The following is a 144,179-nucleotide window of genomic DNA, read 5'->3' on the forward strand; positions in this document are numbered from 1 at the left end:
GAAAAGGAAATATTTCATAGCAATTAAAGGGTAGCTCCTCTGGGAAAATGAAATAACCCTAAATGTATTATCATCTCTGGACAGTCTCCAAATATATGTAATCAAAACTAATAGAACTAGGGGCAGAAATCAACAAAGAAATGATCATAATGGCAGTCTTAGTATATGTTACTTTGGTACTAAAACCAAAACAGACAAAACTATCAATTATTATGTGAAAGAGTTTGACAGCTTAACAAATTTACTCTAATTGGCGTATGAAGAACACCATACTCGAATAGTACAGATTATGCACTTTTATATATGCACTTGGATCCTTTATTAATATTACTCATATGTTGAGCCACAAAGCAAATTCCTACAAATGACTGAAATTAGACATCTTTTTTTTTTTTTTTTTTTTTTTTTTGAGACGGAGTCTCGCGCTGTGTCACCCAGGCTGGAGTGCAGTGGCGCGATCTCGGCTCACTGCAAGCTCCGCCTCCCAGGTTCAGGCCATTCTCCTGCCTCAGCCTCCGAGTAGCTGGGACTACAGGCGCCCGCCACCACGCCCGGCTAGTTGAAATTAGACATCTTATATTATCTGACTACAGTAGAGTTGAGGTAGAAGCCAGTAATTTTTACTTAATAAAAAGGATAATTAAGAGTAGATAATTCTCAGATAACTAAAAAATACCAACACAATTCTAAATAACCCATGAATCAAAGAAAACATTCACCAAGGAAATTAGAAAATATTTTGCTGTGTATGATGATAAAACTACAGGAAAAATGTGTGGGATACAGTTAGAGCTACCCCTTGAGGGAAATGTATTAACATAATTCATAAAGTCAAAAAGATTAAAGGCTCAGAAATCAATCCAAATATTTATTTCAAGTAGTTGGGGAAAATGATAGTAAATTAAGTTTAAAATAGTAGTTAAGTACAAAATAAAGATAAAATGAGAAATTAAAGAAAGAGAAGAAAACTAGCATAATAGATTAAATAAACAACAGCAAATATTAGTTCTTTAGAAAGAGAAATACATTAGACAAAATCCTGACAACATCGAATAAGGTTTTTCGTTTTTTTTTTTTTTTTTAAAAAGACAGCATTGAATAAAGTTTAAAAGAAGAGAGAGAAGGCAAAATTTTTACATACACCAAAAATACAAGTGACTAAAACTGACTCAAGAAGAAATCAAAAAATCTAAAATTACCATACTTATTAAAGTATTTGATAATTAACTCTATATTTTAAATTTCCCATGCCAAAAAACGACCCTCCAGGTTTCTATGACTTTACATTATTCCAGATATTTATAGAATAGCAAGATTTACCAAACTCTTATATGCAAAATACTCTCCCACAGAATAGAGAGGAAGCACTTCCTAATGGTCTTGATGAGGCCAGAGCTGTCCTGATAGCAAAACCTTCCCTGTACTTTACAGAGAAAAATGCTTGGAGACTAACAGGCTGAATTACGGTCATCCCACAAAAAGATTAAAGGTTGAATCCCTGGAACCTGTGAATATGCTATTTCAAATAGTGAAGGGAGTTTGCAGATGTTAATATGTTGAACATCGGAGATGTGGAGATTAATGTAGATTATTCTGGTGTGTTCAAGGTAAGAGACACAAACATCAGAGTCAGTCATAGGAGTCCTGATGACCCAAACAAGAAGTTGAAGTGATGAGAGGAGGCGCCGTGAGCCGAGGAATGCAGGTGCCCTCAAGAAGCTAAAAAAGCAAGGAACAGGATTCTTCCTTGAAGCCTTCAGAATGACCCAGCTCTGATAATATCTTCATTTTACACTTTTGATCTCTAGAAATGTAAGACAATAAATTTGTGTTGTTTTAAACCACTGTATTTGAAGAAATTTGTTATAGCAACAATAGGAAGCTAATCCAGAGAACAGTGTCTCTAATGACTATGGATCCAAAAATTACCAAAGTAAATATGAGAAAATTAAATCTGTGACACATAAAAGTGAGCAAGGCATTAAAATCAAGTCGAGTTTTTGCAAGAGGGCAAGTTGTGCAGAAATGCGTAACAGTTGAAAATCAGTCATAAATCACCATAATCACCAAATTAAGAAGAGAAATCAAATGGTCATCTCAATAGATACATAACAAGCATTTGCTGAAATTCAACACGCATTCATGACACAAAAAATACTCAGCAAAACTTGGCATAGAAAGGAATCCCCTTAATCTAAAAATAAATCTATAAAATGAAAACAGTAAGCATCACGTTGATGGCATTTTACCTGATATTGGGGATAAGACAAGCTACCACCACTTCTATTAAGAAATATGCTGGAAATTCTAGCTAGTGCAATAAGGCAAGAAAAATAAATTATTGTTGTAAGTTTGGATAAAAGTAATAAAAATTGTCACTGTTTTCTGATGACATGTTTTTGTACTGTAGGTGGAAAAGTCAAAGACGTCTACAGACAGGCCAGGAAAATTAATAAGTAAATTTACCAAGTTCACTGAATGCAAGGTCAACATATAAAGTTTAATTTTATTTTACCAAGAACAATTAGGAATAAAATAAAATTTAAAAAGACACAGCTCATCGTGATTTGAATAATCTAACCTCTTAAGAAAACAAACTATATGCAAAATTCTCTACCTAGAAAACTATAAAATATTATTTGAAGAAATTAAACAAATGAAAATAATGAGTTAAAATACAGAATAGTTAAATTTCAAAGCTTCACAAATTGATATATAGATTTAATGCAATCCTAAAGAAAATAATGGCTGTCCTTTTTTGTTGGAAATTTATAAACTGATTCTAAAATTTATATGAAAGAGTAAAGGACCAAGGATAGCCAAGACAATCATAAAGAAGAATGCAGTCTGAGGAATCACATTACCAGAAATCAAGATTTATTGCAAAGCTACAGTGATTAAGACAGCATTGTAATGCAAGGACAGGCAAGGACACCAGTGGAAGAGAATAGAGTCCAGAAACAGATACACGCCCCATAGACAGATGATTTATGACCGTGGCACGCTGGACCAGTGGGAAAATGATGTCTTTTCAATAAATGATGCTGAGTCAATTGGATATGCTTATGGAAAAAATAAATCTTGCCCTCTTCACATCACACACGAAATTCATTTCCAGAGATACTGTAAATCTCAGTGTGAAAGAAGGACAATTTAGGAGAACATCTTAGTGTCTTAGTGATCTTGAGTTGGCAAAGATTTCTTTAAAAGGGCACAAAATGTATTAACCATACAGGAGAAGACATTAATTTCTACATAAAATTAGGAACTTGTCTTCCTCAAAAGACACCAAAAAGAGGAAATTCACAAGCCAATGAATGAAAGAATATATTTACAAAGCATATAACAGGAATCTAAAATCAACAAGGAAGAAAAAACAGACAAAAATACTCAGTAAAAATATATGCAAGAGACTGAACAGGCACTTCACAATAGAAGGTGTCCTAAGGACCAAAAACAAGTGAAACAGTGCTCACTCTCATTAGACTTCAAGAAAATGCAAATTAGAATTACAGGGAGTTACCATAACATACTCATGAAAGGATAAAATTAAAATGGTCTGACTACATGAAGTGTTGGCAAGGATATGGAGCAATTGGAACACTCAAATAATACGTGCAAGAGTGTTAACTTTTACAGCTAGTTTGGAAAACTGGTGGTCAGCATCCACTAAAGACAGAGGTATGCAAGAAGTGGAATCCAGTCATTTCAGGTTTATACACAACAATGCTGCATGGAAAGATGCACCAAACACATGTATAGAATAATCACAGAGCATCATACACGATAGCCCCAAGCTGGAGACAGTCCCAATGCGAACCAACAGTGGAATTGTTTGAATAAATTGTGGTAGAATTACACAGTGTGGTATGCTGCAATGATAAAATATGGATGGATAAATTATTAATATACAAAACCACATGAATAAATCCCACAAATGCAATATTGAGTAAAAGAAACAGACATAAAAGAATAGACGCTATATGGTTCAATTTGTATAAAATTGGAAACAAGCAAAAGTAACACAGGGGCCAGTAGTCAGAAAAAAGGTGTTACACTTTGCAAAGAAGGCAGTCATGACTGGGAATGAGCATGGGGATATTTGGAACCCTGGGGATGTGGTCATCTCGATCAGGATGGTGACTTCAGGGGTGTGTTCACTTTGTGAAAATTGACTGAGCTCTGCACACAACACACTTCTGATTTATGCATTTTCCTGTTTATGTTACATTATAATTAAAGATTAGTTAAGAATTTTAAAAAAAATAATAAAAAAGAAGCTTAGGGTGAGGGTAAATTTTCTCGTTTCGCAGCAGACATCTTAGGCTTGAGATACCTGGTAGTCTTCGAGTAGTCATGTCCAGCGGGCTCCTGAGTTTATGACTGTGGGATGAGGAGAGAGTCCCAGGCTGTAGACAGAAGTTCGGAAGTTGCAGGCATACGTGAATAGCTGAAACCACGTGTGGATGAGGTCCACTAATGTGTCCACAGCAAACAGGTAAAGAAGATGCGTGACTATGAACCCTCTATTAGCATCCAACATGGTTCTCCAGAAAAACAGAACCCGTAGAATATTGTGTGTATTACACAACAAAATAAAAATAAAATACATAAAAATAGATTTAATAGAAGTAGAAATTTGAATAGATAAAAGAGATTGCAAGAAATTGGCCCGTGAGACTGTGGGGGTAGGTAAGTCTGAGCTCCGTGGGGCTCGGGGGCAATAGTGATGCTACAGTCTTCAGGCAGAATTTCTTCTTTTCCAGGGAAGCTTCAGTGATGCTCTTAAGATCTTCAAGTGATGGGATGAGGCCCGTTCACACTACTGAGGGTATCTCCTTTACGTACTGTCAGCTGATGGTGGATGTCAACCACATCTACAAAGTACCCTCACACTGACATCCAGATTAATGCCTGATCAAATAACTGAGCACTACCTCCTAGTCAAGTCAACACATAAAACTCACTGACGGCCGGGCACAGTGGGTCACACCTGTAATCCCAGAACTTTGGGAGGCCAAGGTGGGTCGATCATGAGGTCAGGAGTTAGAGACCAGCCTGGCCAATATGGTGAAACCCCAACTCTACAAAAAATACAAAAATTAGCCAGGCATGGTGGCGCGCGTCTGTAATCCCAGCTACTTCGGAGACTGAGGCAGAAGAATCGCTTGAACCCAGGAGGCAGAAGTTGCAGTGAGCCGCGGTCATGCCACTGGACTCCAGCCTGGGCGACAGAGTAAGACTCTGTCTTGAAAAAAAACAAAAAACAACAACAACAAAAAACCTCACTGCCACAGGCCTCTCTGGTCCTCAGCTCAAAGGTCATCTTTCCAGAGAGACTTTCACTGAACACTGGCCATCCCTCCTTAACTGTCACCTGTCATTCTCTCGGCAACCTACAGATTTTCTCTAAAGTAGTTATAGCCAGCGAAAACTGTGTGTGTGCGTGAGTGCGTGCATGTGTGTATGTGAATATTCTACCTGACCTGTCTTGTTTTTCACTATGTCCCCACCATAAGGGGAGTGGATGTGACCTGCAACAAGTTCCCCCTCAACAGGCAAGTCCAGCAGCCGCCAAGGATTGAAAGGACTCAGGAGATCCTTTCCTTCTGTCCAGAACTCACATCTCGCTGGAGCCACAGCAACGTGCCTAGTGTTCTGGGTGGGGCTCCCGCTATGAGGGAGACAGCAGCGCTCAAGGGCACCTTGGTGTGGGATTGGGTTGTCCGAGTCCTTCCCACCAGCTGACTGTCTGCAGCATCTTCCATCCCTGTGGGGTTTTCTAACTCCAGCATCCTGTGCCATGTTGAGTCATCGCGCAGGTCAGAGGCCAGAAGAAAGAGCCCATCCACCGCGGCTCTCGGCTTTCATTGCACATTTGGAAATAAAATGAAAAGCCTCTGCCACATTTTGCCTAGCCAGTCATGACTGTTTAGAAGAATTCGCTGCGAATTAGTCTGTGCTCTGCGTCTTTCTCCCCATCAGTCATTTCTGAAATGAAATTAGGGAAACAATGAGAGAATGAGGATCTGATCACAACTGTCTGACATCTGCCTCCAACACGGCATTAGGAAGCTCCGGAGAGAGCGGAGGCAGGTACGCCAGGATACACGAGCAAGAAACGGGAGAGAGCGACTTAGGCAGTGCACACCGGCTCTGTCTTCCAGAAGACGGCGGGCGATATTCTTCAGCCACTCAGATGGATTGGTAGGTAGTTCTTGGGGAGGGGGCTCCGTGGCAGGGAGTTAGTTCCTGGGGAGGAGGCTCAGTGGTAAGGAGTTTCCCTCGGGGGAGCAGAGGAAGGCAGCATCCCAGACAGAAGTGGCCTCCTGGGAGCATCATCATTGCACAACATTCAGAAGACCACATCACAACACTCCACCCCCGGCCTCCACCCCCTTCCCCCAACCCCTGCCAAACTAACCACTAACAACAACCAGCACAAGTCAGGCGTGGTGTTAGGTTGGGGCTGTGGTTGTGGAAAGTCTGAATCTCATGAGCACAAGCCCTACTCCATACCCCACCTAAGAAGGCCTTAGAGTCAGGTCAGAAAGACCGAATGCACCTGGGTACAGGTTAAAGCGGGCATCCTTGCATTCCTCCTGGGAGAATCCTCTTGGGGGCTGTTTAAGGGGCACATAGCACATGCCCCCTCCCCATCTTGAGGCATGGGGTGGAGGGATGAGTAACAGAGCAGAATCCTCTCCTGCCTGCGGTGCTTGGGCATGCTGGTATGGTGACAACGTACCATTATGGGTGGGACGTGCCAAAGGAAAGAAGACACTTTGGGAGCTCCATCTATGCCTGGGGAGGTGGCTCTGTGAAGGGAACGCATCAAAGACAGACAGCACCAGACGTTTGTTAAAGGAGGCAGCAGATTTTATTCAGACTATTGCAGGAGTGGGGAGAGGCTGCAGTATGAACTGAGCTCAACTCTGCTGAGACGAAGGTGACTGAGGCTTTGAAAGCAAGAATAGAGAGGGAATAAGCAGGCTATGAAGAACAAAACAAGGACGAGGGGGCAATCTGGGAAAACGGAAAATTCCAGAATGGGCCCGATATGATCTGAATACTAGTGTCACCCCAGATTCCTGTGTGGAAACCTAATTCCCAATGTGATGGTATGAAGAGATGGGGCCTTTAGGAGGTGATTAAGTCCTGAGGGGGAGCCCTTAGGAGTGGGATTAGTGTCCTTATGAATGGGAGCACTCTCCTCTCACCTCTCCCCCTGACATGGGGACACAGCCAGAAGGTGCCCTCATCAGACACTGAACCTGCTGGCACCTTGATCCTGGACTTCCAGGCTGCAGAAGCGTGAGAAATAAATGCCTGTTGTGGATGAGTCCACCTGCCCCTCCACTCCATCCCCAGTCTATAGCGTTTTGTTAAAGCAGCCTGAATGGATGGGATAAGTGGGGAGTAACTGGAGGGGGTTGGTTTGTCAGTGTGACGTAGGACAAGGCGCCTGTGTGGCTTGGTAGCATTGCTTTCTCTAGCACAAAGATTCAGAATGGGGCTGGGGTTGCCTTTTGGGACGCAGCCTAGTGCATCCCTAATTCTCATCCACGAGCCCAGTGTGCCACCCCTCCGTCTCATTTCCCCTCAACTGGTCGTTTCTAGCTTTCTTCCTCTCTATAAGAGAAAAAAAATCCATTTTGCCCAACTCTTGAAACTCTTGCTGACCTTACAGTCAGGGTATTCTTCCTATCGCAATAGTCCTTCCTCTTCTCCCACTCCTCAGCAATAATCCTTCTCAAAGTATCTCCTTACTGATGTAGGGGAGGAAGAGATGATTTTCCCTCTCCACTCCACAGTTCTTAAAGGGGACCGATCCCTGTAACAAAAGACAGATTAGCAAGAGAGGAATGAACAGAAGTTGATTAACCTCATGCTTATGTAGGAGATACCCAGAGAGATGAGCATAGCTCTGAGAGGTGGCTTGGGGGTCAGGGTCAGAGCTCAGGGTTAAACACTGTCTTCAACAGAAGCACAGAAGGGTGCTGAGGGCTGGTTAGGGAGCGGTGACCTGGACCAACATAGCAGGGACAGTGAAGTTTGTGATGGTGCCTCCCCATTGGCAAGTCCCGTGATTTAAGGTCTTTCTCTTTCTGGTGCAGAGAGGGAGAACCTTGACAAATGGGGATCTCCTTTATAGATGTAAATTTCCCTGACGAAAGAGTCATTTCTACTTTCTTCTCAGAGATTCTCTTGTGTCTACATTTAATCAAAACAATCAGCTCAAAATCATCCTTGTGTCAAAGACACATATTTTGGGTATCAGATCCTGCTGTCTTATAGCCACCTTTAGGGCGACATATTCTGGTCTCCTACACTAAGTCTGGATTTATTTTTTGTTTGACACATGTGTCTGTTGAGCACTTGAAATTTGCTAGCAAGACTGTGGCACACTATTTTATTTTATTATAATTTAATTTAAATACTCACATGTGGTTGTTTGCTCCTTGCTGGGAGAAGACAATTTTAGAGGAGAAAAATGAGGCACAAGGAGATGAAGCTCCCTGATGCAGGCTTCCCAGCCGAGCAGTGATGGGGCTGGAATGTGCCCCAGGCCTGACCACACAAGGCTTTAGTACTGCTCCATGCTGTGTCTCTTACTGGACCCTGTTAGGTTCACCCCCTGGTATCCTTAGAGGATGGATTCCAGAACTTCTTATGGATACCAAACCCTGAGGAGGCTCAAGTCCCTGGTATAAAATGAGGTAGTATTTGCACATGACCCATGCATAGGCCCACGTGTATGTTATATCATCTCTAGATTACTTTTAATACCAACTACGATGCCTACACATCACTCAATTCGCGTGGATTCAACATAAGACTCTGTGTGAGGCAAATTCAAGTTTTTCTTTTGGGAACTTTGTGGAATTGTTTTTTTCTGAATATCTTTGATCCACAGTTGGTTAAATCTATGGATGTGGAACTGAGGGATACTGAGGGTTGATTGTACAGAGAGTCATAAAACCAGTCCCAGAGGGGTCAGAGAACTGGTACCCAAAGCCTCCTTTACTGAATTTCTCCTCGGCCCCTGCAGGAGACACAGGAGTCCTCCAAAAGGACAACAGAGTGGGGGACCATTCTTCTGGAAGGACAGGTGGTTCAGATACAGATTTTTCCCCTCTCCTTACACCCCATTGTGTGTCTAAACCCCACCTCTGAGCTTTCATCCTTTGTTCCACAGAGAAATGCAGATTTTTAAGAAATCTCTTGGAGAATGCTTTGAGATAAGAACAATTTATGTCTCAAACACATTAGCAGAATACAGCCTTATATTTCAATGCTCCTTTCACTGAGAACTCAGAATCCATCACCCATTGTCTGGCTCTGAAGCCATCCAGGGCCGGGTGATAGGTGGTAAACCATTCTTTGCCATGAAGCATCAGCTGTAGCTGAAATGGAATTTACGCCTGAAGCTCAAGGTCGGAGTGTGGATGACACTGAAAGAAGGCTGAGCTATCACTCTGTCCGCAGTTTGGAATTTTCAACCCAGGGCAAGAGGAACATGGTCCTCAGGTTGGGGGATCAAATTCTCATTGTGGCTTCAGCTGACCTGCAGCGGGCTTGAGCGCAAATTCGCTAACTTCTTTGAGTTCAGTTGCCTTACTTGTGTAATTAAAGCAAAGTAGATATCTCTTGCCTACTTTTTTAAATCAATAGGTAGACAAGAAGGAGAAAATAAATTGTGACACTATGAAAATTAAGGAAACGAGAAGTTGTCAGAGATGTTGTTCCTGAAGCAGTCTGGTCAGTTCCCTTCCAGCGAAGCCTTGAGAGAGAGGGCTGTTCCTGGGAGGCTCAGGGAGCAGAGGAAAGCAGGGAGCTGAGCGGGAGTGCAGCCCTACAGGCCAGCTCTGGGGAGCAGTGTGTGCTGCAGGGTTGATCCCTCTAGGAAGGCAGGGTTCCAGCATTTTGTACCCCCGTCCTCGGGCTTTGGCTGAGGTCCTCCTGACAGGCTGGGGGATGAAAAGGTGGGGCAGCTCCTGTTCTCCGAGAAAGGCAGTTCTCCAGGGAAGGGGACACCTGGGAGTTGTCAGCCAGTAAAGTGAAATGCGCAGGACACAGCAGCACCCGCGATGGTCGTTTTTCAGTATTTTTGTTGGTTTTCTATTGAGTCACTTTGTTAGTGTCTTCCACACAGCAAGAACGTGAATGACCATTGTGCGTGATACTCAGCCCCTGAAGGGCAGTGCCTTTCACATAGTTGGTGTCCATTAAGAAATAACAGGGCTGGGCATGGTGGCTCACGCCTGTAATCCCAGCACTTTGGGAGGCTGAGGCGGGTGGATCACCTGAAGTCAGGAGTTTGAGACCAGCCTGGTCAACATGGTGAAACCCCATCTCTACTAAAAATACAAAAATTAGCCAGTGTGTGGCAGGCGCCTGTAATCTCAGCAACTCGGAGGGCTGAGGCAGGAGAATAGCTTGAACCAGGGAGGTGGAGATTGTAGTGAGCCAAGATCATGCCACTGCACTCTAGCCTGGGCAATAAGAAAAGAAAGAAAGAAGGAAGGAAGGAAGGAAGGAAGGAAGGAAGGAAGGAAGGAAAGAAGGAAGGAAGGAAGGAAGGAAGGAAAGAAAGAAGAAAGAAAGAAAGAAAGAAAGAAAGAAAGAAAGAAAGAAAGAAAGAAAGAAAGAAAGAAAGAAAGAAAGAAAGAAAGAGAGAGAAAGAACAGGATGGAAAATGAGGTGGACAACTGGATGGAAGGACAGAAGGAAGAACGGGTGGGTGGATGGGTAGATATACGAATGTGTGGATACCACAGGGCATTGGGAAGGTGTTTTAAGCCCTTCTCACACCCCTGTTGATTCTCACAATGGTGGTGTGGGTAGACCTGGGGAGATTATGTCACTTTTTCGACTTTAAGGGTCTGGCAGAGACTGGTTCACCCAAAACCCAGAGCAGGGGCTCAGTCACCATGCAATTACCTGCCTAGAGCCATTGACCAAAAGCAGCCATCACACCCATGAGAGTTGCCAGAACTAGCAAATAAAAGTGCAGTATTTGGAACCTATTTAGACTAAAAATGTATTTGTTGCTTCTTTGAAATTCAAATTTAACAGGGAACTCTGTATTTTATCTGGCAATTAATAAGACCCATAAGAGACGTTCAATAAATAGGAGGGGACCTGGGCCTGCAAGCCACCTTTATCTACTCTTTACCTGCAAGAGTGACTTTTCTAGGACCAAGGCCAAATGCAGGGCACAGCATAGCAGAGAGGCACTGGCTGTTTCACTCACGGTACTGCCACCTGAGGGTACTACGTGCACCGTGAACTATCTACATTCTCACAAATTCTCTCTACGTAGCAAGCGCATTAGGAGAAGCAGAGGCCAAGGTCTTGCTGTTGCCCCTTGCTTGACCTCAAGGACTGTCTCTCGTAGGTAAATGCATCACCTAATCTGTGGTGCCTCCTGCCAAGAACCATGTTTTTTACCAAGAAGAGGGAAAAACAAATGTAGTCTTGCAAGCAATGCAAAGCACCTCAATAATACGTATTAAGGGTGGTTGAAGGCCCAGATTATTTTATCCCTTATGTTTAGTAAGATGCTTTTCAAGGGTACTATACTAATTAAAACATCACATTTCTCTCAGGAAAGCCCCTTTCGCAGTGAGGCTTTGTTGGTTACAAACCATGTCTGTCTTTGGGCATCCGCTCAGAGAGGGATGCTGTGTTATCTATTGCGCATGGCCAGGATGTATTGGATATTTGAGAGAGGAAATGTCCGGCTCTTAGGAAATCCAATTCCATTAAATGCAGCAAATATCCATTGAATGTCTATGACTGCCTATCATTTTGATATGCAGCTGCTCTTCAGGATTATTTTTCAAACTAGAGTATTCATTAGTCAAGAAACAAGATTTCCAGTGGAAACCTCGGTCAAGCCATTGGACATTTATTGAGCCACTTCTCTACATTATTCCTCCATCGGGGCTGGTGAAAAGGGGTGATCGGAGTGAAACGGACTGTCATCTCATGAGTGAGTGCTGGTCTTCTGGGAGAGATGACCATAAAGAGGGACTCAAACAGGCGCCAGTAATGCTGGGGTGGGGCAGGAGAAGGCAGGGCAGAGTTGTTGGTGGACAGATCTGGAATCCGGCAGTGGGAAGTGGTCCTGAGTCTCTGAATGGCAGGGCATGTGCTTTGTATTTGTCTCCCCAGCACTGGGTCCTAGCTGAGCACCAGGTGGCAGACAGTGAACCTGCACCGATGGCTGCTGTGGATAGGGGATGCATAGGAGCTCAACAGGTGCAGGAGCAGGAGGCTGCATTTCAAAGACCAGTGGCAACACAGCTAACAGTGCAGGGAAAGATGGGCTTGGGGGCCAAAGACAATAATGATGAATTTGCCCATGTATCAGTGAAATCAGATGAATGGTGTGTGTGTGTGTATGTGTGCATATGTGTCTGTGTGTATGTGTGTGTGTGTGTTTATGTGTGTATGTATATGTGTGCATATGTGTAAATGTATGCATATGTTTACATGTGTATGTTTGTGTGTATGTGTGTATATATGTATGTTTATATATGTGCATGTTATGTGTGTATGTGTTATGTGTGTTCATGTTTGTGTGTATATGTGTTTGTATGTTTATGCATGTGCACGTTTATGTGTGCATGTGTTTATGTGTATGTATGTGTGTATATGTATGTGCATGTTTGTATGTGTATGTGTGTGCATATTTGTGTGTGTGTGTGTCTGTGTGTTACTTTGCTATGGCTGCTGGAACAAGGTACCACAGCTTGCATTGACTGCAAACAAAAATTTGTTGTTCCGTGGTTCTGGTGGCCAGAAGTCAAAGGTCAAGGTGGCAGCAGGGCTGATCCCTTCTGTGTCTGGGAGGCAAAAGCCGTTCATGCCTCTCCCCAGCTTCCGTGTCTGGATGAACATCTTTTGCATTCCTTGGCTTATGAATGCCTCACCCTGATCCCCACCTCGACAGTCCTGTGGCGTTCTCACTGCTTTTGTCTCTGTGCCCAAATTTCCCTGTTTGATAAGGACACCAGTCCTATTAGATCAGGGCTCACCCTCCTCTAGCGTGACTTCATGTTAACTAATTACATCTGCAGTGATTTTATTTCCAAATCAAGTTCCATTCTGAGGAACTGGGGGTTAAGACTTCAACGTATACATTTTAGGGGGACACCATTCAACCTATAACCCTGTGTGTGCTTACTTCTCGCGTGTCAGTATTTGACTTTCTTCTCCTCCTGCAGACGTTAGCAGTATCCTGGGGGGGACTGAGCTGTAGCAAGAGGAAGAGGAATCATAAAAACCAGCCCTGATAATGTGCTTACTCTGTGCCTGGAACTGCTCTCAGCATTTTACAGGCTCCAATTCATTTAATCATCAGCACAACCCTGCAAGATAGATGCTGGTGCTCTCTTTATTGTGCAGCGGAGGAAACTGGAGTGCAAGCAGGTTAAGCAAGTCTTCTAGGATCACAGACAGTAAATATAACCTCTGCAGAATTTCCCATGTTGCTGCGGAGGAGAAGGAAGGCAAGCTTGCCAGGTGGTCACCAGTCCCAGCAAGACCGTGGGGATGCAGCAGCCACAGGTATAGGATCACAGACAGTAAATATAACCTCTGCAGAATTTCCCATGTTGCTGCGGAGGAGAAGGAAGGCAAGCTTGCCAGGTGGTCACCAGTCCCAGCAAGACCGTGGGGATGCAGCAGCCACAGGTTGATGGGTGCCAGGTCGTCACCAGCCCCAGCAAGAGCGTGGGGATGCAGCAGCCACAGGTTGATGGGTGCCAGGTCGTCACCAGCCCCAGCAAGAGCGTGGGGATGCAGCAGCCACAGGTTGATGGGTGCCAGATGGTCACCAGCCCCGGCAAGGGCATGGGGATCCAGCAGCCACAGGTTGATGGGTGGATGCTCAAGGGAGGATGAAGGTCAGAGTCAGACCTCCGCGGATCTGCACACAGCGATGTCAAGTAAGGACCTTTCCTTTGCATTGTGCTTGCCAAGACCACAGGTCAAGGAGGCAGCAGCTGTGGACACTGTGTTAAAGAAAATGATTCAATGACACTCACTAAAGCTCTGTAAGGAAGACTTCATTAGGACCATCACAATGGGTGGAGGGACCACCAGGATGGGACCTTGTCATAGGCAGAAAGACTGGGTTCAACCCAAAGTACAGCATGGGAAAGTGGGGATTTGTAGTCCAGGAGCAAGGTGGGGTTCGGGGTTGAAACGTGAATGAGAGGGGACATCAGTGGTGAGCGGGATTCATGCTAAAACAACCTAATGGGATTCTTGCTGAGGACAGGCCAGGGTGACCGTCATCCCCTGGGGGCTGCAGGAAGATCAGGAGCCTGATCAGGTATCAAGGGCGATCAGATGTTGAGGGTGGGGGTTCTTGATAAACTTGCTTACTTAGATTCTTGGTAAACCTGGATTTTGGAAGGAAGTGCACAGGTGGGTCTGGGGGAGGTGCAGGAACCTGGCTAACATTTGGTGAAGTGGAGAATCTTTGTCAACCCCAGCAGGTTGGGATGCAACAACCTAAGTGGACACCAGCAAAAAGCAGGGTGAGAAACCTTAGCCATGCATTGCTGTTGGAGCAGAGATGTCCCCTAACCCATGAGGAGGCCTTGCCTGCAACAGCCACCTCTTCATCCAGGGAAGGAAACGGCGGTGGGGCGGTGGGGGGGAAGACAGAAGATGTAAGTCAAGGAAACGCCTTCCCAAGAGACCTGAGTCTTGAATTTTGCATTAACTCCAAAGAAACTGAGTTAACCGTAGACACCTTGTTAAGCCAAGAGAAGCAGATACCTTCCATTGCCAAGCGCCTCCCTTCCCGGCCCTCTTCCCCTTCCCTATTCACTGGAGAAGGGACGCGAGAGAGACCAGGCCAGCCACGGGAAGTAAAGCAGAGCCTGCCCTTGCCTGGCCTTCTGAATTGCCGAGCGAACCCTTTGACCCCACTACACCAGGCCGCACGTTGGGATTTGAAAATCGAGCAGGGCCTGTAGCTGGTGGGAAGACAAGATGCATGTCTGGGAGGTGGTAGGGGTGGGGTAGGAAGTTCCATGTAAAGTTGGAAAGGGTGTGTGCAAACTGAGGGGAGCAGACGTTAAGTTTCAGAACGTCAACTTCAGCGGCCTTCTGCTGTCTTTCTTGGGCTCCACACAGACAGATTCAGTGACTTGCTCATGACGATATTAAGCTGCCTTGAAACATTCCTGGAACACATGGATGGCAAAACCACATGGTGTGGCAGAGCGCAACACCGCCTGACTTCACCCAGTGGGACTCCTTCTGGTGGGTTTGCAAGGCATGGTGAGATTCACCCTATAGATCTTCCATGCTACCATGTTCCTCCTCTCTCCTTTAGGAAGAAAGAGATCTATGTATTCACAGAGCAAGTCTTGAGCCCCTACCTTGAGCCGGGTGATTGTTAGATGCCGAGGGTCATTGCAGAAAGATAAGCACACGATGAAGTGGCCAGGTTTTCACAGTGGAGGCTTTCTGTCACCTGGCCAGAAAGACTTAAAGGGGGCCAGGTTGAGGTGAGGAGATTAGTGAGGGGGCTCTGGCAATTGTGCAATACAGAGCTGACAGCAGTGGCGCTGGGAATGGAGAAGAAAGTGAGACAAAAGAGGCATTTTTCTGGCTGGCCTCAGCCATGCTGTGCATTTTGATGCAGGAACATCTTTACAGCTTCACCCCAAGTTCTCCGTCACTGACAACTCCTTGGACAGAAAAGCATTTCTCAGATGACCTCAGAACGGCTGCCTTTCATTGCAGAAAATAAATTTTTGATGCTTCACTGGCACTTTGGGAAAAAAGTGAGATTCCAAGTCAGGAAAGGTGGACTATTGCTCTTGTCTTCAGGAATCGTATGGCGAATAACTTCCTTTAGGTCACTTTGGGTGTTTCCATCCTATCCATTAGCGAAAAAGTGACTATTTCCCCCCCCACCACCCATTAATCTAGAACTCTTAAATCTGAGTCATCATTCAAAACTTGGGGTAACAGTTGACATCATTGATGAATCTGTCTGGGAAATTGTATTATGACAGTGCTTTCTCTAATAATCCATCAGAAAAAAATCATTTGGTTCCTCATACAGTTCTTGCTCTCTCAAGATTCGACATCTCCCATAACGCTGCCATTGATCAATATTAAGCTAGATCCTTAAGTGCATTTTTAATGACTTTTTGCCATCGTTGGGAACAATTGGATGGAACAAATGTCGGCCATTCTTGCCTGCTCTGGCCATCTGTTTCCATCTCAGGCTCCTGGAGGTTTTTCTTCAGTTGCTTTGTGTCAGGCAATTGTTGGAGTTTGTGGAAATGGACTCAAATTGAGGTTTAGATAAATCGAAAGTTTAAAACACAAATCATTGAAGTTGTCCTGGAACTTAATTGCCTCTTTGCCATCTGACATTTCTCCTTCTCTATTGAGCTATGGTGATATCACTCAGAAAGTTCCAGCCGACTCTGCATGCCTGCAAATGAGGGATTGTAGAGTTCCTGAAAATCCAGGGCTAGCAGATAATCAGAACAGGAAAGGAGGTGAGAGGTCAGGCAGTGCGTGGTTTCATCAGCCAGAAAATAAAATGGAGGGTGGATGGGACATGGCTGAGGCTGCACAAACAAGGGAACAAAAACCCAAAGCCTTCTGACTTCTGCTTCTGTATTCTTTGTACTCCTCTCCCAATGTTTCTGCAGCCAGTGCTCCCAGAAGTGTCTCAGTGCCCACAGGAATGTGTCCAGTGTGGGGTGAAATTCTATACCAAAGCATTAGACAGAGTTTGGTCCATGTTTGACCTAGAAAATAACTGCGGAAACGCTCCACCTTTTTATTGCCTCCTGAGATGTAAAAGGGATTATTAAGCCTCCCAAACAGGAAGGGAAGTTTGAATGGAGTTCCAGGGATAATAATCTTCCTCAAGGTCTTGCTCAAGGAAAAGATGTTCAACTCTGACATAATGTTATGCCTCAAAAAGACTTTCTAATTCATCGTGAGGGGCAGCTAGCAGAGTTAGGGATCAGGATCCCTGGGTTAAATACAGATTCTACAGTGATTTGCTGCAGACACTGGGCCAGCCATCCAACTCTGCTGGGCTTTGATTACTCTTTCTGTAAAACGACACCAAGACTTAGTGAAGGCACCTTCAAGCTCTAACATCCTATACTTCTACTTCCTTTGACTGTTTTTTAAAATAAGAATCTGTGGGAGAAAAGTAGCTGGCATTCTCACCTTTGCCCCAACCACATGCTCATAATCGGTCCCATTGGCGTTGGTGAAGCTCAACCCATCAGGACTGTGCTTGCTTTGATGCTGCCTCTAAGTGCCTTTCCAAATCCTACTTGCATTCAAGCCCTTACTTCTCTGAGGATGAAATCCACCCCTAATATACAGTTATTTCAGTTGCTAACTCTTCTGGAATCCGTCCTGGGACCTTCCCAGAGCTTCACTGAGCTCCTCTTCTACTGAATGCTTAGAAGCAAAACTGTCTTTGCTCTCAGACAGCCTCAAGTACACGCTGGGTGATCTTGGTCACCTTTTCCTACTTTTGCACTCTGTTGTAGAGAAGATCCTCATCTTCTTAATTACTTTCAATGGTGACTCATTTGTTTGGTGTTTCGTCTTAGCATTTTTCAATGTTTTAAATTTTTTGAGATGGAGTCTCACTCTGTCACCCAGGCTGGAGTGCGGTGGCCCAATCTCAGCTCACCACAACCTCTGCCTCCCGGGTTCAAGCAATTCTCCTGCCTCAGCCTCCCTAGTAGCTGTGACTACAGGCACGTGCCACCATGCCTGGCTAATTTTTGTATTTTTAGTAGAAATGGGGTTTCTCCGTGTTGGCCAGGCTGGTCTTGAACTCCTGACCTCAGGTGATCCACCCGCCTCGGCCTCCCAGAGCGCTGGGATTACAGGCATGAGCCACTGCACCCGGCCCGTCTTGGCATTTTTAACATAAAAGTGGAGGAAACAGTTACACAGTAAAACCTCAAGCATAGAGGAATAGATGATTATTACTAGGGCTGTGTTAGAAGTTTATTCCTGAGTCCAGGCTGGTGCAGGAAGAGGAGGATGGCTGTATGACATTGGCTCCAATTGTAACACTCTTATTCTCATAAAGCCAGGCAGATATATAAATCCTTAGTGGTAGGTGGTGGAGGGAGAAAGAGTGGATCAGAGAGGCATAAAACTACAATTTCAAGAAACAAGATCTAGTCATCTATTTATTCATCCACCCATCCATTCGCCTACCCATACGTTGACCCATCCATCCATCCACACATCTGCACATTCATCCATTCACACCCAATCCACTGGGATTCTGTGGAATATACAGATGAATCTGGGGATAATTTACATCTTGGTTTCAAAGTATAGGTTTTATTATTTTTGATCTACATTCATCCATTCATCTAACACATATGTTTAAGCACTTTTTTCATGTCATTACCAGGCTTGGCTCTAGTTATGCAGAAATGACAAAGATATAAACTGAATATTACTAAAATATAGAGAAATTGTGGTTTCTTTATGAGTAGATGACTGATAACTAAATTAAAAATTCCAGTGCTAAAAATGGACTTGCTTCCCTGAGTTTATGGCTGTCTGGGTATACCACAGGTATGTTTCCAGAACAAGACCGCCTCCCAGTGAGTTTTGGTCCATATATATATGCCTTAATATATTGACTAGTAACAATATTTTTTAAAATTAAATATGCCATGCATACAGGTAAGGACACAGCTCATAAATATACAGTTTAGTGATATTCACAAAGCATAAACTCTCGTGAAACCAGTAGTCAAGCCCAGAAATAGCACTACCCACTCTCCACAGGCCTGATTCTAGTCACCAAGGGTAACTGTTGTCTTGGCTTGAAAGATGAATTTGTTTTGTTTTTATTTTGTACTTTGTATGTACTCTTTGCATCTAAAATCTTTTCTTCAACAGTGTGTTTGTGAGAGTCACTCTTATTGCATCTTTCTATTGTGTTTCACTGTATCATATACTACAATTATTTATCCATCCTACTATTTTTTTTGTTTTGTTTTGAGATGGGGTCTCGCTCTGTCATCCAGGCTGGAGTGCAGTGGTGCCATCTCGGCTCACTGCAAACTCCAGGTTCACGCCATTCTCCTGCCTAAGCCTCCCGAGTAGCTGGGACTACAGGCACCCACCACCACACCCGGCTAATGTTTTGTATCTTTAGTAGAGAGGGGGTTTCACCGTGTTAGCCAGGATGGTCTCAATCTACCGACCTTGTGATCTACCCACCACGGCCTCCTAAAGTGCTGGGATTACAGGCGTGAGCCGCCGTGCCCAGCCCTCCATTCTACTATCGATGAAACTTCAGATTGTTAGCAGTTGCGGTTATTACAAACAGTGCCCCTTGAACATTCTTGCACATGGCTTTGGTGCATGGCTGCATGTATTCCTTTGGGGCATCTTCCTAGGAATGTCATTGCTGGCTCACAAAGGGTGCGTGTATTTTCGATTTTAGTGAATACTCCTAAAGGGTTCTAAAATCTTTATACCCATGTGTATTTCCACCCACACAGCATGTAAGTTCCAATTGTTCTACATTCTTGCCAACGCTCAGATTGCCTGTTATTTTAATTTTAACCTTGAAAGTATAACGAGTATTTTTTATTGTTAGTGGTATTAACTTTGTGTCTAACAACAACAAAAATACACATACATTTAGGAAAAATGTGAAAAAAAAAGAATGTTTAAAAATGTTCAATGACCTATAATCTCACCACTTAGCAAGAAAAACAAATCTGTATTTTCAGCATATTTTTGTCAACTTTATTATCTATAGACATATGATACTAATTTAAGAACAGTATTGGGATTACTTTGTATATGGTCATATAGCCCTGAAGTTGGTTTTTTTTTTCCTTGTTTTTCATATAACATTATACAATTAGTGTATTCCCAATCTATTAGATAGTCTTTGAAGTTGTGACTTCCGTAGAGACATACTATTTATTAGGAGAATTGTACTATAATTTATTTATCTATACCTTAATAAAGGTTAAAATTAAGCATAAAAAAGAAAATAAATCTAACTTATATCAAGGAACTCCAATACATCTCCGAACAGAGCACAACAATATTTTCAGAAACACAAAAACATCCAGCACCCAACAATTTAAAATCACAATGTCCATAATCCAACAAAAATTACCAGTCGTGCAAGGAAGCAGAAAATATCAATCCAAATAGAGGAAAATATAAGCCAACGGAAAAAGAACCATGAAAAACACAGATAATAGAATCAATATTCTATTATGATTCCCCAGGAAAATTTCTAGGGGAAAACACACAGAACATTTTTTTTTTTAGTTTAGATAATGCATGGATTTTTTTGTTTTGTTTTGTCTTGTTTTTACATAAGGCACAAAAGCATAAGCCATAAGCTAATAGGATGGTAAAACAACTATATAAATACATGCCATGAGTGCAAAAGGTCAAGGAAAACATGAATAATATTAAAAAATAAAAGCTACTGTAACTAATCATAAACTTAGCAAGTTTTCAGAATACAAGGTAAGTATACAAAAGCTATTTTATTTTTATATACTAGCCACGAAAATTCCACACTGAAGATTTAAAATGACCATCTTAGTTCCAAATAACATGAAATATTTAAGAATAAATCTAATAAAATATGTGCAAGGCGTGTGCTATAAGCAACAAAGCACTAATGAATGAAATTTTAAGAGACCTAAATGAAGAAATCTCATGTTCATGAACTGAAAATTTAATATTTTAATAATTACATTAACAATATTTTCTTATTTTCTTTCTTTCTTTCTTTTTTTTTTTTTTTTTTTTTTGAGACAGAGTTTTGCTCTTGTCGCCAGGCTGGAGTGCAGTGGCGCGATCTCAGCTCACTGCAACCTCTGCCTCCTGGGTTCTAGCGATTCTCCTGCCTCAGCCTCCAGTGTAGCTGGGACTACAGGCACAGGCCACCAAGCCTGGCTAATTCTTTTTTATTTTTAGTAGAGATGGGGTTTCACCATGTTGGCCAAGATGTTCTCGATCTCCTGAACTTGTGATCCGCCTGCCTCAGCCTCCCAAAATGCTGGGATTACAGGCATGAGCCACTGTGCCTGGCCACATTTTCTTATTTTCTATATTCCTAGTACTCTGGCTTATGAGGACTCCCTACAGGGGAGAGATTCCCAGGGCCAGCCAGTAATTAGATAGCAAACAATTCACCCAGAAGTAAAACTTTGATGGGAAAACTAACAAATCCAGGGCCCATGCTCAGGACCACTTTCTGTATCTGGTTCTTTAATTCCAGGAAGCAATATTCCTCTGCTCTAGTCATCCCAGGGCCCAGTAGGAGACAACCTATACCCCAAAGCCTGCTGAAGTTATTGAAACTAGCCAATCCTAAGCCTGCTTACTCAGCTTTGCTCTGCCTGTCACATGGAAACCACAATAAAGGCTCCTCCTCTTGCTTTTCTTCAGCTCCTTCTGCCTCGTGACTGCCCCTGGTGTTTTCCCCTGTGGCCCTGCATGGTGCGGCACGTCCCCTTTTCTTGGGAACTGTGAGTAACAGACAGTTTTTTCAATGGCAATGATCTCCTGATCGTTGGCCTCACTATACATGAATAATAATAAAACCTACGCTTTAAAACAGAAGTAAATCATCCACAAATTGATCTATAGATTCCACAAAATCTCAAACAAAAGCAACTATTTTAGAAGGCAAAAAGATAACTCTAAAATGTATAGAAATACGAATGACAAAGAATGCCCAAAACAAAACTAAAAAAGAATAAATAAAAACTCTGAGAAGAAAATTTCTAGGGAAAAGCATAGAGAACGTTTTTTTTTAAATTTAGATGAGGCTTTTTATTTTATGTTTGAAATTTTCTATAGTAAAATAAAAGCAAAAAGAGCACAACTCTGGAGAAAAACCTGGTCTCCATCTGGTCCAGCCACTGTGTGATGTGAGCTCCTGCTTAAATTCCCAGACCTTCAGTTCCTTCGTCTGTGAAGGAGAGATGCAATGATCAATCTCATAGGTTAGTTTGAGAATATTTAATCAATAGGTACAAAGCACATAGAGCAGTGCCTGCCCATTACTCTGTAGATCTCCAGTTTATTGCTTCTAACTTCTGCAGAGTATGTAGAACAATTGGAACTCACATGCTGTGTGGGTGGAAATACACATGGGTATAAAGATTTTAGAACCCTTTAGGAGTATTCACTAAAATCGAAAATACACACATCCTTTGTGAGCCAGCAATGACATTCCTAGGAAGATGCCCCAAAGGAAAACATGCAGCCATGCACCAAAGCCATATATTTATATAAATATAAATAAAAATGCACAAAAAATTGAGAATTTTTTTGGTTTTCTTTTGTCTTGATTTTACATAAGACACAAAGGCATAAAACATAAAATAAAATGTTAAAAAATTAATCTTAATAATCAAAAGTGTTTTCCTCTCAAACACTGTTAAGAGAAAAAAAATCAAGCCATAGACTATGAGTATGTGTTATTAAACAAATATCTGATTAAGAATGTTAATACTCAAAAATAAGAAATGAGAAAATTAATTTAGAAACATCCAAAAATATTGACAGATGTTTTACCACAGAAGAAATAAGTATGGCAAGTATACATTTGAAAAGATGGTCAATATCATTCGTCATTAAGAAAATGCACATTGAACTCACATTGCATGAAACTAAAAACCTTAAAAAAGGGAAAAAGTTAATAAAACAGATAAAAGCTGGCAAAAATCTGAAGCAACTGATAGTTTCATACATTGATAATGAAAATGCAAATAGTACAATAACTTTGAAAAAGAATGACATCAATCCCGCTGTAGGTATTTACTCAAGAGAAAACAAACAAACAAACCTATGTCTGCACAAAGACTGGCAAGTGAATTTTGTAGTAGCTTTATTGGTAATAGCTATAAACTGGAAACAACACAAATGTTCAGCCTCTGATGAATGGATAAACAGCTATTGGTATATACACAATATAAATTTCTACTCAACAATAAAAAAGAAAGTGAAAGTAGAAAAATCTGAGTAAAATATGATACATTTTAAAAATATCAAATATTATTGCTAAAATAAGTGGGAATAAACTGTTACTACCATAAATATAAATGCACTAAAATTTCTGTAAAAAAACAGACTATCAGAATGGAGTGAATAAACATTACCTAATAATATGTTGTCTACCAGAAATACACTTAAAACCAAATAATACAGACATTTTTGAACTTAGAAACAGCCAGTGTAATAAGAGGTAAAGTACATTTAAGATCAAGGAAAGAAATACTATATATTGGTAATGATAACAATTGGTTAAGGTTTCAAAATAAATGTGAACATATATGATTTTAATAACATAGTTTTAAAATATATGAAAACAAAAACAATGAAGAAATTCAGAGAAGTAAATTGATTGATAATTGTACTTGAATGTTTTAACACCATTCTTTTAGAAATTGAGATAAAGAATCAAAAAATAAAAAATAAAACAGAATATTTTCACAAGTAGATTAATGAAGCTTAATAATATATTTTAGACACATGTATATATAATGTATTAGCTAGCCAACTCTAAAATTATATCAAAATTAATACAACATAATGAATATAGTTTATCCTTGTTAGAGAAAAATGCACTAAGGTGATACACCACACTAATTAACCAAAAGAGGAACAAAAAGCACATTGTTCTATCAATAAATACGTGAAAACAATTTGATAAAGTTCAACCCTGATTTATGTTATAAACTCATACCAAAAACATAAATTATTAAATGATATGATTATGTACTGGAAGCACCACAGAATAAAAATGGCTGTGCATGAGCTTGTGTACATGCATGAGCATGCGTACGACTTCAAATTATGAAGAGAATTCAACAAGTCTGCAGATCAATTTACTCATGTGAATAACATTCTTCTACATCAGAAGTGACTACCTAATAATATAATAGAAAAAATTGATTTCATTCATAGTACCAATTATTATTATGAATAACTGAAATTATTCTAAAAGAAATGCACAGAAGTGTTATAAGAAGAAAGTTAAATTCAAATAACATAAAATAAGAGTCCAAAAAATAGAAAACCTTGCTCATGGACAGCATAAGTTAACTTACCACCATACAGCTTAATTTTTTTCTATCTTGCACTAAAACTTCAAAGCAATCCCAATAACAATTATAATTTTGTTTATAAAGTCAATATACTTAGTTTTTCAATTCATATGAGAGAATGAAAGTCTAAAAATAGCTAAGTACATTTGAAAAGAAACAGAGACAGAATTATTTCTTATTAGGTATAATGACAGCTTTCAAAGCCAACGTAAAACACCAGCATCAGGGTGATCATGGTGCAGACATGCGAACAGGCAAGGAGGACAATGGAACTCGGAAAGTTCTGTGAGTGTCTACAGCGGGGCAAAATACAATACAAATATGTATTTTGTGACTTTGTATGCCTGGAAGATCCTTTCACATGGACTATACAATCCTCACAAATGTATTCATGTATCCGTGTATTCAAATCAGTGAAAAAGGATGGGTTGTTTTACAGATTGTGTTTTACAAGACAATGACTCATAAAATAGAGAAAAACATTATCTACCTTATATTCACAAATGAATTCCATGTAGATTTTAAAAACATGACATATAAAATACAGAACTAATAAAATGATATAATGGGACTATATTTGTAATTTTCTGATGTGGACAGATTCTTAACGAAGACTTGAGAAGCATAAGTGTCAAAGGGGAAAGTGATAGATTGAGATTACATCAAAATTATATTTTCTTTCAAAGAAAACGCTCTAGATAAATAATGTAGACAAATGAAAAACTGAAGGAAGTTATTCATGACTTCTAAAACTGTAAATGAAATATCATCCTGAATGTACCAGATACTTCTGCAAATCCACAAGAAAAAAAGCCAAGAAAACTAGCGGCAATTTTGGCAAAGAATATGGTAGACAATTCCTGGAAAAGGAAAACTGAATGGCTAAGTGATAGGTAAGGAGATACTGACATTAACTCCGATTAAGACCTTATAATGGAAAAATATAGAAGGGAAGATAATTTTAGCCAAGAACTAGAATGAAGGAAAGTGGGATTTTCTGCAGAGATGCAGACATAGTGGCGAACATTAGCCAGCAACCTCATTCCTCAAAGTTTATCCCTCAGGAATTCTCCCATAAGTGAGGACAAGTGTGAAAATATTCACTGGTTATGGTTGCGGTGTGACAGTGAAGGCATAGACAAATAGAATTCTCTGGAGACATTCTATGAAATACTCTGCAGAAGTTAGAAGCAATAAACTGGAGATCTACAGAGTAATGGGCAGGCACTGCTCTATGTGCTTTATACCTATTGATTAAATATTATCAAACTAACCTATGAGACTGATTGTCATATCTGTCCTTCACAGATGAAGGAACTGAAGGTCTGGGAATTTAAGTAGGGGCCCACATCACACAGTGAGTGGACCAGATGGAGACCAGGTTTTTCTCCAGAGTTGTGCTCTTTTTGCTTTTATTTTACTATAGAAAATTTCAAATATAAAATAAAAAGGACAGTATCATGACCCCCTGTGGTCATCCCTCAGGTTTTATAATAATTGACTGACAGTCAACTGTGTTTCTTCTAGGCCTCCACCCACTCACCATCACCCTGCTTCATTTTACTTTTGAAACAAATTCCAGAGATAATATTTGTCTTTAAATATGTAATTCATAAATATAAATTATTTTCCCATTGTGAAAATAATCACAATCTTATAAGCCCACTCAACAATTTTCAACATTCGATTTTTATTTTCATCAGATATACTGCTAGTGTTCACATTTCCCTGAATGTTCTTAAATGACTTTCAGCAATGTATGTGTTTGTATATGATATTTGTATGTATGTGTGTGTGTGTGTATATATATATACGTGTGTGGGGGTGTGGGGGTGTGTGTGGTGGATATAGGCAACGATTATAAGTAGTTGTTGACATAAAATGAGAAACAACCAGGCATCCTGTAGCTTAGAGATAAAAATATCATCTCTGAAATACTTTTGCCTAAATAAAATAAAACAAAGTAAAGTGTACATACACACACACACACACACACATATACACACACAGAGCCACACATTGCGTGTCTCTATTGGTCTATCTGTATATTAAGTCTCTAAACCTTTCCATGGGTTCTCCCTCTCATCTTTATTTTTCACTCTGTGAATTTCATTTGTTGAAGAAACCAGGATGTTTGTCCCATAGGGTTTCTCACAGCCACGTCTCCATGAAGTAATTTAGGATGTTCATGTCTCCTGAATTTCCTGGAAATCGAAAGGTCTAGAAACTTGAACAGATTAGGTTCTTTTGCTTTGTTTTATTTTATTTAGGCGAGAGTATTTCAGAGATGATATTTTTATCTCTGAACCACACGATGTCTGGTTGTTTCTCATTTTATGTCAACAGCTACTTATGATCGTTGCCTATATCCACTAATTCATTAAAGTGTGAAAATTATAATGAGGTAGGAGGCAGTCTAGACTCCAGACGGGAGGCTTGGACACTGGACCAAATTGAAGACTAGCTAAAACAGGTCAGGGCAGAAGCACCTCCCCATAAAACGCCATGCCAGTTTACCATTGCCATGGCAACACCCGGAAGTTACCACCCACTTTCATGATAACGACCCAACAACCCAGAAGTTACCACCTTTTTCCTAGAAATTTCTGCATAAAATGCCCCTTAATTTGCATATAATTAAAAGTGGGTATAAATATGAGTGTGGAGCTGCCTCTGAGCTGCTGCTCTGGGCGCACTGCCCATGGGGGAGCCCTGCTTTGCAAGGAGAAGCACCTCTGCAGCTGCCTCAATAAAACCTGCTGTTTAATACCACTGACTCTCCCTTGAATTCTTTCCTGGGTAAAGTCAAGAACCCTCCCAGCCTATGCCCCAATTTGAGGGGCTTTGGAAATAGTCAAATGTTATCATTTATTTTTCATTCATTAGCTGAAATCATTTTGTAGACAGAAACTTTCCTTCATCTATGGTTTGGTTAGGTCCGGATAAATTCAAGCAGGTAAAGCAGAACGAAGCTTGGTGCTTTCCTAGTGTTTCCACTCTCCAAGTTAAATGCCTCTATTCCCTACTACCCTCCAGTGCTGGTCGATGAGTTATTTTTTTCCAGGATTAGTATGTACTTAAGATTTAAATCTATGTGATATTTTCTGGTGCATGGCAGTTTATATCTTGATTGATCTCAAATTTGTTTTCTGAGGATATTTCATGTGTCCCTGCTGACCTCTGATAGCGGTCCTGCTGGGAAATATGAAGAGATATTCCAGGCTCTTTTTAGACATTTTTTTTTTTGCCCTATCATGGAATCACCAATTTCTCCAGTGGGTTCCGGTCCCCTTTCATGGGAAATGGTAGTTACGCAAAGGCTGCTGCAGCCACCGCACTGTACCCTCTGTCTAGATCCCAAAAGGTAGAGTCGAGTGAGAAAGTAAGAAACCCTAGCACAATACCTCTGTGTACATGAAAAAATGCGCACAAAAGAATACTCTATATGTCCTAAGTATAATTAGTTAACATAGTTAACATCACAGCTAACCTGAAACTCCAAAGCAGGTTCCAAGGAAGGGGAAAGAGGAAGTGTGGATCAGAGAGGAATTAGGTCATTAAAAAAAAAAAAAAGTAAACTCATGCTTTATGGTCTGAGATGTATAATTAATTTAACTTTCTACATCAGAGAGTCAATAAGTTAATAAACAACACTTTTTTTTAAAGGAAAGAAATATAGACAAATCCATACAGAAAGTAGGGCAGTGGTTGCCTGTGGTTGGTGGAGGGTTGGGAAGTGACTGCTAATGGGAACAGGAATTTTTTTAATGTGGTAATAAAAATCTTCTGGAATTAGATTGCGGTGATGTGAATATATTTGTGAAAATACTAAAAACCACTGAATTGCAGACTTCATAAAGGTAAATTTTATGGCATGTAAATTATATATCAATTTAATAACTGGCAAGAAATACTGTGTTGTATTACTCTCCTAGATGCACACCCTAGAGAAATCCACAAACAGATTTAGCACATGGCAGTACTGCCTGGATGACTATTACTGGGACTAGGCTAAGTAACAGTGGAGAAAATTCTCCTAACTGCACCCCTGATATTCTATGCAGGAGCCAGAAGCCGTGATTATGAGCTATAGAGCAAGAGAGGAAAATCTTAAATATATGGTGCTTTGGTGTAAAATGTAAGAAACCAAATGAGATTTATAGTACATTATTTTACATAAATTTTAATCTATTTATTTATGTGCATGCATACACAACACTGCCGGTGTCTCTAAGTTACACATCTGTCTAATTGCATGTATCAAACACACCAGTGCAGATGTCAGGGCGAGAGGCAAAGGCGGCTGGGATGCTTGATTGTGGAAAACAACTGTGCAAGGAGGAGTGGGAGTCCCGTCTTAGCTGCCGACAGTAATGAGCTTGCTAGGAAACGAGGATGTGAGGAGCCCCTTTTGCACCTGAGGTCCAAAAGGAAGAAAAAAAGAGCGACTGCTTCTGGCTCCTCCTGCCTAGAATGTCAGGAGTGTAGTTAGGAGAATTTCCTCCAGTGTTATTTAGCCTAGTCTCAGTAATAGACATCCAGGCAGCCTAAAACCCCCGAAACTGCCGTGTGCCCAGGTCTTAATGCAGTTCAAATCCCACTTGTTATTCCTCTCAAAAAGCATCAGAGAGATGGAAGTGTATTCTTAATTCCCTGCCAAATGCCTTCCAAATGCTTTCTTCTCTTCTGCTGTTCTCAATATTCTTTTCACAGGGGGCTGTAACCCTCTTTCTCTCTCATCCTCATCTTCCAACTCCTAAATTGCCCTGATTCTCTGCGCTCTTGTCTTTCTGCTCTTTGGAGGATACATTTCACCTCCATGGAAAATCAACCCACTCCGGTTGCTACCAGTTCTAAGCACACATCTAACCTCTCATGCTTTCCTGCCGGCTTTATCCTGGCCACACTGGCAGCTGTTTAGATGGTGCCCACCCAGATCAAGAGTGGATCTGCCTTTCCCAGCCTTTCTCCTCTTCTCACTAGTGCTCAAACAAGATCTACGCACACAAACATTCCAGGAACCAGGATGGCAAATGGTGTTTTCTAGTCTTGGGCTGGGGAGAAGGGGCAGGCAGAGGGAGCAGAGGTGGTGCCCTCTCAGGGGTAGTAGTAACAGCTGGAACATGCTTCACTCTCAGAGCTTTCATCCACAGCTCCACGCAGCTCCTCTTCAGTGTCCATAGGATCTGGTAACCCCATGTGATGGTTAATACTGAGTGTCAACATGATTGGATTGAAGGATGCAAAGTATTGATCCTGGGTGTGTCTGTGAGGGTATTGTCAAAGGAGATTAACAATTGAGTCAGTTGGCTGGGAAAGGCAGACCCACTCTTAATCTGGGTGGGCACCATCTGATCACCTGCCAGCATGGCTGGGATAAAGCAGGCAGAAAAACGTGAAGAGGTTAGATTGGCCTAGGCCCCCAGCCTACATCTTTCTCCCGTGCTGGACCCTCCCTGCCCTCAAACATTGGACTCCAGGTTCTTCAGTTTGGGGACTCAGGCTGGCTTCCTTCCTCCTCAGCTTACAGATGGCCTATTGTGGGACCTTGTGATCATGTGAATTAATACTTAATAATACTAATAGGATATATATGTATCCTATTCTGTCCCTCTAGAGAACCCTGATTAATATGCCCTGGACTCTTGTCTATTATTCTCCCAGCTCTGGGGTTGGTATTTTGTTTTCTTCCGGTTATGACTTATGGCTTGCTATGATTTTCCTTTCTTGGTCTTCACCCTTGCAATACTTGTGTAAAAAAATTCCCTGTATTAAATTCCGTCTGTTGAATGCCTGTGTAGGTTTTGTTTCCCTGATTGACTCCTGGTCATTATATATTTCAGTACCAGAGGTAGTTCCAGCCTGGAAATAGACCCTCAAAGATGGGATTCTGGAATCAGTTTGGTCATATCCTAGGTCTTAAATGCAAGGCTGAACTCGGAAGCATTAGGCAATCAGATACCGTTAAATCCATGGCGTGCCGCAGCATCCCAATTGAAGCATTCACCTGCTGTTCATGATGCAGTGTCTGTGGGATCCCATGCTGGAGAATGGCTGCTTCACTTGACCTTTATACTTTTACCGTATGACTATAGGGATTGTGGGGATTGTGAGGTGAGAGTCATATGGTACCTTTACTGTATGACTACAGAGGTTGTAGGGATTGTGGGGTGACAGTCATACGGTACTTTTACTGTATGACTACAGGGGTTGTGGAGTGAGAGTCATATGATACTTTTACCATATGACTACAGGGATTGTGGGGATTGTGGGGTGAGAGTCATATGGTACCTTTACTGTATGACTACAGAGATTGTGGGGATTGTAGGGTAAGAGTCATGTGGTACTTTTACCATGTGACTGCAGGGGTTGTGGAGTGAGAGTCACATGATAATTTTACCACATGACTACAGGGATTCTGGGGATTGCAGGGGTATAGTTTTTACTCTACTGGAGAGCTTATAGAGAAAATGACAAACCTGGGGCTAGAAAGGCTCAGCTTAAGTCATGGTGAGAGAACCAAATTGATTTCAGAGGAGCCCTAAAATAATATCTCTGTTTTTGCAGTTGCAGTGAGAAGTGTTAGAACTCAGAAACAAAATGTGTGTTCACAAATTGCAGAATTATAACATAAGTTGAATTCACACACCTGCTGACTCTCTTACGTGAAAGTTAGAGAGCTGATCGACTGGGAAGATCGAATTTTGAGACTTTCGATGGATACATCTGGATGGACTTAGATAAAGTTGGGAATCTTGAACACCTGAAACTCTCTGAGGGTCCTTCGCCAGTAGGCCTGGTCTGGATCTCTGAGGAGTCTAGATAACTCAGCCTTGTGTAGAGATCTTGTAATATGCTCACCTGAGGAAGGTGACTTGCGAAGTGATGCCTATTCTCCCCAAACCCACCCTCTTCACCCTTTTTACCTATAACTAGAGTTGGAGCTTCCTGTACATCACTGTTGGGGGGGGGCAGCAACTGTAATATCTGCCCTGGGAGGAGGTAGTTTATGGTATAAGAGAATCATGAGATATTGCTAATTTTCACCAGCAGAAATGTGAGGAATATGTGTGGAAATGAATTTAAAGGGTGTGAGGCCAAAGAAGGTGGAAGATAAATTGAGACTGGGCCAAATTTACTGGTAGCAGTGTACTCACCAGAGAGCCTGGATTTAATGTGTTAGCTCAAGAAGCTGAAATAGTTTCTAACAGTTTTCTTGATTGATTTACTGAAACTTGGACTCACTGATGACCTACATCCATTCGAGATGCCAAATCTTCCCCGGCATAATGCAGAAAATGGAATACCAAGGCTGAGAAACCCAGGAAGGTCGGGGTAGACTTATGGTGTGTGTCTTATGTATCCCTTTCCCCGTGCCCCTCCCTGGGAGAGCCCAGAAGACACTACCAAGAAAGGCATCTGCCAGAGGAGCAGTAGTGTTCTTGGAAAGCTCTTTGGTAAGCTTGGGATAATAGGGTCCTAAAGAAGGAGAGACCAGAAGGCAACATCTGAGTGACAGAGATGGAGACATGTCAGGTGTCTCCAGCACTGACAATCGGTCGTGGCATTGATGGAAATGCAATACAGGGAAAATCCACTAATGTTACTTGACATAGGAAATACAGGACATCTCTAGGTTCTGGTAGGTAGAAACCCAACTGTTGAGGGCACGCTGGTGAGTCCTGCACTCTCACTCAGCTTCCACACTGAACCCTACCTGTAGACCTAGAGCTGGTTGGTTGAAGGGGAATTTGAGTCTCTGAGCAGGATTCTAAAATATATTTACAGGGGGATACTGTTGATATTCCTCCCACCCTTTCCCAAAAGACCCTTCAGCTATTGACTGGAGTGAGATACGGCTCTGGTAAAGAGAATTGACCTGTGTCTTCTCTCTTCACTCTACCCTGCCTCCGAATTGATGCCAATTTCTTGGATCTCAAATGCCACTGAAATCCCCCAGGAATGGTGGTCAACAATGAATGGGCCCAGGCAATCTAGATAATGGTTTAACAGCTTTTTTCCCCAATTTCTCAGTGTGTAATAGAGTAGACAGCCTTGACAACTGACAGAAAGTCACATGACTCTCTGGACTATAGAGTGGGAGATTTTGTGGTGAGAAACACTAAGTTTCTCTAACACTAACACTGGGCCCTGGGATTTCTCCTCTGTACTATGAGAGTGAACAAAAGGAATCCCTCAGTTCTGGGGAACTGCAGAGAAGGGTCACTCTCAAAAGTCTGCCAATGTGCATGTGCGGGTGGTGCCATGTCCCCATATAACTTGACAGCTTGTCCTGTGCAGAAGATAAATGAATCTTGGAGAAAAATGGCCAAATTTTCTTAAACTTGAACAGAAGGTGAACGCAATCACATCTGCTCTTCCAATTCTGATATTGTCATTGATGCAAATCGACACAGTCCCTACACCTGTGACCATTCCCCTGAATGAATTGTCCTCTGCTTAAGACACCTGGAATGGATTTTGCCTTTGACTGGAACCTGATTAATGCCTCTTTTTCCCAGGTGCAGCAGCCCAACCATCAGCCACCTGAGGGGGTGGCAGGGAAGGTGCAGAAGAGTGGAAATGTTGCCTTTGAATCAAGTGCAAATAATAGGTAGACTAGCCATTTTAATTTCTAAAGTGAGAGTGTGCTTTGTGACCTACAGGAGTGTAGGGTTGTCTCCATTGGGCAGAGACGTCCTGGGACCTGCTGAGTTTTATTGGGGAAGGGAGAAATGAAAGCATCTCCCCCAGCACTGGTAAATTTGAAGGCGCAGCGATACAGCATGTAAGTCGTGTTCCGATCCCCATCGAGAGTCATTTCTTCAATGAACTGGTTACCCTAGCATTGGCCACCATTAAAATTAGTTGTGTGAGTTGCTTCAGACTTGTTTCGATGGCTACTTTTGAATCCCACAGAGCCAGCAAAGTCATCTGTAATGTTCTCTTCTGCATTCCCAGGAGCTCGCAAAATCCAAGGTGCAGATAGAGTGGTGCTCTATGATTATCTGTTGAAATGAATGAAGACGTGAATGCGTTCCACAGAGAAGGAAATAAATGTCCAAGCAGCAAAAGGAATGACTGAGTTATACAGACGGATCTCACCGAATCAGAACTCAGACCCACATCTCTAGATTCATACCCTAACAAGTCAAATTGAATTTCTGTCAATCAGGTTTCCAAACTCAAAGATAAGAAGAAGTCTTACTGAGAACCTTCCACATGCTGAGTACTAAATCCCTACAGCACCGTGAAGGGACGTCATAGACAAGCCAGCTTCCATGTTCATTGCCAGCTAAGACTCACAGGGCCAGAAAAGGAAGGCACGATTCTGTAGAGACCATCAACTCCCAGAAAGAGAAGGACTTTCATGTATTCACCAATGCAGTGACTTTCAAAGTGCATCAGAACCAGCAGCCTCAGCACCACCTGAGGACTCACTAGAAATGCACATTCTCCACCCATATCCTGACCTACTGAGTCAGAAAATTTGAGGGTGGGAGCACCAAGGCCTGTGTTTTAACAGACTCCCTGGGTGGCTCTGGGGCAGACTCACATTGGAGACCCACTGGACTCAGGAGTGACCTGAGACTGGAAAAGTGGCTGGCACTGACTGTACTCAATCAAGGTGTCATGAGGGACAGCAGAGGACTCTAGAAGTCATGCTTTATTTATTTATTTTATTTATTTTATTTTATTTTATTTTTGAGATGGAGTCTTGCTCTGTCACCCAGGCTGGAGTGCAATGACATGATCTCAGCTCACTGCAAGCTCCGCCTCCCAGGTTCACGCCATTCTCCTGCCTCAGCCTCCTGAATAACTAGGACTACAGGTGATGGCCACCATGCCAGCTAGTTTTTTTGTATTTTTAGTAGAGATGGGGTTTCACTCTATTAGCCAGGATGGTCTCGATCTCCTGACCTCGTGATCTGCCCTCCTCGGCCTCCCAAAATGCTGGGATTACAGGCATGAGCCACCATGCCCGGCTGTCATGCTTTCTTTACTATTCCAGACCCTTCCCTGGAATGGGAAATCCTTTTTGACTCTGGATACTTTCAAGTCCCTGCTTCATTGATGCTCCAAACATACAGTCACGGAACCGGCAACTCCCCTTTGAAAAAAACCAATATTATAAAAAAAAAAAAAGTCAACATTTAAAAAAGGCTTTATAAACAAAATTAACTAACAGCTCTTATTCATAGCACAGTTTGCTTCCATTTTTAAAGTAAGGCAGACAAGCTTCCCATAAGCAGCACTTCTCCTCACTGGCTTTACAATACAATTTGATGTATAAAAATTCAGTTTACACAGAACTTTCAAGATAGACATTTATTGTGGAAAGTGGGGTATTTGACATTTGGTTCTGAGATCAATAAGTCTGGGGACTGTTTTGAGTTAAGGACAAACGCCTCTGTTCTCTCAGCTCGGCGGTGGTACAGGTGGGTCCTTTGTTCTGAGTCAGCGGAAGGCCAATGCAGTTTCCCATTATATGCGATCAGGTCAGGGGTGAGCGATAAATCCACAGAGGGCCAGCACCCATCCAGGCAGTTTCAGGAAGTCTATAAAGTGTGTATTTACTGAATTGTGCCAAATTGTTACAGGGATTTAAAAGAGAAATCAATCCGCCCATCTATCTCTCCTTGCAGAGAGGCTCTCATATAGGAAATGATCAATGCATGCCATTCAAAATAATGACAGAGATGATGACAGTGATAACAATGTACACAGCTGTCTTCCCAACTGGAATATGCAAATACAGATGGGATTAATAACAAAGTACTTGGTTCCACCCATGCTTGGTAGTGGTAATTCTGAGCCTGGTTCTTTACATAATTAATTTCAGAGACTAATAATAGAGGGTTTAGCTCACTGTTAGCAGACTACACACCATATGGATTCTCTAAGGTTCTGGGAAAATGCATGAAGGTATATATTTGATTATTTCCTCCTGTGTCCAACTGTGAAAAGAAAAGTGACCCAGAACATAAACAAGTATGCAAAAACCTGTGTAATCTAAATGGCTGAATATTTGAGGAATTATTTTTTGCAAAATTTTATAAAAATTGACCAGCAAATTATGCCTTTAAGCATGGATGTGTAGAGGAGAGCCTGTGCCCCAGACACTGTAGACCTGAAGGGAAGTGAAGCTTTGGAGGGAGGGCCATGGGACTCAGAGAACAGCTTTCCTTGGGGCTAAATCGGGGGTTAGGAAGGTGACAGCCCTTGTGACTCAGACAAGGAGCCTCAGACAGCAGCACCTTTACACAGAAAGCAGCAGGTATCTTCCTTCTCATAGCCCAAGGCTTCTGCCCAGGATTTACCCCAGGATTTATGTGAGCTCCAAAGATAGATGCAGCAGCCACAGCAGCTGCAGAGATGGTTGGGGCCTCTGCAGGGGCCGTGTGTGAAGTGGCTGCTGACCAGGGAGAAAGGGCTATCCCTGAGCTGGAAGGAGACTCGCCCCAGTGGGGCTGACCCAGGCACAGCAGGTGTTGTTAACAGAAAGGGAAATGTTGGAGCTGGGAATCCCCAGTCCCAGGGCCCTGCCCATTGCTTTGTGTGACCAGGTCACCGTGTTAGTTATCTAGGGCTGCACAGCAGTGTTGCAGAGACTTGTCCTCTTCCAACAGCACATGTTGTGTTCCTGTGGGTTGAGAGTCAAGCAAGGCCCAGCGGGGTCCTCTGTGAGGCTGGAATCCAGCATCAGCCAGGGCTGGGGTCTCATCTGAGGCTCGACTGGGGAAGGATCCAAACTCATGTGGTTTTTGGCAACTTTCTGCCCATTGAAGGCCATCAGCCCAGGGCTTAGGTCGTTACTATCCTGCCCTGCCCTCTCCTGAGGGATGTTTACTACAAATAGGGCAGCTTGCTGCTTCTGAGCAAGTGAAGAAGGACTGTCTCAACAAGGACAGAGTCTCAATCTTAGGGGACCTGATTACGAGAGTGACATCTCATCATCTTTGCATAATCTATGGCAAAGTCAGAGGTCCACCCACATTCAAGGGGAAAGGTCACTCTGCGGGGTGAGTATCACAGGGCCTCTGGAGGGTCTGTCCACTTCAATCACTGAACCTGCAACAGGCTGAGGGCACCTGAAGGCAGGACTGAATCACAGCAGTAAGTGAGGAGTCAAAGAATATGCTCATTCTAATTAGTTGGTAATTGATAACCATTCATTCATTCATTCATTCATTCATTCATTCATTCATTCTAGAGGCTGCCTGGAGGGGACACTGTGGCTGCTGGGGGGGACAGAGCTTGCAAGTGGTGGAGATGGAAGTCACAGGGCCTTGGGGACACATCTTGCAGGACTCAATGAGAGCTACTTGCCGCCCATGCACTCATTCACTTGTCCATTCATGTCTTCATTCACAAATATTCTCCACGTGCTTGCTGGGCGCATGCTCCATGGGAGCTCTGGCAGTGGACAAAGGCCTCAGGGAGCTGACATTTCACAGGTGGTGGGCGGGGCAGCAGGGAAGGGATGCACAATAGGATAAAGCACAATTAACGGCAGATGGGAGTTAGTGCTCTGCTGGCGGGGCACTCAGAAAAGCAGCAAGGATTGTTTAAATCAGAGCAACCTGAAGACCAGCCAACCACTGACGCACTTCCAAAATAATGTGCCCTGCAAAAGGTGGGAGGAAACTTTATTTTTCAAAGGGCTGAATAGAAGAACCAAGCAGAGGCCAGGGAGCTGCTGCTGGCTGGAGGGCTCCTACTCATGAGAAAACAGAGAAGGAGCAGGTGGAGAGGCAAGAAGAAAACCCAGGGAGCTGAGAAGAGGAAGTGGTATTTTCAACAAACCCAGCAGCATCAGAGTTATAAGATGGTAGCAATGAGCAGATTCAAACCTTTGGGAGAGCCCAGCAGTAACACGGGTGCTCATTTCAGAAGAGTCTAGAATTGCACCAGGTATATGGGAGGGCTTGTGAGACCGTAGACACCTAGCATGTGTGGAAGTGGTGGTTCTGCTGTGGGGTTGGGTCAGGCAGCCCTACCCAAAGGTGTCTTACCCATGGGTGCCTGATGCATACCAGGCTGTGTTTGAGGTACTGTGGCTAGAGCAGAGAGCAAGGGGACAGAGCCCCTGCCCCCAGGTGGAAGGTGCTAAAAATTTGAGAAAAGTAAGATCATCGCAGTGACTAAAGCCATAAGAAGAGTGAGACTCCGTGGCTGGGGCTTGTGATGGGCAAGTGCCCCTTCAGCTAGGATGTTCTGGAAATGTCTTGGCATTTGAGTGAGAAGCAGTCTTGCAGAGGACTGAAGGGAGAATGTCCATGGCAGAGAGGATGGCAGGAGCCACAGCCTCTCTGGAGTCAGTCTTCAGGAGCAGGGAGGAGGCTGACCTAGCCAGGCAGGGGATATCAGGGCCATGGAGGAAGGGGGCACTGGGTTGGCGTCCTGGCCAGGCCTGCAGATGGGGAAGTGACTGTGCTGGAAAATACTGATTTCACTTTCGTTGCAAATAGGAAGGAACTATTGTTGTTTTTAATAGGAAATAAGCAATCTTCAAAGACATAAATAGAACACATTCTGGAGCTCAAAAAATATCCGAATCTGCATATCAAAAGCACTCATTATCAGTCAAACTTGATGAAAGAACAGCACCTAGGTACGCATGACACAGCGAGGTGACTGGAGTAATAACCTTCCAAATCTGAAGACAGAAGAAGCAGCCTGCCAAACACAGACAAAAAGTCAAACTGACTTCCAACTTCTAGATGCTAGAGGAGCTCTACAACTTTGAAGAAAACAGTTCTATTTGAACATTTCAGATCTAGCCCAGCCATGCCACTACTCATTTGTCAAGGCTTCAAGAGAAAGACAGAAGAAGAGAGAATATATTATCTCGGTGATATGGGACCTGGTTTGTTTGGCTGTGTCCCCACCCAAATCTCAACTTGAATTGTATCTCCCATAATTCCCCCATGTTGTGGGAGGGACCCAGGGGGTGGTGATTGAATCATGGGGACCAGTCCTTCCCATGCTAGTCTCGTGATCATGAATAAGTTTCGTGAGATCTGATGGTTTTACCAGGGGTTTCCATTTCTGTTTCTTCCTCATTTTATGTGGCCCCTGCCATGTAAGAAGTGCCTTTTGCCTCCCGCCATGATTCTGAGACCTCCCCAGCCGTGTGGAAGTGTAAATCCAATGAAACCTCCTTTTCTTCCCAGTCTCAGATATGTCTTTCTCAGCAACATGAAAATGGATTAATATGCCTGGTATTATCCTTCTAAAACACCACCAACCAAAAGTGAACCAAAGCAATATATTCATGCGCTGGAAGGCTCCACACAGCACCACGAACTACAAACAATACTGATAGGGTTTGGCTGTGTCCCCACCCAAATCCCATCTTGAATTGTAGCTCCCATAATTCCCACGTGTTGTGGGAGGGACCCAGTGGGAGATCACTGAATCATGGGGTTGATTTCCCCACACTGCTCTCGTGGTAGTGAATAAGTCTCATGAAATCTGACGGTTTTATGAGGGGTTTCTCCTTTCACTTCTTTCTCATTCTCTCTTGCCTGCTGCCATGTAAGGCATGCCTTTCACCTTCTGCCATGATTGTGAGGCCTCCCTAGGCATGTGGAACTGTGAGTCCATTTAACCTTTTTCCTTTATAAATTACCCAGTCTCCAGCATGTCTTTATCAGCAGCATGAGAACAGACTAAATCAAATACCCAGCTGAAGGCAGAATTATGCCCAGGTGAATGTAGATGCACATGTACAAAAATAGTGTTTGTTACAGCCTTGTACAAAGCATCACAATGAGTTACAAACAGCAATTTGATGATAGACAAAGACAATGGTCACGCCAACAGTAATGGGTATTGGACTCACACAAGGCAGTGGTAGTCTCACTCTGACATGGCCGGAGACCACAGATGAAAGAAATTTCCTCCCCCAAGTCCCCCTAAACCAGCCGTCCTTTCTGCAGAAATAAGAAATGGAGAGAGACAGATTTTCCACCCTGTTCTGCAAGCTCCTGAGCCCAGTGTGACTACTGGGTGTTTTAGTAGTTAAAACAACAGATTCCTTTCTTTCTTTTTTAGGCAGGGGTGAGTCTGGGTTGGATTACAACCATTTTCAAGATAAGAGTCCCGGGAAACAGCCAGGCGAGCTCCTGTCTGGTACAGGTATGTCCTGTACCAGGTGGCGGCTCGGAGTTTATGGAAAAGGAGAACCACCCTGGGCATATGGGAACTCGACACAGACCTGTAGGAAGAGCCTTGTTTCTGTCTCAGGGAGTCCTGAGGTCTTACCGCTCCTGAAAGAATCAACAATCAATTCTCCTGGCAAGGGAAAACCTTTCCCAAATTCAACAGAGACTAGGTCAAATGGTGACAGGTGCAGAAGGCACTGGTAAGGGATGTGTTTGCAGGGCAGGCTTCAGGTGTGACCCAGCACATCGCCGCGAGGGATCCATGCACCCCTGGCCTCATGTCCCGGCCCCCACCCCAGTGTACGACAGCTGGATGTGACATTTGTACCCACAAGCTCTGCCTAGTCCTTTATCCCTTACAGGTGAGAAAAGTGCTCCTTGGCATTTTAAAATTGGTCTCAGAAGTAATAAACAAACTTGATTTTGCCTTCCCCCTTTCTCATGGACGGGTAGAAGGGCTGGGAGTCTCTCCTCACTTTTCTACTCAGGTGAAGCCCCCTCACCAGGAGGGGGGGCACTGCCATCCCCGCAGTTTCCAGCCAGGCTAGTGGACAGGAACGGCTCAGAGCAGGAGGCCAGGCCTTCCCACGACCCAAATGCGGCTGTCTCCAAAGAGCCCTGAATACAAATGATATTTTTCATTCCCGTTGGGACTACAGTTTCCTTTTCTTTAATTTGACAGAATGAAGGAATAGGGTTGATTGGTTCTTCTAACTTTCAATAATGAGTCAGAAAAGATAAATAGGAAAGCCTTCAAATTAATTCTAAGGAGCTTAATTATTTTTTTTCCTAGGATGCATTCTTTCTGAAATGAGTTTTCCCATCTTCCTTGTGTTATAGTACACCACTCCCCACCCCACGACAAAAGTTTATTTTGAGCTTAGAGAATGAATTTGCAATTTAAAAACCTGCTGTCATCATCATACGCATTTGCATAATATGGGCTCTTCATTAGAGCACAGAGAATAAAATCAGCCTGATAATCAAATCCATTCACCTGCTATTGATTTAAAGTGGACAGAAGGCTCAGGAAGGAGCCGTGGGGACGGCACGCTGTACTCCACTGAGCCAGGGGAGGTGCTCAGAGACGGCCTCGAGTCTTCTTGACTGTTGAGAGGGAAAGATCCACATAGCTCTCCCCAGGCCCACCGGTAGAAATGCTGCCTCTGACACCTTTCACATTTTCATGTGGGGGCATGGGTTCTGGAATACAATATAGCTTTCCTGAAGTTAAAATTTCCCAAGACAAAATTTCCAAGCAACCTGCACCAGGACTGCCAGGAGCAAAATCATGCCGAGTTGCAACCATCACCACCTCCCTACACACACATGTGCACACACAACATACATGCACACACGCACATCACACCACACACACATGCACACTGCACCACACACAACATGCACTCCTGTGCATGAGCACACACAACACATATACATGTGAACACCACACATTCCCATGTATACATGTACATACATGCACATAAAAACACAGATACACACACAACGTATACACATTCACACACCTATCCCACAAGCCCCTCACTCACACACATTTACTTCCTTAGGTTGTCCTTGCTCTTGACTTGTTCCTACTGGTGCCAAGATTCAGGCCCAAGGTAGGCAAAATTTAGAGCCAAGTACAAAACACAAAAACAATAAATTGATTTCCAAATAGGAACCTGCAATTAGAAACAACGAGAGATAGAAGTAAGTGCTCCAAATTCAACTTCTTAGAAGACGTGAGTTTGTAATCTACTAGGGCAGAAAGTCTTTCTAGAGGGAAGCTACTGTCCATCCGCACCAGTGCTGGGAATTGGGACAGGGCATAATCTTTAGCAAAGCAAAAGTTTTTAATTGTGATGAAAAGCAATATATCATATTTCTCTGAACCATGTGTGTTTGGTGTCATTTATAAGAACACTTAACCATGCCCTATGTCCCAAAGATTTCCTCCCATGTAGTATTCTCAAAGTTTCATGACTCTACATTTACCATTTAAATCTATAATCCATTTTGAGTTAATTTTTATCTAGGCTGTGAGGTTCAGGTTGAGGTTATTTTTTTTCTTTTGTGTATGGATTTCCAATTGTTCCAGCACAGTTTCACCTTTATCAAATATTAATTGGCCATACTTGTATGAAGCTACTTGTAGGTACTCTATTCTGTTCCATTAATCTGTTTTTATCCTTCTGCCAATACCACAGTCTTAATTACAGTAGCTATATCACGAGTATTGAAATCAGGTAAAATGATTCATATACTTTATTCTTCTTTTCCAGAAGTGTTCTATTTTCCTTTCTTTCTTTTCTTTTCTTTTTTTTTTGAGATGGAGTCTCGCTCTGTCACCCAGGTTGGAGTGCAGTGGCGTGATCTCAGCTCACTGCAAGCTCCACCTCCCGGGTTCAAGCGATTCTCCTGCCTCAGCCTCTCAAGTAGTTAGGACTACAGGAGCCCACCACCACGTCTGGCTAATTTTTGTATTTTTAGTAGAGACAGGGTTTCACCGTGTTAGCCAGGATGGTCACCTCGTGATCTGCCCTCCTAGGCCTCCCAAAGTGCTGGGATTACAGATGTGAGCCACCTCACCCAGCCAAGTATTCCATTTTCTAGTTACTTTGCCTTTGTATATAAATTTTAGAGTAATTTTGTATATAACTACAAAAATATCTTGTTGTGATTTTGATAGGAATTGGATTGAACTAGTAGATCAATTAGAGATGGAATTAATGTCATTACAATGTTGAATCTTCACTCAACAAAAATGGTGCCTCTTTCTATTAATTTGAATCTTCTTTGATTTTCATTAGTATTCTGTAGATTTCAGTGTACAAGTCATGTACATGTTTTATCACATCTATACCTAAACATTTTACTTTTTCAATAATCATAATTTTTCTTTTTCAGAGATGAAGTCTCACTCTGTCACCTAGACTGGAGGGCAGTAGCGAGATTTCGGATCACTGCAACCTCTGCCTCCTGGGTTCAAGTGATTCTCATGCCTCAGGCTCCCAAGTGGCTGGGATTACAGGCTTGTGCCACCATGCTTGGCTAACTTGTTTGTATTTTTAGTAGAGACAAGGTTTCATCATGCTGATCAGGCTGGTCTCAAACTCCTGGCCTCAAGTGATCCGCCCGCCTCAACCTCCCAAAGTGCTGGGATTACAGGCATGAGCCACCAAACCTGATCAACATTGTACTTTTTAAAATTTCGGTTTCCACATTGTCATTGCTAGTATATAGAAACACAATTGATTTTTTTCATGTTGACCTTGTATTCTGTGATATTGAGAAACACAATTATTAGATGAAGGACTTTTTTTGTTGTTGTTGCAGATTTCCTATGGCATTTCTATGTAAACAATGGTGTCATCTGCAAATAGCAACCATTTTTATCTTTCTTCACACCTGTGTAGTCTTTTTTTTTTTTTTTTTTCTGTTGCCTTATTCTGCACTGGCTAGCAGTTTCAGCACTCTGTTGAATAGGAGTGGTGAGAACAAATATCCTGGCCTTGTTCCCACCCTTAGGACGAAAGCATTTTGACTTCCACCATGAAGTATACCATTATTTGCAGAATTTTTGTTTGTTTGTTTATAGATGCTTTTTATCAAGTTGAGGAAGCTCCCTTCCATTTCTGGTTTTCTGAGAGTTTCTGTCATAAGTGGGTGTTGGATTTTGTCAAATGCTTTCTTCTCTGAATCAATTGACATGATTGTGATTTTTTCCCTTTAGTCTCTTAATATGGTGTATTGCATTCATTGATGTTAAAATATTGAATCAATCTTGATTCCTGCAATAAATCCCGCTTGATCATGGTGTATATATATATTTTTTACCTATCATTAAATTTTGTTAAGAACTCTAAGGAGGTTGTTAAAAATTGCATTTTGTTAAACATTTTTGCATCTATATTCATATAATAATATTTGCCTTTAGTTTTATTTTTTCTACTTTCTTTGGCTTTGAAGTTAATATCACTGACTTCAGAAAATGAGTTGATTTATGTCTTATCCTCTGCAATTTTCTGGAAGAGATTGTCTAAAATTAGTATTAATTATTTTTTAAATGCTTGGTGAAATTCTCCAGTGAAATTGTTGAGGCCCAGAGATACCTCTTTTTGGAGCTTTTAAAAATTACAAATTCAGTTTTCTTTTCCTTTTTTTTTTCTTGGAGATGGAGTTTCGCTCTTATTGCCCAGGCTGCAGTGCAGTGGTGAGATCTCAGCTCGCTGCAACCTCCATCTTCCAGTTTCAAGCGATTCTCCTGCCTCAGCCTCCTGAGTAGCTGAGATTACAGGAACCTGCAACCACGCTCCGCTAATTTTTGTGTTTTTAGTAGAGACGGGGTTTCACCATGTTGGCCAGGATGGTCTCCAACTCCTGACCTTGTGACCCACCCGCCTCGGCCTCCCAAAGTGCTGGGATTACAGGCGTGAGCCACTGCGTCCAGCCAAATTCAGTTTTCTTAATAGTTACAGGCTATTCAAGGAAGTATTTCGTATTGGGCCAGTTAAAACAGTTTGTACTTTTTGAGGATTTGGTCCATTTCATCCATGTTGTCAAGTTTTAACATGTAGAGTTGTTTGTGGTATCCCTTTATTATCACCCTGATGTCTGCAAGGCCTGTGGTGATACCACCTGTTTCCTGCCTGATATTCCTAAATTTCGTCTTCTCTCTTCGTGTTTGTCACACTTGCTAAAGACTTGTCTATTTTATTAGTATTACCAAAAATCAGCTTTTTGTTTCATTGATATTCTGTATTGTTTCTGCTGTCACTTTCATTGATAACTGCTCTCATTTTTATTATTTTCTGCTTTGTGCCTTTGCATTTGTTTTGCTCCACTGTGATGGTTCATACTGAGTGTCCACTGGATTGGACCGAAGGATGCAAAGTATTGATCCTAAGTGTGTCTGTGAGGGTGTTGCCAAAGGAGATTCACGTTTGAGTCAGTGGGCTGGGAAAGGCAGACCCACCCTCAATCTGGGTGGGCACCATCTAATTAGTTGCCAGCGTGGCCAGAATAAAAAGCAGGTGGCCGGGCGTGGTAGCTCACACCTGTAATCCCAGCACTTTGGGAGGACGAGGCAGGCGGATCACGAGGTCAGGAGCTCAACGACAGCCTGGTCAACGTGCTGAAATGCCTGCCTCTCCTAAAAATACAAAAATTAACTGGACATGGTGGCACGTGCCTGTAATCCCAGTTACTTGGGAGGCTGAGGCAAGAGAATTGGGGAATCGCTTCAACCTGGGAGGCGGAGGTTGCAGTGAGCCGAGATAGGGCCACTGCACTCCAGCCTGGCGACAGAGCAAGACTCTGTCTACAAAAAAAAAAAAAAAAAAAAAAAAGGCCGGCAGAAGAACACGGGAAGACTAGACTGGCTGAGTCTTCTGACCTCCATCTTTCTCCCGTGCTAGAGTCTTCCTGCCCTGAAACATCGGACTCCAAGATTGTCAGCTTTGGGACTCTTGGAGGTTTGCCCAGAGACAGCAGGCTGCACTGTCGGCTTCCCTACTTTGGAGGTTTTGGGACGCAGACTGGCTTCCCTGCTCCTCAGCTTGCAGACAACCTGTTGTGGGACCTTACCTTGTGATTGTGTGAGTCAGTCCTCCTTAATCATCTCCCCTTTAGGTCGAGCACGGCGTCTCACACCTGTAATCCCAGCACTTTGGGAGGCCGAGGCGTGCAGATCACTTGAAGTCAGGAGTTCGAGACCAGCCTGGTCAACATGGCAAAACCCCGTCTCTACTGAAAATACAAAAATTAGCCCGGTGTGATGGTGCACACCTGTAACCCCAGCTACTTGGGAGGCTGAGGCATGGGAATCGCTTGAACCTGGGAAGCAGAGGTTGCAGTGAGCCAAGATTGAGTCACTGCACTCTAGCCTGAGTGATAGAACGAGACTCAGTCTCAAAAAATAAATAAATAAATAAACAAATTAAAATTAAAACAATTAAACTCCCCTTTATATATATATCTATTAGTTCTGTCCCTCTAGGGAACCCTGACTAATTCATCTTCCTTTTCTAGAGATGGGAACTTATATTATTGACTTGAAACTTTCCTTCTTTTCTAGTGTAAGCATTTAACGCTGTAAATTTTCCTCTCGGCACTGCTTTAGGTGTGTCCTACAAGTTATGGTCTGTTGTATTTTCATTTTCATTCCGTTCAGTGTATTTGTTCATTTTCATTGAAATGTCCTCCTTGACTCATGTGTTATTTAGAAATAAGCTATTTAGTTTCCAAGTGTTGGGCATTTTTTTCTAATAACTTTATGTTATTGATTCCTAGTTTAATTCCAGTGTGGTCAGAGAACATATTCTATATTATTTCAATTATTTTCAATTTGTTCAGGTTTCTTTTATGGCCACAGCGTGGCCCACAGTGTGTTTGTGACCCAGGTTAGTGTATGTTCTGTGGGCATTTGAATATTGTGGGGAATGTTCCACTAATGTCAGTAAAATTCTGTTGGTTGATTGTGTTGTCATTGGTCGGTTGTGTTCTTTGTATCTTTGCTAATTTTCTGTCTGGGAGTTCAATCAATTGTTGAGAAAGAAATGCTGAAGTCTCCAATATAACCATAGATTTATCTATTTCTTTTCCAATTCTTGCTCGATCTTGGCTCACTGCAACCTCTGCCTCCTGGGTTCAAGTGATTCTCCTGCCTCAGACTCCCAAGTAGCTGGGATTACAGGCATGCACCACCACGCCTGGCTAATTTTTGGTATCTTTAGTAGAGATGGGGTTTCACCTTGTTGGTCAGGCTGGTCTTAAACTCCTGACCTCATGATCTGCTCGCCTTGGCCTCCCAAAGTGCTGGGATTACAGGTGTGAGCCACCATGCCCAGCCGACAAATACTCTTAGACTTCCTTAATCTAAGAATATCTTGATTCTGCCTTTAGTCCTGAAGGCTACTTTTGCTGAATATACAATTCTATGTTGACAGTCACTCTCTTTCTGCACTGTCATGCCAATGCCTTCTGGGTTGGTTTTGGATGAGAAATTCACTGCCATTACAATTACTCTTATAGGCAATTTTTTTCTTTGTCTGATTTCAAGGGTTTTCTTTGTCTTTAGTTTTCAGAAGTTTGATTCTGATGTGTATTGGTGCAGATTTCTTCAAATCTACCTTGCTGTGATTTCCTCAGCTTACTAAATTTGGATGTTTGTTTATGTGTTTTACCAAATCTGGGGAATTTCCAGCTACTATTTCTTTAAATACTTTTCGATTTCAATTTCTTTCCTTTTTTTTTTTTTTTTTTTTTTTTTTTTTTTTTAAAGGGNAACCTCCTGGGCTCAAGTGATCCTCACACCTCAGCCTATCAAGCAGCTGGGACAGTAGGTGCACACCACCATGCTCAGCTAAGTTTTGTATTTGTGTGTGTGTGTGTGTGTGTGTGTGTGTGTGTGTGTGTGGAGATGGGTCTCACTATGTTGTCTAGGATGATCTTGAACTCCTGGACTCAAGCAATCCTCCCGTTTTGGCTTTTCAATGTGCTGGGATTACAGGCATGAGCCACTACACCTGGCCTCAGCTCCAGTTTCTTTCTTCTCTCCTTCTAGAACACTGATGACACAAATGTTAAAGCCTTTGTTATAGTCCCCAGTGCCCCGAAGACTCTGTTCTTTTCTTATAAGTCTATTTCCTCTGTTTTCTGTGAGATAATTTCTGTTGTTCTATGTCAAAAATAATCATTTCCTCTGTCCTCTTAATTTGCTGCTGAAACTATTGAGAATTTGTGTTTCAGTGTTTTTTCTGTTTTAAAATTTCCATTTTTTCTTCTAAAAATTTCAGTTCTAAACTTTTCTATTTCTTTGCAGAGACTTTTTTGATTCATGTCTTAGATGTTCCAAATTGCTCTTTGAAGCATTTTTATGATGACTTCTTTAAAATCCTTTTCAGTTGAGTCTAACATCTGTGATATCTTAAAGTTGGCAGCTGTCAATGGTTTTGTCTCATTCAAGTTGAGATCTTAATGGTTTTTGGTATAATGAGTAATTTTCCATTGAAAACTGGACATTTTGGATATTATGTTATGCAATTCTGAATCTCATTTAAATCTTATGTTTCAGTAAGCCTCCTCTGAAGCTCCTCTGGTGGGGGATGGTGGGCACCACCCCATTACTGCTGGAAGTCCAAGATCTCTACTTGCCTCCATTGAAACCCAGTTGGAGGGACATCTCGTTATTGGTGGATGGAGTGGGAGTTTGAGCTCTCCCTTAGGCCTGCGCTGATACCAGCCTGGCTGGCACGGGGAGGAATGCCTCCCTCCTCTGCTCACTGCTCAGCATATGGCCTCCACTGACAGGGTCTGGATGGGAGGAAGCCTCAGTTCCACTGAGTGGTGGTGAAAGTCCTGGTTGAACCAAGCCATCCCTGACACTACCCCATTGGGGGGTGGGGTTCTCATTACCACTGAGTGGGTGTGGGTTCTCCATTCACACTAGGACACTAGGAAGTGGGAAGACAGGGCTTTTCCTACTCAGCCTTCTCCGTCATTCTCTGCCATTGGGGTGGAGGGAAGTACTGGGACACCATTTTATAATCTGGAGTATTAGGGTTCTCCAGAGAGACAAAACCAATAGGATGGATGGAGGGATGGATGGATAGATAGATAGATAGATAGATAGATAGATAGATAGATAGATGAAGCTGCTGCCCCCATATAATGCTGTGCTGTTATGAAGCACAGATTTTCAGTACCCACCTCCAGCTTTGCATGTACGCAAGAACTCACAGCAAACACAGATACCAGGGAAGGATGCACAGACTCATATCTGGTCATGAGTGATGGACATATTGGTCTGGGCAGTGAGCTGGGTGCAGGGGTCTTCTGGGAGCTGAGGGTCTGTCCTGCCAGGCCTCACCCACTGCCCACTGCTGGCCAGACAACTTTCCTCTGAGAGGAAACCTCAGGCCACACTAGAGGCCTGACCAATCCCTGACCAATCCTGGCTCATTCTAGAGGGCGAGAAGGAGAAAGCAGACTGTTCTCTGAGAGACACATTAAAGGAGCCGAGGCTCCCCCAAGGTAGAGAAGGCTGGATGAGTGCTGGGGATGCACAGGTAGAACTGCTTCCCTGACTTCTGGCCCGGAGGGCTGGCTTAGCTAGGAGGCCCAGTCCACTTGGAATCTGAGCAGGAAAACTTCAGTGAGAAGGTTTGCTTTTGAACAGAGGCCAGCATAGCCTGCCTTCTTCTAGAGCTGAGCTTTTAATAACAGTAATAGTTGTTTGGACAACTGTAATAATAATTTCAGTTAGAATGTCACTTTGCCATTTAGGAAGCAGTTTCTTAGACATTATTTCATTTTGTTTCATCCACTAACCATTGCCCAGCACTCATTTTCATTTTATTTCAAATTTGGCTTATTCTATACACACTTATGCTCATATATATACTTTACAAAATGCATAAAAGCATGCTGTTTATTTTTCCAAATATGAAATTTTTATTTTTTGTCACTGTACCCTCTTCCCTTTCCCCACAACCTCTCCGTCTCCTGCCAACTTCGCCACGAGGAAATCTGTACTAACTATTATTCTCATTTGTTTTGTTTTGTTTGTTTTTAGACAGGATCTCACTCTGTTGCCTGGCTGGAGTGCAGTGGCATGATCTCGGCTCTCTACAGCCTCCATCCCCTACTCTCAAGTGAACCTCCCACCTCAGCCACCCAAGCAGCTGGGATCACAGGTGCATCGCCCCAAGCCAGGCTAATTTTTTGTATATGTTTGGTAGAGACAGAGTTTTGCCACGTTGGTCTCAAACTCCTGAGCTCAAACTATCCACCTGCCTCAGCCTCCCAAAGTTCTGGGATTACAGGCGTGAGCCACCATGCCCAGCCTCTTCCCAGTTCTTACTTCTACACACATGTTTCTATCCCCACACATACACAGGCACGAACACACTCCACAGGGCTGTCTGCATGCACCTGCTCATGCAGAGATGCACAGGACATGGATCTATAAATACACATATGCGTGTAGAAACCTACACACAAAAAGGCAGGCTTTATCCTGTGTAATTATTTTGTGAAAATGAATTTCATTAAACACACCTTTTAGCAGGTTGCTTTTTGAGCTCAGTACTGCGTTGTCAACACCCCTGCCGTCACCGGGCAGAGCTGGAGCTTATTCTTCTGAATGACTGCACAGTGCTCCTCAATGTGAATCTCCACAAAGCTATTTACTTTCAAGTTCATGTTTCAACCCTTCAGTAGTCGTTCAATGTGAACTTTGTCACAACTGCACATGCTTTTCTATAAAAAAGAGAAAGTGTCACTTTGGTTTTGTTTTTGCTTTTAAAAGGTAGAACTTCAAAGAGCCCTAGTGTAAAAATACAAAATGTATAAAATTCTTGATGTGCTCAGGAATCAAGTGGAGTTTGCAAAGTAGCAACACAGTGAATTGGGAAGAAGTTCCAAGTCCCTTTGAAAGGCACGTTTTTAAAATTCAGACCATAGAGAGCCTGGTCAAATCAGTGCTGCTGCTACTGCTTCTATTTTTTTCCCCATTCTCACTCTTTCCGAACTTCAGACTATCGTAAGAAGCTGTAAATTATATTTTTCCCTTACATCTATGTAGCCCCTACTAGGTCTGTAGCACCGGGCTTCAGGTTGGGGTGCGTGTGGACATTGGTGAGCCCACCCACGGCTGCATCTCTGTGCATCTGAGTCAAGGCTAAAGGTGGGGCTGGGGATGGGACCCAGTGAGGACACAGGGCATGTGTCTTTCCTGAGAAAGTGCTGAAGCATTTTCACGGGTGGGGGTCAAGCCACAGACGGAGAGCATCACAGGCCCCAATGACAAGGCAAACACAGAAGAGGAGCTGGGGGCTCAGCGGGTCCCTCAGTTAAGGAAAGGCCACAGCTCTGGGTGCTGGGAGCGCCCTGCGAGGGAGCAGACAGAACTGCTCTGAAGGCGCACACCCTCCTGAGAAACCATGCTGTCTCCTGGGGAAACAGGTGTGGGGCAAGAAGTGCTAGTGTCTTGTCAGGATGGATGAAGCCATTGCAGGAATCTTTGGCTGGGGTGGAGATGACATTCACAGGCCCTGAATTGGTGGAGGCCACCATGGTGAGGAGGATGAGGACACGAATGTAGCAGTACAAGCCAGGTGGAATCACGTCCCTGTGCTTCCCACTCCAGCACTTTCCCAATGCACTGAGGAGAGAGCCCAGAATAACCCTAACTGTGGCTCAGAAAGCCCCCAGTGCCATGTCTGACTCCCACCCACTCCTTGTGATCTTTTCTCCACCACCTCCAGGGTCTCCCTGTTGCTCGAAACTGTCATCTCCTTCCCATCCCACTGCTTCTTGAGTTTTCCTTTCCTTTTGCCTGTTGTGTCCATATGACAGAAACACAAGAATGAGATGCCCCCCTCCCCTAGACCCTCCATCCTATGTACAATTTTAGTGTCATGGTGTCTTGAAAAGCAAAATTAAATTTGAAACTGCCTTTGCAAACGTTATAACAGTGAGAAAATGATGATAATGAGAGAGCTGGCCTAACCTACCCCATCTTGCCTTTAACCGCCAAGCTGCCCTAGCTCATTCCTGTGTGTGGGCTGAACTAACTGGAAGCAAGTGAGTTTAGAGTTTAACTTTGAAACACAGATGATAATGTAACAGACTCTCTCCAAAATGAAATCCCTCCTTGCTTGGGGACCAGAATGCCTTTTTGTAAAACCAACAAATTAGCCACAGATTGGAAATTATGACTCAGGAGTTATGAAGCCAGAGGCCGCAAGATTCCAAATCTCCTCCATTGCTCCTATGGATGACATTGCTATTGTAAAACCTAAGATTGGTGTTTAAGGTATTTTTCAGACCCTGCATTCAGGCGGATCAACTGGCGCCACCCAGACCCATAAGCTGGCTCACCCAGTCTTGCGACCCTCACCCAAGAGCTGACTCAGCGCAGGAGGACAGCTTCAACACCCTCCAATTTTATCTCCAGCCAAACCAATCAGGATTCCCTCTATCTTAGCTGCCCACCAAACTATCTTTAAAAAAAACACAAAAAACCTATCTTCCAAATTTTCAGGGAGGCTGATTAGAGTAATAATACAACCCTGGTCTCCCGGTTAGCTGGCTCTATGTGTACTACACTCTTTCTTTACCAGGCATGGTGGCTCACTCCTATTATCCCAGCACTTTGGGAGGTTGAGGTGGGAGGATTGCTTGAGCTCAGGAAATTGAGACCAGCCTGGGCAATATAGTGAGGCCCCATCGGTACAAAAAATTATAAAAATTAGCCAGGCATGTGGCAGGCACCCATGATCCCAGCTACTTGGGAGGCTGAAGTAGAAGGATCACTTGAGCCCAAGAGGTTGAGGCTGCAGTGAGCTGTGATTGAATCACTGTGCTCCAGCCTGGATGACAAAAAAAATCCTATCTCAAAATAATAATAATTAACAAACTCTTTTTCAATTGTGATATGGTTTGGCTGTATCCACCCAAATCTCATCTTGAACTGGAGCTCCCATAATTACCACGTGTTGTGGGAGGGACACCGTGGGAGGTAATGCCATCACGGGGGCAGGTCTTTCCCATGCTGTTCTCATGATAGTGAATAAGTCTCACGAGATCTGATAGTCGTATAAAGAGGAGCTCCCCTGCACAAGCTTTCTTGCCTGCCACCATGGAAGACATGCCTTTGCTTCTCCTTTGCCTTCTGCCATGATTATGAGGCCTCCCAGTCGTGTGGAACTGTGAGTCAATTAAACCTCTTTCCTTTATAAATTTACCCAGTCTTGGAAAGGTAGGTATGTCTTTATTAGCAGTGTGAGGACAGACTAATACGGATTGCAATTCCCCTTTCTTGATAAATCAGCTCAACCTGGGCAGTGGGTGAGATGAATGCATCGGGTGGCTACTAACTGACCCTTTGACTTCAAATCACACGGTCAGGAATATCAGGAACAGACATGACGGCACAGCCTCTGACAGACGCTGTCCTGCTCTTCACAGATGCTCATCTGAGTGCCTGCCAAGCTAACTGGCCACCAGATCCTGTCCATCCTAACCTCCTTCACGGCCTGTCAGTCATTCCCAACTCCCCATTCCCTCTGATGCCCCATTCTCTCGTTTTGTCTCCTATTTCTAACTAGACTAGTGAAGATGCTTCCTATGCACCATCCTCTCCAAGGCTGGCCTTCCCAGGCCCTGCAGCAGGACTTGGTTGTGTCATCCCCAGGAAAAATCATGGAGCACTTAGGACTCTGGGCCTGAATCAAACCTGGGCTCTATCACTTCGTGGCCCTGTGATTGAGTGCATCATCAAACCCCTTTGTGCTCTAGTTTCCTCACTTACGAAGTGAGGATAATAATTGCATTTACCTCCTAGGGCTGTGGTGGGAATCAAACTGATTAAAAATGCCAAATGCTGACCAGAGCCTGGCCTGTGGTAAGCACCCAGGAACTGTTCACTCCTGTTGTTTTACACACATGTATCAGCTTGGCCCTGGCTGCAGGCTAGGGAGGATCAGTTGCCAAAGTTCCATGTGCTCCCAACATGAATGGAGAGCTCCTTCTGAGCCCCAGATGACCTGGGCCAGGTCTTCATGCTCCAGTCGCACAGAACTACTTGTTCTTCCCAGAAGGACCAGTTTCCTCCCTCATCCTGGGTGGCAGCACGCTGACCTCAGATGTGATCTCTTCTCAGCCTCCATCCAGGCCAGCAAGTGTCCTCTGAATACTGCCCTGTGTGGACACAGTGGGAGGTGCTGGCCCCTGGGGGGATATGACCAGCCTCCTCTGTGAGGACCTCGGTTGGTAGCAGGAGGAAGATGATCCACAGGACACAGTGAGGTGGTGGGGAAGGTCATGTGGTCCTGGGAAGAGCCAGGAGTTGTAGAATCAAGATTCTCCTCTCTGAACAGGTACCAGCGAAGGCCACCAGAGGTGGGGACCTGGGCTAAGCTGGGGGCCAGTGAGGTCTGGCAAGGTTACAAGACAAGGTGCACAGTCCAGACAGCCCAGCATGCATGCAGGTGAGAGGACAGAGCAGCCTTGCATCTCTGAGGAACCACCTGAGCAGCCATTATGAGGCAGAGGTGTGAACGCTGAGGGCCAGAGACCACATGCTCAGGTCACATGATGACTCAGTGGCCAAACTGGCGAACCACAGACATTTTGCCTCTACTTTAAAAATGAGTTTGCTTCAAGGACCTTAAACTGGCAGGTGAATAATAGTCAAATGTTAATTGGTCCTAGTAATTAAGAAAAGTTAATTGCCATTTATTAGGTACTTCCCGTGTGTCCAGAAGCCGTGTGTATATGTGCGTCTGTGTGTATGTGTGTGTTCCTTGAAATACATGCAGTTGGCATTGAGTGGGTGGCTCTCAGATTACCCCAGGGATAACTCCCTCCTGGAACTCAGCCCTTGCATAAGCTCCTCCCCTGAGTACAGACTGCACCTGTTCACTTCTTTCTAATAAATAGAATGTGGCAAAAAGTGCTGGAATGTCACTGAAATGAGGCTACCAAAGGACAGTGACTTCTGTCTCGATTGCTCCCTCCCTTGCTCACTTGGAGGGGAGCGAGGTGCCAGGTTGTGAGCCTGTGAAGAGACTCATGGGGCCAGGAACAGACAGAGACATCCGGCTGCAGCCACAGAAGAGTGACACCCTCAGACTGCCAGCCTATAGATGACTGAATCCTGCTCACAGCCATGTCGATCCTTCCACAGCCCAACCTTCAGATGAGACCCAGCCCAGCCCAACATCTTGAAAGTGAATGAACTTAAGGCAGCAGTACACAGCAAAGCCACACTCGGATTCCTGAACCACAGACCCTGTGAGGTGACAAATGTTTGTTTTTGCAGCCAGTGCATCTTGCGATAATTTGCTACACAGAAATCCTTAATATATAGCTCTTCTGAGGATGAAAGTATTTGGGACTTGCTCAACGTCTTTTGATAGAAAGCTGTGGCAAACAAAACCCATATTAGTCTGATGCCACCCTTTGATGGGAAGGCACAAAAGAAAGGAAGTCACTTCCTATATATTTAGGCAAAGAGTTGTGGATGGCTGTTTTTGTAGGATCCCCCCATGAAGATGCTGATGGGAACTCCATAGACTCAGGCCCTGTTCCTGGCCCAGCCTGAGAATCTAGATGCTGAGTATGTTGTGCAGTGTGTGTGCTTGGGTGGTGGCGGGTGGGAAGAGCATCAAGCTCTAGCAGGAGTAAGGTTTTGTGTAGTCCAGACGGCTGAGTGGAGGAGAGAGGAGCTCATGTGGAACAGACAGACAGCGATATCAGCAGCAGGAAAGGAATCAAAGCTTCAGGGACAGGACAGTTTGCAAGGAGAATTTTCCTTCGGGGCCCTCCTATAGCTTTGCAGTGGTATCACTTTCAAGGGTCTTCACCGTGGGTGGGAGTCCCAGTCTGAATCCACCAATGCCCCATCCTGTAAACAGCTCACAATGGACTATTTCTGCCCATAATCGCACAACTGCTTTTTTTTTTTTTTCTTTTTCTAAGAACGAGGTATAAATTATCTTTGTGTTCCAGCAAAAGGAAACAGACAAGAATATCAAACAGGACAGAGATGACAGGGCATTGAAAACGAGTAACAGGGGATTTAGGCCCCCAGTGGAGGCGCTGATTCCAGCAGTTTTAGTTCCAAGTCTGAAGCAAGAGGGTAATCCCTGGCCTAGGCAGGGGCAGCCCCACCCTTGACCTCTACTGCTCTCGAGGAGTCACTTCATGAAGACATTACTCAGTAACACCAGTGCTCGCCTGACCCGTGACCCCCGACTCCAGACCTCATCTCAGGACATGTACCTCCCGCACTTGGCCCTCTCATCCCTGCTGTGCTTTTGCTTGAGAGGGCAAGAGCCCCTCCATGTGGCCAAATAAACCATGGGGAACGTCTCAGGTGCAGCCCTCCCAGCCAGGGCACCATTTCCTGGAGCACACTCCCAAATGCTTGTAGGACAGCAAAGGACATGTGACCAGAGCCCAGAGAGCTGTGCCCAAGTCCTGGCTCTTGTTCACCATTCCTGAGAATAGGGGAAGGTGACTGATCAGAGTCCATAGGATGGAGATGATGGCCCTGGCCCCAGTCGCTCTGTTTGGCAAAGTTCTGCTTTAGATGGGTAGAGGTTCACTGACCCCTGGAACCCTGGGAACCACATGTGTCTCAGAATCAGCATCATTCAGAATGCAAAAAGTCATACACTGCACATCAGATCTTTTATGGAGCACCCCAGGGGTTGGGGACAGCACCAATAATCAAACACAACAGATACAGCAGTTCTGCCTGAAACATGAATATTCTTGGGAATCTGGTCCATCAAAGACTAAAGAACTGCAGGTATCTCAGGTCAGATTTGGTTACCAAAGAGGCCAGGTCAGGTCAGGTGGGGTCTTATCATTGAATGAGTTCGAAAAATACTTCGGGTTTTCACAGCTTTTGGGATGTGGGTATTGCAATGAGGGACTTGAACCTGGACCCCTTGCCCACTGACTATGGGTAAATGGAGGCTGGGAGAGTCCGACTGACTCACTGCAGTCCTGCAGCTTATAGACGGCAGAGTTGGCATTATGACCAGGTTCTGCCTTACCCCCAAGTCTGTGTCCCAGCTCCGCCACTCGGCCACATTGACCCTGAAAGTATCCCGTAAGTAGTAGCATCTTGCACACAGTGAGCTGGCATGACACTGAAGCTGTAATGGGCAAGTCACTGCCTTCTCTGCTTTCTTGAAAAAGAGAGGCCGTATCACACTTCCTGAATCCTAAGATGGGTGCTTCTGAAATCAGATGTCTCAGAACGCATGTGTCCATTTACCATGAAACACTTGTATTCCTGTGCCCTACCTCCCCACTCCCAAGAAGCTCTTATTAAAATGCTGGCATCTTATTCCCTGGCACCATAGAGCAGCAGCTGGTGTCTTAGAATGTGGAAATCAGCTCCTCAGCCAGGTGCTGGGGGATTGGATGGGTAGACTCCCGGTAAAGAACCTGAGACCACTGGGGTGGGGCAGGGGGAAGCCTGTGGCACTGACTGTCCTGGGGAACCAGACTCCAGGAGGAGGAAAGTCATGGGTATAAGCAGCTCTGCTGGGAGGCAGACGGCCTGAGCCAGGGTGGCAGGATGGTTAAGGCGATGGGGGGATTGTGAGGTGGAAGGGAGGTGGGGTTGATTAGCAAAGGCTGCATTTCCAGGTCCCCTGGGTCTGAGTGCCTCTGTGAGTGGATGCCAGATCCCTGGGGGTAGGGAGATGGGGCACGCTGGTCAGTTCTGGATTCCACACTTTCTGAGAGGCTGCGTGGGTTTCTGTGCACACTCGGTGCTGAGCTGAGCCCATCAAGGGTATATGCTGGAAACCAGTCTGATCTGTGATGGACCAGCTGGGAGCTCAAGGCTTTACACCCACTGGAAGCCTGGTTTTTCTTAGAAAACTATAGTTTTCTACATGTGACCTCTGAGACTGGATGTGCACAGAGAACTACGCTACAAGGTTTGCTGCCTTGCCCAGGAGAAGAGGCCCCAGGCTGGAGGGCAGAGGCCCCAGGTGCAATCTGTCTCAGCTCTGGACTCACCTCTGTGCAGTGTTCTACAGCCCAGCACCCTTCTCTCGGGTGCAACCATGTCTCCTTTACCCAGGGATGCCCCCTGCTCTCAGAAGTTCTCAGGGTCCCACTGAGACACCCATGCGTGAAGGAGCCTCCATGTGCCCTGCTTTGGGAAACACCCTAATCTGGACCCTCAGGGTCTCCTGCATAGTTATTTGTCCTGCCCCTGGGTGGGCACCAGGTTACCTCTGGGAAGCTCCCCGACAGGGCCCACTGGACCTGGGTTTGTCCCTGGATGGACAGGCTTGATTTCCTCTAGGCCTGAAATTGGCTTCTGCTGTGGTAGGAGGAGTGCCCCGGTGGTGCCGGGCAGCTTGGCATCAGGTTCCTGGTGTGCCCTCAGCTATGTTCACCATGGGGGTGACTGTTCCACTCTTCAGATCATCACATCCTAAATGCACACAGTGGCATCTGCAAGAAAGTCTCCTCGACTGTGGGTGATGGTCCTTTCCTGACTTAGTGACTTCAATTCCAGCCTCTGCCTGGACATCACCCCTTCTGATTTATGGGCATTTGGCCACGTCTACTCACAATCATTGTCTTCCTTTTAGAGCAGATTTTTAGTTTTATTGGCAGATTTAAATTCAGGTGGACATTTATAGAACCACACAATATAACACTTAATTAAATGATGCCACATGAAAGGACTCATGGTAAGGCCGGCCTCTGAGCCGGGCATGGTGAGGCTCTGCTGTCATGAATCGCCACAAAGCGTAGCCAGAGAACAGCAATCCAGGCTCAGGCAGACACGGTCAAAGCTGGCCTTACACCAGGATCTGGAATTTGGAGGCCCCGGCAGAGGCTGCGAAAGGAAGGGGTGAGCAGGGGCCATGCAGGAAGGGGTGAGAAGGATTCCACGTCACCACAGGAAAGGCAGAAGTGATGAGGATGATGGCCGTAACCGCAGTGAAGGCAGTGATTTCACCACGCAATAGGCACGCTTAGAGCAGGGGGCCCTGGCGTGTCGATGGGTGGTTAGTGTGCACTGCATGCTGGGCCCTGAGTCCCGCTCTCCAGGATTGACATGTAATCCTCACACTAACCCTACACAGCAGAGAGGATGATATTTTGAATTTATAGATGAGGAAACTGAGGCTCAATCAGATGAAGTCATCAGAGTCCAGGTCTGTCTGATCCGCAGGCCTGTGCCTTCCACACGGTGCTATCCTGCCTCACGGTTGGAGGGTGGACTCAGGAGGGACTCAGCATGTTCAGGAGAAGGGACTCACGGACAAGGATACCAAAGAATGACTGACAGGTGCAGTCTGGGCTGGGTCAATCCAGAGGAGGCTCTGGAGGAAAGCTAAGGATGTAGGACTTAATTCATGCTGGTGATGGGGAGCCAGTAAAGGATTCTCAGCCAAATGCAGCAGGATTGGAACTTCTTAGGGTGATTGGCAGAGGGATTGGAGCCCTTTGGGTGCATGATCACGTAGGAGAGTCCCATGTTCGGGCAGGTTTGCAACCTCAGCAAGCTCTATTGTGTGGGTACATTGTGTGCATTGTGTGCCCAGGTGGGAATGAGCACACTCCAAACAGAACTCTTGGGTGGGGGCGAGTGATGCTTATCTGGTTGTGCCATTTGGAGCTCCATCTTCTTGTTCCAGGGGTCACAGAACAACCATTCAGGTGGGTGATGCACGGAGGAATATTTAACTCAGAACATGATGGTGAGTTCAAAACCGTTGTTGACAACAACCTGGATCTGCTCCACCTCTGGGCATGCCACATCCATCAGTGCAGGTCTAGATACAGACGGCCAAAGGCGAACAGTGGGCCACAGGTTGATGTCTGGGGCTTTGAGCAAAAGGCAAGGTGAAGACTCTGTGATTGCAGAAACAGAAAGATAGGGCCTTGGGGGCTGCTGTGACCTCGATTTCCTCTCTGTTCATTGTCCCGGGAGGTCTGTGCTGCTCTGGGTACATGCTGCCAGTTCAGACGCCACATTCTCAATCCTCACATACGTGCTTGTTCAAGGTTCTTTCAATACGCAGTGTCTATCGATCCATTTTTGCAAGGCTTGCTCCCTCCTATGTGCTGTCCAGTGCTGCTGCCTGCGGTGCTGAGTAACGTGGGGATGGCCACATTGCCTTGCCAGGCTCCTCAGCCCCCACCTCTAGGGAACTGGGAGCTTCATCATGAAAGGGTCAAATGCAGAGAGACTGCCCAGCGCCCACGGCAGCCCAGCAGGCTTGGCATGCGTGATCTCCGGGCATACAACTCGGGTCCCTTGTTGAATAAGCTCTACCTGTAGGAGCCAACAGCCAGCCGTCAGTGCTGCCGCAAAGCCTAATCTAGAATTACCAGGTGGCTGAGGCCCAGACAGGGCTTTGTGCTGGGGTACTCAAGCAGAAATGTTGCTCAACCCGTGGTGATCCTATTAGGAAGCGGAGAAGTTAATGAATAGTGTGTTCTTTCTTGCTCTCCCTGTCTGCCTTCAGCACGTTGTGTTTATCTACTTATGTATGGAAATCCAGGCCTTCTTAGTAGGCAGAGCAGAGAAGCAGCTTCTTGTCTCACCAAGAAACTGCACAAATCATTCCATTCAGGCAGAAAGCTTGATTGGGCTCTTTGAGTCTAAATAAGATGTCCTTAACCCTTCCTCAACCCAGACCCTTGTTGTTTGAGATGGGCTCTTTTAGGCTGCAAGAAACAAAGAAATGCTCAAAGAACAAAGAAATTCCCAGAAAGGGATTTTTATTATAAGCTATGAGAGACACAAGAGGAGGAAGAACAGCTGCAGAGCCGGCTCCGGAAGGAGGAGCTCACCAAGGGCACCCAGGGTCGCCAAGGCTCTGGCTGAGCTACTGTGCCGTGTCCTGCAGAGGTGCAGAGGCTGGGGCTTCCCGTGTGAGTTTCATGTGTGTGACTTTCTCTCGTGGCCTCCTCTCTAGGACTCAAGTGCAATCAATCAGACAGGGGGTCTGATGGCTCCTGCCAGTCACCATCTGTGGGGCCAGGCTTCCTCAGGGGGCACTGTGGGTGTGGAGGGAGCCTGGAGCTGTGCGACTTCCTGGAATAATCTAGGACATCTGTCAGAACATGGAACTGCTGTTACTTGACAGAGGCAGCAGCCACCACTGTCTGAGCACTGATGGTGCACCAACTGCTGGGCTCAGTGTCTGTTGCAGTTATTGAATGTTGCATGATGGATCGTCCCAGCACTTAGGGGCCTTTATTGTGTACACAGATTCTGTGAGCCATACATTTGGGAAGGGTTTGCTGGGTAGTCCTCACTTGGGGTCTGTCCTATTGGCAGTCAGATTTTGGCCAGGTTGTAGTCATCAAAGTTGGACTGAGAGGGAGGGGCTACTTCCAAGGCCTCATCCACATGAGTGGCATTTGTTGCCAGCTGTTGGCTGGGGTCTGGGTCCCTCTCTGCACAGAACTCTCCATGGGGCTGCCTGAGGGTCTTCATGGTGCACTGACTCATTTCTCTCAGAACTAGCAATCCAAGACATACCGGGTGCAAGCTAAAATGACTTGCACGAATTAGGCGTTTTCTTTGCGTCCTCTGTCCTGATACCAATGCCTGGCATGTAATGACACTTCCTTCCTAACTGAAGGAAGAAGAGAAGGAAGGGAGAAAGGAGAGGGAGGGAGGAAAGAGAGGGAGGAGGGAGAGGGAGGTAGATAGGAACGAGAAAGAGGGAGGAGAGAGAGGGAGGAGAGAGAGGGAGGAAGGAGAGGGAAAATGGAGAGGCAGTAAGGAGAGGTTGGAGGGTAGGAAGGAGAGGGAAGAAGGACAGGGAGGAAGAAGAAGGAAGAGGGAGAGGGATGTAGGTAGGAAGGAGAAGGAGGGAGGCAGTAGAGAGAGGAAGGAGAGGGAGGGAAGAAGGAAAAACTTTTCAAAGTTTGATTAATTTTTCTAGATTAAAGAGTCGTGATCCTAAACTTTTAACTGTGCATCAGGACAGATTGACAGAGGGCCCTGGGATGGGACCCATTGCTTTTGGGAAGCAGTGCCTGTTCGTGGTTCTGTGCAGTGTGAGTGCCACTGAGTTACACTAATAATCTAAGCGCACCCAGTGGGTTTCTGCTGATGATAAACATCTGAGAACTCACTCATTCCTTCTCTTTTCTTGTTTGCTGACCCTTATGTCAAGGTGTGTGTGACTGGCCCTGCACCTGAGGATTTCTTTCTTCTGTTATTTTCAATACCAGCTAATTGCATCCTCTCTAAGGCTGCCCCTCCGGCCCAATCCTGCCCCCAGACTGTGACCTCAGCAGGAGTCTTTATACCCTCCCTCCTAACTGCTAAATACTTGGGATTTCCAAGGGCTTGACATAGAATTGGAAGATGTCTAATGAAACTGATTCTTCAGTGTTTGTGAATAAAACAAATGTCCAAGAAGCCACATAGCATCAGACGCCAAGGACATAGGGAAGGGTCCCAAACTCTGGGTCGCCAGCTCCTCCCCATTTATGCTGTGGGTGCTCAGGCTGTGGGAGGCGGAGAGAGGACCAGGAGGAGGAGGGGGCTTTGGAAGTTGTTTTTACTAGGGAATCGAAAAAATCTGTATGTAAGGAAGCGTCTTTGTTTATAAGCTCATTTTTGTCCCAGGCAATAACTTGTCCTATGTCATGGCGTGATGGTTAATACTGAGTGTCAACTTGATTGGATGGAAGCATATAAAGTATTGATCCTGGGTGTGTCCATGAGGGTATTGCCAAAGGAGATTAACATTTGAGTCAGTGGGCTGGGAAAGGCAGACCCACCCTTAATCTGGGTGGGCACCAACTAATCAGCTGAATATAAGCAGGCAGAATATAAGCAGGCAGAAAAATGTGAAAAGAGAGACTGGCCTGGCCTCCCAGCCCACATCTTTCTCCTGTGCTGGATGCTTCCTGCCCTCGAACATCAGACTCCATGTTCTTCAGCTTTGGGACTTGGACTGGCTCTCCTTACTCCTCAGCCTGCAGACAGCCTATTGTGGGACCTTGTGATCGTGTGAGTCAATGCTTAATAAACTTTCTGTATTTATTTCTGTATATAGATACAGAATATTATTTCTGTATATAGATACAGAATATATGGAATACATATATTCCATTATTTCTGTGAATATATATATAGAATATATGGAATATACATATCCCATTTTATATATGTGTGTGTGTGTGTGTGTGTGTATATATAGTTCTGTCCCTCTAGAGAACCCTGACTAATACACATGGTTTACCCCATGTGTTCTGAACATTCCAGAAACCCTGTTTGCCGAATTATCTTTTTCTCATATATCCCTTGTCCTTATATAAATGCCCGTCATGTAATGCCACTCAGAAAGTACCTATGCAAAGGAAGAAAGAGAAAGGAAGGAAGGAAAGGAGATATATATGTATGCACACACACATACATATATTCCTGTGATATGGTTATATCGGAATATATCTATCATTCCTGTAATATATGTATGCACATATCATAAGACCCTAAGAACCCCAAGCATACCACCTACAGGGGTGGGGAAGGGATTATAACAATTACGAACCGGGAAATTATGAGAGAAAGCAACATTTACATGACTGTTGTGGCTGGCACATGGGAGCACTGCTGAGAAAATAGCCCAGTTACCAGGATTCTGTTTATAAAGGCCTCAGGGAAGGGTTTCCCCTGAGCCACAGCATGGAAAAACTCAGACTAGCTCCTGAAAATTTTAAAAAGTTTTTATTCTGATGGACACTGAATCACACACTTTTCTTTCTGCTTTGGCTTCCAGGCAGCTCCCAGCCACAGTTGCATCCTGCAGAAGCCACCATCTGAGAGTCTGGATGCATGTATCTGAGACGCAGTTCTAGTATGACCTTGTCCTTACTTCCTCCATCCCTCAGTAGCACCAGGTCTTCACAATATTCTCTGTTTGGTATTTTGTGTAAAGGGGGCAGAGTTCAGGGGACAGGCATCAGTTGCTATATCCAATGCCCAAGTGACCTTGGAGCCTTGGGTAACCTCTCTGAGACTCCGTTTTCTAATCTGAGAATTAGGGAAGATGAGATCAGCCACCTCACCTGGTTGTCAGAGGATGAGATGAGTTACTACATGTGAAGTGGTTAGTGCAGGGCTGTCATATATGGTCCGCTTGATCAACATGGGCCACTGGCGTTGTGCAGAAGCTCATCACACAGCTGAGAGACCACTGTCCCTCATCGCCCTGACACCCGTTCACCCACGCCGGGCCCTCACCCTGGCCTGGACTCTGAGCATTTCTCTCTCTCACACACATGGTGTCCCACCCCAGAAGCTTGATGCCCTACGTGAGCACAGCCTGCCCCGCGTGCTGCTGTTCAGTCTCTCCTGTACCCATTGGAACGCAGCCTGACCTACCAGGCTCTGCTCAAGTACAGTCTCCTGCGTGCAGTTTTTCCCCTTCCTTTCTCCTCTCTCTCTGCCCTGTGACCCCCTCATTCTTGGGGATTCCCTAGTTATGCACGTTTATCCATGATCCTCCTTCTAATAAAAATGCGGATAGATGTGGAAAGTTAACTTTCCACACCTCAGTAACAAAAGAACCAGAGGCTACTCCCTTTGCAACTCCCAGTGCCTGCTCCCAACACACACGCACTTTTTCTGTGTGGCTGATGGAAAATCGAAAGTATCTCTGATTGGTTGTTTTCTGCAACCAATCAGACGTTTGCATAGGGGTGTAACTTTGTAACTTCACTTAGTCTCTGATTGGTCGCTTTGCACAACCAATCAGACTGATCGTGGGCCACTACTTCATTTACATAGTGTGTACACCGAGTAACCAATGGGAAACCTCTAGAGGGTATTTAAACCCCAGAAAATTCAGTAAAGGGACAGTTGAGCCTTTATGCTCTCGTCGGTGCCGAACTGTGGAGTGTACTTTCGTTTTCAATAAATCTCTGCCTTTATTGCTTAAGAAAATACTGATGGAAACTGATATGGATATTCCATGTCATGATTACGGTTCTCATATTGTCTCCCTAACTCATTCATTCATTCGTCCAGTGAAATGCCTGCCTTGCACCAAGCACGAGTCCCTGCTGAAAAGAAGACAGCTTGTTCCTTTGCTAAGGCGCTTGTGTTCTAGAGAGGGAAGGCAGGAGTAGACAAAAGCCAGAGGAACTACCACAAATCAAATGGAACTACCAGTAATGCTGACTGCTGCGTGGAGAATTAAACTAGAACAATGCCTAGAGTGACCAGGGCACCGAGGTCAGGAAGCCTCCCTGAAATGGTGCAGTTTGAGTGGAGACTTGGATGAAGGGAGGCCTGCTTGTTTGAACATCTGGGGGTAAATAATCTGAAGAGGCAGGAACAACCAAGGCAGGGGCCCCAGGGGGAGGGAGCAGGAAGAGGCAGTGAGGTTTTGCCTGGCCCGATGGGCACACAGGACAGTGTTAGGTGGCACGAAAAAGGGCAGAAGATAAAAAAAAAAAAATGGGAATTAGGCTCTCCACTCCTCAGTCGAAACAATAAATTCTCCCACGTGCCGGTGAACCATGAACCTGTTCCTAGTCCTTCACCACCGCCTCTTTTGAGATACCACCGTCCCGAATTTGATGCTCATTTGATTCCATGCTCTTCATCTTGCCTTTATCACGTCTGCATGCATTCCTGTGCACTGTCCTTTATTTCTCTATTTATAAAGCTGTCTACGTGAAATTAAAATGTATGAATCTTCCTGCAACCAGCGTATTTTCCCAGCATTAGGTTAGTGAGAATTATTTGTGTTGTTACCCAAAATCCTAGGTCATTTGTTTTCTCTGTATAGCATTTTATTGTATGAATATACTACAATTTATTTATCCATTTTCTTCTTGATGGGTTTCTGCTGTTTCTGATGTTCTCTTACATCAACCTAATTTGAACTGCAACGGCCAGTCCTGTATGGGTTCCTTATCACTTGTCGAAAGGTTAAATATATAGCTATGAGTGAAATTGCTGGGTTGTGGGACATATTTATGTTAAATTGACCAGTTGTTGATAAATTTAGCTCCAAAGTAGTTGTACAAATTTATACTCCTACCATACACACCCATTCCTCTTCACATCTTTTCCAGCCCTTCAGAGTGTGTACCCTTAAATTTTCCTGACAGGTGCACAAGTGTCATGCACTGAGATAATAACATCTATTTCTCTAGTAATGAGTTTGGATATTTTTCACATGTTTATTCAAAGTTATGGTTTATTTTTCTCCAAACTCCTTTTCCATATCCTCTGACCATTTTTTCTTCTACTGTATTTTTTTTCTCATTAATCTGTAGTCTGGATTCCAGTCCTTTGTCAGTTATGCTCATTGCAAATGTCTTCTCCAGGCTGTAGTCTGTTTCTACTTTGGTTATAGTGTCTTCTTTCTTTCTTTTTTTTTTTTTTTTTGATGGAGTCTCACTCTGTTGCCCAGGCTGGAGTGCAGTGACATGATCTCGGTTCACTGCAACTTCTGCCTTCCCGGTTCAAGTGATTCTCCTGCCTCAGCCTCCTGAGTAGCTGGGATTACAGGCACATGCCACCACGCCCAGCTAATTGTTTTGTATTTTTATTAGAGTCGGGGTTTCACCGTGTTGACCAGGATGGTCTCGATCTCTTGGCCTCATGATCCACCCGCCTCGGCCTCCCAAAGTGCTGGAATTACAGGTGTGAGCCACCACGCCCAGCCTATAGTGTATTTTTAAATACAAATATTTTTATTTTAATGTCATTGAGTTTGTTAGTATTGTCCGTCATAATCTGTGCAGTTTAAGACTAAGGTAAAAATGTGTTATTCCCCATAATGTCATACACATTTTCTTTCAATGTGTGAAGCTCTGTCTCTGTCACTTACCAAGTTTGTAATTAAGTGAGATGTACTTCTGGGAGTTGGAGGGAGGGAGGCTGCCTTTTCCTCTGTCCCAATAGTCTGTGAGTTAATCCGTGTGGCCAGGGCCACGTGGTCTTGCTCAGGTAACCTTTATAATAAATCATTATATCTGGTGCAGTAAAACTCTCCTGGATGTTCTGAACCCTTTGCTCTTCTATATAAAGTTAAAATTGATTAAGTAATTTCTTGATTTTTAACTTTATGTGGAATAGCAAAGAGTTCAGAACATTCAGAAATTACTTAATCGGTACAACGTACATTATTTGAGTGACGATGGATACACTAAAACCCAGACTCCAACACTAGGCAATAGATCCACATAACAAAATTGTACTTGTACTTCTTAAATTTACACAAATAAATTAAATTAAAACTAAAGTTAAAATCAACTTGACATATTCTATGCAGAGCCTTGACATAATTTTGGCCCAGCTTCCTTTGACTGTGAAGGTTAGTCTGGGAAAAGGGATGTATTTATAATATTGAACTGTCTATCTATACACAGGTTTATCACTTCACTTTCTTAGCTTTTTAATGGCCTTAATACATTTTAATGTATTTTTCAGTAAAGTTTTACTTTTCTTTTGCTAAATTAACTCCTATAAAAATTATGTAGGTTTTGTTGTTTTGTAGTTGGTGTATTTGTTGCTGTTTTCAGTGTATAGAAATGCAATTGATATTTTGTCTTTGCTTTTACATCTTATAATTTCTTATTAATTTTAATATTTTATGTGTAAATTACTTTGGTTATGTAACTCGTAATATTTTCTGTGATTAATGAGAGTTGTGTTCCTACCTTTTTTAATTCTCATAATATTTATTTCCTCGACCTTACTATTTTTCCCCCAGCATTTCTTTTTTGACATGCCTCATGGAGTCTTCATTTCTATTTTACCTGAAAACTGACACTCAGCCAGTGTCTCACAGGAACTTCTGTGCAGATTTCTGGAGTTTTTTCTCTGACTAACTCCCTCCTATCCTCTACTCTGTCCTGAAAATTCCAGACACCTTGGCCCCAGCTGACTCTCTCCTGTCTGTTCAACTCAAGATTTCTGGGTTTCCTTCTCCTTCCTTGCACCATGGTCTAGAAATTGCCTCCAGGCAGAAGTCCAAAGTGATCATTGGGTTCACCTAATTTGTTTCTCTTTGATCATTGTTTGCAGTTCTGTGCTACCTATTGTCTATCTTACAACAGTTGTTTTGTAATTTATTTCAGTTTTCTTGTTTGTTTTTATGGTGAAATGGCAAGTACTATAGCAATTACTCCTTTGGAAGGTAGAAGGATAAATTCTAAGCCATTTATATTTGAAGTAATTATCAATATGGCTGGGATTAAGTCCACCATATTCCAATTTGGTTTATATTTATCTTATGTGTTTTACTCCTGCTTTCTTTTTTGTTTATAAAGTGGTTTTCTATTCCGTCTTATCTCTTTTAATTGGTTTTTAGGTATATCTCTTTCTTTTTCATGATTTCTCTAGGTATTACAACAGGTATTCTTAATTTATACAAATCTACCATGAAGTAATATTTTAACATCCCTGTGATGTAAAAGCCATAAATACTGTAGTCCTGTTTATCCCTGATCATTCTTTGTGTTTCATTTTCATATATTTTACTGCATGTTATAAATCCCACCATACGTTGTATTACCTATTATTTTTCCTCCAAGGACTCAATTGTCTTTTATATATTTAAGACAAGTGAACAAAACACATAGTCTTTCAAATTCAATCCTGTATTTATCTTTTTTGGCATATTTTATGCCTTCTTGTTGAACTGAGATTCCCTCTGGCAAAATGGTTCTTCAGCATGATACTTGTTTTACATTTTTTTGTAATGTGGACTATGACATTTCTCAGTTTGCACTTATCTGATTTTTCTAACTTTGGAAGATAATTTCACTGGATATGGAATTCTAGGTTGAAATTATTTTTCTTTCTTTCAGAACTTTAAAGATGTTATTGTTACCGCTTCCCCTGGCTTATATTGTTTTGGAAGCCAGCTATCATTCTTATAATTGTTCTGCTTTATGTGATGCGGTAACCTCCCTCTGCACTGGTGACTTTTAAGATTTTTTCTTTTACTTAGGTTTTCAGTATTTTGACTCTGATGACCCTTGGTGCGTTGAATTCACTCTCCTGAACTCCACTGAACTTCTTAGATTTGTGGATTGATTTTCCATTTTATCAAATTGAAGAGAAAAAAAGCTTAGTAAGTATTCATTCAAATACTTTATTGCCTCATTCTTCTTTCCTCTCCTCCCATACTCTACTTTTATGCTTATTAGACAGATTTCTTTAAACCACACATTACGGATGCTTTGTTGCATTTTTTAATCAATATTTTTTCTCTCTGCTTCATTTTGGAAAATTAGTACTGACTTGTCTTCAACTTCACTGGTACTGTCTCCTTCCATTTCTAATCTACTTTCAACCTATTTAATTTTTTTGTTTTAATCTCAGATATTGTGCTTTTTACTCTAAAATTCCATTTATTCTTCTTTTAGAATTTCCCTTTTTGCTCTGAAATATTCCATCTCTTCAGCCATTATATACATACTTCAGTTTATAGCATTAAACATTTACAAGAGCTGTTTTAAAGTCCTTGCCTGCTAATCACAATGAATCAGACATCTTTCACCCTGCCTCTAGGTGCTGCTGTCTGGCGGCTGTTTGAAAATACCATACTATTTTAATTCGGGCATTGTATGTTAAAGAGCACTGGAGACTGACGTATTTTGTTCTGTGTTGATGTTTCAGGTCTTTCTGGTTTGCATCCTAGAGAGACCCTTCTTTCTGCCTGTGGTGACGGTGAGGCCAACCCCTAAGGAGTCTCACAGGTCAGTTGGAGTTGATCTGGGCTGCAACTCCAGTCAGACTGATGTAACCAGTGATTCGCCCAACCCCTAACCTCCAAAGCTGGAGCATTTCTTTATCTTGTCAACATTGCATCTGGAGGAGTTGGGGTGCATGCCCATTGTTTGGGTACGGTGAGGCAGTGGGGTAGTAACCCAGTCCCCTGCTCACCAGACTCTTCTCCTCCACCGCTTTCCTATCAAAACTCTGTGAAGGGGCTTATTACCCCAGCACTTTGGGAGGCTGAGGTGTGTGGATCCCCTGAGGTCAGGAGTTCGAGACCAGTCTGACTAACATGGCAAAACCCCATCTCTACTAAAAATACAAGGCCAGGCGCGGTGGCTCACGCCTGTCATCCCAGCACTTTGGGAGGCTGAGGTGGGTGGATCACGAGGTCAGGAGATTGTGACCATCCTGGCTAACACAGTGAAACCTCGTCTCTACTAAAACTACAAAAAATTAGCTGGGCGTGGTGGCGGGCGCCTGTAATCCCAGCTACTTGGGAGGCTGAGGCAGGAGAATCACTTGAACCTGGGAGGTGGAGGTTGTGGTAAGCCAAGACTGCACCACTGCATTCCAACCTGGGCGACAGAGCGAGACTCTTTCCCGCTGTCCCACAAAACAAAAACAATTAAAGAAAAAAAACCCTCTGAAGGAAGAGACATGGGGGACACAGTGAAGGTAACTGGTGGGTCAATAAACCTCTGCTTGAATTCAGGGTTCTTCCAAACTCTACTCCATCTTGAAAGCCCACACTGACATCCAGAACTGAGTAGTGTTTCCTTAATCTTTCAGAGTCTCTCAGTCTATGGGACCCTATCCTTGCTCAGGCCAGGCAGGTGCCTCTGGTACATGAAAGCCTGTATCTGTCCATCTATACTTCTATGAAGGACTTATCTCTCTCTGGAAATCACTTAATAAAGATTTCATCCACTGCTCTTCACTCTTCTCATAAAGAAGCACCTAATTTTTTGTTCAGGCTCTTCGTGGCCTTCCCCTGGCAGTTAAGGTTTTCACAACTTTCTATGTCATAAGTACAAGGGGAAATCACTGGCATACTTTTTTTTAAATGACTGATTGAGTTCTTTTCATGGCGATCAGCATATTGACTGTTTTCTTTCTTCATTCTGAATTGGTCTGATGTTTATGTTTTGGGAACATGATTCGTGTTTGTCTACACTTAGACATTTATTGACAGAAAGTTGATCATTAAAAGTAGTCTATTGTTATTGCTTTTTCTTCTATTAAATCTTTAGTCACTTTTAAAATTTTTCTTTTCTTCTTTTCTAAGATATGTACTCGAGGCTTAAATTTCCCTCTGGGCACTGCTTTAGCTCCATTCCACCGAGTTTGATGTGCTACATCCTAATAACCAAAGTATCGGTTTAATTTCCTTTTGGTATTTTTCACTTAATGATTATTTAGAAATGTATGGTTCAAGTTCTAAGGAGTTGGGGTTTTCTAGTTGCCTTTTACTTGATTCCTAGATGAATTACATTGCACTCAGAGAAGCTGCACATATTTCAATCTTCGGAAATTTGGGTGTTGGGAGGCTTTGCCATGGCCCAGCTTTAGGAAAAAATGTGGACCACGTTGTTGATGAATGCAATATTATACTTGCTTTCCATTTTGGTCTGTTATGCCTTTTTTATTTTTTGTTTTATTTTACTTTTTGACCTTTCAGTATTTATATGTGTTTAAATGTGTCTCTTACAAATATTCTACTAGACATTTTTTTCTAGAATTTGAAGTTCTCTATCTTCAACTTGTGAGTTTCATCTATTTGCATTTATTCTGACTATTCATCCAGTTGGGTTCATTTTTTCTATATTTTGGACTTTCTTTTTGTCTTGCATCTGCTACTTCAATATTTTTGTTTAATACAAGTTTTTGAAATCTACTACACTCCCACTGCTTTTTAAATTAGAAGCTTTACTTAACCTACAAATATTATCAAGTTTAAAATTTTTCAGTACTTTTATCCTCACGCTCAACAGTATAAAGACTTTACAATGGCTTAATCCTATTTCCCTTTACAAATATTTTGTTAATTTCCCTGTGTTTCAGTCCCTCACATGTTTTCTTAATCTCAGAAATTAGTTATTAAAAATATTTTATACAGCCAATATTTGTTTAGAGTTACCCACACAAACATTAATTTATGTCATTAATTATCTTGGCATCAATTTCTTAAAGGTTATTACTTCAAGGTTAAAAATTATCTCCCATTCTTTCTGTTTTCTATTTTTGCATACACTATGCTATACATTTGAAGCTCTATCATTTCAACTTCACTTTTGTATATTCCCCAACTTTCTCTTTAGGTGCTGCATATAAAATTTCCTCAGGTTTAGACTCTATTTCCATAATTCTTTCTTTACTTATACCAAACCCTTTTTTTTTTTTTTTTTTTCTGAGACAGAGTCTCGCTCTGTGATCTTGGCTCACTGCAACCTCTGCTTCCTGGGTTCAAGCGATTCCCCTGCCTCAGCCTCCCAAGTAGCTGGGATTACAGGCACACACCACCATGCCCAGCTAAATTTTGCATTTTTAGTAGAGATGGGGTTTTACCATATTGGCCAGGTTAGTCTCGAACTCCTGACCTCATGATCTGCCCGCCTCGGCCTCCAAAAGTGCTGGGATTACAAGCATGTGCCATTGTGCCCAGCTCACCAAACCCAATACTTAGTACATCATCCTTCAAGTTTTCATTTTATTAACTATATGTATGATTTATAAAATGTTTCCTTGTTTCAGTTTCTTTCTTTAAATCTCTCTGGTGTTTTTAAAATCATATCTTGGGGTGTTTTTGTGTGTGTGCTTTTAGTGCTTTCCTTTTATGTATCTTAAGTATACACGTTTTACACTTTCTTTCTGACAATTCTGTTGTTTTAACTTCTCGGTGGTCAGATCTGCCTTTTGTTGTTTGGGATGACTCTCCTGTTCCTGTTGTGAGTTGCTTCCTGAAATGTGTTGTGGTTTTGGAGCATGGCCTCATGTTTGTGGACACTTTCCTGGTAGAAACCATGCAACAGTCATGAGGCAAAGCGTGATTCTACAGAGTTTATTTATTATTTATTTATTTATTTCAATTTATCAGTTTATTTAATGAATTGTGGTTTTGGTGCATTGACATTAACATTTACATAGTTCTGCTCTGCCCCTAAAATATGTCCAGAATTCAACATCTCCCTTCACCTCCACTCCACTACCTTGCTCCAAGCCATCCTTAGCCTGAATAGGATAATTGCCACAGCCTCCTAATGTCTCCCTGTTTCTGCCCTTGCCCCCTGCAGTCTCCTCAACACAGCAGACTGAGTCTTTTTAATTTTTTTAAAAACACTATTTTCTAGGCTGGGCATGGTGGCTCACGCCTGTCATCCCAGCACTTTGGGAGGCCAAGGTGGATGGATTGCTTGAGATCAGGATTTCAAGATCAGCCTGGCCAACATCTACTAGAAATACATAAATTAGCCAGGTGTGGTGGCACGTGCCTGTACTCCCAGCTACTCAGGAGGCTGAGGCAGGAGAATCGCTTGAGCCTGGGAGGTGGAGGTTGCAGTGAGCTGAGATCTCGTCACTGTGCTCCAGCCTGGGAATGGAGTGACACTCTGTCTCAAAAAAAATAAATAAATACTGCCAGCCACAGTGGCTCACACCTGTAATCCCAGCATTTTGGGAGGCCAAGGTGAGCAGATCACCTGGGGTCAGGAGTTCGAGACCAACCTGGCCAACATGACAAAACCCCACCTTACAGAGTTTATTTAGACCAGAGGTCCCCAGTCCCCAGGCCGCGGACCAGTACCCGTCCACGGCATGTGAGTTACTGGATAGCACAGCAGGAGGTGTGCAGCACACGAGCTCACATTACCACCTGAGCTCTCCCACCTGTCAGATCAAAGGTGGCCTTAGAGTCTCATAAGAGTGCAAATCCTACGTGAACTGCACATGTGAGAGATTTGGGTTGCATGCCCCTTATGAGAATCTAATGCCTGATGATCTGAGGTGGAACAATTCCATCCCAAAACCATCCCCCAGCTCCACACCCTCGTGCCAGAAAGACTGGGAACCACCGATTCAGGCTGTGCCTGACAAGTTTCCTCAGGTACTCACAGTCAAGGCTTACCTAATGTTAATTGCTTCACTTGGCGTTTCCTAAACCAGATAATAAATGTAACGTCAAGCCCCAGTCTAGGTGATTTAGGGATTCATACCGTCAGTGATCACAAGACTCATGTTTTCTGCATTTGCCTGGGGTCTTACTTGAGACTGTCCTGTGTTCCACTTTGTTGGAAGATGGACTTTTTTTACTGGTAGGTGTTTACTGAATGTGCATTTTCTCAAGTTCCCAGTCACTACGTGGGAGCCACTTTTACATCTCCCTTCCTTGCATGGACTTGAAGATTTATCTTTTTGTTTTTTTAAAAGAAGTATTTTAGGCCGGGTGCAGTGACTCACTCCTGTAATCCCAGCGCTTTGGGAGGTCAAGGCGGATGGATCACTTGAGGTTGGAAGTTCGAGGCCAGCCTGACCAACATGGTGAAACCCCGTCTCTACTAAAAATAAAAAAATTACAGCACCTGTAATCCCAACTACTCAGGAGGCTTGAGGCAGGCGAATTGCTTCAACCCAGGAGGCAGAGTTTGCAGTGAGCTGAGATTGCACCATTCACTTCAGCCTGGGTGACAGAGTGAGACTCTGTCTAAAATAAAAAAAAAATCTCATTTATAAGGTGGAAAAATGTCCCCCTAAGGAAACATTGGCTCCAGTGTTATAAAACTGTTTGTTTTGGGTTTTCTTTAAATTTGTTGCCTTTGTTTCACACAAACTCAGCTGTGCATATGAAGAATTTCTGTTCTGTTTTATCCTATATGTCTGTGATTGTTATTTAAGAAGATGTATTTTCTTTTTCTTTCATTCTTTTTGAGACAGAGCCTCACTCTGCTCTCCAGGCTGGAGGGCACTGGCAAAATCCCGGGCTTAAGTGATCATTCCACCTCTGCCTCCCAAGTAGCTGGGACTGCAGGTGTGCACCACCATGCCGGGCCACTTTATACATTTTTTGTAGGGACAGGGTTTCAGCATGTTGCCAAGGCTGGTCTCAAACTCTTGGGCTCAAGCAATCCACCCACCTCGACCTCCCAAAGTGCTAGGATTACAAGCGTGAGCCGTGGTGTCTGGTCAGAACATATATTTTCAAATCATGTAGTTTATGCATTTGAGAATCACTGAAACTATTAAGTGGATGAAGTAATGTATCCCTTTTCTGACCAAGCTGGTATGGTTATAAAATACTCGTGCTCATTTTCACCGTCAGGATTTCACCGACCCTGATGCCATCTCCTGATGGCAAATCAATTGCTGTCTTCATGATAGCGCCGTGACTTTTAAAACAAATCTGTGTCCTTGCTGCTTACCACTGTGTCCATTGTGGCATTGGTACTTGATACTGGTTCACAGGATTGTATTTGTTTAGTGTGTGTATATTTAATTTGCTTGCTGATAGGCTATGGGTAATTGGCGACATAGGACTATGTCTGGGCCACCTCTGTCTGATCCACGTTGCCTAGCACAGTCCAAGGCACATAATATTTGGTCAGTAATAAGTTGGTCAAATTCCAAAGACCTTGTGAAAGTTATCAGAATCAAAAGGAGTCGCTAATGCTATGAAAACGGCGAGAAATAGAGTAAAGGGGTCCAGGGACACTGTATGTCTAATAATGAAAGATGCTCTACAAAACCCACAATCTGGCACAAAAGTTACTTTCTTTCTTTTTTTTTTTTTTTTGAGATGCAGTTTCACTCTTGTTGCCCAGGCTGAAGCACAATGGCGTGATCTCGGCTTACTGCAACCTCCTCTACCTCCCAGGTTTAAGCAGTTCTCCTGCCTTAGCCTTTCGAGTAGCTGGAACTACAGGTATGTGCCACCACCCCCTGCTAATTTTGTATTTCTAGTAGAGACAGGGTTTCTCCATGTTGGTCAGGCTGGTCTCGAACTCCCAACCTCAGGTGATCCACCCGCCTCGGCCTCCCAAAGTGCTGGGATTACAGGTGTGAGCCAACAAAATTTACCTTCACAAACACATCTGTCAAGCAACTGCCTGTCCAACCTTGGATTGCTCTCACCCTTGCTATTGATCCTTATAATCAAGGACAATGATCTCAAAACAATTATGTAATCCTCCTCATCGTTTACCTGTAAAAACCCTTTGTTCTCTTTTACATCCCTGAATATGCACCGTGTTTACTGTGGCACTTTTCCATTGCAATGCTCCCTTCTCATATAAACATCTTTTCTTTTAGAGGGCCTCTCTCTGTTATGTCGGTTGACAACCTTTTGCCTCAACTCCAAACTGAATCTAAATGATTTTAAGCAATTTTCCTGAGGCTATACTTTTAGTGAAAATTGAGAATAGGATTTGATCCTATTTTTCTCATATCTAAAGTCAGTATAATATTCACCTATCCAAGGTTATTGTGAGAATTACAGATTCTACATGGGATGCAGCCAGTATACCAGAGGACACAGAGTGGGTGCTCCAGAAATGCTGGTTTCCATTCCATTCACACGTATGGTCTCCATTTCACCTTGTCATATTGGTGTGTGTGTCATACCTGTGGAGGATATGGCTATGTCATATTGATATAATACATGGGGAGGATATACCTATGGGCAGAAGTTGAGAGGCACAGGAAACCCAAGGGAGCTTGCTACAGTGGAAATGTCAGTACACGAGCCTCCTGTGGCTGAATTTCCCAGAACGCTGGAAGTGGAGACCACAGTGGGAGAGGGTCTTGTGGGAGTAGCAGTGTGGTGATCCCTAGACTCCCAAGGCAGCTGCCGCTCTAGACCTTGAGCTGGCTGGTGCCTAATCTCTCGGGGGTTGGCCTCAGCCCCACAGGGGTGTGCGGGGGACCGAGGGAAGCAGGCTGCCTAGCTCTGGCCAGCATGCCCAACAGCAGTGCTCTTAGGTCCCCCGGTGGAGATTCCCCACTTCTCCTGCGCACTTAGGGTGAGGTCGGGACTGGAGACAGAGAGTTAGAAATTATACTCTGGGTGTCGCAGAGGAAGCTCTGGACATAGACGACAATGAGTAAGAAGTAAGGACCAGCAGTGTCAAAGCATGTCAGATATTAACATTTGGAAAGAGAAATCAAAGAAGGAGAGAAAACGGCTGATCAGAGAGACTGGAGACCAACCACACCACATGAGTGCAATTCCACAGGGATCCATAAGGAGCGGTTCGGAAGCAGGGGTCACTGGGGTGGCACCAGAAGGGCAAGGGGAGATCTTCCAAAGTCTCCGGAAATCCCCTTGAGAGACAACTAAGGAAAGCCTCAGTGGTGCTGACACATAGGGTTGGTCATGCCAGAGCAGACTCCCGCCTTGCTCTCTGGGCAGCCTCCTTACTCCACCTTCCCTGAGTTCTCCGGCGGCCTCTGGAGGGGATGCATGAACAGAACCAGAGCTGAGGATGGGTCCTTCGATGGCTCCAGCAGCAACTGATAGGAAGTGATAGGGATGGGGGCTGCAGTCCTCACCACGCTGCCAAGAACCTTAGAGTTGGGGAAGGGGCATAGAGGCAGCGGAGGAGGCTTGTCATGGGAGATGCTAATACAGACAAGGAATTGTTCCTAGGAGAGAGAAAGGGGAAAGGGAGAAGTAAGGGAGGTAGTCACGCTTAATTTCTTTGTCTTTTGTTACTTACTATGTATGTAACTTGCTGATACATTTTCCTTTAAAAGGATTCTGGAAGCATACCATGCCAAATTAGAATGCGCTCTTCAGACCCTCACATTCTTATTGGTGCTCATGGACCCAATGCCTTCAAAGCAACGCACTGGGTGGGCAACCTGACGTGCTCTTCCTTTCTGTCTCTCTACCATTCTCTTCGACTCTCTCTGTCTCTTTCATATGTATCTATGTGTGTGCCAACATGAGTGGAATTATATTATACCTTGTCAACAACTTGCTTTGTTGACTTAGCTATACATCTTACTAATTTTACAAGTCAGTCTTTAGATCTTTCTCCATTTCTAACTCTTTTGTAGCATTTCATTGATTGGACTTGTCATGATTAATTTAACTATTCTGTCTTCATGATTATTTGTTTTCATGTTTTTGCAATTACAAATAATGCTGTGAAGAAAACAAATTGTACATGCATGCATACGTGTCTCATGAACATGGGTTGGCTCTTCTTTGAACCAGATCCCTAAAATATAAGTACTGGATCAGAGTCTGTGGATTTTGTAATCAGTTGATTGATAAGCTACCCTCTTAAAGTCTTTTCCAATGCATGCTCCCACCAAAATGCAGACAGTGCCTCCTCCCCAGCATTTCACATGATGGTTTTTTATGCTTTTTCCCTAATAAAAAAAAGGCAAAAAAAGTTTGTTTTAGTTTATATTTGATACTCTTTTAATGTGTTTAGTGGCCATTTTATTAATGTTCAGTCAGTCAGCCATCCATATTCTTTGACCACATTCTACTGGCTTGTCTCTTTGTTGTGGATGTGTGTGAATGCTTTCTAAATTCTGAATATTAAACTCTTGCCTCTTTCTACTGAACTATTTTTGTCATTCTGCCAGATGTCAATTAACTTTGTGTACTGTGTTACTTTTCATGGGGAGTTTGTCAGTCATTCTCCATATTGTTTCCAATTTATTCAAATCACTGCACTTTCTCTTGCCTCAGATTATATTGGTATTTGTTAGGTTTAAATCTTTAATAACACTGAAATTTATTAACATATATTAAGTTATGATCCATTGACGCTTCCTTTAGCAAATGGGTAGTCAAATGTTCCAAAATCACTTACTAGATAGATTTTTTAGTCCTCATTAACTTGAAATGCCACTTTTACTGTCTATGGATTTAATCTGATTATGTGCAAATCCCCTGATGTTTCCATTTGTTTCCAGATCGCTGTCTTCCCTTATGTGTTGACATCACACTAATGTCATGTTGTGTTTATTGTTCCACCCTATGGCACATCAAATAGGGCAAACCCACATCCACAGTCATGCCCACCGTGCATTTTTTCAAAATTGTGCTGGCTATTTCCATACATTTATTTGCCATACAAACTTGAGAATCAGATCATCAGTTTCCCCATTAAAACCGATTGCAATTTGTTGGAGATGCCGACGGGATGCATGAGTTGTTGGAGAGAAATGACACCCTTTCAGTATGAAGTCTTTCCCGGGGTGGCAAACATCTGGACGCCTCTCCCAAACCACTTTCCTTTTCTTCCAGGACACAGGGAGTGATATTTTCCACGTTCCTTCACTCTGGGTGTGACGACGTGACTAACTTCCAGATGATGAAACGTGGACAAAAATGATGCCCGTGGCCTCCAGGTCTGGCCCATAGGAACCGTCTGCACTCTCTCTCAATCTCCTTTGGTTGCCTTCCGCCTGCAAGCAGGGACCTCTCAGGGAAACCTGAGGCCACAGAGGGCTCAGGAAACACAAGCTGGAAGGAGTCAGGGTCCCTGAATAGCCACGTGGAAGGTCACATCCCGGAAGTCCATGCTGAACATCAGCTCGTTAGTGTGAGCTGAAATGGACGTACATTTTGCTAAGTCACTGAGCGTTTTGGAGTGTTGGCTAGAGTGCTGATCTACACTGATCAACAATGAATGTCTCTTCAGCTACTCAGGCCAACTTTTGCTTTTTCAGTAGGTAAGAATCGTCCGAAGTTCTTTTGTATTATGCTTTTGGCCCGGAATGGAATCTTTTCTTTTCTATTACATTTTCTATTTGATTGTTGCTGGTTATAGAAAAGCTATTGATTTTCGTAGGTTGATATATTCAGCTCCAGGTTGGTGACCTCTCACGGCCGGTTCCAGCAATTTATCAGTTTGTGCTTTTGCATTTTTATGGGAAAGAATATTCTCATATATATATTGTCATATCGCCCTAGTTACTTTTTTCATTTTTACATTGGTTAGAACCTTTAGCACAATATTAAACGGTGTGGGCATCCTTGCTGAGCTAATTTGAGAAAATATCACTAATGTTTCACTATTAAGCATGATGCTTGCTTCAGTTTTCTGGTAAATACTTTGTATCGAGATAAGAGCATTTGATTACTGTCTTTGTTTTCTAAGTGGTTTTTTTTTTATCAGGAATGAGCATTGACTGTTATCAAATGCTTCTTCAGCATCTAGTGAGATAATCAAAGTTTTTCCTTTATTCTCCTAATGTAATGCCCCATTGATAGGTTTTCTGAATCATTCTCACATTCCTGTGATTAATCCTGTATGGTTGTGATGTCTTATTCTTTTAAGATCTTGTTGATCTTAATATTAAATGTTATTTAGGATTTGTTTATCTGTTTAAAGTGGATTTGAATATACATTTTTTTCTGTGCTTGCTTGTTCAGCTGTGGTGTCATAATTATATCAATTATTGAAATGAGAAGGTATCTCTCCTGTTCTCTGAGAGTTTATGGAACTTATGAGTTATTAAATTTATGTAAGCATTTACTGTTATAAATGGCCGCTTTAGCTATTACTGTTATCGATTTTATTTATATTATATACAAATGTATAGTTATAGATTTCATTTCTTAAATATTTACTTATTCATTTATTGCGACAGAGTCTTGCTCTGTCACCCAGGCTGGAGTGCAGTGGTGCAATCTTGGCTCACTGCAGCCTCCACCTCCCGAGTTCAAGTGGTCCTCCTGCCTCAGCCTCCCAAGTAGCTGGGACTACAGGCGTGCACCACCATGTCCAGCTAATTGTTGTATTTTTAGTAGAGGCGGGTTTTCATCATGTTGGCCAGGCTGGTCTCGAACTCCTGACTTCAAATGATCCACCCACTTTGGCCTCCCAGAGTGCTGGGATTACATATGTAGTTTTAAAAACTACAAGTTCTGCAAGGTTTTTTTTTGTTTGTTTGTTTGTTTAAGAAGCCCTTTGCACCAATATTTTCTTCATTTGCTTCCTAGAAACAATGACTTAATCTATTTTAGCAATTTCTTTTGAGATGTCAGATATCTAAAAAACGCTCTTTCACTGCAATGGTTAATTTGTCACCATTAGATATTAATAGTCTTCCTACCAGAGAAGTTGAGGATTTGGTTTTCTTACAATCATTTGAAAACCCACATGTACACTTTCCCTCCAACCAAACTCTTTACTGCATGCATAGAATAATGCCAGGATTGGTTTACAGTCAATATTGACATAACGTTCACATAATTTTGATGAAGTAAACATATATAAGCCATGCACAAAAAGTCATTTACTGTATTAAAATATTTATAAAAATGTTTTCTGAAGTTAATAATTATTTCATGCTTCATGCCTAAAATAATGTGTGCCAAGCTCACCAACTCCATCACTGCCTCCATACCTTTCTGTTATGTGAGGCTCTGGCTATGGAATTACATGTATGAGTATATACATGGCTCAGAAGGTGGCCACTTGATAAATTATCACAAAGTAAACATCCCCATATCCATGTAGTATGACCACCCACACCCCAAGCCGAGAAACAGAGCATTCCTAGTGTTCAAGAAAATCTCATTCCCTCAGCCCATGAATAATACCCTTCCTCACCTAACCTAACCAACATCTTGACTTCTAACACAATAGATTGCTTTTGCCTGTTTATAAAACACACACACTCAAAATAATGTGCGTGAAGGCTAGTCGTATTATTCCATGTAACTGCAGCTTATTATTATCTATGGCTCTAATGGACGATTGTTTAAGCTTCCCATAATGCACTAATCCATTTTACCGCTGATCGGCATTTGGGACGTGTCCAGCTGTTGACTCGCAAAAATAATGCTGTTATGAATCTATTATGCATGCTTTTGTATGTGTACACGTTTCTGTGGGGTCGTATACCTATGAGTGTAATCACTAAATTCTCACCATTACTGTAACAGAGCTCCAATTTCCCTGTATCCTCACCAACAGGTGGTACTTTCTAGCTTTTTAAACTGTTGCTGTTCTGCCAGGTGTAGTCAAGTTTGCCTGTGGGCTTGGTTTAAATTTTCCCGGTAAGTGATGGGGGGGGGGGTTTGTGTGTGTGTGTGTGTGTGTTTTGTTTTTTTTTTTTTTTTTTTTTTTGAGGCAGAGTCTTGCTCTGTCTCCCAGGCTGGAGTGCAGTGGCTGGATCTCAGCTCACTGCAAGCTGCACATCCCAGGTTCACGCCGTTCTCCTGCATCAGCCTCCCGAGTAGCTGGGACTACAGGCGCCTGCCACCACCCCGACTAGTTTTTTGTATGTTTTTGTAGAGACGGGGTTTCACCGTGTTAGCCAGGATGGTCTCGATCTCCTGACCTCGTGATCCGCCCGTCTCGGCCTCCCAAAGTGCTGGGATTACAGGCTTGAGCCACCGCGCCCGGCCCGGGCATCTTTTCTTGTGTTTATGGGTTCTTTGGAAATTTGCTCTCTGATTTGTATCTGAGGAGTGCATTTTCTTGTCTTATTGATGTAATTTTTATGAACCTAAGTGCTTAATTTCAATTGCATCTAATTTTCCGTTTTACAAATTTTTTTTTTTATTAATGATCTTTGCATCTTATTTAAGAAATCTCTGCCTATTCCAGGGTCTGGATATTAGGTAGCAAATATTTTCCTTCCATGCGTGGAATGGCCTTTTTAGTGTATTGAAAAAGAGACGTTCTAATAGTGCCAAGTCATCTAATAAATCAGTCCTTTCCATTACAGTTAGTGCTGCTGAGTCTAGATTAAGACATCTTTCTGGTACTGAAGTTCACTCAAAACTTGCCTCTGATGAATTCCATACGTTCTAATAATCTATTGTGTATCTGGACTTATTTTTTAATATGATGTGATAAAAGGGATTAACTTTCCTTCACTATGGGAATCCAATGACCAAATATCATTCATTTAAAAGATGTTCTAGTCATACTGTAATACAGTTGCCCTTTTTTTTTTTTTTTTTTTTTTTGTAGATATCAGACCATCCAGAACATTTTTAGGTCTGGGTTAAAAGTGGGTTTTCAAAGCACAGATATAAATATTTACACGTTGTAAGTCAAGGGAACAAATTATTACCTAAAATATATTCTATCCTCCTATATTGACAAATACACACATTTCTTTCCTCAGATTTCCATTTCATAAATAATTTTGCACTTAAGCATTAGTTTAGCTTTATCTCATAGCTTCTGCTATGTATTATTTTTGTTACATTCAGTTCAAAATATTTTCCAATTTTTATATTGATGTTTTTGACCAAAGCATTGTTTAAGTCAGGCACGGTGGCTCATGCCTGTAATCCCAGCACTTTGGGAGGCCAAGGTAGGTGGATCACGAGGTCAGGAATTTGAGACCATCTTGGCCAACATGGTGAAACCCTGTCTCTACTAAAAATATAAAAGTTAGCCAGGTGTTGTGGTGTGTGCCTGTAATCCCAGCTACTCAGGAGGCTGAGGCAGGAGAATCGCTTGAACCCAGGAGGTGGAGGTTGCAGTGAGCCAAGATTGTGCCACTATATTCCAGCCTGGGCAACAGAGTGAGACTCCGTCTCAAAAGAGAGAGAGAGAAAAAAAAAAAAGGTTGTTCAAAGCTGTGCTGTTTAATTTTAACATATGTGAGGATTTTCTAGTTATTTTGTTGCTATTAATTTCTCATTTCAACTCTTTCATCATTCACCCATTATCTCCAGGTTGCATTTTCCCCTTAAGAAATGAGTTGTCAGTTTATTCTTATTCCTTTGAAGGAAATCTGGGTAATTGTTGTTTTTAAATTTTTATCAACCTTAAGCTTTTCTGTCTTTGGTTTTCAGAGGTTTTCTTTCTTTCTTTCTTTTTTAACTTAAATTTTAAGTTCAGGGGAACATGTGCAGGTTTGTTATATCAGTAAACTTGTATCATGGGGAGTTGTTGTACAGATTATTTTATCACCCAGGTATTATGTTAAGCCCAGTGGCCATTAACTATTTTTTCTGATCCTCTCCCTCTTCCCACCCTCCACTGAGCTAATTTGAGAAAATATCACTAATGTGACAAGCCCCAGTGTGTGTTGTTCCCCAAAACGTGTCCACGTATTTTCATTATTTAGATCCCACTTACAAGTAAGAAGATGCAGTTTTTGGTTTTCTGTTCCTCTGTTCGTTTGCTAAGAATAATGGCCTCCGGTTCCATCCATGTTCCTGCGAAGGACATAATCTCATTTTTTTATGGCTGCGTGGTATTCCATGGTGAATATGGATCACATTTTCTTTATGCAGTCTACCACTGATGAGCATTTAGGTTGATTCCATGTCTTTGCTATTGTGAACAGTGCTGCAATGAACATATGTGTGCATTTTTCTTTGTAACAGAACAATTTATATTCCTTTGGATATATACCCAGTAATGGGATTGCCGGGTCAAATAGTAATTCTGTTTTTAGGTGTTTGAGGAATCACCACACTGTCTTTCACAATGGTTGAATTAATTGACACTCCCACCAAGAGTGTATAAGCATTCTTTTTTCTCTGCAACCTTCCCAGCATCTGTTATTTTTTTGACTTCTTGATAATCACCATTCTGACTGGTGCAGAGGTTTTCTATATTGTGATTGTGCTTTTCTTTTCATTTATTCCACTTAGGTTTCATGTTTGGTATGACTTGATATTTATAGTCACTTTTGGAAAATTCTCACTCTTAGTGCTTTCAAATATTGGTCTTACACCATATTATTTTTCCTCTACTTATAGAGCTTTGATTACACATATATTAAATTTTTACACCATACTCCTTATGCTTCTAATTACTTTTTATATATCTTTAGAGTCTTTTTTTCACTAAGTGCATGCCTGAATATTTTCTTCTGATCTGTCTTCCAGTTTTCTGATTTTCTACTCAGCTGTGTCTAATGTTGATGTAAATTCTGCCATTAGATGGTTTGTCTCCTTTGCTTTACAATTCTAAATTTTTTTATTAGTTACCAATTTTCTGCATAAATTTTAATCTTCTCTTTTATTTCCTTGGGAATATAAAATATATTTATTTATAGGATTATTTCCTAATATATCACCTGAATCTCCTAGAAATTTGCTCTTACTACCTATTGTTTCTTCTGGGTTTGGAGCCGTACTGTTGGCTCACATGCCTGGATACTTTTAGCAAATGCTGGACATTACATTTGAAAAGTTTAGAGCTTAATGTTTCAGATAATGTTGTCTTTTTCTAGAGAAGAATTATATTTGCTTCTGGCCAGTGGCTACACTAGAAACACTAGTAATCTCAGGGTCTTTACTCAAGGCAAGCTCAGTTTGAACCTGGGCATTATCCCCCTTTAAGATCCTCTCTTTCTGTTTTACTCTTACTCCTATAGGATATATTCCTTTGAGTCACCAATCGAAGGTTTTGAGGAGAGCTTCTGAACTCCTCGCTTAGGCAGAGCTCTCAGGAAACTGACTCTGAGACAAAGATTTGTTTGCTGAAGATTTGGGAGGAGTGTTCCTGGGAACCAGGCTACTAGAGAGGAAAGGAGGCAGGATAGGTCAAAGAGAGAAGGTGAACCGGGATGCAGTTCTATCAGAAGCCTCGGCTGATCCCGTGGGAGCTCTGGAGCTGCAGTGGCCCTTAATTGCTGTCCTCAATTTAGCGGAGGGGACCAGCTCTTTACCGTGCCTCACCAGGCAATGGGTCTGAACAGCCCCAGGCAGAATGCGTAGCCCTGGGGAAAGTACTTCCCTTCAGCTAAGAGCAATTCATCTGTGACCTGTCACCTGCCAACACTCCTGGAAGCCTGGGGAGTCAGCACCTAGACAAGCTGCTTCTGTAAAGGGCCAGATAGTAAATATTTAAGGCTTTGCAGCCCCTATGGGCTGTCACAACTCCTCATCTTTGCGGGTGCAGCGTGAGAGCAGCCATCAACTCTGAAGAACAGATGAAGGTGGATGCATTCCTCTAAAACGTCATCTACACAAAGAGGCAGTGAGCCATATTTGGCTCATGAGCTGTCATTTGCTGACCCCTGGCCTCAAATAGACAGCACAAAGAGTATTGTGTCTTGAAGGGAGGCTGAGTGCCTCATAACATCATCCATCTCACCCCCATTCGGAGCAGATCTGGGGTTTAATATTGTGATTTTGTCCTCCCGGTTCCAATTGTCAGATGAAAGCTCCTATTAGCCTCCCAGCCTCTCAGCTACTTTGTCCAAATTTGGCAAATGCTTTTAGAGCCATGCTATCCTATACAGCAACCTTGAGTTACATGGAGTTAATTAAAATTAAATAAAATCTAAAATTCAGATTCTCAGCCACAGTAGCCATCTATTAGGTGCTCAGTGCCCGTGTGTGGCTGGTGGCTGCCTCAGTGGACAGAGAAGACATGTAGCATCTTCAACACAGAACAAGTCACCAGATAGTGCCGGAATGGAGGAAATGCTGACTCCACGTGCCAGGGTGACCTCTGTGAGTTTTCTTCTTCCGCCACATTTTGGCCCCATAATGCTTCTCTGCCTTGGGAGCTCCTGATACCATCAAAGCAGTTCCAAAAAGTTCCACCTGTTTTTCTAGTTGTTTTCCAGTGGGAATGTCGGTCCACGTTGTTTGCTGCGTTATAACCAGAAGTAAAACTCTACACCAATCTTAATGTTCTTTTCATTTTGAATGTAATCCACTCTTTGTGTTGCCGATTTAAGGATGTTAAACACCCTCTTCAAATTGCATGAGATGACCCTGTTTATTCAGTTTCTTGGGTGGATTTCTGAAGCTAATCTGTCTTTTTTTATTCTGTATTTTTTACTCTCAGTGAAAGTTATGTGTTACTCAGAGTTTACACTTTGCTTATATTGGCGCCCTGTTGGTTCCACTGATCTGGGATAAAGTGTGTGTGTGTGTGTGTGTGTGTGTGTGTGTGTGTGTGTACATGAGCACACTCAGGGTTTCTGCACCACATTTAACAGGAAATTCATGTCTCTCACATACTAACAATACAGGCTCAGATTTCATTTTGTTGGAGATGCTTTGCTTTTATCTGTGGCCTTGGGAAGATGGTTTGCTTCTGAGTGGACAGACGTGAAACACCAGGTGTCAATTTCAGTCCCTTTTCACAAACGATGCAGCATTTTATGCAGAAAGCGCCTCCCCACACGGCTCCTTTAACTTTTGCTCAACCTCAGACCCTGATGAGCATGTCAGCACCAAGAGGAGGGCCACACCTCTGCAACTCGGTCTGACTTTTGGGCTAGAAAGCACATCTATATTTCAAGCATGCAGTGATTCTCCCTGTTTTCAACCTGACCTATGTTTTTTACCTTCAGCATGTTTAATCCAACATTTCTGTGTTGGAAGCAAAGTTAGTGGACTCTCAACCTCTGTTTAGTCTTCTTTCTTTGGCAGAAACCCTGTGTTTTCAAGTTACAAATGTTATCACATTTACTTCTGACGTTGACCCTAACGTAGGTATCACAAGCATTGTTTTCTGAGGAAGGAAAAAGACGTCAAATAGTGATGATCTGTGTGATGTTGAAAAAGCAATCTGGGAGGGGATTCTGTCTCTGAAGCCTCTGCTTTCCCCAGCTGGCAGTTCTAGAACCCAGCAATGGCTCCCTGCTTCTAAGCAGGGGGACACCAGGAGAGCCAGCAATCACTGCAAGTGGCTGCGACCCCAGAAGGAGCTGGCGAGGAGAAAGCTGCACGTTTAAAAACAGTATTTAGGAGCAAGAGCTTTCATTTGGCGTGGCACACAAATGAAGTCAGTAAATATTTGGGGAACAAATGCCCAGTTTTCATTAAGAACAGGCTGGGCAGTGCAGGCGAGGCAACGGGGAGCTGTCAAAGCCGATCCGACCTTTCATCTCTGCTTCCTCTGAGGAAGGCCCGTGAGGGCTGCTGTTTGCTTCCCTGTGCTTGGTGTTGGCTAATGCACTGAGAGAGGGGCTCCAGGCTCCTTGAACAGTGGAAAGACATGCACGGTTGGCAGCGAGAAGCATTTGGTTTTGGAAAACAACTAGTGAGCAGTGTCTGGAATGTGGTGAGTATCTGATAGACAGTCACTGAATGGAGGGGTGGATGGATGGATTAGAACAAAAATCAATGCACAAGGTTAAAACAAGAGATGCCTGCAATGGCAGCATTTTATGTGGTGACAATTAAATATACCATTTATTGGGCACTCTCTGTTATCATCAGTCCTTTTACATTGTACATGATATCAAGTTCTGCTTTTTTTTTTTTTTTTTTTTTTTTTTTGAGATGGAATCTTGCTTTGTTGCCCAGGCTAGAGTGCATTGGTGTGATCTCAGCTCACTGAAACCTCCACCCTCAGAGTTCCAGGGATTCTCCTGCCTCAGCCTCCCGAGTAGCTGGGACTACAGATGCCTGCCACCATGCCTGGCTATTTTTTAATCTTTATTTTTTTGTATTTTTAGTAGAGATGGGGTTTCACCATGTTAGCCAGGATGGCCTTGATCCCCTGACCTTGTGATCTGCCCGCCTCGGCCTCCCAAAGTGCTAAGATTACAGGCGTGAGACACCGTGCCCGGCCTTCAAGTTCTAATAAGAAATGTGTAAACAATACCTCAATTTTCATTTTTCATATGAGGAAACCGAGGTGAATAACGCCACACAGAACCAGCCCCGAATCCTGCATTTTTCTGATTCTAATCTCTGCACCGAGCAGGAGATTTCAGCCTGATCCTAAGCCCTGGATGTGGTCCTTTTTTGAACTGTGAGTGGGAAGCGAGCGGAAGGACTCTCTACAGTCCCTGAGATGCACAGAAGCGAGGGTGTGAGAGGGAAGAAGCCACAAGAGACCATTTCTTTTCTGCTCCAGGCTGAGTGGACTCCAGTGACAGCACCGTGTGTGTTCCAGGCTTCACCTGCAACAAGATCAAGTAAAAGTCACCGGATGACAACCGAGGGTCTGGATCACTCAGTCTGAAAAACAGGCTTGTGACACAGCCAGGCCACGAGGGAGCTGGTGGCCTGGAAAAGAGGCATTTTCTTCACATGTCTGCAGAGTTATTACCAGGAAACCTTCTGCAGACACCTATTTTTAAGACCTTTTCATCCACTTTCCTTCTCCTCCCATGGGAACCAGCAGTGTTGACCGTCCTGCTGTGTTTGTGGTTTCCAGTAACTCTCCCCTGGGAGAAGGGAAGGTGGAGAGACAGTTCCTAAGGACCCTCAAAAAGTCATTACCCGGGATCAGAAAGAAGAGCCGGTTTATTTTATTCTGTTGTATTTGTTTCTGGAAGATTAACAGTTAGAACTCGTCTGGCTGGCTCCCTCCTAGGCTGGCCAGTGGGAAGCCGGCGGACTTGGCAGTGATTGGCGGTGATTGCCTTGCATGAGCTGATAAGAATGACATGCAAATCACTCATTGCAGCCCAGAAGAAGAGATGACATGGAAATGTTTTTAGAGCATCATTTCCCAGGAAAGTTGGAACAATCGTCCCACTTCTTCAATCATCAGAGTGGGCTTCCCGCATCAAGGCAAGCCTTGGTCTGAGACGCTGCTCCTTCCGGCTCATTCATGGAGCCCATTAGACCTTAGCTCAGAGAGGGTGGCCTCTGCCAAAACAAGGCACATCTCCCTCCAGGTCGGATCTTCATGGAAGTCTGAATGTTTGTGTATCCCAAAAATTTGTCTGTTTTAATCCTAACCCCCTCAGGTCATGGTATTTGGAGGTGAGGCCTTTGGGAGGTGATTAAATCACGCGGTTCCACCTTCATGAGTAGGATTAGTGCCTGTTTTTGTCCGTTCTTATACTGCTGTAAAGAAATACCTGAGACTGGGTAATTTATAAAGAAAAGTGGTTTAATTGGCTCATGGTTCTGCAGGCTGTACAGGAAGCATAGCAGCGTCTGCTTCTGGAGAGGCCTCAGGAAACACAATTACGGGGAAGCTGAAAGGGGAGCCAGCACTTCACATGGCTGGAGCAGGAGCAAGAGAAAGGGAGGAGGGGCCACATACTTTTAAACAACCTGATCTCATGAGAACTCACTGTCTCGATGACAGCACCAAGGAGGATAGTGTTAAAGCATGGGAAACTGTACCCACCATCCAGTCGCCTTCCGCCAGGCTCCACCTCCAACACTGCAGTTACAGTTGCACATGAGATTTGGGTGGGGACACAGATCCAAACCGTATCTGTGCCTTTATAAAAGAGGCCTGAGAGAGACCCCTCCCCCTTCCACCGCATGAGGACACAGTGAGAGGGCGGCGTCTATGAACCGGGAAGCAGGCCCTCACCGGACACAAAATTTGGCAGTACTTCGATCATGGCTCCCCAGCTTCCAGAGCTGTGAGAAATTAATCTGTTGTTCATAAGCCACCCGGACTGTGATATTTTGTTATAGCTACCCAAACAATCTAAGACACACAGCCACATCCCAAACGGGAGCAGCGAGCCACGCGGTTCCGGCTACTGAAAGCTGAAAAGGGAGCCGGGTGCAGATCCCCTATCCTGGACCCTGACCGGGGCAGACACTGGCTGGTAAGTGACAGCTGAGTCTGAATCAGACACAGAAAACGTCACAAAAGAAATCCAAGTTATCTACGTGGGAAAGACCTGGAGTCTTAGAGTGGGGCAGCCTTCAGAGCCACACAACTAAGGCCTGCCAGGGCTCTCAAGCCAGAGGTGCCTCCCCGGAATGCAGTGATACATGTGATTCATAGGCATATTATCAGGAAGAAATGTGAGAAGGGGATGACGTAAGTGATGAACTTAGCACCGAAGCCCTTAAGCACGTCGTGAGTATTTTGTTCTTTGCAGTGACTGCCTGGACCATCCAGACGCAGCAGCACTCAGCCTGCCCGGATGCACCCATCCCAGACATCCCCCACGACCCATACCTCATCACGATGACCAGTCCCTCAGTCCCTCTTGATTCTGAAAGCACGTTTCCAGGACCACGCACTGCAGCAGCTGATCCCGACTGACATGGCACACAGGTAGATCAAGGCAATGACCTCTGTCTGAAGGAGAAATCGTCTCCTTGGTTTTCTTCCCTCCAGGACTCCTGTCCGTTCTTTCACATTGCTGTAGACGGAGCTTCTCCCTTTGCCATCGGCTTTTCTGGCTCCTCGATTTTGACTTGCAGAGTGCCTTGGGATGGCAGGCTCCTGGGGCTACCCACCCTACCACCAAGAGCTTAGCACTGAGACTCTTTTTCAACTTAAAGGGATCTGAGATTGGGTCACGTCCAGACACATAAGCAGGAACTCAGTAAATAGTCGCTAAATGAATTCAGTTGAAGGAAAACCCAAGAGGAAAGTCTTCTTGATGTTTGCTTGTGTGTTGGTGACCCAGCTCTCTCCAAGGAGCATATTGGACCAGACGTTAGAAAATGCTCTCTGCAATTGCAAGAGCACCGCTAATGACAGGAATCCATTAAGAAGGCAGAATGCTACCACGTTGTGTTTCATGCATGCCGGAAACCCACAGCAAACGGAAAACAGGTGGAGAGCTGGCTCCGCAGCTCAGCCACACGGACCTGCTTCCCTCCTCTCTGCTTGGGCTCCTGAATATTGAATTTGAAATGTAAGTACTATGAATATTTTAAACAAAGAGAGTCCCCCAGAGGATTCACACAGAGTATTCACAGCCAGCTGCAGGCCTCAGTAGATCTGGCCCTCATTCAAGGATAAGTAAACAGAGGGGAAAACTAAAAACATGAAAATATGATGCAGCTTAAATGAATTCCATACGACAGACAAATGAAAAACACTCTTCTTTATGTTCGTTTTTATTCTACTAGTGCTTACCTCTCCAGTAAGCCACCAAGTTGACCCTCTTCTTGTAGATCAATCTCAAGAATAAAATCGTATGTGCTGGCCCCTTCCTATGCAAAGCACAATGAGAATTGTCCTGTTTTTGCCTCCTATCTCTCTCCCCCTTCCACCTCCAGTGTTGTTGCTCAGGTAGGGAATTTTGTGCTTGACTGATTAAACGAACGTTATTTTCATTTGGCCTCATCCCTCCTTGTATTTCTCAGACTTTCACACTGGCTATGCTTTTCCTCACAAGCCCGGGAGCTTACCCATCTCTTCCTTTGCATGGAATCCTCCTCCTTAGCTGGTTTTCAGGGTGGATCTTCTGTGTGGCTCAGGTTCTGCTCCCCTGACACTGCCAGGAGCTCTGCCCTGCCAGCACAGAAGCTAGCAAGGCCCCTGTCATACGGTCCACCTCCCCTGGTTGCATTTATTTCCAACTTAAATCTTAAATCACATCTCTCTTGTGCATGCACATCTGTCTCTTCCTGAGAAGGGGGCTCCAGGAGAGCAGGGCCAGCCTCTCTTTTCTCTGCTGTGTCCCCCGAACCCACGGGAGGCCCTGAGTCTGTTGCTGCTGACTGACAGCACACAAACACGTAATTGTGAGCGGCCTCCGCAGTTGACCTCCTAGGATATGGCAGAAAAGACAATGTCTATCAAATAAGACAAATGTTATCATGGTTAAAGGATATGCTGAGATGAATTAGTGATTAAGACCTTTTTCTAAAAAGGTAATTCACAGACATAATATCCGTTCGAGTTTAATAAGATGAGAACTGACCCTGAAGAAAATAAGCATAATATTGTCAAAGGCAGATTGGAGAACATTTTCACAGAATGAAGAGGAAAGGGCACAATGAAGAAAGACCTCAGGAAGAACATGAAAACAAAGAGGAGACACTGTGATTTTGGGGGGCAGGAAACTGATGGGGTTGAAGAGGCAACGTATCAACGGCAGCAGGAACCCTGTAAAGGAGCTCAATAAGAGGAAATGTCCTTGACCTTGGCAAGTGGAAGGAATGTCACATACCAGACAAAGTGAATACATCAATAGAACTCCGAGAAACGACTCCATTTCAGGAATAAACAAAAAATAAAAGTACTATGAATTCAACTCAACAAATTAATAAAAGAGAAACAAAGAAATGTAGCATAAACAAAACGAGATTAACACGGGTCTGAGCAAAACTAAATAGATAACAGCAAAACGATGACACTGAAATGAAGCAAATCTATAGACTAATTTTCTTTAAATCAACAACTCTCCAGCTTAACGCAGAAAAAGAGAAAAAGTCACAGAAGAGGGTTGTGGCAGTAGGTGAAAGGAAAATAAAAAGTATGTAAGAGACGTTTTTTAATAGATTCTGTGTGATTCAACAGTTTAGTAAGAAAATATAAATTAACACATCGAATCAAAAGAGGTAAAACGTCCGGGTAGTCGCTCAGGCATCCCTCCGTTAGAGCAACCCATGGCCAGGCCAGCACATGGCCCTCCACAGCCTGCTTTCCATGCAGCTGGCAGCCAGGGGCACCCCTTCAAAGTGTGCCCCACCCTGCCTCACTGGCTTGGGCCCTCATGGCTGCCCCTCGTCCAGAATAGAGTCCCCGTTCTTGCTATGGCCACAGCCCCTCTCCCATCCATCCCCTTGCTGTCGCCCCTTTAACCACCTGCAGCCACTCGGGCCTCCTCCCTCTGCTCCCATCTCTCTACTACACCCTCACCCCAGGGCCTTTGCACAGCCACTCCCCTGACCTGGACTCTTCATCTCCAAGATACCTTCGTGTTGCGCTCCTGTCCTCACCTGGACCCTTGATAAAATATCACCTTCCCAGTGAATTCAAAACAGCACTCCTGTCATTGTTCCTGAGTCTGCTTTACTTTCCTTTGTCATATTCTCATGACCCAATATGTAAGATATTTAATTTTTCATTTTAAACTCACCTCTCCCTCTCTCTGTCTCACACATGCAGAGTTGAGGCAAACATTCCCAAGGCACACATCTAAGGAAGAGATTCCATCCTGCCCCCACCAGGCCCCCACATGGAGCTCTTGCTTCAGTGTCAGAACAGGAGGGTCTGGCTTCTCTGATGGGCAGGACTGCGCCCTGCTTCAGCATCAGAACAGGAGGGTCTGGCTCCTCTGATGGGCGGGACCGGGCCCTGCCATCGGCTGGGCTTCTTGCATTCTTCTGTTTTGAAGTTGCTGGTGGCCTTGGGTGTCTGGGGCTCACAGGCATCCATTATGAGGAGGTTGTCATCCACTTCCCATTGTCCCAGACTAAAGCAGAAAGCAGGTGCATGCTACCACATCCACGCTCATCCCTTCATCCTTGTTCCTGGGGAGATAAAGACCAACTGCCTGGAATCACCAGGGACTCTTCCAGGTCCCGGGCACAGCGGCGAGATAGGAAGACAAGACAGGGCTCCGGCCAGCTCTGGCAGCTCCAGCAGAACTGACATTAGAGGAGCCCGGGACAACCAGGAAAAGGCCTCTGGGGCTTGGGGAGATGCTGTGAGGCAGGCATTTGGGGCTGTGATTGCCTGTGCACGGGAGAGCTGTGCTAGCTGGGGCTTCCGGAGGTGACAGGAGCTGAAGGAGGACAAGGTTCTGGCATGTGCAGATGGGTGGAGAGGAACCTGGGGGTGGTCAGGGCCCCAGTCAGAGTGCTTCAGGCAGAGGGACCCTCAGCACAGGGGAAAACCCAGAGAAAGAGACAGGCTGGCTGAGCAGAGGCTCGGAGTAGGCTCAGGGAGCCTGGAGTGTCCCAGGTGGGCAGGGGGAGGGCGCATGGATGCTGGTCCATGGTGCTGGGACTCTGCTTTCTGCTCTATGGTGCTGCTGTGGCTGCTGGCACTGGGCTGCAGGTGCACACAGAGAAGCAAAGGCGTGGGAACTCCCAGGATCCCCAAATCACAAGAAAGACAAGTACAAGCAAATGGAGATCATTCAGAATCCAGAGACTTAGAGCATTGGGAAGACAGGCATAGATAAGCACAGAATATGGCTTCAGGTCCAGCCCTGGGCTCGCCACTGCGCCACTCTCAGCCAGTATCCTCATGTTTCCTGCAGCAGCTCTCAGCCAGCATCCTCATCTGTCCCGCAGCGGTCATACTTGCTCGTCCACTTTACTGGGAAGGGGTGCAATGAATGTGGATGCATGCACGTTCCAGGGCAACCTCATCATCGTTACAGCGGTGAGTGTAGGGGAAAGCCAGTTCACAGGGCTGAAATCAGTCATCCTTGCCCCCCACTTGTAGGTGAACACATAGATACCCAAACTGATTAAAGGAAGCGTCTAGAAGGTCTCCCCAGCCTTCATTATCTGAGACTTGGCTTTCAGCCCCAAAGCACTAGGCCTTGATGTTAACCTTCCACCATTAACCTTTGGTGCTCTTCAATTAGCAGCAGCCAGGGGTCCTTGGCAGGTATGAGAATTTGGAAGGACAGCCCCAGGGCATGGCCCCAGGCTGCAGCAAAAGGTTCTAAGTGTTCTGCTGGAGAGAAGCCCAGGAGATATTGATCAGCTGCAGGTGGGGGAGGCCCCAGATTCCACCCTTGCCTGCCTCCAGGAGAAGGTTCTCCATGGGCCAAGATGGAGGCAGAGTCCCACGTTGCCTGGGCAGCTCCCTGAGCATGGTTCCCTATGGACGGAGCCGAGTGACATCATGACTCTAGGCCTCCACGAAAGAGCTTTGGAAAATCCTGATGATTAGAATTGTATTAAATCAACAAACTTCAGGTTGCACAGTTACTAGAAAATGGAGGTCCGTGTCATCACTTACTAGACACGTGACCTTGAATGACGGCTTCCCCGTGTGAAACATCGAAGCTCTGTAACCTCCACGAACTTGCCTCGCATCCTGCGTCTGCTGTGGAAGACGTACGTGGCCTCTGACAACTTGCTCAACTTCCCTGGGACTCAGTTTCCTCATCACACACTGCAAATAACAAAAGCCACTTCAGGGTCAAATGAGATTGTCCGTCTGAGAGCACTTAGAGAGAGATGTCTGCACCAAGTGAGGCCTGGTGGTGCCAAAGTCCCCCTGACCCCGGGGTGATTGAGGATGAGGCAGGGAGGAAACTGTGGCATGGAAGTCAGGTATGGAAGACAGCGAGCAGGACCACTGGAAGTGGCTGTCCCTGAGATACTTCAAGGCCACGGCTCCTGGCCTGCCCTCGCTGGGACAGGATGCCCCTGTGACCCTCACTGCCCCCACCACCCTCGCTGCCCCATGCCCACCTCCTAGCTTCTGCCCACTGTGCCTTCTTCCCCACTGAGGGCATCACTCTCTGCTTTACATCAGTGCTCTGGCCTCCCTTTTCAGGATGATGGTGGTGGGAAGGTCTTGGTACAGAGGACATGAGCCCAGATCTGTGGGGACAAGGAGAATGAATTCCCCAGGGCCCCTCCTTAGTGGGAAGGGACAGTGACTGTGATGTCTTTCAGGTTGAAGATGAGGGGTCTGAACACAGACAGGGTGGGTCCTGCCCCCCATGCGCTCATGTCCTGCTCTATTCCCCTCAGTCTCATACGCTCCCTTCCTTGACCATCTACTTTGGTTTCTGATTCCATGCGCCAGTGGAAGGAACCTGGGCTCCTTAGCGAAGCAGCTGACTCTAGGGCTGGGCAGGGAGTGTACAAGCTTAGCCTGGAGCATCTTGTAGGGCCAGAAAGTAAGGAAGGGCTCACACCACCCCCAGTGAAGGGGCGCATCCAGGAGACCCAACAACCAGTGCTGGAACAAGTGAGCAACAAAAGAACGTCACTCTGCATTGTAACCCAGAGGATAAAATGAGTATCCACGAACCCATGCTGATGAGTAAATGACCACATCAATTCATAAGTAGGGGAAAGAGACAAATCTGACACATAGAAGAATATCAAATGGTTTATGGACTTACATCCCCCTTTAACTTGGGCTGGGCATGGTGGCTTCCTTGCTGTAAGTCCAGTACAGTGAGGTGAAGAAAGACGATCTCTACGGTAAAGAAAGCTGATGAATACACTTCAACCACATGACCAAGGTCAGCACCAACCAGCCAGGGTCACATTGACAGCAAGCACCTGGCACAGTGTGATGAGAGGGCACCTCGCCCTGCGGTCACCTCAGTCAAACCATGAGGAGCACATCAGACGAACCCCATTTGAGGGACATTCTACAAAATCTCTGACATGCCTTAAAATTGTCTAGGTCATGAAAAACAAGGAAGGTCTGAGTAGCAGTCTCAGCTAGTAGGAATCTAAGGAGACATGATGATGCAATGTTATATGAGATCCCGGAACAGAAAAATAAAGGCCATTAGATTTATAACAAAACACCATAGAGAAATCAAAATAAGCTATGAAATTTAGTTAACAAAGGCATGTCTATATTGGTTCATCAGTTATGACAAATGTACCTTGCTACCGTGATATGTTAATAGTAGGGAAGCTGGACGTGACATATGTGAAATTCTCTACCTTATCTTTGCAATTTTTCTGCAAACCTAGAACAGTTCTAAAAAATACCTTATTCAAATAGTCACATTATAGTTACATAGCTCTTCCATCCATCACCCACAGAAGTTGGGCCACTGAGACTGAGATCTTTCTACAGTGACAATCTGGCTATCTGTGTCATTCCTCCTTGAACCCACAACTACCAAGTGGTCCTCAGGGTGACCAGTGATGAGGGAGCGCTGCAGCCAGCACACCCCGGAGAACCAGCTCCAGCTATCCCTCCCCTCATTGCCCTTGAGGGACCAATTCACCCAGGAGATAATGACCCGCAAATGAACACGTTTTATTGCACTGAAGACTCAGACCCCACTAAAGGGCCCTGGAGAGCTCAGCTTCATCTTAGGGAATGCTCTTTTTGCCTAGTCAAGGAAAATCTAAAATTAAAGCAGCTCAGACAGCCTTCCTCACTCCTTGCCAACTCCCTGACCCCCACATGAGTCTCAAACTTTTCCTCTTGGCCCCAAAACCTAGGTCAAGTGAGATGTGGGGAAACCATTTCCAAGCTAGAAACACAACTGAATCGCCAAGGAGCCTTGGAAGATCTCAGACCCTGAAGCAACTCTGCTTTTCCAGAAGTTTTGGGTGCAAAGGGCACATAATGGATTGCTGTGCACGGATGTGGGCAGAGGGGAAACCAAGCCAAAGGAGGTCATCATAGCCAACATCCTTAGGAAGGTCAAAGTGACCTTAGCAGAAAGCAGCTGGAGGCTGCAGGAGGCCCCGGGCTGAGGACACAAGAATGGGCAGTGGGACAGAGGCCTTTGCCCTCCTCCACGTGCTGCACAGGAGCGCCCAGCTGCTAAGAAAGGACCTCAGAAAAAACGCATTCATGGGCCCACCAGGTAGCTCTGAGCCCCTTCCAGACCCACCTCACTGCAGTACCACTCAAATAAGAACCCCAGTGGGGTGAAACTTTAACAAGATGAGAGGAGGGAGAATGCAAGGTGGGGAGGAAGGGGGCAGCTGGCCACACCCCGTGTGCCCTCCTGCAGGTTTTCTGCCCAGAGCAGGTCTGAATACAGAGATGGGAGAGGCCCCTGCTTTCAATCCTGTTCAGAGTTTTGATTATTACACTGGACTGAGCATACTAATAACCAACTTCGGTATCTTTTATTACCTGAGAGTGACAAGGAAATTCATGGTGCTGCCTGTTTTCATCCAGGGCAGGAGAATAGAGAACCCTGCTGAATAAATTTAAAGGGTCAGTTAGAAAAGCAAGTCATCTCGCTAAATCATCCCAGCCTTGTTTTTCCACCCGGTATATACGTAACACATACGTGCCTGGATGACATATGTGTGTGCAGATCCCCAGGGCTGATGCAGACAACATTTTATCAACCTTGAAATCAGATGTGCAAGATGCTCTGTAACATTCGAATGTGCTGTCGCGTGTTTCACATAAAACATCTGTGAACACTTTCCACATCACCCATTGTCCCTCTGAGAGAAACGTGTCCTGCCTGGTCAGGACTCTGGTCTGTGGGCGGACAGTAAAGGACTTAGACAAGCTTCTACTGAGGAACATCAAAGTTGCTTCCCCGTTTTTAATGTAGCTGCCCACTTCTGAATTTGGTGCCCACTGTTGGCCAGCAGAGCATTCTGACTGATGGCACATGATGCCTCCAGGCTGACCCCTGGACTTGTGCCGGGGACTGGATCTGTCCTGGTGGGGCTTCTCCGCTACCCTGGAAGCACTGGGCTTCCTCTGACGCCGCACAGTCTGCCCGGCACAGGCAGTAGCCATCTGTCGCTCTCGGCTCCCGGGCACCCTTCAGGTTTTCCGAATGTGGCACACGCCTTCCTGAGGGGAATAAGGCACCGAAACTGCTGATGCTCGCCCGGACCTCTCATTGACTTTGTTCTGTAAGGAAACAACACCACCTCGTTTTCTGATGTCCCAAAGAAAGGCGTCCCCAGAGAGCTCCGAGAAGGGCTGAGCAGCCCCTGGTGGGATGGCAGATGCACGTTGCAGCAGTGTGGGTTCCCCAGGGCACTGGACCATCATCCACAATATTGGCTTCCTTTGCTGTGTTTACATGCGTTGTGTCGTAACCAGTGGTGTGAACCAGGGTGTCCTCACAGTCTCAGAACGAGCAAGTGAGTTTAATTCCACCAGCTCATACCAATGCCTATTCCATCCTCAATACTGGGTGTGCTTTGTGTCTCAGACACCACTTCAGGCCTGGAGAAGCCATCATGAATAGCATGAGAGGGTCCAAGGCCTCAGGATGCAATTCAGCGCCCCTGACATTAAACACATAAATGCCTCCAATGGGGAAGGGTAAGCAGAGCGTGGCATGGAGCAAAGAACAGTGGGATCCAAATTAGAGGAGGAGTCCGGGGCCAAGGGCCAATGAACTGGGTGGGAGGGGTGAGTTCCAGGCTGGGAAAAGCCCTGAGGCAGGAAAGGTTTGTGGGTTGCAGGTACAAAAATAAGGCCAAGGGGGTAGGGTGGAGGCTGAAGGAGTGTGTGTTATGGGTTGAGCCATGCCCCACAAAATACGCCGAAGTTCTAACCCTCAGTACCTGTAAATGTGACTTTATTTGGAAGTAGAGTCTTTGAAGGTAATCAAGATGAGGTGATGAGGGTGGGCCCTGATCTAATCTGACTGGTGTCCTTTATACATGGGATAAACGGGGACAGACAGACACACACAGGGGAGACCCAGTGAACACACAGGGGGAAGAAGACCCTCAATTAGCCAAGGAGTGCCTGAGACCCCCAGAAGCTGGAGAGGGGCCTGGAGCTCCCCCAACAGCTTTCAGAAGGAAACAATCCTGCTGACACCTCGATTGGGGACTTCCAGCCTCCACAACTGCGAGAAGATGCATTTCTGTTGTCTAAGTCGCTTGTGATACTTAACTATGGCAGCCCAAGTAGATGGATACAGCAGGGAAAGATGCCGGCTGGGCGTGGTGGCTCACACCTGTCATCCCAGCACTTTGGGAGGCCGAGGCAGGCAGATCACGAGGTCAAGAGATCGAGACCATCCTGGCCAACATGGTGAAACCCTGTCTCTATTTAAAATACAAAAGATTAGCCAGACATGGTGGTGTGTGCCTGTAATCCCAGATACTGGGGAGGCTGAGCCAAGAGAATCGCTTGAACCTGTTGGGTGGAGGTTGTAATGAGTCGAGATTGCGCCACTGCACTCTAGCCTAGAGACAGAGCGAGACTCTGTCAAAAAAAAAAAAAAAAGAAAGAAAAAAAAGCCATGTGCAGTCTTCCAGCCAATGCCAAGAATTTTACATTTAATCTCCAGGGGCAGGAATGCTGCAAAGCTAATTAAGCAGGGAAGGAAAATGACCAGACTTAAGTGTAACAAGACATCTTCGGAGGTGCCACTGCAGGGGTCAGTCACTGGGCTGAAGGGGCACACGGTCACCCCCTCCTCTAATCATCCTACAGAGCTGTGGCCAGTCTAGGCCAGTGGAGAGGAGCTTGGGATGTGTCCCAGAGACCTGGATCCAGGGCCATTGCCACATGACTTTGGGCATAGAAACCTGAGTCTCACTTTCCTCAAATGCGAAGTGGGAACCACAGCAGCAGCACATGCTTCCAGCGGGTTCTGTGTCATACATGGGCAGTGCCTGGCCCAGCCCTGCCCAATAGCTGCTTATTAATCCATGGTGCCCGCTGGGCATGCAAAGGGGAACACGGTAGGAAAATCCATCAGACGGAAACACGGTAATGCCAATTCTTGTGTAGACCGAACTTTAAAACATCCCACAGCGAGATTCCGGGCATGTGTTTGTTGTTCTGACAGAGAAGAAATGTTCAGGATAAACGCGTACAGATCAGAAGCCGTGGAATGAAGATCTATAAAGAACTTCAGAACCAACCAGCATAAAATGTCAGTGGATTTTTTTTTACCTCTTGAACAAGCCCCGGGACGTCTGCTAAGATCACAGTCTCAGGAAGGACTGACAGGGTTGGAGGCTCGAGGGGAAGGCTTCCGAGACCGCTCAGGGGTGGGAACCAAAGGGGCTGGATCATTTCAAATCTGCCTCAGTCTCAGTGTTCAGTTTGGGACACTAGGTCCAGAGAAAGGAAATAAATCTAGGTGGCTTCACTTTGCAGTTTGTACTTAAAGACAGGCATTATGCACCATCGATCAATCCAACACATACCTATTGAGCCTCAAGCCGTTATTTATCCATGTGTTCAAAATACTCAGCAGGTGCAGACAGCGAGGTTGGAAAAGAACTGGTCCTGCCTTGTGAAGCCTGTTTTCTATTGAGACGCTTACGCCCAACACACACACACACACACACACACACACACACACACACACACAGAGCAAACAGAGCTAGGTAACCTAGGCAAAGAAACAAGTGAAAGTTACAGAGATGAGTGTTGTGAGGAACACACACAGCATCAAGATGAAGAACAATAGTGAGGGGGCAGAATGGGTGGTCACAGGGGACCCCAGAGGACGGGCATCTCAGGATCCAGCCACTTGAGGACAGAGGATGAGCAGGCAAGGGGAACAGGGTCTCAGGGGAAGAGGGCTTGAGACCAAGCCCCTTGGAATAATTGAGATAACACACTCACACAGGCATGAGTATGTACCCATAACTGCATAGGTACATGCATGTATATGTATGTACACACACAAGTGTGCATAAACACACATCTAAATATAAACACACATGCATGCACACATAGATGCGTGCTGCACACACAGGCACAGTCATGGGACACTGTGGTGGAGCATGATGAGCAGGAGGAAAGGGCGGGTGAGGAGGCTGGGAAGTTGGCGAGAGCCAGAGGCGGTGGGCTTAGTGTGGTACGGGAGTTTTGTTTGTGCTCTGAGCGTAATGGAAACCACAGAAGTATTGGAAGCAGGAGAAGAACAAGCTTATTATACACTGTATAATCCTGGCCGCTGTTTCTGCAGAGCAGATTATCTGGGGGTGAGAATGGAATAAGGAGATGAGTCAGTAGGCCTCTGAGCAGGCCAAGGGAGCGACGGTGGTGGCCTGGACCACACGGCAACAGTAGAAATGGCAGTGAGTGCGTTGATGGGAGGGGCAGAGCACGCTCATGGGGGAACATGGAGTGACAGGAGTGGGAAAATCACATCTGGACAGAAGTAAAATGTGATGGGATACAGGTCACAGTTTTTTCCAAAACTGAAGGTAGACTTCAGGCCACAGACTCAGAAAGATCTGTTAAGCCAAGATGGATCCATTCAAAGGAAACCTGATCCATGAGCATACTGCAGGAAAACTGCTGGGGGAACGAGACAAAGAGTCTTAAAGACGCCCAGGGAAAGTGAACATGTGGTCATCAACGTAGGAGTAACAAGGCTGAAAGATAACTTTCCAATATAAACCGTGGAAGCAAGAAGGTGCCAGAATTGCACACTATATGTGAGTTCTTTAAAAAGCCCTGAGGTAAAGTTTTATACCGAATTATAGCATCATTGTAAATAAAGACATGTTAGTCAATCAAAAACTAACAGTTTTTAGCCTACAGACCAGAATCTATACAAATGTCAGATCGGACAATGAAATGAAAAAAAGAAAGCACAGAAGGGAATGAAATGCAAAGAAAAAGACAAAATGTGGGTATAATTTAATTAGAAAATAGTTAAATATGAACTGAATTATACAAAATATAAATGCCCTCTAGAATTTTTTTTTTGTGTGTGTAGGGGTGTGTGTGTGTAATTTAAATTCATGCCAGTAAACATGCAAAAGGCAGGAGGTGATTGATATTGAAATATTCTTAGGACGTCTAACATTATTGGATGTCTTTATTTAGTCTTCATTTACAATGATGCTATAACTCTGTATAAAACTCTACCTTGGGACTTTTAAAAGAACTTTAAGAATAGCATGCAATTCTAGTGCCTTCTTGCTTCCATCATTTATATTGGGCAGTTATCTCTCAGTCTTGTTATTGCTACTTTGATGACCACATGTTCACTTTCTCTAGATGTTTTTAACTACCTCAGTATAAGACACAGTTGTTATTGGGCCATAAAGTTCCAAGACATATGTTAGGAAAACTAAGGTAGCCACCATAAGAATTGCTACAGAATGTATTATTGTCAAGCTAAGAGAGGGAAATTAATAGCCTTAAATGCATATGTATACAATAAATAAAATCAATCATCGAAGTTTGGATCTCAAGAATCTTGCAAAGGAACAGCACATCAAAGTCACTGAGGCTAGAGAAAAGAAAGACAGAGCTATCAAAAACATGAAATAGAAGAAAAAGAAACAAGAAAAACTAGCAAAGCCAAGAAATGGCTTATTTTTTAAAAAGATTATAGACAGTTAAACTGAGCAAGATTTATCAAATAAAATATTACCAATATCAGGAATGATAAAAGGAAATTTATTACAGATCCTACAGATATTAAAAAAAAATATGATAAACTACTTCAACAGTAAATTAGGCAGTTTAAATGAAATGAGAAAAGTGTTTTAAAAATGCTTTCTAAGTATGTCACAAGAACAAACTTAAAAATCTTAGTAGCCCCATATTCAGTAAAGAAAGTGCACCTATTTCTTTACAATTCTCCCCCCATGTCCACCTGTATAAATCTACCGAACAAAACAAAAATCCAGAAGTTCAAAATAATCCACAAGTGAATTTTGAGGGAAAGGATAAAAATAAATTTTAAATTTTGAGAGAAAGCGTAAAACTATTATTACGGGAGACCTTACATAGATAGGAACTGAGAGAAAGCTGCCCAGTATTCATGAGTCCAGTTTATTATTTTTACATAAACCCTGGCAAAGGTATTAGAAAATGGAAACCTATCTCCCCCATTGACATAATGCAAAGACACTAAAATCAATACAGAGTGAGAACTCAGTTGTAAATAAAAAGGTTAATACATTATGACCAAGTGGCATGGATTCCAGGAATGCAAAGTTAATAAATATTTCAAAATAAATCAAGGCACTTTGCAGAATGAAAGAAAAAAAGACAAATTATATAATCATTTAAAATTGTGCAACACACACACACATTAGCCACACTTTGACACACAGACTAGAGAGTCTCAGAAAACAGGAGTTAGATGGGAATTTCGTTATTTCGATAAATCTATCTACAAAATACCCACCACAAACTTCACATTTAAAGGTTAATTTCTGAAAGCTTTGCATGTAACATCAAAAAAGCTCTTGTATCTGCTATTCCAAATTCTACTCAACATAGGAATAAAGGCTTTAGTCAGTGCAATGAGGCAAGAAACAGAAATAAAAGAGATAAAGACAGAAAAGGGGGGAAAAAAGTCATTATAGACACAAAAAGTCCAAAGTATCTACTGACAAAACATTAGCAATAATACATGAATTTGGTGAAGTCCTGTACTGATGTTGTATAAAAATAACAGCAACAAAAAGTAGTGCATTTCTGTATGCCTGCTACAATCAAATAGAAAATAAACTTTTAAAAAGATATTAACTAAAATAGCATCACAAATCAAATAAGTAGAAAGGAACCTAGAGAAAGTTGTGGAACACTTCAGTCTGAAACTGATACAATGTTACTTAGAAAAATTAAAGAGGATCTATAGGAATGGACAGCTATCTATACTCACCCACTGGGAGATTCATTATGCAATGTCAATTCTCCCTAAACGGATGTATGTAGTTGATGCAATTCTCCCCCAAAACCCCTACAGATTTTCCCACGGAAACTGATGCAATTCTTCTAAAGTGTATGTGAAAACACAAAAGGCAAAAAAAAAAAAAAAAAAGAAAGCAGCCAAGGAAACCTCAAAGAAAATGAACAAAATGAAAATCTCACATGAGCTGATATCAAGGTACGTTATAAAGCCACAGTTATAGTGCAAGTTTAGAGAAGTAGAACAAATGGGCAGAAGAGTAAATCCAGAAACAGATCTATGCACCTGTCTGAATTCCAATGATGATGCCACCGCAATCCCATGGAGGAGAGATGGACTTGCCAGTCATGCTGGACCAACTGGAGATCTAGAGCTGGGGTGGGAAACAACAATGAAACCTGGCCCTTCTCCTCTCCAACAAATATTTTCAGATGCATCACAGACTTCTGAAGTTTACAATTTTTTAAAAGGCTTCTAGAAAAAGACAAAAGACCATCACTTTCTGAATTTTGGACAGGCAAATATTGCTTAAATGGGACAAAAATATGATTAATCTTCCTAGAAAGTATCACCACAATGTCCAGAGTACAATGACAATATTATTAGCAAAAAAATATATCATTAGCTATACTAAGAAACAGGAAAATATGGCCCTTAAGCAATAGAAAAAGCTATCAAGAGAAATTGATGCTGACACATTTAAAGGCTGGGATGGTAAACGAGGGCTTCTACATAAACGAAAAAAGATTAACCCGACTATATTTCTAAAAGCTCAGCTTCTCTCCTTCAAAAGGTAACAGCGAGGAAGTTAGGAATCTTCTTTCCTTCAAAAGGTGCCAGCGAGGAAGTCAGGAACAAACTGAAAATCTTACACGAGCTGATATCAAGGTATGTTATAAAGCCACAGTTATAAGACTCTAGTGCACGTTTAGAGAAGTACAACAAATGAGCAGAAAAACACACACTTTTGCTCCTGGCCGTCCTAGAGTAACTGGTGAAGGAGTTGCTCTTTCACCTATAACTACAAACCAGGTTCCAGACCCGGGACTGAAGGCACCCCAGAACCCTGATCCTGGAGAAAAGCCAGTGGGAGCCTGGAGTCGGCTGTGGACCCAGCTTTCTGCTGGGGCTGGGGAGAGGTACCCAGGCAGGGCAGGGCCTGAATGCAGAAGACAGCAGAGACCAAGGCTGGGCTGCACACACCTGGAATGAGATCTGCAGGACTCAGAGACAACTGCTGCTGGGGCTGGGAGGGAACCTGAGATTTTAGGGCCTGCCGCAGCCAGTGCAGAAACCCTCACTTGAACATCTTGGGCATTCAGCTGAGAACCCAGAGAGACTTTAGCTCAAAGAGTAAGGATGACACCTTAGTGTGAGAACCACACGCTGGGATGAAGGACCATGCCCAAGTTCAATTGTTGTAATAAAATCAAAGAAAGCCTGATATCTGCCTTCTAGGAAAAGCAAAAACAAAACACGGAAACTTCTTGAAAGGGCACAATCTCCTCCTCCTAAAATATGTCACCACAGTGTCCACAGTACAATAAAAATAGTCTTAGTCACGACAGGAATTACCCTTAGGCAATGAAAAAGCCGTCAAGAAGAACTAACACTGAGGAATTTAGATGTGAAGATGGCAACCAAGGCTTCCACGTGGCTATTTTTTCAATAGCTGCAGGCATTTAACATGAGGAATGGTCATGATGAGTGAACAGTGATCTCGGCAGAGAAACACATCCTGTAAAAAATAATGGGGAAATTCTATAACTGAAAATCACATTTTAAAAAATTTACTAGAAGGGATTAAGAGAGAGAGATAGTATATTGCAGAAGGAAGTGAGAACTTGAAGGCAAATCAATGGAAATTATCTAACTTGAAGAGTAACAATGATAAAGACTATAAAAATAATGAACAGAGCCTGAGAAACCCACGAGATAATAGGAAGTGATAGCTCATATATTTGAAGTCTCATGGGGACGGAAAAGGGAAAATGGAGTACAAACAAATATGTGAAAAACAATTACCAAATTTTTTCTGAATTTGATGGAAATTAAATCCAAGAAGATCAATGAATCCCACACAGGATAAATTCAGAGAGAACTCCATTTACATCCATCACTAACATATAGATTAAAAATCAAAGTTTAAGAGAAAGACAAAACCTTCAAAGTAACTGGAGAAAAAACACTAGGTTGGTCACATACGAACGAATCACACTATGACCTCTCATCAGAAATGCTGGAGAGCAGGAGAAGATTGAGCCGTGTTTTTAAAATGCTAGGGGAGGGCCGGGTGCAATGGCTCACGCCTGTCATCCCAGCACTTTGGGAGGCTGAGGTGGGCGGATCACCTGAGCTCAGGCATTTGAGACCAGCCGGGTCAACATGGTGAAACCCCGTCTCTACTAAAAATACAAAAATTAGCTGGGCGTGGTGGCCCATGTCTTTAATCCCAGCTACTTGGGAGGCTGAGGCAGGAGAATGGCTTGAGCCCGGGAGACAGAGATTGCAGTGAGCCGAGATTGTGCCACTGCACTCCAGCCTGGGCGACAGAGCAAGACTTCATTTCTAAATAAATAAATAAATAAAAACAAAATGCTGGGGGGAAAAGAGGGAGAAGTCTTAAGCTAGAATTATATAACCAGGAAGACATACTTCAACGTATGTGAAATAAAGACTATATATAATAAAAAAAGGTGAAACAATTAGTCCTCAATGAACCAAAACTGAAATAATGCTATAAGAAAATTCTTTAAACTGAAGAAGGAATATGGGATGAACACTCAGATGTACAGACAAGATTACAGAGCATCAGGTGAGTGAGTTTTGAAAGAAGTAGCCTTGGGAAGGACATCGTGCTGCGTGTGCAGATGGAGAGCGTGTGGCCGAGGACAGGAAGAGAGACTTCAACCGAAGAATACACTGCTGTTCTTCAGTTTTATAACAAATAGTGAAATAGTTTAATACTCACTCTTAAACTAGAAATAGTTTAATACTCTTTAATACTTCATCCATCTTGGAGCACATATCAGCAGTTTATTCCTTTAATCAATGAATAATATTCTTTTGCATGGATAAATTAAGTGATAAATTAAGGACGCATATTGGAACCCCCAAGCACTTAAACACACGCAAACACAAAAGTAAAACTAAAATGTCAATAGAGAAAATAAAATAAAATTCTAAAATATATTTGATTAACGAAGACAGGAAAAAAAAATAAAGAAGCAAAAACCAGATTGAACAAATCGCAAAAAGAATATGCTTGATAAATTATATATCAATAATGACATGAACTATAAATAAAATACAATAATTGAAAGAGAATATCAGAATGCATCAAAAGCAAGATTCAACTATGTGCTATTTACGAGAGAAACATTTCAAACATAAAGACAGATAATTTAAAAGTAAAATAGTGGGGAAACATACATCATGAAAACAACAAGCATGAGACTTCTGGTGTAGTCATAATAATGTAAGACAATGTACCATCCAAGACCAGGATTATAATTAGAGATTATAAAGGGAATGTAATCATGGTAGAATAGGCAGTGCACCACAAAGAGAGAACAGTAACATACAAGGGCAGTTAATAACAGCCCCGAAAAATGCGAGAATCCCAAACTGACAGAAGCAAATAGAAAGTCCCACACTTGGGACTGGAAATTTCGAAGCCCATCTCTCAGTAATTGATAGAACACATAACAAAAACAAATTAAAATTCATTTTCAAAAAACAGTAAGGATATAAAAAGTTTGAAGAGTACTATCCACAGAGTATATCTGATTGTCATTTATAGAAAGCGCTGCCAGACACAATACACATTCTTTTCAAGTGTGTAGGAAATCACCACCAGCAAAGGTCATTGGGTAGGCTGGAAAATGTCTCAATAAATTTTATAACATAAAAATCTACTTTGTGTGTTATCCGTCTGTAGGACAATTAAATGACAATTCAATAGCAACAAAAATCTTTTCTAAAAATCCCCAAGTTTTTGGAAATGTAACAATACATTCCTCTTTTTTTATATATAGAATTGTGCAAACATTAGCACAGTCCACATTAAAACACTGCCCTTAAATTTTCCTCATGGCTATTCATGGTTAATCCCCACTCCCACCACCTGCCTTTGGCAAACAGCCATCTGCTTTCAGTCTCCATACATTTGCTTATTCTGGATGTTTCATGTAAAGGGGTTATGCAATAGATAATCTGTTGTGTCTAGCTTCTTTCACTTAGAATAATGTTTCTACGGGTCATCCGTCTTGTAGCACGTATCAGCAGTTTGTTCCTTTAATCATTGAATAATATTCCTTTGCATGGATACATTTTATTTATACATTCACCAGCTGATGGACATTTAGACTGTTTTACACTTAGGGGTTCTTATAAATAATGCTGCTTGATCATGTGTGCACACATTTTTGCATGGACATATGCTTTCAGTTCTCTTGGGTAGCTTCTGAGGAGTGGAATTGCTGGGTTGTATATTGAACTTTTTAAAGAAGTGCCCAGCTCCTTTCCAAAGTGGCCGTCCCATGTTGTTTTCCTGTGGATGGTCTAGGAGGAACCCAGCTTCTCACATCCTCAGCCGCCCTTGGTACTGTTGGCCTTGGTGACCTTCAACAGGCAGGAAGTAGCATCTCATTTCGATTTTAACTTGCATTCTCCTAATGACTAATGATGTTGAACATGTTTCCACCTGCTTTTTGCCATATGTGTATCTTCCTTGTGAGTATCTAGTTAAAGCTTTTGTCCGCTGTGTAATTGGGCTATTAATCTTCTTATTACTGAGTTGTAGGAGTTCCAGACACAACTCCTTTAACAGATATATGATTTGCAAATATTTTTTCACAGTCTGTGGCTGGTATTTTTATTTTCTCAACAGGCTTTCAAAGTGCCAAAGTCTTTAATTTGATGCAGTCCAATTTACCTTTTCTTCTTCTTCTATGGATCATGCCTTTTCTGTCATATCAAAGAACTATTTGCCCAACGCAAGGTTACAAGGTCTTACACTACGTTTTTTTCTTGATGATTTTTAGCTATAGTTTATACAGTTTAGACTATAATGCATTTTAAGTTAATTTCTGTATGGCCTGAGATGAGGGTCTATGTTAATTCATTTTATGCATGTGCATATCCAGTTGTCCCAGCACAAATTGTTGAAAAGACTATTCTTTCTTCCATTGAATCACCTTGACATCTTTGTCAAAAATCAATTGATCACAAATGTAAGGCTAGGTTGCTTGACCCTAAATTTTGTTCCATTACCTATATACCTTTCTTTAAAGCAAAACCACATCTTCTCAATTATTGTAGCTTTATACTGTTTTGAAAATATAGTCATGTATACCCTCCTCTCTTCTTTTTGTTCTATTCCTATGTGCATTTTAGGGTCTACTTGTCCATTTCTACACAAAAACCTGACTTTGGATTTGGGAGGAATTGTGTGAAATTTATGGATGGATTTGAGGAGAACTTTATTGTGACAATATTGCATCTTCAGATCCATAGACATGAAATAACTCTCAATTTATTTAGGTCTTCTATTTCTTTCAGTAACGTTTTAAACATTTCATTGTACAAGTTATATATTTTTTGGTTAAATTTATTTTTAACTGTTTCCTTTGGTGTTATTGTGAATGAAATTTTTTGGTTAATTTCATTTTTTGATTATTTGTTGCTGTCAGTAAAAATATGATTGATTTTCATATACCAATCTTGTATTCTCTAAATAAAACATGAGTGAAAAAGAAGCTACAAAGGCCATTAGAAAATATTTTAAAACTTAGTCATAATGAAAATGCAACAAATCAAAAGTTCGCAAAATGCAAATAAATACAGTGCTTTTGGAAAATTTAGAGTTTTAAATGTTCATATTAAAAACAAGAAAGATTTTAAATTTTATTATCTAAATGATGCCTTAAGAAGCTAAAATTTTAAAACATCTAGCAAGACTGATCAATAAAAAAGAAAACACAAATTTTATCAATGTAAAGAATAACAAAATAGATCTTGCTTCATGTCCTATAGATATCAAAATGTTATAAACAATTTATGGCCAACACTTTACACCAATGACAACTTAAATCAAAGGGACAAATACCTTGGAAAATATGACTTTAAGTTGACAGACATTACATAACAAAAGCAGAAAATTATAGGCAATGTTCTTCACAAACATAAATAAAACAATCATCCTTAATAAATTATTAGCAAATTGAACCTAGCAATATACAAATATGAAATATACTATAAGCACTATAAGCAAGTGAGGCTTATCACAGGAATGCAATGGATTGTGATTCAGCTTCAGAAGAGAAGGAAATCCCACTGAACAGGATAACATGGATGAACCTGGAGAACATCACACTACGTGAGGTGAGCCGGTCACAGAAGGACAAATGCAGCACGATTCCACTTAGGTGAGGTATTAAAATAGCCAAACTTGTAGAAACAAAGAGTAGAATGTGGTTGCCAAGGGCTGGAGGGAGGAGGAGATGGGAGTTGCTGTTCAACAAGTATAAAGCTTCAGTTCTATAGGATGAATAAGCCCCAGAGCTCTTAGCGCACAACGCTTTGGGCCTATAGTTCACAATACAGTAGTATTAAGCCCTAAAAAATTTGTTGAAGGTAGCTCTCAGATTGCGTTTTGTTTGTTTGTTTTGAGACAGACTCTCGCTCTGTCGCCCAGGTTGGAGTGCAGTGGCATGATCTTGGCTCACTGCAACCTCCGTCTCCTGGGTTCAAGCGATTCTCCTGCTTCAGCCTTCAAAGTAGCTGGGATTACAGGTACCCACTACTACGCCCAGCTAATTTTGTTATTTTATTTTATTTTATTTTATTTTATTTTGAGAAGGAGTCTTGCTCTATCACTCAGGCTGGAGTGCAATGGCATGATCTTAGCTCACTGCAACCTCCACCTCCCGGGTTCAAGAGATTCTCCTGCCTCAGCCTCCCAAGTAGCTGGGATTACAGGCATGTGCCACCACGCCCAGCTAATTTTGTATTTTTAGTAGAGATGGGTTTTTTCCATGTTGTTCAGGCTGGTCTCAAACTCCCAACCTCAGGTGATCTGCCCCCCTCAGCCTCTCAAAGTGCTGGGATTACAGGCATGAGCCACCGCGCCCTGCCTCATGTTACGTTCTTACTATAATAAAGAAAGATGACAACATTAATATCAAGCAATAACAACAGGTAAGACATAAATTTTTCCATTATGTCCTGGATCTTTCCTGACATTCATCCATTCAATCCTCACGTCAAACCTGCACCGTGCTGATGTCACCCTCATTTACATGGTGAGATTGCAGAGGGACGGAGATTTTAAGTAACTTGCCTAAGGTCGCAAAGCTAGGAACTTTAGGGAATGAGATTTAAACTCAGGCAGTCTTCTTGGCAGAAATCGTGCTTTTAATCACCATTCAAAACTGCCTCTAGAAAACAGAATGAGAAAGTCGAATATATTTTCTTTCCTACAAAGAAAAAAATAAGAATACAGCAGTAGACACACTTAAAGAGACAATTTCCATGTTAAAAAAGATGGATCCACCAGCATAGGAAGCACTCTATATCTAAGCAGAATAAAACAAACTCTACACCTAGACATATTTTTCTGACACTGTAGTCCCAACCCCACAAGACAGCATCTGAAAATCATCCAGAAAGAAAACTGAAAAAGATAAACTGAATTGTCGACCGACCCCACCTGCCCTGAAACTGCCCACTTTCTGCCCTGATACCCACAGGCAGAATAGCAGCCCCTGCAAGCTGGCTTCTGTCCCATTTGGCCAAGAGGTCAGCAGCAGAGGGCCGGGGGTGGAAGGGGGTCTTGGTTCCCTGCTCTGTCCATTCTTCCTCACCTCTTCTCAGGAAGCTCCATGGCTCCGTGGTGGTACCTCCTGGGCTTCATGCCAGCTGACACAGGACCCAGTAAGGTTGCACCTTCCCCTTGCCTGTTTGATTCTTGGGGGGGCGAAGCCTTCCAGTTGTTACCAGTCCTTGGTTGTCCCATCTCTCTCATTTCCTTCCTTAACATGCCAACAGGTCTGTTAGCAGTTCAGTCATTAATGTCCCTTCATTTACAACATCTGTGTGAATGCTGTTTTCTGCTAAGACCCTGAATGATCTAATTGTGGCTACCAGGAATGGACTAGGAACCAGAACTTCAAAACAGGATTTGGGAACTGAGTTTCTCATGTTTGGTGGATGCATAGGTGGCCTCCTTGCTGGGACAAAGCTCTTACTAGTAATACATGCCAAGCAGTAACATCACCACTGTGTATGTACTGTCCAAGCGATATGGATAGGGTGCTGGTGTAAGGAAAAGCTCTCCGTAACCAAGTAACTGCTGCTGTTAACACCATGGAAACAGGAGTGATGACCAAGACTGTGGTGTGGGCTGGCATAGGGTCATGTCCCTGGAGAGATTACAATGAGAACAGGGGATTTTAATAAGAAGGGACTTAAATCTCCAAATTGTGCTAGTCTCCATGTTAAGATTAAAGCCTAAAGGCGAAAAATGAGACTTGAGGGAGTGTAGGAACACACAGTGAGCTGAGAACCTTGAATCTCCAAATTCCCTTGAAGATCTCTTGCTGGTGGAGGCCACCCCTCCTCCTGTTTCCGATAAATAAATACCTGCTGCATGAAGAGCTTCCAGAACTTCACCTGGGTTTCCTCATAAGCGAAGACCCACAGCCCCTCATAGTGTAGGAAAGTCCTAGCTCAGAGGAGAGGGAGACCCATGAGGTCTGTTCTGTAAGGAGGTAGCCTACATAGCAAAGGAATTGCAAGCTGTCATCAATTTGGATCAGCAAGGACCTGAGAAGCTGGCCTAAGGATGGATTCTGAGCGTGCTTGACCAAAATGGATGAAATTTAAATTGGATCAGACCGTAGGTATTGATAAGATGTATTCCACTAGGACCTAGAAGTCTTCACTAGAGCAGCTATGAAAAGTCCTGATCACTTGTTCTGTCTGGGTTCAGCTGTGACGAACATGCATTGAAGTTGAGACATAGATTCTCTCCTGCTGTATTTTAGAGTTAGAATTCTGAAGCGAGGTAGCCGACTCGAGCCAGTGTGCCTGAAATGTCCCTGGTTATAAAATTTAGAGTCCTGCATCCTGGGAAACTCCTCAGTCCCAGGTAAACCGGGACAGTTGGTCACTCGGGTGGCTCAAAAGAGCCGAGCAACTTTCTGATATGCAACTTGCTCAGCTACCCCTAAACCATACCACTGAGAGGTGCAGAGAGCAGTTTCTTCACCAAGGCATTTAGAAACCCTGGGAAGGCCGGGCCCAGTGGCTCATTGTAATCCTAGCACTTTGGGAGGCTGAGGCAGGCAGATCACTTGAGCTCAGGAGTTCAAGACCAGCCTGGGCAACATGGTAAAACCCCGTCTCTACTAAAAGTACAAAAATTGGCGAGATGCAGTGCATGTGCCTGTAGTGCCAGCTACTTGGGAGGCTGAGGCAGTCAAATTGCTTGAACCCGGGAGGTGGAGGTTGCAGCGAGCTGAGATCATACCATTGCACTGTAGCCTGGGTAACAGAGCAAGAACCTGGTATAAAATAAAATAAAATAATAATAATAATAATAAATCCTGGAATACCTGGGAAGAAATCCATGAAAGTGAGTGTCCGTCCTCTGGAGGCTGGAGGTTGTGGTGGTAGATTCTATCATTGGATTCCAAGTGGTTATGAAGAATAATGAGGCCGGGCTCAGCGGTTCACACCTGTAATCCCAGCACTTTGGGAGGCTGAGGCAGGCAGATCACCTGCAGTCAGGAGTTGGAGACCAGACTGACCAGCATGGAGAAACCGCATCTCTACTAAAAATACAAAATTTGCAGGGTGTGGTGGCACATGCATGTAATCGCAGCTACTCGGGAGGCTGAGGCAGGAGAATTGCTTGAACCTGGGAGGCAGAGGTTGTGGTGAGCCAAGATGGGGCCATTGCACTCCAGCCTGAGCAACAAGAGCGAAACTCCGTCTCAAAAAAAAAAAAAAAAAAGAATAAGGAGATCATAGAGCTGTTTCCAGAGTATGATCTGCAGGGAACTGTGGCAGTGGCTATTTGATAACAAGTTCCCTGTAATTTATGCCACTTTACACGCTTCAGATCATTTTTGGGGGAAGGTTCAGTCCCTCTGGGGAATCATCTTGCAAGGTAGTTACACATGTATGCTTTAAATTTTCTTCCAAACCTCTCCCAGAGGGAAATGTGGTCATTTACCAGGGTGACTGTTCAGAGACACACTCCAACCTCTGGGATTACTGGACACTGTAGAGTTGATGATGCTAATCCCTGGAGACCCCAAACACCACAATGGCCAACCCGTCTGTGTCAGGGTTTATGGGGGTCAGATGATGCATGAAACTTGATTTGAATTAGTCTCACTCTGGGTCTAACAGGCCAGCAAGAGCATCCTGTGGTTCTTTATCCAGTTCCTGAGTGTAGAGTCGCCATAGATATTCATAGCGCGTGGCATAATCACACAATTGTTTTTCTGACCCATGAGGTGAAGTCCTTATGGCAGAAAAAGCCAAGTGTAACTCTTGAACTGTTTCTTTTCACAAGGAAAATAGTAAAACAAAAGTAACGCCCTATGCATGCAAGGCTGCGGAAACTTAGTACCATCAGCTGAGGCCCGGGAGGTGCAGTGGCAATGCTTTGCCTCGTCTGCCCATGGAACTGACTGTGTGACACGAAGCCAGAAGCAGGCGGAAGGACCAAACACTGGTTGTTGCTGCTGGTCTAGATATAAGAACTTAGTTGAGCAAACCAGTAGAGATTTGATTCCTACCTGCCACTCTTGGCCTGGATAAAGTTTTTTTCCCTTGATTTCAGTAAAAATAAAAGATGAGCAAAGCACATTTGCTTTCTTACCTTGGGGTTATGAGAGTAAGACAAGGGAGATATATATATATATATATACACACACACGTTATTTGTGTATTATATATTTTTAATATATTATATATAGTTATTTATATATGTTATATATTATTTATGTGTGTTATACATTATTTATATATTATATATTATTTGTATATTATATATTATTTATATGTATATATTATGTATATATGTATGCATTATTTATAAATATTATTTTATATATTTGTATATAGAATAAGGTAAAAATTCAAAAGTTTTCAGTAATGAAAATAAATGAAAAATCATAAAACTCAAAAGTTAATAGACAGAGGCTGGGCACAGTGGCTCATGACTGTAATCCCAATATTTTGTGAGACTGAGGTGGGAGAATTGTTCGAGCCCAGGAGGTGGAGGCTGCAGTGACCCATGATTGCACTTCTGTGCTCTAGCCTTAGTGACAGAGTGAGACACTGTCTAAAAAAAAAAAAAAAAAAAAAAAAAAAGGTTAACAGATGTCATAGTAGTTTGGATATGAATATAAGAATATAAGAGACCTGCCAAAAATATACAGAGATGGAAAGTTTGAGAGTGAAGAGACTGTGTGTAGGCAACGTCTCAGGGGACTTCCAATGGTCCCCACAATCTTCACACTCTCCTTCCCTTGTATGTGGGCTGCTCCTAGAGACATGATTTGAATGCACAGAGTACAGCAAAGTTGGAAGGATGCTGCTTCTGAGATTAGGTTCCTGGCTTGCTCACTCTCTGCTTCCTCACTGCTCATCTGATTGAAGCCAGATGCCGTTTTGTAAGCTGTTCTGAAAAGAATCCCATGGGTCAATGATCTGAGAGAAGTCCCTAGTGAGCAGCCTGTAAGATGCCGAATTCTTCCAGCAACCAGGTGAGTGAGTTTGGAACCAAGTCCTCCCTCAGTCATGCCTTCAGATGAGACCACAGCCACATCCACTACTTTCAGTGCAGCTTCGTAAGACACTGCTAACCAGAGGTACCCAACTAAGCCACACCCAGATTCTTAACTGAAAGAAACTGTAGGACAACAAGGGTGGGTTGTTCTAAAGCCACATATTTTTAGGGTATCTGTCATACAATTGTAGGTAACTATTAACAAAACAGATGGGAAAAACACAGCAGGCAATAGGAACCAAAAGGAAGAGGAGATGGCTCTATAAAATGCAGAAAGTACCTCTACATTGAGTCAAAAGAATTGTCAAGGGTAACAATTTACACAAAATGATTGAAGTTATTATTTATGAGAATGATATCACATTTCTAAGCTCATTTGCACTTAATAAAACACACCTAAAATTCAAAGAGCAAAAATTTTCAAAACTACAGACAGAAATTAATATATACATAAAATCAAAGTGTGAGTTTTTAATGTTCTTCTCAATTGTCAACAAGTCAAATAAATAAAGTATCAAATGTTGAAATAATTTGAAAAATGCAATTAAAGCATGATTCATTTGCTAGATGAATGTACCCACTTATTAGAGAAAACATGTTCATATGGGGCATAGACCAAGGTGGCCATGTGCTAGGTATGGGAAATCGCAGTGAGTTGCTATCATAAGAATCATTTTTCAAAGTACATTGATATTTTGAGTTTATAACAATATTCACACATTTTAAAATACACCTATTAATAATAATTACAAGTCAAGAAGAACTCACCAGGGAAATTAAAACATTTCAAAGTAAATGATAAAAATACTACACAAAGTATTAACATAATCTGGAAAAAGCAGCTTTGAGAGAAAAATTTAAGCTTCAAATGTATAATCTGGAAATAAGGAGCCTATACACTAATGATCTAAGTGTCCAATTAAGTAGTTATAAGAGGTACAGAAGAATAATCCCAAACAAAACAGAGATAAGGATCTATTATAATGAGAATAAAAAAAATTTTTTTAAAGACATTGAAAAAAGAGTGGATCTTAAAAGGTACTAATAGAATAACATTCCTCTGTGTGGGTATATTCCGGAATTTCAAACTGACTTTGAAAAACTTACCAGGAGTGAATAAGAGCCACAAATGGTTAGAACTGCATCTAGAAAATGGCAAAGACCGGGCTAGGCTCAGTGTAATCCTAGCCTGTAATCCTAGCCCTTTGGGAGGCCGAGACGGGTAGATCAGCTGAGGTAGGGAGTTCAAGACCAGCCTGACCAACATAGAGAAACCCTGTCTCTACTAAAAATACAAAATTAGCCGGGCGTGGTGGTGCATGCCCATAATCCCAGCTACTCAGGAGACTGAGGCAGGGGAATCGCTTGAACCCGGGAGGCAGAGGTTGCAATGAGCCCAGATCGCACCGCTGCACTCCAGTCTGGGCAACAAGAGTGAAACTCCATCTCAAAAAAAAGAGGCAAAGAACATAGAAAACATGGAGCAAGCACAATGACAGCTTGAGGAAGAGAGAGAGAGAGATTGAGAGAGACAGAAAGAGAGAGAGAGCCTTTCTTTGAGGGAGCGGGACGGAGGTGTGCCCTGAATTTGAAGGACAAGAAAGAATGAGACATGCAGAGATGCAGGGAAAGGATGTGTGGGTGGGGTGGGTTTGGAATAACAGAGTCCCAGACCTGTCCATCTGGATGACCAGTGGGGTCATGCACTGTCGGAAGGGACTGGAGGCAAAGGGAATGATGCCATGTGGATGCTGGGAAGCCTGTGGGTCTTCCCTCCGGATTGTGGATCTCTTGAGAAAAGCTGGGGGAAGAAAAGCAGAAAAAAAATCTTAATTTTGTCTAAGGTACACACACACACACACACACACACACGTATACATGTAAATTGTTGTTTAAAACAAGGATGCTATAGTGCTTAACATTAAAAACAGCCGTTCACGCCCCTTCTCGTCCACCTTTGATTCTTGCTTCCCAGATGCAAGGACTTTTTTTGATGTTTAACTCTATATTTTCAAATCACATACTTTCATCCTATTACTTGAATTGTTAGGTTTAGTTCTAATCTTTGGAAGATGATTCAGCTTATGGATGCGGCTCATCACAGACACACTCACATATCCACACACACTGTCACACACATTCACACACACTCATACACAACTGCACACACTTGACACACTAGCACGCAAACATTCACTCACATTCTCTCACACACATTCACACACACTCACACTGGCTTCACCTTTCCCCAACACAGTTGTGGCGGATGATGATTACATATTTATATCATCGTGATTATGTAAATAGTGCTCTTGGCTAGAACATATAATGCACTATAATCACATTTCCTTTAATGAACTTTGTTTTCTTCAGGGACAATCATCTTGTTGAAATCCTTTTTTCTTTTTTTATATTTTAATGTGCTTAGGACTGGTATATCCTGCAGCTCCCCTGCAGATGCACACGCCCCTTTCAATGCATGTCCCTTCGTCTGATAATTGCTTTCTTGGGTGTTCATCATCGCCATCCTGGACAGCTTCTTCCTTTCCTTCCTGGCTATAGTCACTGTTTCTTGGAGCTACTTGCTTTATGGATGTGTTTTGTTGAATCACATGCTACAGGACTCTCCCCAAAAAAGCAAATGAGTAATATCTGCTTAGAGTCTGCATGTATGAAAATACCTTTATTCTTCCCTCCTTTGTGAATGAAAGTTGGGCTGAGTAGAAAATCCTATGTGAGGCCGGGGACGGTGGCTCACACCTGTAATCCCAGCACTTTGGGAGGCCGAAGCTGGTGGATCACGAGGTCAGGAGATCAAGACCATCCTGGTTAACATGGTGAAACCCTGTCTCTACTAAAAATACAAAAAATTAGCCGGGCGTGGTGGCGGGCGCCTGTAGTCCCAGCTACTCGGGAGACTGAGGCAGGAGAATGACGTGAACCTGGGAGGCAGAGCTTGCAGTGAGCTGAGATCCTGCCACTGCACTCCAGCCTGGGCGACAGAGTGAGACTCTGGAAAGAAAGAAAGAAAGAAAGAAAGAAAGAAAGAAAGAAAGAAAGAAAGAAAGAAAGAAAGAAAGAAAGAAAGAAAGAAAGAAAGAAAGAAAGAAAGGAAGAAAGGAAGGAAGGAAGGAAGGAAGGAAGGAAGGAAGGAAGGAAGGAAGGAAGGAAGGAAGGAAGGAAGGAAAGAAAAGAGAGAAAGAAAGAAAGAAAATGCTCTGTGAGAGATATTTTCCGCTAGAAATTTGAAGGCATTATCTATCTCCTAGCTTTCAAGGTTGCTGTTGAGAAGTTTGATAGCATTGGATTCCCCAACACTTTGAATGAACCTGATTTTTCCCACTGAAAAATGATCTCCTACTTGCCTCATTAAAGTTTAGCAATGACGTGGCTGGTTTGGGTCTTTATAATCAATTGTACTGAATAGTCTGTAGACCCCTTCAATTAATTTATTCAACGCAAATATATCTAAGTTATACCACATGCTAAGAATTTTCTAGGTCCTGGGAGGCAGACAGAGCAGTGTTCTTGAGCATCTTACCCTCTAGCAGGGAGATAGAAAATAGACAATAAACATCATGCATGAGCAAATGGCTTTGTGATGTGTTCTATGAAATCAAAGAAAAAATAAATGAGAATGCCAGAGTCATGGGGAGTGGGCAGGTGGTTGCAACATGAAACAATGAGGTGAGGGGATGATGAAGCCAAGAGTTAGAAATCTCTTTCCAGGTGGAAAGAAGAGCCATGCAAATGTTCTCAACCAGCCCCTGGTGCTGCCATAACAAAGCTCCACCAACCAGGGGCTTAAAGAGCGGACATTTATTCCTAGTCATTCTGGAGGCTGGAACGGCCAGTGTCAAGGTCCCGTAGGGTTCAGTTCCTGGTTTGTAGGTGGCCACTGTCTCACTGTGTTCTCGCACGGTGGAGAGCAAGCGAGGGCCAGGTCTCAGTGTCCCTCCTTACCAGGGCATCGATGCCATCCTGAGGCTCCACCCTCTGAGCTTGTCTAAGCTTAATCACCTCCAAATGCTTCATCTCCAAATACTCTCCCATTGAGGATGAGGGCTTCCACAGATGGATTTTGGAGAAGACAATTCAGTCCTCAGCAGGCTCTGAAGTATGCGTGTTCCTGGCATGTTGAAGAACATCAGGGAGTTAGAGTGGCAGGAGTAGAATGACAGCTAAGGAGAGTCGCAGATGATGAGGCAGAGAGATCATGAGGCCCTTACCAGCTTCCGGGCGTCAGGATGGGATGCTTTGGCTTTTCTTCCAAGTTATGGAGGGACTCAAGCAGGCCTCTTAGCAGAGTAGTGACAATGGGCTAATGCAGTTTTACAGTCTTACTCTCACTCCAGAGTTAAGGACAGCCTATGTGAGGGTAGAAGCAGGAAGGCCTGTTGGGATGTTGGGAAGACCTGTAGCAGTGCAGACGAGAGATGAAGTGGTTGCTCTCAGTATAGCAGCGGCAGCGAAGGAGAGAAATGGTTACATTCTAAATACATCCTGAAGGCAGGGCCAGTGGGATTTCCTGTTACATTGGAGGTGGAAAGAAAAAAGAAAAAGAGGAGTTTAAGATGATTGCAAAATTTTTGGCTTGAGCTACTAAAAGGAGTAGATCTAGCATTGCTGAGATGAGGCAGGCTGTGGGTGAAGGGGAATTTGGGGGGATGGTGAGGCACCTAATTTTGTACATTTTGAGTCTGAGATGACAGACATCCGGAGAATGTGACAATTACAGCTGGATAGATTAGTCTGGGATTAGGAGGAAAGTTCTAATCTGCAGACATAGAGTCTTTAAAATAGGGATGGGCTTCAAGACCTCACCCTGGATAAGAACCATGGAGACAGTGAGTTTGGACCTCATGCAGAACATCCCGTATTGGGGCATTCCAACAATTAAAGCTCAAAGAGAAGATGAGGGGCCAGAACAGGAGGCTGATAAAGAGCAATCAGTGAGGCGGGAAGGAGAAGACAAAATGAGCAAGGAGGGCAAGGTCAGGAAGCCATGCAAACAGCACATGCAAGCTCTGCTGTGAGAGCAAACCACAGGGCACCTGAGAACTGACTGTTGGTCTAGCCATATGAAAGTTACTGGTGACTGCATGCCTGTTTATAAGAGCATGAGAGACAGGTCACAGGTAATAATCTTTGTTGCAAAACAGAGTAAAAATAAATGTAGTCGTTGGTGGGAAAAGTGGGGTCAAGAGAAAACTCAATTTGGAAACTTATAACCTCAGTGCTGGGAAATTTTCTTGAGTTATTTCTTTGCTATTTTCCCCTCCCTTCCACATGGATAGTCTCTCCTTTTGAAATTACCATGAGGATATGTGAAGTCCTGGACAGGTCTTCTTCTTCTTCTTCTTCTCCTCCTACTCTTCCTCCTCCTTCTTCTTCTTCAACCTCTCCTCTTCTCCATTTCTTTGTGCTCTTAGTTTCTGAAAGGTTCTCTCAGAATTTTCTTGTGCCCTACTAATGAAGGAAGGTAGATGTTCTTCACTGGCTTCCAGAGTCTCTGCAGCAGGTTGGGTTAAAATTGCCCCTGGTGGTAACTGGCTTGAAGATGCGCCCATTCCTGGTGTCTTCCTTTCCCTGCCTCACTTCCCCACATCCCTGTGGGAGTTCCCTTCACCTTTTGAACAAACTAGTTGTACTTGAAGCCTCACCTTGGTAAGGCCCCAAACCAAGATACTGTGTGCTAAGTCACTTTCACTCAGTCTTTTCCTTCCCGTTTCCAAAATGGTGTTGTCTTCATCTGTTCTCTTTGTCTTGTGGGCTTAGGCCTTTTGAAAAGTCATTTTGTTGTAATTGTAATGAGGGTTTGAGAAGAGAAAGAGCTAAGTGAGTGTGTTAAATTTGCCATCTTTATCCAGAAGGCATTTCTCAGTCATCATGGTATTGGTGACACCTTGCCCATTTGCCTGTCTACTCGTGAAACGTGAATGAAAACTTGTAATTTCTCCCCATCGAAGGGGAAGAAACACAGTTTGACCTGTCATCTGTGATTCTGCAAAATTTACTGGAGGCCAAAAGTTGGTCTCCACGCCAATAGACAGTTTTGCCCAGGTATGACAGTATTTCATCTTTGCACGCAGTAAATAAGCTGTAAGCACCTCCCATCAGTGTGGGAAGCGGACGGATGCTCGTGGCTGCCAGAACCCCTCCACCAGCCCTTTCATCCTTGGACCGTGAAGCCATCCTCATTAGCACTAAACGCAACGTTGCCACCAGCAAGGTCACTCATAGACACTCGAGTTCCTTTATTGCCTGCACAATACCAAGAATAATGAAAAGACCATCTTCCCAAATCAGGATCCATTGAGGCCGGTGTTGCCCTGATGGTGACATTAGAACAGGCTGAATTGTTTTCATTAAAACGCAGCCCATTACTGTAGATGAGAAAAGAGTTCCACCGAGGGAGATTTCAGATCTATGCTTTGTTTCACTGAATTATGGAAAATTAACACGCTTCTGTCTTCATTCCTAAAGGTAATAATGTTCTCTGAATGGGAGGGACGGAGCACGTATGATTAGGCAGCCTGGAGGAGTGTGGCATATGTCTGATTTTGCTTTCAACAACAACAACAACAACAAAAATACCCGTTCATTAAAAGCCGAGAAGAAAAGATATTTATATATGAAAGGGGTGCTTTTGATTTGATCCCTGGAGTAAAATGTCATAAATAGCTGTTAATTTGGGTCTGTTTACTAAAAATTTAATGCCTGCAGAAAATCTATTTGAATCATCACAAATGTAATCATGTTTACCAGGAAGAAAGTGAGAAATGACAGCAGCAGTTTGGGGTGAAACTTGAGTGTACTGGAGCTGGTGTGTGCCCAAGCGCAGACTAATGAACGTTTGTGTGCTGCCCAACTCACAGATTCACACTCAGCAGAGCATCAGTTAGAGGGGCCAACCTAATCCTCAGGTCTTTCTGCAGCAATAAAATCATTTTTTTCCAGTTCTAAATATTATTGCTATTAATATGTGGTCCTTCAATGTGTGTTCTTAGCTTTCTTGATGAAAGGGGTTAATTATCCTGATGATTATTTCATCACATGGTGTTGTTGCTCTGCCTGATAAAACAAAAGACATTTCCTGGGACAAGACGAGGGATAGCCAGTAAAGTTGTTCTGTGTAAACACCACAGCACTGAAACCAACAAATGGCTGCGTCCATGGTAATGATGTCCCCAGAGAACGGCATTGTGGGGAGAGTGGGGACCTTTGATCTGGGCTCCTTAGCCAAGCAATGAGAGGAAAGGAAGCTTTTGCTTTTCCAGAGCATTCAAAGGCAACTCCTGACACCACCCCCATTGCTCCTGTGCTTGCAATATTCATTTTATTTGGTTATTTCCGGTATGACAGTGTTTGGATCAAAAGACCAGAGAAAATGGCCTTAGTTTTGTGTTTTGTTCAGCCAACTAGCCTGCAAGTGTTAATTTCAAGTGTTTGTGAAGAGCCTGAGATACAGGCATACCTGGCCTCCCACTTCTGCCTCAGCACTTCAGGAGAAATCAGGCATCTCTATGCTACCAATGAAGACGTCCACATGCAGAAATAGTAGTTGGTTCTCTAAGACCAGAGAGTTGGCAAGGTTTAGCCAGGACTTGAATAGAGCTCCTTCCATTTTCAAGCCTGTTTTCTTTTAAATACACTAAGTTGCTGTCTCAGTCTACCTAAAATATCTGTCTCAGGAACAACATCATTCAGAGCCCACGCAACTGGGGCCATGGCTTCAGGCTGTGGTCAGTCTTTATCTAAGGGAGCCCTGACTGGTGGTCTGGAGACAAAGTTGCTGCCCCAGCTCATGGGCAGTAGGGTGGCTCACTGAACAGGGGATCACACATTATCCTGCCCACACATTATCAGGGAAGAGTAAGCTCTGTTCCTCTTGAGGCTGATGGCCAGAGTCCTTGGAATGATACCAGGGTCTCAGATTTCAAATCCACCTCTGTCCACTCAGCCGCTTCCCGAGTGAGTCTCTCAGCGTCTAGGATTTTGCTGCCTCCTGGGTCATTAGGAAGTTCCATGTTACGCCCAGGGCAGCTGGCTGGCTGTAGCCTACTGTCTTGTTGGAACTTTTTCCAGGAACAGGATCACATTCTCGTCTCCTCACCTGGAACTGCCCAGTGGAGCTCAGCCCTATCCCACTCTGAGATTGGAGTGTGTTCAGGGATTTTTCTTTCCTTTCCTGTTTCCTTTCTATTGTTGCTAGAGACACATAATTTTTTTCTACTGGGTTGGAGCCATTCCTCTGACCCTGACGTTTAGCCTGTAGCCTTTGCTTTCTCCTTCTCAGAGTAGTCCTTTGAGGACCAACCTGCTTCCACCTTTGTGCATCACACTCAGATGGGCGGAAACAACCCTCTGCAGTCTCAGAAATGCCAAGACTTTCTTCTCAGTCTGGACTGCACAAGAAATCAAAGGCCAGCTTGCACAATCTAGCCCCGGGGAAGATTGCTGGTTGCTGACATAAAATCAGATTTTTATCAGATTCCAATGCCAGGCAGCATCGTCTAACTTTGTAATATCAATATGCACAAAGAAAGTTTAAGGTAATTTATGATGGAGCCAGTACAGTGATTCTAAGATTCATTAGTTGTCATGGTACCCCCCCCACACACACACACTCACACTCACATGCACACACAGTCATACCCTCAACTCAGGTGCTCTAAATGTGGAAAGTTCATTGTAGGAGGTTCTTGGGTGGTGAGACCAAGCTCTAAGATGACAAGCTCAATGGCAGAAGGGACCACTGTGCCTCGGTCTTCACCTCCAAGTCACAGCACTTAATACCATGACTGGTAGATTTAATACCATGACTGGTAGATTTAATACCGTGACTGGTAGATTTGATACCATGACTGGTAGATAGTAGGACACAACAACCCATGAATCAGTGGATGAATGGACAAATAAAAATAACAAAATGGAAGCAGAAGAAGGCAGCTAATCTGCTGCTTTAGACCCTCATGATGTTGGCCAAATTCAGCCACTCTCCATTTCCTTCATAGGATCTCATGGCAATACTGTGAATTCTGTCTAGCTAAAGCTCTTCTCGTCAGTTACAAGCTCACTGTCAATAATACCTTTTGCTTACATACACAAAAGCTTCTGTGATGTGGGTCAAACTGTTGACCCATTGTGCTAGGTCTGAACTAAATATGTAACAACTCTTATATAAATTTTGAAGTTGTCTTTAACTTGGCACCAGAATCTCGATGGCAACACAACTGCTGTCAGTTCAGGGCTGTGCCTCTCCTTTTGCAAAAACACATAAATAAATCAAAAGAAAGAAAACTAAAATAAAGGAACAAGAAGCCCGTACTTATCTCAGTGGTGCCTTGAAGTCCACACGTAGGAGCTCAGGAGAGCCGATGACAAGGCCAGTGATGCCCTGATGGTCACTCAAGTTCAGCCACAGCAGGGTATTTACACCAGGGGCATGGGGCAATGGAGAGTGGATAAACCAGCACAACCGTCCAGACCCCACCTGCCTTCTCCCTTCCCTTCTCTTCTGGGTCTGCACTCCTGAATAGACACGTGGTCTGCAGCAGCAGTCCCCAGCCGTTTTTTTTTTCCCCATGGACTAGAGGGGGGCTGGTTTTGGAATGATTCAGGCACATTACGTTTATTATGCATTTTATTTCTATTATTATTACATTGTAATATATAATGAAATCATTGTACAAGTCACCGTAATGTAGAATCAGGGGGAGCCCTGAGCTTGTTTTCCTGTAACTAGCTGGTCCCATCTGGGGGTGATCGGAGACAGTGACGGATCATCAGGCATTCGATTCTCATAAAGAGCGTGTAACCTAGATCCCTGGCACGTGCAGTTCACAGTAGGATCCACGCTCCTCTGAGAATCCAGTGCTGCCACTGACCTAAGAGGAGGCAGCTCTGGTGGTAATGTGAGTAATGGGCAGCGGCTGTAAACACAAATGAAGCTTTGCTTGTCCACCTCTCACCTCCTGCTGTGTGGCCTGCTTTGGAGATTGAGGCCCTGGTTTACAGAATTCCTGACCTGGGTAGACACGCTGCCATGCTTCCTGGTGTGTGCATTGCTCTTGGTCAGCAGTGCAGTGGGACAGATGCAGGCTGCAATGGTGGTTTATAGAAGCAGAACACAGCAGTCTGCTTTCTGGTTTGGAATCGGGATCTTGGGCTCAGCTCATGCACTGGTGTAGTGACTCCTGATTTTTAATTAAAAGGGTAAATTCAGAGAGAACATCATGTGCGCCTGTGTTCAGGGAGCACAGACTGTGGGGGAAGCCTGTGCAGGAGACAGAGGGCAGCCCCAACTCATTCTTCTGCTGGTCACTCTGTGCTCAAGCAGGAACCATAGGCAGTGGCCTCCCAGTCTACTCGAGGACATGTCTGCAGATGTGTGAACTCGGAGGCAGGTTCAAGTTTCCTAAGAGGGGTTCAGGCATGGCTCACAGGTGACACGGGAGGAATCCAGGCAGGCTCCCTGTAGGAGGAGACATCTGAGGAGGATCCTGAAGTTCTGAGTGGTACATTGTGAACTGAAGGAGACTTCTCAGGGGAGGACATAAAACCTGAGGGAGGCCATTTCCTTCATCCTGTCCTCTATCTGCCCTCATGCCTGCCACTGGCTGCCTGCACATTAATTTCCCATGAACCCAAAAGGAGAGATAGTGGCAATTAATATTTTTATGCAAATGTTTTGTGCCTCAGGGCGTACCCTGGCTGTGATTGATGAACAATGATTGAAAATAACTCATTCAATGTAATCTAACAGGAACAAATATGGGAAGACAAGATTAAATTAAATTTCTTCCCCCTGGAAAAAGAACTTCGAAGGTCACCCTCCTGGAAATGCAAGTGGTTTCTTCCACTGGAGTTCGAGGTTTTAGGCCCCAACATGAAATTCTAAAAATAAAAGATGCTGCATAAATATGTTGTCCTGAAATTAAGTCTACGCCCCTCTTCGATCTGCAGTCACCTTTCCGGGACTCTGAGTCTTCTCTGTGCCCACAGGGTCCTGGATGTGGAAGAGGATGAGCCGGTATATTCACTAACTCAATTGCCTCCCTGGGACCCATGTGGTTTCTTCCAGGAAGGGCTCTTCTTTGACTGTGTTGGAAAGATTGGACGAGCAATCAACAGATCTTGGGTGCCTCTCCCTGCGTGCGAATTACTCAAGTTTCCAGCCGTAACCCTCGCCCCCTCATGGAATCGCCAGAGCCACAGCCTAACAAGGTTGCAGATCCATGACTCTGAAGGAAGCTCTCCACCTTCACAGGCTGGGGCCTTTGGGGAGCACCCCCAGTTTTCATTTGGTCGGTCGATACTATTGCATAACAGGGAAGGAGCTCAAGGGGTCAAAGCCCAGCAGAGAGTGCTTTGCATGAGGAAGTGACACTGAGACTTGAGAGCTGATCTGAAGTGTACATCCTAGGATGCACCTATTTAAACATGTATTTGCCATCCAGAACTGTGCAAAGTCATTCAGACATGTTCCCACTGCAGCTGCTCCACCCACACACGAAGATGTTACACATTCTCACCCCGAGGTGATGTGTCCCGGGTCTGACACACAGGGAATCAGCCAGCAGGCACAGACTCACTCAGAGCCAGCAGTGCCTGCGGTAAAGGGGGCCGGCCTCCTTCAGAGAGTCCATGGTTTTGCAGCCTGGGAGCTTCTGGGCTTTATGGCTCAGTGTTTCTTCAGCCTTCTCCCTCTGCAAAGACCTGACTTCCTGGGTCATCTCATGAGTATATCCATGGGTCTTTTTTTCCAAGAATGTGTGCTAAGCCACCCAGAGTTTGAGGCAAGTAAAACGGATCGCCCGTAATCCTTCCTACTGGAGGATAACCAAAAGCATCAGAGGCCCCGTTAACAGGCATTTCTTTATGCTGACGACCAACCATCCATCTGTGCAACCATCCGTCCATCTGTCCAAGCGTCCATGCCTCCGTCCACTATCCATTCACTCACAGTTTTCAATGAGCACACGCTCTGTGCGAGGGGCTGGGAACCAGTGGCCGCTCTGCTATTCTGGGTCAGTCTGCCCTGCTGTCTGAATGGGAGGCAAGAAGAGGAGAGAACTATCTTTCAAAGGGCATCCTTTACACAGACAACATGCAGCATTCTATAATTTAATACACTTAATGGCTCTTAATAACTCTTATCTGAATAAAATAATCATAGATTTCATTGAATCAATTCATTCATTCCTTCATCCATTAGCCCATTCACTTAATTAATATGTCTCATTCATTCAACATATACTTCCTGAACACCTACTTTGTTCCCGATATTCTTCCAGGAACTCAGGATACAGCTTTGAACCATGAAGAAAATGATGTTTCCTGTCCATCATATAAGCTTACTTACATATATTACTTACAGATAGTGTTAAGTATAAGCTGATATTACAACTGATTAAGCTATCAATTAAGTATCAAACGCTTTCTGATACTCATTGTCTGTAATATTAAAGAACGCCATATTTCATCAATTCCAGGATACGTCTTCCTCACATTTGAACACCTCTGAAATCTGGATGTCCTTGCCATGTCTGTTGACCACAGTGGTCTTTATGTAACGGTCTTTGTCTAGGCATGCATGCCCTAGCTTGCAGAACAGGTGCAGTGACTGGGAAATAAATCCTGGACCCTCACGTGGGGCACTGCCTTCAGGAATGCTGCACAGATGCCCTGGAGGGCAGAGGATGATTGTGAAAAGCAGAAATATAGGCAATTCCTAATCAAAAACTTCCAGAGTATTGGGTTGTAAATACTTGTTTAAAGTTTTAAGGATATTGTGATTGGTAGGCAGAATAATGGTCCCTGAAAATGTCCATGACCCAATCCCGGTAGCTGTGAATGCTACGTTACATGGTAAGGAGGCATTAAGGTTGCAGATGGAATTAAGGTTGCTCCTCAGTTGACCTTAGCACAGGGAGAGTGGCCTGGACAATCCAGGTGGGACCAGTGTAATCAAAGGCTCTTTACATGTAGAAAAGGGAGGCGGAAGAGTTCAGGTCAGAGAGATTTCAGGATGGTAGGTGTCTGTTGGCTTTGAGAGGGAAGCAAGGATCCTTCAGCCCAGGAACACAGGCAGCCTAGAAGCTGGAGAAGGCAGGGAAATGGATTTCCCCTGGACCCTCCAGAAGGACTCAGCCCTGTGACACCAAGACTGCCACCCGGTGATGCCCATGTCAGATGTCTGACCTACAGAACCACAAGATATTATGTCGGTGCAAACACTATTGTGGTTGTTGCTCTTTTAATGGCAGAAACTGCAATTACTTTTGCACCAACCTAATAATAAATGTGTGTTGTGTTAAGTCACAAAATTAGTGACAATTTGTTACCACCTTGGTAAGAAACGAATACAAATACATTACCAAATTTATTCCACTTCTATTTTCCTTATGTACACACAAAAGTGGTATAGGTTTAAAGTATGTGATATATACTAATATACTAATTCCAAGTTATGGGAGAGCACTGCATAGATAAATTTAATTGGGCATGAAAGGAAAATAAATCTGGGGACCCCAAACTCACTCAGCCAAAGGGAAAAGTCAAACTGGGAACTGGACCACGCAAACCTGCCTCCCATCTTTACTCCTGAAAAAGATGGCTACAAAGATGAAAAGCTACATACCTCCCTCACATTTTGCCCAGAAGGAAATTCCTGCTGGCCCCCAAGATCGTCACCCTGAAACAGTTCTATTGAAGTTCATCCTGCAATGTAAATTGATAGCTTATCTTCACAGACACAGGAATATAGGTCAGAACTGAGTCATCCCTCTGTTAACCTGAGACAAATGCATATTTGATTGCTTCCTCTGCCCTCTTGTCTACATTGCCCTATGTAAAAATGCAGATTCCCTGAGCCAGACAAAGTCATAAATGACTATTTATCCTACCCTTTCCGTACATGAAAATTATGTATTTTTCAGTATCCCGCCCTTTCCCCTTTAAATATTAAAGCCCTCAAAATCATCTTCAGAGAAAGGCATAGATCTGTCTCTTGGATGTGTGTCCTTAATTTTGGCAAATACTAAAATGATTGAGATTTGCCTAGGTCATTTGCTTTGATTTACATTGACAATTTCATTTTTCCTGTCTTATAGTACATAAGTAATCAATGACAATCAGTGACACCTTAGAGCAAATGAATCCACTACGGACAAGGCAACATAGTCAGCACACACCCATCTTCAGATGTGGAACGTAAGTGCAGTAAGGAAGCGGGTGAGATTCCATTCCTTAGCTTCCTCCCCACCCCATGTAAGCCCCATAGCACCCTTCTGGCCTGGGTGATTGTGCCCAGATCTCAGAAGGAAAATACCGGACTTGGAGCCCAGCCACTGGGGAGCATCTGGGGGATCTAGGATTTGAACCACAGATCTGAGGGACGTGAGGCCCCTCCTAGCTGCCCAGCCTCGGGAGAGCAGGACTGTGCTGACTGTGCTTAGTCCTCTAACGTTGGCCTCATGCCCTGTCCCTCCTGCACAGGACTTTGGGGCCAGTTATGAGTTTGAGAGGTCAGATAAATGTGTCTATCTCCCAATGACGCAGAGAAATGAAAATCTTCATTGCACATGGCCCCTGGGATGGATCTTCCACACCTGTTTTTTTTCTAAGACAGCCAGGTGCCAAGTACGAGTCTGCAGCTGAAATTCCATGGCAATGACCCCCCTGAAAATAACCCGGACAGAAATGTCACTTAGGAATCTTTATGACTCTAGCTCTTCATCTATCTTCCCAACAGGTCAGCTGTTGGCTAACCGTGAAAAAGATTTTTCAGAAAACCTTCTCAAATAAATCACAAATTTCTTTCTCACAACTTAGAAGAACAAAACTTTATGAACTTGAAAGTAAAGGAAGCAGCAGCTTTCTTAAGGGCTCTGTGGGTACAATAGGCGTCCTCACGCCCATCCCTCTCCCTGCCACTCTGCGTGCTTCTCACCACTAGCAACCCAAGGGTGCAACAGCAATTCTATCACTGGTGATCTCTCTCTCCCGGAGGTCACCGAGAGCTCAATTTATGTGCTGCCTGTGTGAGAGCAGAAGAGAGAGAGGAAGTCTCCGGAACTCAATCTGACCCACTTGGAGGTGAGCTGCTGTCACCCCAGAGCATCCCTCACGCGGATGAGGCACTGTGAGCCTTTACTTATGCACGTCGTCAGGGCTCTGCGCTGCCCCCAGGAATAGGACATGCCTTTGATCCCAGGGGAGCTGCTGGTCTCCACACCGTGGTCCTCACTTGGGGAACTGGGGGCTGAGACTCTGCTTCCCCTTGCCTCCCTGTCTCCTCCAGGGGGTGCTTCAGACAGCAGTGTGGCCAGAGCTGAGACTCTGCTTCCCCTTGCCTCCCTGTCCTGCTCCAGGGGTGCCTCAGACAGCAGTGTGGCCAGAGCTGAGACTCTGCTTCTCCCTGCCTCCCTGTCCTGCTCCAAGGGGGGTGCTTCAGACAGCAGTGTGGCCAGAGCTGAGACCCTGCTTCTCCCTGCCTCCCTGTCCTGCTCCAGGGGTGCCTCAGTGTGGCCCGCAGTGGATTTTCCTGGGCAGGGATTGTGGTGGGTTCTCTGCAAAGGAGAGAATTAATAAAAGGTAATGGAACAGACAGGAGAGGGCCTGAAACCTGACCCTACCGGAGGGCTACATAAATTCAAGCGAATCACTGGCCTTCCTGAGCTGTCAGCTTCCTCATCTGTACAATGGGAATACTAATGTCACCTTCTATAGTCTAAATGATTATTAAGAATTTGAAACTGGAAGATGCATTTACATGCTCTTGAAAATAATGAGTTTGCAGGTGACTGGTACCTGCCTTGGAGGCTGGAAGTGGGAGCAAAGGCCTCTGGGGATCAGAGTCAGATCCTGAAGCACAAGTCCTGCTACATTTATCTGTTCTTTTGGGGAAGGGAAGAACCTATCCAGCTCGTCCTGGGGCTCAACCCTGCTGACCATTCGTGCTTGTGGCCTGGTGTGTGTGCTGGTAGCCTGGTGTGTATACCTGTGTGTGCCCGTGGCCAATGTGTATGCCAGTGATGCTGAGCTCCTCGGTCTGTCTCATAGTAGCCCCACCGTTCTTGAAATCAACATCATTGATGGCCATTCCTGATCTTATCTAAACCCCTGGGCTACTGGAACTTTATATAACCACAGAGAAGCCACTTCCAGATTGAAGAAGGTCCTGGCGCTATGCTGGGACCTGGAGCGTCCAGAGACCAGGAGTCAAGGTAGACAGTAGAAAAAAAATATTAAAATGTCTGTCTCAGGAGTATGTATGGTGGGCTGTTGGGTGACGGGCTGTGGGGTTGTGGCTGGCAGGTGGGAGGGACAGTTCTGACTGGAACTGCAAGTAGGGCTGACCCCAAATTCATTGCAAGCGCCCAGTTTTTAAACACCGGCTCCTTACACGCTATGTTCGCAGGGAGTTCCTCACTTTGGAGTGACATGGACAAGCTCAGGGACCCGACGGCTTTTCCCGAGCACCACCCTCCAGCGGTTTGCGTGTGATGGAATGAAGAAAGGCAGAAATCGGGAGACCCAGTTTTTTCCTGCTGGGTGCTGGGCCTCTGGTGTGGTGTGTGGCCATGGGGCATCCCAGGTTTCTCTTCATCTGTAGAGAGGATGACTGAGCTGCTGCCTGCATCCCACAGAGTCTCATGCAGAAGGGGCAGGGAGCTCATGGCACTGGCAAAGACATGCCTAGCCCACTCTATGGGTGTGAATCAGCCACCCCAGAGAGGGACAGAGCTGGTGGCACAGAAGGCGGGGAGAAAGAAGAGGCCCCTCCTGATGGAATTCCCGAGCACATGCCCCAGGCCTCGCCCAGCTGCCACTGTAGGGTTCCACCTTCAGAGGACCCTTGATCATGGGCTCCACCTCACCAGGCAGTGGAGGCTGGGTGGGGTCACTCATCGCTAATGTGACTGGACCCAATAACCATGCCTGCCGCAGCGCTGAGGCCGAGGAGAGAAGAGCCAGGAAGGGAAGGCACGGAAAACTCACAGAAGGCTGGGTGGAGAGGTCCTCAGGCAGCCCGAGGCTGCAGGCTGGTCCCTTGGGGCCCTGGGCCACAAAGATGTGGCATGTTGGTTGCAAAGGAAAGAAGGGACTTTTGATTGTAGAACAGAGAAAGGGGCTGCCTGCTGTCAGGCTCCTCTGAGCCTCTTCTGGACTCGGCCACCCCTGGGGGTGTCTGTGTTCATCTTTGCATTGCTCAGTTTTAGCAAAACTCCCTTGTTGGTTTAGCCAAAAACGCCCCAGCTCCATGACTGATCACGCTCAATATCTGACCAAATTCTTCTTCTCCACCATCCCCCAGGGGATGTCGGTCACCTTGGTCTGTCTTCAGCAAAAATCCTATTAAGTCCATTTAGCCAGAATCCCCCTCACCCTGATGTCTTCTCAGTGATTTCCCATCCCCTGACCCCACCCTCCTTCCCCGGCTGTGAATTCCCACTTGTCACGCTATGTTTGGACTTGAGCCAGTTTTATGCCGACATCTCTTTCCCCTGCTGCAATTGTCGTGAGTTAAATATATTTTGCTGCTTTACCTACTGCCCAGCTCTGGTTTTCTTTAACAGGGTAAACCCAAAGGTGAGTTCTACAACAGAAGGGTGAGGAAGAGGAAACCCAGACAGGAAACAGACTCAGAGAGGGGAACCAGGCACTGGCTGTCAAGGCAATAATGCAAAAACCACAGCCTTCAATATTCGAGTGAAATGAAGACTAATCCCGAAAGCTACTGAGGACATGGTAACACTCTGAGTCCCTAGTGTATTTCTGAGACGGGGTCTTACTACACGACACTTTAGAAACAAGTTGATAAAAGGTGTTACTGCATTATCATGGGTTCCATCTGGGTCCTGCTGCTTACTGCACCGCCAGCCAATCCCTGAGACGAAGAGTATCACCAAGGAAGAAAGCTTTATCGGGTGCTGCAGCCCAGGAGATTCTCAAATCCATCTCAATGACCAGCTAAAATTAGGGGTTTATATAACAGGGAAGAAACGTAACAATGTATGGGAAAACAGGAGCTCAGAGGGGTAGGGAAGCAATCAGGGCGAATGAAGGGTCTGACATCTCGTTGTCTGGATGAGATGATCTAGTGAGTTTCAGTTCTTTGATGCTTCTGAGAGGCCTGGGGGTCCTTTCCTGAAAGAGGAACTCATAAAACAAATACAAGTTTCAAGCTTTAAGACCACAGGGGTCAATTTCTATGTTTACCAAAGCAAAAACAAAAACAAAACACTGTTTATGGGACTAGGGGTCAGTTTCAAAAGTATAGAGGTTCCCAACATATCAGGATTATTAGGACTGAGCCTTAGTGAGGCTGTCACTTGTTTGGGTTGACGAGTCAGTTCTCAGAGCACCCCCATCCTGAGCCCTCTCCATCACACCACTGGAGCCTGGCTGGAGGTGGTTCAAGCCTAGGGGAGTGTCCAGCCTGCAGAGACAGGGAGACACGGGACAGTGGAGGTGAGACCCAGGTCCTCTGAGTGCTCTCCAGAGCATGGGGATGTGAGGAAGGAAGGCAGCCACGCCCAGACTGCTGCACCCCAGCCTGAAAAAGAAAACAGAGCAAAGGATCTCGGAATATCTCTGTCCAGGGTGAGAAGCTGGGGAGGCAGAAAGGGGCAGGGCAGAAGGGATGAAGGATACAAAGCTGGATCTCAGCCAGGACGATGAAGGAAAGGCAAAGGAAATGCCACAAGGTCAGAGCAAGGAGAAACCAGCGTCTATAGAGGAAAAATGAACCTAGGCTGAGGCCTTGGTGGAGAAGAAAAGGAAGTCAGGAGGAGGAAGGGTTTAGGGAAATTAGGTGGGGGCAAGAAACCCTAGGGAGAGTCTCATGATCATGTACAAGACTCTAGAGCTGGTAGCAAGAAAGGGTGAGGTGCCCTGAGTAAGCCGATCCTAATGCTCCCCAGGCTGCATCCTCAGAGAGAAGTGATTGATCTCTCCATCGGTAATTCCTTAGCGCCAGGCCTCGGCCCTGTCAACATTGTGTCTCGGAGCCTCCTTCTTCTGTAAACATGAATAATAAGAACACGTATTTTTGCAGATGTCTTCTTTCACACATTCATTCATTTATTCAAGAACGAGCAAATCCTCTGGCATTTGAATCACGTGCTGCCTGGGAAATACTTGCTTCCCCCAGCTATCCAGAGAATCCTCCACACTAGACGGTGCCCTCCTGCTTGCTTCCCTGGTAATTTTATCCTGAGGATCATTTTGAGCCAGGAATATGGAGAGCTGTGACTTCATAATTTGAGATTTATGTATCATTAAGTTCCAGCAGTACACGGCCATAAATAAGTGTAAGTACCCAGAGCTCCCACCCGTTCCGCAGGAGGAGATTAGAGGCGGGAGCGGAGAGGGAGGAGTGGTCATGCAGTGCCTCTGGGTGTCACTTGCTGAGTGCTGGCAAAGCCCCTTGGATGAGGGTGAGGAAGGAGCAGCGGATCCCAGAGAACTACTGAGATTCCAGGCGATCCCCCAGCTCGCAGGGGTGGTTGAGAATGTCCACAATCCAGTAAGAGGAGGAGTCCAATATGCTGAGTCTCGCCCAGAAATCAGGTTGGTGATTTACTGTGCCAGGAGCACCTGTGCAGGATGCAGCAGCAGGGTTCTCCAGTCAGCAGCACCCACTTGCTTGAAAGCAACAGATTGTCACCTTGAAGTTGACTGATTAAAAAAAAAGGTCAACTCATTTAGAGACTCTCTAGAGGAGAGAAACAATAAGGAATCGTCACACCAGGGTGATTCTAGGTACCTTCAGATCCGTAGTTAATAATTTCAGCATCCTTATGTACATATTTAACATTTTCTTCCTTTTTTCTGTGTAATATTCTAGACAGAAGTATAGGGAATCATGAATACTTTCATACCTGCCACTTGAATTTCTCAAAACATAATGTTTTGCAGCATTTGGTTTGGATGACTTTCTTTTAAAAATAAAACATTAACGAGGGAGTTGAAGTATCTCATTCTCTTGTTTCTAGCCCAAAACCTGCCTCTGTGCCCCAGTTCCAGAAGCAGCAACCAGTATCCTGAATTCAGCATTGTTAATCTCGTGGGTGTGTAACATTCTTACACATATGTTTATCCAGAACCCAGAGATTTCATTGCTCCTCATGTTTTTAAATTTTAAAAGTCATTTACATCTTATGTCGTATTTTATGTATACCTTGAAATTCATGATCCTGATCCATATTATGTTTTTGAGAGTTAGATGTTTGGATGCAAGTTTGATACTTTAATTTTTCTTTATAGTATGCACATTGTGTGTCTTATTTAAGATATTATTTTCCAACCAGAGGTCACACAGATATTCTGTTGAATCTATTGAATTCTGAAAGGTTTAGGGTTCTGCTTTAGTTGTTCAGTTCTTTAATCAACCTGGAATTTATGTGTGATGTGGGTTATAGATCTATTGTATTTTTATTTCATGTGGAAAACCTACTGTTCCAACACTAGCGAATAGCTCACTCTTTGCCTGCTGAATTGTAAGGCAGACTCTGTTTTATACCAACGTACACGTGGATCTATTTCTGGGCTCTTTCTTTGTTCCACTTACCCATTCGTCTATCTCTGCATTGATATCATACTCTCCTTATTACTATAGGTTTACAACAAATGTTCATAACTGGTAAGTAAATGAAGGTCATAAAATAATGGAATAAAGTCTATAATATATCGAATGTGCCAAGGGAAGAGAACAGTAAACCTACAAGTCTCTTTCCAGCTATCTAAATGATAATTCAACAGTGAGGACAAAATAAAGACATTTGCAGGCAAAGGCTTTATCTCTCTGTGCTGGATCCTGGTTAATTTCCTTGGTTTTATCTTTCACCTTATTAATTCTTTCCTTTCACCTATATCTAATCTGCTGCTCAACATGACCAATAGGCCTTAGATTGTGTATGTGTGTAATTTTTACTTCTAGAAGTTCTATTTGACCCTACTGCAACTCTACTTACTGTTTTCTACTTTTATGCCCTTTTTTAAATGTAATTATACTTAAAATTATACATAAAAGTTTTATACTTTTATGCCCTTAATTTGTGTAATTATACTTCTTTATACTCTTGTTCAGATTGATCAAACCTGGCTGCTCACATTGTCTGTTTTCTCTCACTCATCCTATGTTTTGTAATTTGGGATTACGAGCTCATCTTCAGTGAGAATATGTGATAATTTGATTAAGGCTTTTCTCCTGTAGCTCTGCTCTGCATTTGCTTCTCCCAGACAATCTCAGAGTCACACGAACCTAGAAAAAAATTTCTTTGCCTTAGGTAATTCCCAGCCACCAGGGGGCAACAGATTCACACAGGGGAGGTGCAGGCCTGGGTTTTGATTTCTCCAGGAAGACTCCGTTTTGTCTTCACAAAGACTCTGATCTTGGCATCTCCCTTGGCCATGGGAAGTCGTTTCTCTTTCCCCACGTCCCTGCTTTCATGAAATGTGGGTTCTCAGTTCATGCTCTGACTGGCATGGGTTCACCTCGTCACTGCCTCGCCTCACCAACCACGTTTCCCGGTGCAGTGGCAGAGCCACAGAGTCAGTGCACACCCATGCACTCACGCCCAGTTTCCACTTCTCTTCAGTCATTACACACAAACACACACACACACACACACCCCTGTCTCCCTTCTGGAGACTGAAGATGCAGCATTAGACAAACCAAAGAGAAAATGTCCCTGTGTACACAACTTTTTCAGTGTCAGGAGGCAGAGAACAAACGTATCTTCCAGGTGGTGGGAAGAACCACAGTGGAAAATAAGGCAGGGTCAGGGAAGTGGAACAACACAGGTGGGTCATGATTTTATGTGGGTGGGTGGGGATGGCCTCTCTTAAGGGGACACTTGAGCAGGGACCAGTGGGAGTGAATTGAGTCCTGTGTGTGTTTGAGGAAGGAGATTTCAGGCCATAGGAACAGCTGGTGCACGTGTCCTGAGATGGGAGTGGGCTTGAGATGTTGAGGGAAGGGAGCCTAGAGGAAGAGAGGAAGGTAGCATATGAGGGCAGAGAGGTGACCAGGAGCCAGGTCCCAGGAGCCTTGTAGGATAAGGACCTCAGATTCATTCCAAGGGAGGTAAAATTCCATTGGAATGTTTGCAATGAGGATCTGATCTAGCCAGTTCCTACTCATCACTCCAATGTCTGCTTAAATGTCATTTGCCAAAACATGCCTAACTCCTCTCCTCAACTGATAGCCTGTTCCCCATGGATTTCTGGCTCCTGTTTCTTTTCCTGGCACCTGTCCCACGCCAGGCCTTGTCTTAAGTGCTTGGTATACAACAGCTAACAAATGGGACTGAGTTCCTGCCCTCAGGAATCTTACCGTCTTGCACTTACCATTACAAGTCACTTTGTGGACTATTTAATGTTTCCTTCCACAACTACACTGCACTGCCCACGAAGGCAGGGCTTACCAACTGTGTGACTGTGGGAACATTATTTAATCTCTCTACATTTTAGGGTCATCCTCTGCAAAATAAAATAGCATTTCTCATCTCATGGGATCCTGTGAAGTTTCAGTGAGTTACAGGAAGCACTGAGAACATAGCTGATGAGTGTTCCTACATATAAATTTGTTCTCATCTTGTTTCTTCTGTGTCACTACTCAACTGGACTCCTGCTATCTCCGCTCTTCTCTCTTTTCATTTTTAGAAATATTCTTGGGTTGGGAGTGGTGGCTCACACCTGTAATCCCAGCACTTTGGGATGCAGAGGCAGGTGGATCACCTGAGGTCAGGAGTTCGAGACCAACCTGGCCAACATGGTGAAACCCATCTCCACTAAAAATACAAAAATTAGCCAGACGTGGTGGCGGGTGCCTGTAATTCCAGCTACTTGGGAGGCTGAGGCAGGAGAATCACTTGAACCCAGGAGGCAGAGGATGCAGTGAGCCAAGATCACGCCACTGCACTCCAACCTTGACAACAGAACAAGACTCCATCTCAAAAAAAAAAAACCAATTAAAAAATTCTTATTGAATTGCAGATTTACATGCAGTTGTAAAACAATGCAGAGAGATCCTGTGTACCCTTTACCCAGTTTCCACCAAAGAAAATATCTTTCAAAACTAGTCCAACGTCACAACCAGGATATTGATTGATCAACCCATAGATCTTATTCAGATTTCCAGTTCTAATCGCTTGTGTATGTGTGTGTATGTGTGTCTTTAGTTCTGCATATTTTTGTCACATGCTGGGTTCACGTATGCACCAGGACAGTCTAGACACAGAACGATTCTATCACCGCAAGAATTATTCTTATTGCTCAGTGGTTTCCATGGCATTGGGTACACTTTGTTTAACCACTGAGGGCATGTGGGATATTTCTGGTTTGTGGTTATTGGAAATAAAGTCTCTATGAACATTTATGTTGAGGTTTACGTGTGAATATAAGATTTCCAAGAGTAAATACCCAAGAATGCAACTGAATGTTCTGTAAGAAACTGCCCGGGTGTTTTCCGGAGTGGCTGTATTGCATTTCCACCCATGATGTCTGAGTGATTCAGCTTCTCTGCATCTTTGCCAGCATTTGGGATCATCACTATTTTTTATTTCAGCCACTTTAGTAGGGATGCAGCGATATCCCATTGTAGTTTTAATTTCTATTTTTCCAATGGCTAATGACGCTCAACATTTTCCATGTGCTTACTTGCCATCTGTACATACTCTACATGAAATTGTTTCCAAATGCCTTTTGCCCATTTTATAATCAGGTTGTTTTTTCACTGTTGAATTTTAAGAATTCTTTATAAACTCTAGATACTAATCTTTTGTCAGATATGTGACTTGCAAATATTTTCTCGCTGTTTGTAACTTGTCTTTTTGTCCTCTCCACATGGTTTTTTTTCAGAGTTTTAAAAAAAAGAATCATAATTTTGACCCAAACTGTTCAGTTAAACATTTTTACAGTTAAGTTCATGAATCATTTCCAGTTCATTTTTGTATAAGGCAAAAAGTTTAGTTTGGAGGGGTTCATTTAATTTTCCTAAGGATACTCCAGCACCATTTGTTGAAAAGTCCAGCCTTCCAATTGCTTTGCATTTTTTTTTCTATGCGTATCAGTGTGTCTTCATGTGATGTGTGAACACCTTACTTCCATTCAGGCACCTTTGCCCTCACCAGTTTTAAATATCATTGTCTTGAGTATCAGATGGTAACATGATTTTTACTTCAAGTGTGATTTAGACCATTGAGAAGAGTTTGATTTAGACCGTTGGAAGAGTTTTCTTTATCCAATCTTTAAAAGTAGATCTGCAAGCCACAAATTCTTTTAGTTTTCCTCCATCTGAGGCTGTCTTTGCGTGTGTGTGTGTGTGTGTGTGTGAGAGAGAGATGGAGTCTCACTCTGTTGCCCAGACTGGAGTGCAGTGGCACAATCTTGGCTCACTGCAACCTCCACCTCCCAGGTGCAAGGGATTCTCCTGCCTCAACCTCCCAAGGAACTGGGATTACAGGCATCTGCCACCATGCCCAGCTAATTTTTGTGTTTTTAGAAGAGACGGGATTTTACCATGTTGGTTAGGCTAGTCTCAAACTCCTGACCTCAAGTGATCCATCTGCCTCAGCCTCCCAAAGTGCTGGGATTACAGGTGTGAGCCACCGCGCCTGGCCCTGAGGCTGTCTTTACTGCCTCCTTCCCTCCTGAAGGATGGTTTCCCCAATATAGAATTCCTGGTTGAAGCTCTTTCTCCTCTCCTCATTTACTTCCCCACAGTGGTCCTTCGATGAGGCGTTCACCTATAGGTCCTGTCTCATTTCTCTCTGGCTGCTATCAAGACATTTTCTTTGTTGTTCATATCCAGAAGTTTAAATAAGATGTGACCATGTGTGAGTTTCTTTGGGTCTATCTGGTTTGGGATTTGCACACCTTCTCAAATCTGTGGGTTTATGTCTACCACCAAATTCAGGGATTTTTCAGCAATGATTTTTTCATTTTTCATTGAGATGGAGTTTCACTCTTGTCACCCAGGCTGGAGTGCAATGGTGAGATTTCGGCTCACTACAACCTCCACCTCCTGGGTTCAAGTGATTCTCCTGCCTTAGCCTCCCAAGTAGCTGAGATTACAGGCACCTGCCACCACGCCTGGCTTTTTTTGTGTGTGTGTGTGGAGAAGGGGTTTCATCACGTTGGCCAGGCTGATCTTGAACTCCTGACTTCAGGTGATCCGCCTGCCTTGGCCTCCCAAAGTGCTTGATTACAAGCATGAGCTACTGAGCCCGGCCTGATTTTTTCAAATACCTTCACAGCTCTACTCTCTCCTCTCTTGGGATTCTTCTGGCATGCATGTTGGAGATTTGGTTATTGTTCTACAGGTCCTGCAGGCTTTCTTCATTTTGTTCCAGTTCATTTTTCTTCATCATTCAGAATGGGTAAGTGACTTCAATCTGTCCTCCAGGCTCTACCCTCTGTCATCTCCTCTCTGTGATGGCACCTGCCCAACAAGTTTTTTAAATTCCTGTAACCATATTTTTCAATTCTATAATTCCTCTCTGATTCTTTTTTTATAACTTCAATTTCTTTGCTGTGATTTTTCTCTTTTTGCATTTGTTTCAAGAGAATCTGTAATTGATTGTTGAAGTATTTTTACAACGACTGCTTTAAAATCGTGTCGTATAATTTCAACATCAGATCCATCTTGTTGTTGGCATCTGTTACCTGTCTTTTCTCATTCAAATGGTGCTTTTTCTGGTTCTTGGTATGACGGATGACTTTCGGTTGTATTGTGGACACTTTGTCCATTATGTTAGGAGACTCTGAGTCCTACTTACGTCTTCTATTTTAGCAGCTGGTCACCCTGTTTATTTTAGCACACAGGTCTCTCACCTACTTTTGTGGGCTGGGGTCCTAATGACAGTTTAATTTTCAGAGTCTTTGTGCTATTGTTTGCGCTGCTTGGTGGATCTGGTGCTGGAGGAGCTTCCGTGGGTCCCTGTGGGAACGACCTCAGGGCAGCAGGAGCTTCTGCAGACCAGGTCATCTGCATCTCTCCATGAGGGAGGAGAGTCTCAGGCTTCCTCGGCTGGATAGTCTTTGTGGTGGGACCTCCCCACCCCACTGGGACCACACCCCGGTCCCCACTGTCTGTGTGGGGAGAGGAGTCTCAGGCTTGCAGGGGAGGGGTGATTCCCAGGATGCACCATTCCTTTTGGCTGTCCCTCTTGCCACTGTCCCAGCTATGCCTGCATCTCTAGGTTGGGGAGCGGGGGTCTCAGGCCTGGTGGAGAAGGAGTCTCCGCAGGTCACTTATTTTTGGCAAAGCTCCCAACTGTTCCGGCTGGTGGCAGGTCTGGGTTCACTTGTTATTGTAGGAGGGACTCCGCTTGGGTCTAGGACAGGAACGAGTCCACCCAGGCGGACTTCCATTGCCACCCTGGGGGACGGGAAAGGCCACATCCTTTGCTTCTGTTCGGGTGGGGGCAGGAGGCACCCTTCCGCTCTGCTCTGCTCTTCCTTCTACATTTCGGTTTCCAGACAGTTTGCCTTCCTCTTGCCACTTTTCCAAGTTCTGCAGTGGCTGCCTCTGACATTAATTCCAGGATTCATGACTGTGCTTGACAAAGAGGCACCATGTTGTCTGGCCCAAGCCCTCCTCATCTCTTCTGTGGGCCCCGTCTCCACTCTGCAATCTCAGCTCCAGGGAGGCCACCTCAGGCTCCTCCTTCTTCCCTCCTTTGTCCCTAGCTGTGTGTCCTCCTTGGGTGACCTGCCTAGTCCCAGTTCTGGAGAACATCTAGGTGCCGAGAACTCTCAGGTTTCTATCTGCAGCTGGAGCCCTGGCTTTGAGCTTCAGACTCATATGTGCAAGCAGCTACCACAAGACATTTCTGCCTGGATGTTTTCCATGTGTCACAGTCTTTCCTGGAAAAGCAGAGCCATTGATTTTATCTCATACATCCGTGGCTCCTCTAGTTTTCTCTGTCTTAGGAAACTATAGACCACCTCCTGATGTTCAGACCAGAAGTGAATGATCTCTGAATGGTGTCTTTCTTTGCAGCTCACTTATAAAAACTTGGCACAGTCCGTCACCTCTCCCCACCTTCACAGCCGTGGCCCTCCTCCAAGCCAGCGTCCCCTGTGCCCACATCGTCAGGAAAGCCCTTGTCTGACCACCTGATTCTTCTCCTGCTTTTCTACACCAGCCCAAGAGTTCTGGAAGCAGCACAAGTCTCTCCAGGTCACAACGCCTTAACCTTAAGACCTCCTCACTCAGAATAAAAGCTATAGTTGCCCATGTATCCAGGTCTGATCCCAGCTCACCCCATCCTCCTCTGTTTCTCCCCTCACCCACAACGCACACCCACACTGGCCACATCTTTGGCCCTGGAACCCACAAACTCATTCTCAATCCAGGGCACCAACCCCTTGTTCTTTTGTTTGGGATGTTTTATCCTGGATGTCCATGAGGCTGCTCCTCGTTCAGGCCACAGCCAGCTGTCACCTAAACCCAACCCACCTGCCCCAGATCTGGTGGAAATGGTGTTTGGCCTATGACCTGTCTTGACTTCTCTGCCAACTCACAGATGTCTAGCCAGGCCAGGGTGACTTTATTAGGGAGAGAGGAAGAGGTGAAGGCAGGAGGGAAAGAACAGGCGAAGAGGTGCAGGGAGACGGGGAGACAAGCTTGTTAGGGAAAGGGAAGGGAAGAATCCAGTCAGCAGAAAGAGGCAGAAGCAGGGTGTGAGACACAAAATTGAGAAATAATTCTTAAATTAGATGCCTGACTCTGGCATGGATTTTATAGTGCATTATGAGATTCTAATGCAAACCAGTGCCTCTGTTTTATTTATGCGAGAAACAGGCTGAGAGATCAGTGCTGAGATTCATGAACTTGAACTACACACCAGATCTAGTAGTAGTGAGTTTTTTCACCCCCACCTCCCTACTTTTTCAGTGTATGCAGCTCTCAGTGGGGAAATAATCTTCCCTTTGATTTTGAATGGTCTCTCGGTCTTTCAGAACCCTTGGGGCGGCAGTGGGATGTTGGTAAGTCATTCACTCAAGAGCCTGGCCTGGTAGATATGGATTTATAGACACAATGTCTATAGGTAAAGAGTCTCTGGACCCAGAAGGACCATGAAGCAATTTCAGTGCAAAACATGATCTTTTATATTAGCCTCATCCATTCATTCATGAGCTATGGTATCGCAACTGTGCAAAGACCCAGCCATCCATCCCCTCATTCACTCGAAGGGTAGGTGCTGAATATCTGTTGTGTGAAGAGGGCTGTGCGAGGCCCTGTGGAGGATAGAGGGGAAAGGGAAGCTGGCCCGCTGCTTGGAAAGACCAGAAACAGAGTTTGCAGCAACTTACGAACACTGCTTGGCCACATAACTTGTCAGGTGTAAAATAAGGAAGGTACTAGGTGATTATGTATCATGACAGAGTTAGCTCGCACAGCCTTCTCCGATTCTCAGGTCTGACCTCCCCCACTTACTGGTGAAAATATTTGCTGCATAGTTGGGAGAAAACTATTTTATTCACTAACTTAATCACTTTAGACATATAATCAATGATTGCTATTTTTTAAAAAAGGGATTGTGCAAAATTTCAAACATACTTAAAGGGAGAGAGGTTTTATCTTTCATAACTGCTTCATCTATTCATTTATAACATTTTACAGCTGTTTTCTTTTTTTTTTTTTTTTTTACATAAGAAAGTGGCAGTCTTTTATTGCAAATATGCATACACTCTCGGACGAGGTTCTCTGGTCCTTAGGTGTGGGGGGGCCAGGGAAGTCACGCCAGCACTCTCGGGTGATGCTCTCCGGTCCACAAATGCGGGGGCCGAAGAAGTCACGCTGGCTCCTGCCAGTGGCAGACTTTTATGCATTGGTACTGGAAGGGGAAGGGCAGTGGGCAGGATAAGGGCGTGATAGGGGCGTCTCCATAGGCGTGGCCGGGTAAGTTTTGATCTCTTCGGATTGACATCACCTGGAGCATGCTCAGTTGATCTGCATCTTCCCGCGC

This window comes from Theropithecus gelada, chromosome 10, assembly GCF_003255815.1.
Source record: "Theropithecus gelada isolate Dixy chromosome 10, Tgel_1.0, whole genome shotgun sequence".
NCBI classification, from domain to species: Eukaryota; Metazoa; Chordata; class Mammalia; order Primates; family Cercopithecidae; genus Theropithecus; species Theropithecus gelada.